The sequence below is a fragment of the Ictidomys tridecemlineatus genome, chromosome 4 (genome assembly GCF_052094955.1).
Source record: "Ictidomys tridecemlineatus isolate mIctTri1 chromosome 4, mIctTri1.hap1, whole genome shotgun sequence".
Classification (NCBI taxonomy): Eukaryota; Metazoa; Chordata; class Mammalia; order Rodentia; family Sciuridae; genus Ictidomys; species Ictidomys tridecemlineatus.
Genome location: NC_135480.1, coordinates 99770368 through 99914546, shown reverse-complemented (window position 1 = coordinate 99914546; position 144179 = coordinate 99770368). Strand labels below are relative to the sequence as shown.

General features: G+C 44.3%; 1 long non-coding RNA gene across 1 annotated transcript; it reads left to right on the top strand.

Moving 5' to 3' along the window:
* Positions 1-70216: 70216 nt before the first annotated feature.
* Positions 70217-120045, top strand: LOC120889707 (uncharacterized). Its single transcript, XR_005733764.2, has 4 exons — positions 70217-70515; positions 98265-98378; positions 114028-114304; positions 117612-120045. It is a non-coding gene; the product is annotated as an uncharacterized LOC120889707 (long non-coding RNA).
* Positions 120046-144179: the final 24134 nt, after the last annotated feature.

The window sequence follows — 144179 nt, the reverse complement described above, 5'->3', positions numbered from 1 at the left end:
CCGAAGTCGCTCTGGGAGAGTGGTAAAACCATTAGTATTAGGCAGCCACCAGGACACCTGACCACTCCCATCTGCCCGTCCTTCTCTGGGTCAGTCATTCAATCAAGGCCTCCTGCTGGTGCATTCTCACCGGGGCCCTGCTGGCCAAGGTAGCCTCTCTGCTGAAATAACATGCTGGCAACCATCTGGGAGGCAGAGGCACAGGAGAAAAGGAGCCCTTTTCCCTGAGCTTCACGAAATGTCACCCTTGGACCTGGCTGCAAAGACTCTGTCCCTAGGGGAGCTTGGTGGCTCTTGTAATTAAATCTCATTTTTGTTTCCCCTCTGAGCCCCCAGGCACCTGGCCTTTTCTGGTGCTCATTCACCGCATGCATAGAAGGAGTGGGGGACAAGACCTAAGCCCACTGTGTGGAGCTCAGGGGCCCACCAGGAATGTGCCTCCTACTTCCTGGGAGAGCACTCAGAGCACTCACACTGACCCCGACTCACTGCGGGCTCTGCTGGGGTGAGCATCCTCTGTTTTAATGGGCAGGGACTCAAAGCCTTTGCAATGGAGCTGTGGAGGGTCTGAGACCACTTTCTATAAAGTATGAAGTCCTGTTGATGCTATTTTTTTTTCTGGTATTGGGCCTTGAATCCAGAGCCTTATGCAAACTAGGCAAGCTTTTTACTACTGAGCCATATCCCATCCACCCTGGTGCTCCATCCTTACATTTCCCATATAAAAGGAAAAATTGACCAGCTCCGCAAAAGGAAGAGAAGAACATTTCCTGGAGACTCCAGAGGTCTTAGAGCTGCAAGGGTCTTCGGATGGAGTCACATCTAGCACATCGGGCAGCATGGAGGTCTTGTCCACAGTGTCCAGGCTGTTTGATGGGCCTAATAACCAGAAACACAGCCTTCCCACCTGCATAAACAGCAGTTCCAGTTGTTGGGAAATTTCCCATTGTTGAAATATGTTCTCTGGTAACTTCTGCACTTCTGTCCTGGTCTGCCTCAGGTGGACTCGGCCCTGCAGTAGCCATCACTCCTTGTTTATTTCTGTGGCTCTGTCATTTTGGAGAGCTTTTCACATGCAAACTCATTTAACCCAGGAGGTAAGAAGCATTATACCCATTTTACATATGGGGAAACTGGAGGACAGAGAAGTGGAGGAACTTGACCTTGCTTCACCTGGTAAATGGCAGAGCTGGGATTTGAACCCAGGCAATTCTGGCTCCCAAGACTGCCTTTTTAACCTTTAAATTGCGAGGAGATCTTAACTTCCCTTTCCTTCAAAGGGCAGGAGTTGAAAATTAGTTGTCATTTATTCTCTAGAAAATACCCCCAGAGTCTTCCTCACTGTTTCTAGACCCCTAGGGGTCCTGGTTACCTGCCTCTGTTCCTTTTAATATGAGATACTAAGAGCACAGAACAATGGCCCAACCAAGGGATTATAGTTGGGCTGTTGCTTCTCTCTTCTAATTGGAATGCTTTAATTATTTTTTCTTTTCTTAGCCACTGAATCACCATATTGAGCTTGTGGTCATCTCAAACTCTGAGATCTTTTTCTCATGGATCTCTGCCAAGCTAGAGTGCCTTTATCTTGTACTTGTTCAATTGATTCTTTGAATCTAAATGAAAGACTTTACACTTAGCATGACTAGATTTCATCTGTGTGGTTTTGGCATGTGTTTTAGCCTGCTGATACAGTCAGAGTCTGAATGTGCTTGGCAATTAATTTCTTCAAACTTTGTCATATACAAATTATGCAATTATCCTTTCTCAAACTTCATCCATGCCATTGATAAAAACATTGACTGAAACAGAAGTTGGATCCTGTGCCTCTTTTTCTAGAGAAAGATTTCACACCTGGTGACAAGAACCTATTCTCTTGAAATACCAACACTGTAATTTTAGACTTCATAACTCTGTATTAATTTTACATTGAATGCTTAACTGTATTTCGGACAAAGTAACAGGCACTGAGGAAGCACAGATGTTCCAGTCAAAATCCTTACTTTCACAGAGCTCCTTGGAGAGGTGGGGAAACATGCACAAAGACAAGTAATAACGACCTGCAAGTAGTGAGTCTGGTTGCCCACAGGTTCACGCCACTGCCTCTGTTTCAGATCATGCTAAGATCGCCATTTTCTGAACATGCATTCGACGAAGAGTCGTGAAGTTTGACTACACCTGCACAGGTCACTAATGACTTCATCTTTCCCCAGACCTCAGGCCAACTTGTTTCTTTATCACATAAACCTAATATTCCAAACTCGAGGAGGTGACTGGAGACTTGGGTCTCCTACCTCCTCACAATTGGAGCCTTGTAAATAAACTTTCTTTTGCAAAGCTCCTCATTTCAGGCCTTGACCTGTCAGCCTCTTGGGTAAAACCAAGGTGCATGGCAGGGGTAGGGCATGGAAGAAGCTGGATGCGTCTTTGCCCAACAAAGTGAGATTTTACCCAGGACTCCATTACTTAATCTGAGAGTTGTGAAGACCCTGGTCATTGGACACACTCTTATTACTAAATATACAGTATATCACTCCAAAGACAGTCCCAAGTGATTTTTTTTGATCATCTGGGCCATGGCTCCTCTGACTTCCGTTGCCATTTGTGCCTCCATTTCTTCCTAGAAAACTGTTACCCCAGGCTACCACAGACCACATCTGGTCCAAAAAGGAACCTTGATGAGAACGCTTTGCAGCAGGTCTTTCCCCCTAGCCCTGAAGCCTCAGCTGGGTGTTAGAGCACTGTAATTCATGCCAAAGGTTGCTCCTTGCAATTTCTCTTTCCCTCCCTTTCCCCCTGCTTCCCTCCCCCAGTGGGAGAGGAAAAGCAGCTATGCTTATAGAAAGATTGATTAGTTAAGCAAGTCAATTATATCTCTTGCCGAGAGCAACTGTATATTAAGTAATGCAGCAAAAATGATTGTCTGCACAGATCCATTTTGTCGAACAGCTGTTCCAGAGGCCCGGAAAGAGAAGACGAAGGTTAAAATCCCGTAATAGTCTTCGCTCCCCATCTCACTCCACCCCATCATGCCTGGCCCTCCGGGGGCTCCATTTATTATGAGATGGAATAAGGTTGGGTAATGAGCTTGCTGGCAGCCTGCTCCATTTTGTGGGAAAACTCCCCTGCCATGCCATGGGCTCCTGGGCCTCCATCAGCACTGGCCCTGCTGCCCTCCTGCCATGGGGGAGTTGACTGATGTGTGCTCACAAGCCAGCGCTTGCCTCATGCCTCCCAGCCCAACCCCATCCATTCTGATACTGGGGAAAGAGTTCTGGATGCAGAGTCCAGAGACCTGGGTTCATGTCCAGCGATTGAATGCCTGAACTTCGCTAAATCTTTCAATCTTTATGAGCCCTAGTTTTCTTGTTAGTAAAATGCAATAAAACTTAAAAGAGGTCATGTGTATGGATGGAACTGTAAGTCTATAACTACAGAATAAAATAATTAACGCTGTCTATTATTACACTAGACAAGGAAGAGAGGGAGAGGGGAAAGCGTGTGTGCTATTGTGCTATTTACTGGGTGCAGGGCAGGACCATTAAGTAGTTCAGCCACAAGTACTAAAAAAAAAAAAAAAAAAAAAAAAAAAAAAAAAGACCAGATGTTCATGTGCCACATTTAATCAACCCATGCCCCTTCTCCTTAATTACTAGAGCAAGTATGGAGGATTTGCTTCCCCAACTTATGCCACCCTATCCCTTGGGTTATATATACTCTTTTTAAAGTTTCCATCCTATAAGGCTGCCTTTAGAGTTTACCTTAATCCAGTTTCCCTTGTTTATTAAATGTGATTTATGGGGCCCCTTGTCCCTAGCCACTGTGACACTAGCTGATCCCTTTGCCCCTAGTAGATATTCAGGTTGATGCTTGGTATGACAATGGGAAGGCATCAGGGGACACTTGCTTTATCTATTCCTGGGGTATCTACAAGAGTGTTTGGGCTGGGTGCGGTGGTGCACGCCTATAATCCCAGAATCTTGGGAGACTGAGACTGGAGGATTGTGAGTTCAAAGCCAGCCTCAGCAACATAGCAAGGTGCTAAACAACTCAGTGAGACCCTGTCTCTAAATAAAATACAAAAATAGGGCTAGGCGTGGCTAAGTGGCTGGGTGCTCCTGAGTTCAATCCCCAATACCGCCCTCTCCCCCCCAAAAGAAAACCTATTTGGGGCCAGGCTAATGGTCATTCCCTTTTTCCTGCTTATTTTTGGGGGAGATTTAGCCAAATAGGTTCAAGTTTCTATTCTAGGTTGAACTCTTCACCCTTGTCAGAGGATGTCTCATATCTTTTTTTTTTGTTGCAAGAGAGTAATAAAGGGCTTGTCCTCCTACCTGTCACTGTCCCTTTATGCCTCTGGTAGAGGATTTTGTCCTTGTTAGAAGATCATGCGTCTTCTGAGTTAGGAGAAGAAATCTTTGGCGTTACCATTTGCATGCTCTTCACTATAAACAAGTCTACTAGCTCCCTCTTAGAAGGACACAGTGTTGGAGGAGCCTCTGGGCATAAGGAAACTGAGACATAGAAACCGCCATACCTCAGCAACTTGCAGCAAAGCTGATAGAATCTGGTCTTCTGAGTTCTGATGAACTTCTTCCACAGGGCATCTGCTGCCCTTTTGGAGAGTGGGTTTTGACAAGGAGAAGCAAGGGCAGGTTGGCTGTGTGCTGTCACTGTGCTAAGGGGGTCAAGTGCTTTCCGCACCTGGGGCACAGCAGTGTTCTAAGTGAGTCTCTGGTTTCCAGAAGAGCAGCCCTTCCCTGACCTGATGGATCCTAAGCATCCAGGTCCATGGCTCAGATCCAGGTCAGACCCATTGTCCTGGGCTCTCTCTTCTTGGCCTTCAGGGCTGAGGGACTCTACTTCCTCTGGTATTTGAAAGGTTTCACAGTTTCATTTTCCAACCCTTAGGCCACATGTGGGCACTTAGCATAGAAATGGCTGCTTTCCCCCCTGTTTACCTCTCCCAGATCCGTAAATAGGACTCTGTGAGTGTGTGTAGAAGGGTGGGTAGTGGGGGGTAGCAGTGATGCTGGTGGTGACCCACATGGGCACCCAGCCTTGGAAATGGGCCCTCAGCTAGCAGAGGCCTCTGAGCAGGGACAGACAAGGTGAGCATTGCTGTTATTTCAGGGAAATGGCCTGGGAAATGACTACCTGGGCACCGTTTCTCATAGTATCCCAGAGCTGGGATACTAGGAGCCTCAGTGCCAGCGTCTGAAGCTGAAATCCCTTTGCCAACCCTCCTGCCGGGTCATCTCCTGTCTTCAGTGGAAACTTTCGTGTTGCCCAGTCTGCAGAGCAAGATCCTGACTCTGGAGTACACCTGGGACTGGATGTTTATTCCAATTAGAAGGTAATGGGCTGGAGGTTTGAGGTTCAGCCTCTGATACTTCCTTCCTCCTCTCTTCTCATTGAACACCAGAAGAGAAATGCCCCATTGATCTATTAGTGGATTAGAGAGTCTACTACCATTTTCTTGTCCCCTTAGGCATCTCTTAAGTACCCTCAAAGAAATGCCAGAAAAAAATGAGGAGACTTTTGGTGCATATTTCCGAATTTTCTTCTTGTTGAGAGTGGGAATGCAGGCCACCAGAGAGAGAAGGTGTTGGGGGAAGAGAGAGGAAGACCACCTTTCCTACCCAGAGACCTGGTCAGCTACAGCATAGAAACTCAGGTGACCAGAGTGCTGGGGAGGAGGTGGGTTTAGGAACCATCTAATCAAGTCCCTTTTCTTATGGATGAGAAAACCAGGTTGAAGAGGGGAACAGACCTTCCCCAGGTCACATGGTGAAGCCCTGATTCATCTGGTCTTACAGGAATCAGAGGAGGTACCATCCTTGTGGTGACTCATGGCAAAGTTATCTGAGGACAAACTTGAAGAGTTGAGGAATGGCAGGCCACTCCATCACCCACACATTTTGGGAAGCTCCTTTAGACCCAGAGAGCACATCCTGAAATCCAGGCTGAACCCACACATAAGGATGACAGTTCCCCACAGCTCTAGCTAACTTGTGTGCTGGCATGAATTGTGCCAAAGTCCAAGAAAGTGTCACTCCTCCCACAAAAAGTTAGACATCACTCTGTTCCAGCTAACTTTGCAAAGAAAGCACACAGGGGAATACAGGGACTCTCAGAAGCCTAAGAATTCAGCATCACCGTTATGCTTTTTTTTTTTTTTAAAGCCCATTTCTTTAAAAGGCGACATATCAGTGTGAGTGGGCTAATTGAATCCCTTCCCCAGGGCTCTCAGATGGAGAAGAGCAGGAAGGTGGAGTCAGAGAGAAAACTGGAAATTCAGAAAGAAAGATACATAAAGGGAGCCTGAAGCCATGAAGAGGGCTGGTCTTTGTTTTGCAGTGGTCCCCAGGCTACTGGGCTAGGGCTAGGGTGGGCTGACTGGCTGGAGGTGTGTTGTTGTGCGGGGAGCATAGATCTGAGGGTACCATGCGGGGTAGCATTGGCTATTACTGCCATATTTGGGCCAACATCAGTGTAATTACTGGAGGAACTGTATGCATCCTCTTCAAGGACTCTACCTTCCCTCCAGGGTCTCCCCTCCAGCCTTGCCTACGTGGTTAACTTCCAGGACAGCCTTTACCCTATCTTTGCTCCTGTAGAGTGACTGAATTTTCTACTACCAGGATGTGATGTGTCCCCTAGTTGATTGTAAGTTCTTGGGGACAGCCTTAGAAGGCACTAAAACAAGTTAGGCAGCTACCAGTCAGTCCCAGGCCTTCCCTGCTCTTGAGAGTCCCTGTAGTCCCCTGGGTGCTTCCTTTGCAAAGTTAGCTGGAACAGAGCGATGTCTAACTTTTTGTGGGAGGAGTGACACTTTCTTGGACTTTGACACATTCATGCTAGCACACAGGTTAACTAGAACTGTGGAGAACTGTCATCCTTATGTGTGGGTTCAGCCTGGATTTCAGGATGTGCCCTCTGGGTATAAAGGAGCTTCCCAAAATGTGTGGGTGATGGAGTGGCCTGCCATTCCTCAACTCTTCAAGTTTGTCCTCAGATAACTTTGCCATGAGTCTCAGTAGCCCAGTTTCACTTATGATCCCCCATTCATGGTGTCCCAAGAAAGAGAAGGGCCCTTGTACCAGAGGTAGAGAAACATCTTTGAAAACAGTGTCCACTCCCCGTGCTAGAGGTCGTTGAAGTGAGAGTTCTTATTTGCCCTGGATTTCCCCACATTCTGGAGAGGAAGGCAACAAGTTGAATTGAATAGGCAGGTTGTCCCCACAGCAGTACTCACAGAGTTCTGAGGGTTTTCTGAGTCCATGCCAAGCCTTGAAGATTTAACCTGCTTTGCTTTTATGTGCCCATCTTCTCTAGCAATGACTGGTAGCGGAAGCCTCTGAAGTGAGGGTAGATCCTAGAGAGAGAGGACCAAGGGGGCAGCCCTGAAATAGATACTAAAAAATTGGCTGCCAGAGCCCCATGGAAATGCCTGGGGATGAGGCCCAGGATCTGATCTAACTTTTATGTTGTAATGAACATGGGAGAAAGAGAGAAACAGAGACAGAGACATGGAGATAGAGCAGGAATTGCAGCACATAATGAACCCTCTTTACAGTGAACTGTCAGAGAGATTTGTTAGCCAGAGTCCTTTCAGTGGAGAGAAGCTGAGGCTGGCTGGGGGATAAATGCTGTGTCTTGTGAGGAAATGTTGAAGGAAATGAACTCATCTAGTCTGGAGGCCAAGGGTGGAAGGGGTGTTATAACCATCTTCTGAAGGTATTGTCAGTAAGAGAAGAGACCCTGGTTCACTGGGTCCTTAGAGGGTATGCATAAGATGTGTGTAGAAACCATCAGAGAGCTGACCTTGGGCTCCACACAAGGAAGAGCTTTCAGTAGCTGGAGATGAGCGAGAGTGACCTCAACCTCCTCAGGAGGTGGCGAGTTCCTGGTCACTGGATGTAGGCCATCAAGCAGAGCCTGAAAAACCTCTTAAGGGGAGAGAGAGTGTGAGAGGCAGTTGGATTCTCTGTGGAGATGACTCCAACTGCAGTTGGGAATTTGGAGAAGGTGACCTTGAAGGCTCCTTTCAGTAGTAAGTTCCTCAGGTTGAGGAGGCTTGAGCCACTGATGGGTCAGCTTCCAGGCAGAACATGGCTCATCTCAACTACTCTGGACCTACACCATCCTGAGAGGGAGATGGAGGACTCCAAAGGCTCCTAGACAGATGCAGGGCCACATGGGGATGAATCATTTGTGTGTGAGTCATGGTACCAGGTGTGGAATCAGTGGTTGAGGTTTCCATGGGGAACAGGAGATTTCCACCAGAACTATTTCCCAGCACAATGTACCAAGTTGCTCATGTAACTTGCTGGGGTATAGGAAGCAGGTAGATGTTCACATAAAGTTTAGAAAGTATGCATAGTAACAACAACAGCAAAAACAACAAATAGTGAAATTAGATGGACCTGGTTCTTAGTATCAGCTCTGTCAAATTCTCTAGGGAGGACCTTAGACAGTTACTTTTACTCCATGAAATCCATTATTTTTCCATCTGTGAAATGGGAATAATAATTTCTGTCTCACAGAGCTGTGTTGAAGGCTAAATCAGGCAATTTCAGTAAGTTATGGTGTTTAATGTCCAATCATGATTGGACTCAATAAAAGGGAGTTCTTCTTCTGCTAGGATCTGGGATTTCTCTGTGTCTCCTTCACTGTCTCTTGTCTGTGCCCCACCCCCCATGTCCTGTGTGAGGCCTGGTGTGTGTACTAAGTCCTTACTGGTGTTCTGACTGATAGGTGCCCACCTTGTGTAAGATACAGGGTCTTGAGAGCTGTCACTGACTATGGCTTTTTAAGAGGTGGACAGGCCTAGAGAAGCTCAAGGTCATGGCCTGCTCTCTGGAGATGTGTCATAGAAGAGCACAGAGGGATCACTGAAGGGGGATGCTGGGAGTCGGTGGAGGTTTCCACTGTGATGTCAAAATGGGCTGAAATGAGAACAAAATCATAAGCACTTGCACATTATCAACCACCATTATTAGGCAGTGCTTAATCCCTGTATCTTTAGGCATATATCTGTCCACTGTCAATGTGCTCACTTGCTCCAGACCTGTACCTCTGTTGAGATCTGACCTAGCAGGTGAGAAGTTGTTTAGCTGCAACTCTACAGAAATTTCTGGCCCATCATGGCACTGTCCCCTTGGGCAGTTTGGAAAACAAAGATGTGGTGGGGAGAAAGGAGGGACATAAAGATGATCCAGAAAATCCCAAAGAAGCAGCTGTCTCTCTTTCTCCTTAGTTTTCAGTTCTACATTCTGGGCTTTCTTGTATTCTGCAGCTATGGGTGATGTGAATACATCCCATCTGCTCTCTACAACCTCCTGAAACTTTCCTGTCATCTCCTTCAGTTAAATGTTTGTCAAAGTCAGAATAGTAGTGGACATACTGGACAAGGTTAAACTTGGAGGCTACTGTGTTGCTCTAGAGATTCTATAGGTGAACAGGACATGGACAAAGTCTTGGACCACAAAGATATCCTACATAGAGAACTCTCTCTTTTCTATACAGAGAGATGATTAGGGGACTTTTAGAAGGAGTGAGTTCTCTCAAGTGTATTCACTGCCTCACATTCACTAAGACTTCTTGATTTTTTTTTTTAGTGTTGACTATATAGTGGCTGATAAACAAATATTCATTAACAAAATGACATTATGCATCTTGTTGCATATACTCTGGATAAGGCACTTTGTAGGCACTCATTAATCCATAGCTCAACTGAGAAGCAGATATCATTGTCCCACTTTAGACCAGAGAATTGACTCTTGAGACATCTCAAGGTCACACAGTGTGGCTCCAGAGCCCATGTTTCTTCATCAATTCATCCTGTCCCTTGCCTCTTATTTTGAAAGTATAATTAGTTTGCATTATGTTATATTTTCCCAGATGTATCTTTCAGTATTTCACTTAGTTCTTTCCATTTTCCAGAATTAGTTCTGCAAGTTTCACATGTGGATGTGTGATTACATTTTTTCTTTGAGTACTCTGCTCCTCTCCATCAAAAGGTCATGTGGTTGAAGCCACGAGGTTTCCCATGCCTGTTAAGAGATATTAGTATTCCTTTACATTTCAGTTATACTTTAAATACATAAATTATTTCCCCTTTTGGAAAATCCAAGTATCATTATTAAGATGAATAAAATAGATTCTGAGAACAGTTGGACAACATTTTCACCAACGGTTATTGTCAGTTATTGCTTTGTGTAGATCCAGGTATCTCAGGACTTGTGTGGAACAAACTCATTAGTGATTTCTCCAGGGTTTGTGCCATAAGTACAAAATATACTCTGAATTTTGAAGACATAGTACAAAAAAGTCCCATTAAAGTATCTATAAAATATTCCATTAATATTTTATATGTTTATTACCTGTTGAAGTAATAAGATTTTGGGTTAAATACATTAGATTAAATAAAATATATTAATACTTTCACTCTACTTTCTAGTTGGCTATGAGAAAATTTAAAATCACATATGTGTTTCACATTTGTGGCTTGCAGCATATTTCAATTCAACAATGTTGTCCTAGGGAATCCCTCCATTGTTATCCTTAATCAGTTCTTAAATTCTAGGTTAAAAACCAAAGTGATGTTAATTCAGCAAGAGGGCATAATAGTTGTACATAAATATGCCCCTGGCACTGATCTGAATCACTCAAATATATAAAGCAAATATTGATATGTCTAAAAGGAGAGAGATCATGCAATATAATAATAAGGGAATTCAACATTCCACTTCCAGTAATGGAGTGGTCATTCAGATAGAAAATTAACAAAGAAACATTAAAGTTGAAGTATACTACACTGTACTCCAGACCAAATCGAACCAAGAGACATTGACAAAACACATTATCCAACAGCTGCAGCACATATATTCTTCTCATCAACACATGGAATATTTTGCAGAATAGACCATATAGTAGATCATCAAAAAGTCTCAACAAATTTTAAAAAATTAAAGCCATATCAAGTATATTTTCAGACCATAACCGAATAAACCTAGAAATCAATAACAAGATGAATTTTGGAAGTTGTACATACACATGGAAATTAACAACATGCTCCAGAACAACCAATGAATCGATGAAAAAATTAAAAAGAAAATTTAAAAATCCCTTGAAACAAATGAAAATAGAAAGAACTGTTATGGCTTAAATATGAGGTGTCCCCCAAAAGCTCATGTGTGAGACAATGTAGGAAAGTTCAGAGATGAAGTGATTAGATTATGATGGCTATAACCTAATTGGTGGGTTAATCTACTGATATGTATACACTGGGTGGTAACTATATGCAGAGTGTGACTGGAGGAGGTGAGTCATTGGGGGGTGTCTTGGGGGTTTATATTTTGTCCCTTGTGAGGAGGGTGCTCCCCACCATCTCCACTATGCTTCCTGGTTACCATGTCCTGAGCTGCTTTTCTCCACCACCTTCTCCTGTGATCTTCTGTCTCATCTTGGGCCCAGAACTATGAAGTCAGCCATCCATGGGCTGAGTCTCAAACCAAAACAACCTTTTTCTTCTCTAGGTTGTTCTTGTCAATGGAAATATACCCACACTTATGGGACATAGTACCATCAGAACTAAGAGGGAAACTTGCAGAAATAAACACCTACATAAAAAAAGTAGAAAGATTTCAAATAAACAACCTAATAGTGCACTGCCAGGCCACAGAAATGCAAGAGCAAAACAAACTCAAAATTAGTAGAAGGAAGGAAGTAATAAAAATTGGAGCAGAAATAAACAAAATTGAGACTAAAAAGCAAAAGATGAATAAAACAAAAATTGCTTTTTTGAAAAAATAAACAAAACTGACAATTTTAGATAGATTAAGAAAAAAGAAGTCACATATAAAATGAGCCAAAATATAAAAATAAAAAGGAGATATAATAACTAGTACCACAGAAGTACAAAGCATCATTAGAGACTATTATGTGTAACTATACCACAGAAAAATCGGAAATTCTAGAAGAAACAAATTCCTCGACATAGGCAACCTATCAAGATTGAATCTTGAAGAAATTGAAAACCAGAACAGACCAATAATAAGTAGTGAGATTAAGTCAGTAATAAAAAATTCTCCCAAGAAAAGTCCAGAACTGAGCAGATTTACTGCTGAATTTTACAAAACTTTTAAAGAAGAAATGACATTAATTCTTTTTAAACAGTCTCAAAAAATTGAACTAGTGGTAATTCTTCCATGAAGCCAGCATTACCAGGATCCAAACCCAGACAAGAACACAACAAAAGAAGACTACAAGCCAATATCACAACAAAAACCTAGCAAATAAAATCCAAAAGCACACCAGAAAGATCATGCATGATTGATTGTAGATCCTCTTCTGAGAAGTGTCTGTTCAGTTCCTTGACCCATTTATTAATTGAGTTATTTGTGGGGTTTTTTTGGAGTTAAGGTTTTTGAGTGCTTTATATATCCTAGAGATTAGTGCTGTATCTAATATGCTTGTGATAAAGATTTGCTTCAGTTCTGTAGGCTCTCTATTCACCTCACTGATTGTTTCTTTTGCTGAGAAGGTTTTTAGTTTGAATCCATACCATTTATTGATTCTTGGTTTTAATTCTTGCACTATAGGAGTCTTATTAAGGAAATTGGGGCCTAATCCGACATGATGGAGATTTGGGCCTACTTTTTGTTCCATTAGGTGCAAGGTCTGTGGTTTAATTTCTAGGTCCTTGATCCACTAGGAGTTGAGTTTTGTGCATGGAGAGAGATAGTGGTTTAATTTAATTTTCTTACATGTGGATTTCCAGTTTTCCCAGCACCATTTGTTGAAGAGGCTATCTATTCTCCAATGTATGTTTTTGGCGCTTTTGTCTAATATTATATAAGATAACTGTAGTTATGTGGGTTAGTCTCTGTGTTCTCTATTCTGTACCATTGGTCTATAGGTCTATTTTGGTGCCAATACCATGCTGTTTTTGTTACTATAGCTGTGTAGTATAGTTTAAGGTTTGGAATAGTAATGCCACCAGCTTCACTCTTCTGGCTAAAGCAGCTGCTAGAAGAACATTAACAGAATTTAAAACAAAAATGAGAAAAAGATAAAATTTTATACCCTTTCATGATTTCAAAAAACTCTACAGGCTGAGTGTGATAATGTATACTTGTAATTCCAGTGGCTCAGGAGACTGAGGCAGGAGGACAGCAAGTTTGAGGCCAGCCTCAGCAATTTAGCAAGGCTCTGAGCAACTTAGCAAGATCCTGTCTCAAAATAAAAAAATAGAAAGAGATGGGTATATGGCTCAGTGGCTACACACCCCTGAGTTCAATCCTTGGTACCAGAACAACAATTACTAAAACAAAAACTCTACAGATTCAATGTAATTCCTATCAAAATACCAAAGGCATTCTTCATAGAAATAGAAAAGAAGCTTAAAATTCATTCAGAAATGTAAAAGACTCCAAATAAAAATCTTGAGTAAAAAAAGAATCAAACTGGGGGCATCATAATACCTGACTTCAAAATATACTGCAAAGCTATAGTAACCAAAGCAGTATGGTACTGGCATAAAAACAGAAACACAGACCAATGGAATGTATTAGAGAATCCAGAAATAAATACGAGTACTTATAGGTAGCTGATTTTGCAACAGCACCAAAAAGGAATATCAGGGGGAAAACAGTCTCATCAATAAATGGTATTAGAAAAACTAGATATTATATACAGAAGAATGAAACTAAGCCCATATCTCTCATCATGTACAAACATAAATAAATGCTGATGAGGATGCAGAGGAGGAGAACTCTTAAGCATTGCCGATGAGCACACATTAGTACAGCCAATATAGAAAACAATAGGATTTCCTCAAAACACTAAGAACAGGACTATCCTGTGATCTGGCAGGCCCACTACTAGGTCCATATCCAAAGGAAGAAAGTCAGTGTGTGGGAGCAGTACCTACACCCCGTGCTTACTGCAGCTCTATTCACAATAGCCAAGTTGTGGAATCAATCTAAGTGGCTATCAGCGGGAGAATGGGTTAAAGAATGTGGTGCATATACACATGGAATATTATTCAGCCAGAGAAAGGTGGAAATCTTGTCATTTGCAACAGATGAGCCTGAAGGACATATGTTAACAGAGCAGGCACAGAAAGACACATAGTGCCTATTCTCATTTATATCTGGAAGCTGAAAAAGTTGATCTCACAGGAGGAGAGGGTAGAATCATGGCTACCAGAGGCTGGGAGGGTAGGGGTGGGTAGCAGGGAGAAGAGAGGAAGAGGTTGGTTAATGGTTAAAATTTCAGTTAGGTAGGAGGAATAAGTTCTTGTGTTCTCTATCACAGTAGGGTGACTATAGTTAACAATAATTTATTGTATATTTCAAATTAGCTAGAGGAGAGGATTTTGAATGTTGTCACCACAAAGGAAGGATGAATTTTGAGGTGATGTATATGCTAATTACCTTCATTTGATCATTACATATTTTATACATGTATCAAAATATCACACTGTTCTTTACAAATAAGCACAATTATTACGTGTCAATGAAAGAACAAACAGGGAAACAAACAAACAAAAAACCCAACCAAGGCATAAATTTTAGGTAGCAGCCTAATTTGTCTGACTTTCATGAAGAGTCGTGGTATTGTTTCCCCTACTCAGAAGTTTCTCGGCTGCCTTCCTGATTCCTCCGACCTAACACTCTACTCAAAAAGAAATTAAGGTCTTTAACCTGAAAGCTTGAAATTTCAGCTAGTGGTAATATTACTCATTAACCTAAAGAGGTTAAGAAAGACTGTAGCCTCATAGAGTGTCCAGAACAGTGTGCTGACAAGACAGTGTGAAACATGGCTGTACTTATGTCAGGGCTGGAGCAGGCCTGGGTGAAGAGCAGACAAAAGACAGGATCAGAGTCAACCAGACAGTCTGAGCTGGGATATGAAGGTCACTGTTGCGTGCACCCAGGGGTCTCGGGCCTCAGCCAGAGCTCAGCAACTATGTTTTCCATGTGAGGCAATAAGACTCTCTTCCCCTCACTCTCCTCACCTATTCCTTTCCCTGATACTTTACTCCTAAGCTTTAAAGGGCAAGACACTTCTAAAGTGTGTCTTGATTTCCCATAAAAGAAATGGCCTGCTTTCCCCTTGTAGGAACGCCTTAGAGAAGGGACAGATGATGTATATGCTCTCCATAGGGCTTGTCTCTTCTCTGGGTTGAGGGATGTTGGAATCCCATGAGCAGTTCCTGGTATTTGGAAAAATTGTTCTATCAGCTGGACTCCTGACCAAAGCTTGGATCCAAGAAGACCCCCAATGGATATCAATGCAGTTTCCATGCCAGGCTTAATTTTTGGTGGCATCCAGCGGCCCTCTTCCCCAGGTAGTGAGAAAAAAATTCTTTCATAATTCACCCTCTCTCTGGCTGTATACAGTTCACACTAAGATTCTGCTATGGGTAATATCTGCCATGCATAAGTTCTATGCTTATGCAAGAATGTTTGTTTATCAACATTTTATTATTCAAGCATACATAGATGGAGGAAAGAGTATAATGAATCCCCATGGACCATCACTCAGCCTCAACAATTCCCACATACGGCCATTTAAAAAAATCTATATTCCCTACTTCTCCCTAACCCCCTGCTACACATCATATTATTTCATCTGTAAATGCTTCAATTATGCATTTCTAAGAGATAAGGACTCTTTTCTTCTCTAAATGTAACCACAATACCATTTTTCCATCTAAAAAGGAGATCTTTGCTTAAAGCTTTATTATTTTTAGCTTTTATGAAAGTAATACATTCTCATTCAGACAATACCAAAAGGTATAAAGAAGAAAGTGAGAGTTTCTCATAAATCAGCACCCAGAGATAATTACTGTTTGCATCTTGGTATATGTAGTTTTATGTAATATGTTTAGGATATGTTCCTTATGCAAGTTTACATACATAATATGCTACAGATGATGTTTACAATTTTATTTTATTTTTTGATAAGTGTGTTAGTCAGATTTCTGTCACTATAACAAATACCTCAGATAATCAACTTAGAAAGATAAAAGATTTATTTTGGCCCACAGTGTTGGAGATTCTAGTCCATGTCTGTTGCTTTGGGTCTGAGGTTGGACAGCTCATCATGCAGAATTGTGTGGCAGAGAAAAACAGCTTCCCTCATGGCCAGGAAGTCAAAGGGAGAGGAGGGGCAAGGATCCTACAATCTTCTTGAGGGGCTCCCTTCCAAGGACCTGAAGATCTCCCACCAGGCTTCACCTTTTAAAGTTTCCTTCACTTCTCAACAGTGCCAAGCTGGGGACCAAGCATTTAGGCCTTTAAGAGACATTAAAGATCCAAACTATAACAAAATACATTTTAAAAACAAAATAGGCTGGGCATGGTGGCACATGCCTGTAATCCCAGCAGCTTGGGAGGCTGAGGCAGGAGGACCATGAGTTTAAAGCCAGCCACAGCAACTTAGCAAAGAACTTAGCAACTCAGCGAGACCCTATCTCTAAATAAAATATAAAAAAGGGCTGGGGATGTGGCTCGGTGGTTAAGCACCCCGGGTTCAATCACCAGTACCCCCAAAAAAGTATAAAATGCATATCAAGAAGTGTATACATTGAGTACTGGCTAACCAGTTAACCTTCTGTCAATTCCACAAGTGTCTTAGTTATTGGAGCATTATAATATATTTTAATGTCTGGTTGGTAAAGTCACCCAAATTAGTCATTTCTCTTCAAGATTGTCTTGGCTCTTTTAATGCTTTGCATTTGTTTTGGAATCAGTTTGTCAACTTATACAAAATGAAAAAGAAAATGTTGATTTTGATAGAAAGGTGTTGAATTTTATATCAACTTGGGAAGTTGACACCCTTGTAATATTGATTCTTCCAATCTATAAATATATCAACCCACCCACTTAAATCTTCTTTATCTCCCCAAAAAAGGTATGTAGTTTTTTTTTTTTTTGTCTAGAGGTCTTTTTATAAAAATTTGTTCTTTTTAGATATACATGACAGTAGAATGTATTTTGGCATATTATACATACATGGAGTAGAACTTATCTAATTAAGATCCTATTCTTGTGGTTGTCTGTGATGTGGAGTTACCCTGGTCATGTATTCAAATATAAAGACAGGAAAGTTATATCCGATTAATTCTACTATCTTGTCTAGAGGTCTTGCACATCTTTTATTGGATTTATTTTTAGGTACTTTATGTTTTGATGCCATTAAAATGGCACTTAAAAATTATTTTTTATTTGTTATATATGGACATACAATTAATTTTTGCATATCAAAGGCCTTGCTTGCCTTGGTTAAATTAACTTTCTTGTAATGCAACCAGTCACCATCCAAATCAAGAAATATAGAGCCACCTGTACCCCCAAACTTCTCTCATGCTTCTTAGACACTAACCCCACCAAACACAGCCACCTTTCTGACTCCCAGCACTATGGGTTTGTCTACTTTTGAGTTTACATAAATAGAATCATGTACAACATCTGCTCTTCCCTGTGTGACTTGTTTTGTTTTACATTATATTGTAAGGAGTGGTCATGACGTTTTATGTGGCACTGGTTTGTTTATTTTCCATGATGTGCAGTATTCTGCTATATGAGTATATCACATTTCATCATTCTACTAGTGGTGGACCTCCATCCCCACCCACTCAGCATGTTGCTGTTGGGAATGTCTTTTGTTACACATGTGTATGCATTTCTATAATGATTTCTACGTACAACTCTACATTGCGTTTCCTATAGTATATACTTAGGTATAGACTTGAGGTTTGACCAACTTATATTTGTACCAGCAACACATAAGAGTTCCAGTTGCTCCACACTCTTGGTTATTAGTATCTTTTTCTATTCTAGTTTGTGGGTAATTGTAATTCATTAACTTGCACTTTCCTAGTGACTGAAGAAATTGAGTGACTTTTCATGTGTTTATTTAAAACATGGAGATCATCTTTTGTGAAGTACCTATTTTTCTTTTTACATTTTTCTGTTTTCTCTGCCTTTTCTTATAAATCATAGGAGTCCTTTATGTATTTTGGACAGAATTTTTGACCAAATATATATGCTGGAAATAGATTCTCCTATTATGTAAATTTCCTTTCCACTCTTTTTAAAAAAGATCTCCTAGTTTTTATTTTATATCTTTATTTTATTTATTTATTTTTATGTGTGCTGAGGATTGAACCCATGCAAGGCAAGCGCTCACCACTGAGCCACAACCCCAGCCCTCCTTTCCACTATTTTAAGATATCATTTGATGAGCAGAAGTTTTAAATTTTAATATAGCCCAATTATCAATTTTTTCCTTTATGGTTGTTGCACTTTGTGCTCTGTTTACAAAACATTTGCCTACTCCCAAGTCATTACTATATACTCCTATGTCCAAAAGCTTTGCTTTACCTTTCCCTTTGTGCCTGCAGTACATTTGAGGTTGATTTTTATGTTTGTGTGGGATAGGGATTTAAATGAATTTCTGCCAGTTGCATACCCAAATGATTGAGCTCCATTTGTTCACATGACTGTCCATTTTCTAATCTTTTACCACATTACCTTTGTAATAAGTCAAATGACAGCATCTACGACTCTGTTTTGGGTCACTGGCTAACCTTGTGTCAGTTCCACAAATGTCTTAGTTATTGGAGCATTGTATTTTAATGTTTGGTAGTTAAAGTCATCCAAATTAGTCACTCTTCTTCAAGATTGTCTTGGCTCTTTTAATGCTTTGCATTTGTTTTAGAATCAGTTTGCCAATTTATACAAAATAAAAAAATGTTAAGATTTTGATTAAAAGGCGTTGAATTTTATATCAACTTGGGAAAATTGACACCCTTGTAATATTGATTCTTCCAATCTATAAATATAACAACCCACCCATTTAAATCTTCATTAAAATTCATCTCCATAAAAAAGTGCATAAGTTTTTTTTGTTTAGAGGTCTTGCACATCTTTTATTGGATTTATTTTTAGGTACTTTCTGTTTTGATGTCATTAAAATTGCACTTTGCTAGGGTTTTTTATTTTTATTTTTTGTGGTTCTGGGGATCAAACCCAGGACATTGTATATGTGAGGCAAGCATTTTACCAACTGAGCTATATCCCCAGCTCTAAAATGGCACTTTCAAACTATTTTTTTTATTATTGGTTGTATATGGATATACAATTAACTTTTGCACATCAATCTGTGGCCTTACTTGCCTTGATTAAATTAATGTTCAAAATTTATCTACATGTTCTTTTGGATTTTCAAATACAAAATTACATTTTGTAAAGGGACAACTTTGTTTTTGATCAATATAACATCCTCCTCTGTATTGTACTGTGAAGAGCTTATGTAAACAGGGGAGGCTTCATTTCTGATATTGCAGACCAGTCAATCCTCATCAGTAAAAATAGTGTTTGTGATAGAATATTTTTAGTTACCCTTTATAAAATTCAGATAATTTTCTGAACACTTTTTTCTTTTAAATATATATGTGTATGTATATATATATATATAACTATATAAATAGTTATATAGATCTATATAGTTATATAAGTCTCCATCTACAACTATATATATATAATTATAGATGGACACTTACCTTTATTTTGTTTATTTTATTTTTTTCTGTGGTGTCAGGATTGAACTAGTGCCTCATGCATGCTCAGCAAGCGCTCTACCACTGAGCCACAACCCTAGTCCCACTTTTTTCATTAAACATGAATGGGTGTTGGATTTTTTAAAAAATCAAATGACTTATCTTTATAAATTGAGCTGATCATGTAATTTTTTTTCTCCTTTTTTTTTTGCTAATTGTTCAATTAGAATCAAGTACATTGATAGATTTTCAAATACTAAATTTTGCTTTTTTGATTGTGATGTTTTATGCTTTATCTATTGCTAGATTCAATTTTCTAATAACTTGTTTAGGATTTTTACATCCATGTTCATGAGAGAGATTGATCTGTAGTCTTTCTTTTCTTCATTAATTAATTTATTTTAATTAGGTATGTATGATAGCAGAATGCATTTTGATTCATTGTACACAATTGCAGCACAACTTTTCATTTCGCTGGTTGTACACCATAGTGTAGTGTAGTGTTACACCATATGTGCAGTCATACATATACCTAGGTTAATGATATCCACCTAATTTCACCATCTTTCCGGCCCCCATGCACCCTTCCAACCCTCCCTCCCCTTTGCCCAATCAAAGTTCTTCCATTTTTCCCATTACACCCCCCACCCACCTCCACCCCCATTATGGATCAGCACCCACTTATCAGAGAGAACATTCAGCCTTTGTTTTTTTGGAATTGTCTTACTTCTCTTGGCATGATATTCTTCGACTCCATCCATTTATCTGAAAATGCCATAATTTTATTCTCTTTTAATGCTGAGTAATATTTCATTGTGTATATATACCACAGTTTCTTTATCCATTCATCTACTGAAGGACATTTAGGTTGCTTCCACAGTTTAACTATTGTGAACTGAGCTGCTGTGAACTAATGTGGCTGCACTACTATAGTATTCTGATTTTAAGTCCTTTAGGTACAGACTGAGGAGTGGGATTGCTGAATCAAATGGTGGTTCCATTCCAAGTTTTCTAAGGAATTTCCATACTGCTTTCCAGATTGGTTGCACCATTTTTGAAGTCCCACCAGCAATGTATGAGTGTGCCTTTCTCCCCACATCCTTGACAACACTTATTGTTTTCTGTATTTTTAATAACTGTCATTCTGAATGGGATGAGATGAAATTTTAGAGTAGTTTTGATCAGGCAAAATTAATGTTACAGATACAATGTGTTTCCAATTAAAATCCAATGCACTATACAGATTCAATGTGATTCCAATTAAAATCCCATCATCATTTCTTATAGAAATAGAAAAAGCAATAATAAAATTCATTTGAAAAAATAATAGACCCAGAATAGCCAAAGCAATCCTTAGCAAGAAGAGTAAAACAGGAGGCATCACAATACCAGACCTTAAACTATACTACAAAACTATAGTAACAAAAACAGCACGGTATTGGCATCAAAATAGACATGTAGACCAATGATACAGAATAGAAGACACAGAGACAATTCTACATAAATACAATTATCTCATACTAGACAAAGGTGCCAAAAACATATATTGGAGAAAACAGCCTCTTCAACAAATGGTGCTGGGAGAACTGGAAATTCATATGCAACAAAATGAAAATAAACCCCTATCTCTCAGCATGCATAAAAATCAACTCAAAGCAGATCAAGGACCTAGGAATTAGTCCAGAGACCTTGTGCCTAATAGGACAGAAAGTAGCCCCAATCTTCATCACATCAGATTAGACCCCGACTTCCCTAAGAAGACTCCTAAAGCACAAGAAATTAAATCAAGAATTAATAAATGGGATGACCTCAAACTAAAAAGCTTCTTCTCAGCAAAAGAAGCAATCAATGAGGTGAACAGAGAGCCTACATTTTGGGAGCAAATTTCTGCCATACACAATCAGATAAAGCACTAATTGCCAGGATATATAAAGAACTCAAAAAACTTAACACCAAAAAACAAACAACCCAATTAATAAATAGGCTAAGAAGCTAAGCAGACACTTCTTAGAAGAAGCTATACATTACATCGACAAATATATGAAAAAATGTTCAATATCTCTAGTAATTAGATCTGTAGTTTTTCTTACTGTAATAACCTTATCAGATTTTACAATGGGCATTATATTGGTTTTATAAATAAGTGGGGAACTATAACTTTCTATTCTCTGCAGAGATGAATTTGTTTCTTAAACATATGGTAGAATTCACTGGTGGATCTATCTGAACCTGAGTTGTTTTTCTTTAAGTGGATATGAGCTGTAGGGTTTTTTTTTGTTTTTCAGTTGTAAAAGGACACAATTCCTTTATTTTATTTATTTATTTTTATGTGGTGCTGAGGATTGAACCCAGTGATTCACATGTGTTAGGCAAGTGTTTTACCACTGAGCCACAACCCTAGCCATACAACCCAGCTGTAAGTGTTGTAAATTATTTTTTATCAGGGTGAAGAAATGCTTTGATTTCTAGTTTTCTGAGAAATTTTTGTGAAGAAAGGACTTTCAGTTTTGTCAAATGATTTTCTTACATCTATTGAGATAAATATCTGGTTTGTCTGTTTGTATGGTAAATTACATTGATTTTTGAATGGTAAACTAAACTTCCTCCCTAGTCATGATTTATGACCTATTTATATAATAAATAGGCTTGCTCATTAGACTTACTTAAGATGTCAGCTATTATTTGTACTGAGTATTTTTAATAATTTCATTGTATTACTTATGATGACTTATTAGTCATACCTTTTCCTTTTGTCGTTTTATTGATTTCTTAAGGGTGTATGTGTACATTTTAACTTCACCATCCCTTAAGTAGTCACCTGGGCATATTTAAGAGCATACAAATGAACATCTTTTATTTAATTGCCCATATATCCAGGCTTAAATACGCCATATGTATTCTATTTTGTATCTTTTTCTAGATGCTCCTTTGTTCTTCTGTTTTTCTGAGTCAGTTGAGTATGCTTTTTTATTTCTATTAATGTATTAGTTGTATTTTCTAGTCTCACAGTTGCTATCCCTGATATTACAACATGCACCTTTGATACATTACAATAAATGGAAGACTTTTACCACTTTCATCATTTCTATTGAGATGTTATTCATGTTTTATTGTTATTCATTTAAAAATAATATGGGCTTTTTTTCTCATGCTGATTTAAATGTCACTCTTGGTTTTGGATGTTAAGGTTTTGCTGAGATGCTTAGGGTATATGTCTACACTGTTCAGGGGTCTCTGAAAATCTTTGGCTTGAGGTTTTCAACAGTTTTAGAAAATTTTCACCTACCATTCTTGAAACATTGTTTACACCACAATTTTGCTCTCCTTTTCTGCTGGGATTCCAATTATACATATGTTAGATCTTTTCATCATGTTCCATTTGTCTCTTACACTCTTTCTGTATCTCTGTCTTTAAAAACATTCCCTATGAGTCTGGTTATTGTCTTTCAATTTATCATTCCAATCTCTTCTTCTCTTTGCACTGTTTAATCTGTCGCTCAGCCCAAATTAATTGATTTTAGTCTTGTATATATTTTAGTCCTAGGACTATATTTTAGTTCTTTTTATAGATTCTGGGTGATCTTGTTTTTGCTAAAATTTCTCATTTTCAGTCAATTTCCTTGAAGATATTCATCGTAGCTATTTTAAAGTCTGTGTCTGACTGAAAACATCAATATTTGGTTCAGCTGTGAATCTGTTTCTGTAATCTGTTCTTTATTTTGGGTCTTTGTTATTTCATTCTGTGTCCTAGAATGCCTGGTTGTTTATTGTAGAATGCCAGACATTTTTATGAAAAATGTTGGTTTCCTTGTAACTGTAGCCACTTCTTTGGGAGTTGACTTTGGCAGAGTTACTTTTTTAAATATTTTTTTTTTGCTTTTTTTGTTCTTTTTAGGTATACATGACAGTAGGATGTATTTTGGCATATTATACACATATGAAGTATAACTTATTCCAATTAGGATCCTATTCCTTTGGTTGTACACGATGCAGAGTTGACCTGATCATGTATTCAAATACAAGGACAGGAAAATTTTCCCTGTTTGCCTGGCATTCTTAATTCTAAGGAAAGCCACACCCGAATAACTAAGATGTTAAATGCTAAACATTCTAGATTTACAGAACCCAGAACATTGGGTGACTTTCAGATTACATCAGTACATGTCATGCCCTTCCTTATTCTTTAATCTTGTGCCTTGACTGAAATAAAGCAGTCACATTGCTGTGAAGTTTAACCTGCAGAAAAGTAATGTGTTTGTTTAAAGAAAATTATAGGAACTAGCACCAGGAGGTTAAAGTTGATTGTAATATTATGGTCAGAGAAATAAGAAAAGGAGGTATATGCCCTTAATGATGAAGACCCCAATCACCAGGTAGCCTTCCTGACTTGTGTCCCATTGTACTTCCTTTCCCTCCCTGTAAAAAGGATTTTTGATTACCTGACTTTCCTTAGATAATCTTTTGGAGGGTGTGGATGATTGCTCCCTCCTCACCTTCCAGAGTGCCACCCTTGAATAAGCCTGATTTCCTCCCCCGCCCCCACTTCTCACCTGAATGTTGGCTTTTAAATGGTGAGCAGATGGACTTGGGGCCAATCACATCTGAATGATGCTATCTTCTTCCAATTAAGATTTACTTAGGTGGGATGGGGTAAGGTCACCTACATTTGAAGTTGTCTCTATGAAGGTTATTATATTCCATACTTACTTTTATTTTTTGGCTTTAGTATTTAATAGGTCCCAAATGGAAGCCTAGAAGTTTTACCAGATCTTCTCCTTGCTCATCTCCAGGTGTTGTTTTTTTAACAGTGTAGGACTACTAAATACTCTTTAAATTTCCCAGTCTCACAGGTACTTTTTCATTAGGCTTCTTAGTTCCTGAGCTGATGATTATAGATCACAAATGCCTTGAGGGAAATTGTCATTGAATATTGGACTCACTTCTTTGACCTTTTCTAAATTTCTAAGTCCTGGCTGCCTTGATAGCTTTAGACTCCTATTTGGGTCTCCTCAGCCTCATATCAACAGCTCCTATCAGCTTCACAGTGTCATAGCTACTATTTATGGTTGTTTTCTCAGTCTCTGAGCTGCTACATCTGTCTCAGTGAACACATCACTGGAAAAACAATGGTGAATGCAGGGTACTTCTGAATCCATTTCACTTCTTTTGGGGATTTTGGTTCATAAGTCCTGGCTGCTTTGGTAGCTCTCTGATGATTTTTAAAACTTGCTTTAAAGAAGTTTTCACTAGAAGAAGAATCCATCTGATATAAGCCAGTCTATCACAGACAAGAACTGAAATCTTGCAACCTGCTTTTATGAAAGAGTCTTGTGACTGCTACTTTGTGTTAGACCTGGAGTTAAGTAGAAAAGGGATCAAATAAAAGTGAGGGAGAAGAGTTCGAAAAGGATTAAGTTACTTGACATCCAAAAGGCTTAGCACTGCCACAGCCCTCCTTGTTCCTCAGATTAGTAATTACATTTTGGGCTTGCTTCTAGGTTGGAAGGAACTTGGAAGCTGTTTTATAGAGTCTGAAGGACTCTAGTGTAGGTTGGGCAATAATGGGGGAGGGACACAAGGGAGCAGGGGCCAAGGGTATAAATAGAAGTTGAAAGGAAATTGATTTTGGCTTGATAAAAAGGAAGTATTTCTAACGACGACTGGTTGGAATGAAGATCAATGGGAAATAGTGCATGCCTCCTCTGTGAGGCACTCAAGCATGGCTTAATTGGGGTAGAATGCTACAAAAAATTCCAAAGTATTGGACGGGGGATAGACTAGATGGCCTAGCATATTCCTACTCATAGCAGGTTAGGAGCTCAATAAATGTTGATGAACGTGTAATCTGCTATGTCCCATTGCATGCTGAGATTCCATGATTTCAGAAGGGAGGAAGTCAATATGGTCCCATACAGAGCTCACAGGTTGGGATGCTATGTTCCCAGCTTAAGGGGAGGAACAAGGAGAATACCATCTTTTCCATTTCCTCTTCTCATACCCAAGCTCCAGCCAACCTTACAAATCCTTGTTAAACTTACATGATAACTGAGCTTCAATGCAGAACACAAAGGCCTAGTGGAGATGGGGATGGACAGAGGCAAATGGGGAGTTTTCTTTGTGGTGGTGGGCACTTCTGCTTCATGCCATATAAGGGGCACAGGTACAGGTTTTGCAGAAGTTGGCATTTTGCCCTCCATGAATGCCATCCAGGAGGTGGCATCCTGGCTGGTTGCCTCCTCCCTCATCTCTGCTGCATTTTATCAAGGAGAGTGGGGGCTGCCACTCCCTAACTCCCTGCAGGCTGGAAAAGGCTCATCAGTGCCCTGCCTGGGGAGCTCAAGGCAGCTACCTCCCCCACCTCGTCCCCAGGCTGTGCTGAGAGGACTGCTCCCACCAGCCAGCCGGATCCTGCAAATGGTGCTGCTAAATATTTCATTTGGGCTTAACAACTCAATCTGCCTGCCATTATCCTGAGGGCCCCCGCACCCCCCAGCCCCTCTCTGATTAACAAAGTAGCTGGCCGGGAAGATCTGTCGAAGCCATCATTGCAGGCTGTTAGCTGCTGCTCAGGGCGGGCTCCGCAGTGGAGGCACAGCATTAAGCGGGAAGCATCGATTGCAGCATTAGCTGGCTTTTTACATTCCCAGGCAGACAATGCAAGTACCTTCAATTATCTTCAAAGCAACTGAAGGGAAGGAAATTGGTCTTAGATGTGGTAAATAGACTCCACAAAGTCCACTGAAGCATGCAAAGATGTGCACGCCAGGGATGGAGAGGCCTAACCAATGAGCCTGTGTCATGGCTGTTCAGAACTCAGGCAGCCATGGCAGGGTCTCAGGCCTGGGAGAACACAAGGGGGTCTTAAGGCCAGGTTGTCAAATGCCAAGGCGGCTGCAGGAAGGTGAGAGTCAAAACAGCACTAGGATTGGAATCAGACTTAGATTTCAATGTTGGCTCTATGATGTGTGACCTGGGAATAGCAGCCTAATCTCTCTGGGCCTCATTTTCCTTTTTAGTGAAATGAGACTAATAATGTCTACCTTAGAAGGAAATGATTGTGGTTTCAGACTCTGTTTCCTCTGTTTTGGACCCTCTATGTCTTTAATACATCTTGTGCTTATCTCTGCCAGGATATCTCACACTGGATTGATTGTCGACTTTCATGTTGGTATTTCCCATTAGACTAGCAGTTGTTAACAATTTTTTAGGGATTAGGACCCCATGAAGAAGCTGGTGAAAACCATGGATTGTCTCCCCATTTTTTTTTAAAGGCACAGAAATATATAACTTTCTTGTCATTTCAAGGAACTGGATAGGAGTGAGGGTAGAATCCCCACACTGGTGTTCACACAGGACATGGCACATAAATCAAAAACAGAATTGTCTGTTGACTGTTTAAATAACTTCAAAGATGCTTTCCAGTTTTATAGGTTTAGAATTCAATTCTATGCACAAAGCATTCTGCGAGTGCTTTATTGTGTTGAAGGCCTTAGATTGGACCCCATGGGGAAAATGAGGACATGAGTCCTGTCCACATGTTGGGGAATGAGACCTAAACACATATGTCAGTGACTCAAGGGCTGAGTTCAGCCATTTGAAATCTTCCTTCCCTTCTCTCAGCAGAAAACCACTCCAGGGAAAGGGTTTTGACCCTTTCCTTCCAACTCTGACCTTGGGGATACCAGAAGGCAGGCTGTCAGCACCGACTGGGAAAGGAAGTGAGTGTGTCTGTGATGGAGACATGTGGTGGGTGGGGAAGGTGGTGGGTGCAGTGTGGTGACAGGAACACTAGTCACATGCTGCAGAAGCACTGTGCCCACTCTTGGTGTTGGGGCAGGGGGCCAGGGCCCAGCAGTTAGCACCTGCTTGTGGCTGTCCGGTTCCCCTGCAGTGTTAATCTATGCAATGAGGACATCATTATGCTCAGACAATTTGTATAATTCTGCCAACCTCTGATTGCAGGGTGCTTGAGTGCCTGCTGGGAAAAGCTGGCAAGAGAGTACCCCTTTGTCCTTTTTGGGCCATTGAGAGTGTGGGGATCGAAAGGTTGGGCTACCAATTCAGGATCCAGCAGAGCTGGCTGGGCCGGTAGAGATGGCCCTCTGGGAGTGGAGTCTTAAGAAAGTGTGCTGGGGCTTCCCACAGGCCTATTTCAGGGGACACAGCTCATTCCCACCTCACAGCCTGGTGCATCTTCTCTGCTCTTATTGACTTAATTTTAAAAGGATGAAACCCCTGGTGGATGTTTTTAAGGAGTTAAATAAGTATCAGCAATGGCTCCTGTTGGGGCTGTTTGGATTTGAAAAGAAAATACTGAGATGTAAAGATATCAATATTTAATTGTCTCTTGAAGCCTGCATTTTCAAGCAAGCAGCAGGGAGCTGAGAGGTTCTTCTGAATGTGTAGGTGTGTGCATGTGTGCAGGTTCACACGTGTGCATGGATGTGTGCGCGCTTAATACAGGAGAAGTCTTCAGGGGCTTTGTTCACTGCTCTTTTCCTATTAACTTCGCTCTCCATCACCTTGAGAGGTAAATTTACAGGGGATGGACTTTTAAAAAATTAGTTCAACAAATAGGTGCAGAACAATTATGTACCCTCTCTTCACCCATCAGACATTGCAGTCCAGTAGAGAGTAAGTAAGTATTTTACACATACTATCCTGCTATTTATTGAAAAGACTGGAATGAATCCCACAAAAATAGAAGCTTGTGGGCCTGATTTATGGGGTGGCTACTGTGCCTCAGAAGCTGGATTGTGGGAGAGGCCTTCCCAGGCAAAGCCTGTCTCTCCTGCATGCCTTACAGAGTTCCTAGAACATGACAGATGCTCAATAAATCCATGTTGAAAGGTTGTTGGACTCCTTAAGCATTCCCTCTAGCTTTGTGGTCATTTCTGCCCACTCTGCCTGCCCCAAATGCTTGGCAGTTTCCCAGAAAAAGATACATACATCCCAGAGGAAGAAAAGAGACTCAGAGTAGTTAAAGAGGCCCTACAAATGGCAGAAAGCTGGAGCAGGAAGGGGCTGAGCCTAAAGAGGAGTGTTGTTTGTCCTGCATCATACAGCACCATTAAGGGGACTCAGATCAGACCCTGGAGGAAGCTCTTGGTCTCCTGTAGTGTGTGAAATGTCCATCCTGAGAGCCTTTTCAGGACAAAAAGACATGAGATTCTCAGAGTCAGGGGTAAGGACAAGATGATCCTCATTTCCTTTTAAAGTGGGGTCATCCTTTAAGCCCCTGTCTTGTTCTGTTGGTGCTGTTAAAGCAAAATATCACAGACTTGGTAATTTATAAACAATGAAAATTTATTCCTCACATTTCTAGAGGTGGAGAAGTCCAAGATTAAGGTGTCAACCAGTTCAGTATTTGTTCAGGTCTTTGTCTCTGCTTCCAATATGATGCCCTTTGGGGATACCTTCCAGAGGGGACAAAAGCTGTGATGTGGTAGAAGAATCAAGAAAGAGGTTAACCCATTCCCTTTAGCCCTTTGATAAGGCCCTAATCCTATTTGTGAGGGCTTTGCCTCATAACTTCATCAACCCCTAAATTCCCTGCCTACTAATATTACATCAGGAGTTAAGTTTTAACTCAAGGATTTTGGGAGATATTCAGATGACAGCAGACTCCATCATATAATGGCACTGGAAAAGTCATTAGTCAGGGGCCTTCAGGATTTGCATGTGACATTAGTGGAGAATAAAGTAATATGAAAAATAAAAACAGAAAAAGCTAACAATTGACCAACCACTCCTTAGTGAGATGAAACCCTCATCAGTTTTTCCCTTGGAGGATGCCAGAGAGCTATCACATTCCAAGGAGATGTCAGGCAGACCTGGGATATGGTGCCACCCTATATCTATATCTGGGTTTGGAATCCTAACAGGAGATAATATAAAGTAAAATGTAATCTAGTTGCCCCCTTCCCTTACCACTTAGACAGAAATCTCCCAGAATGCTCAGAAGGAAGTGAATAGAGTTTTTAGAGAGGGTAAGAGAATTTCCAATTCCTTTAGCCATGAGAAGTGAACATTGAAAGGAAGATAGAAGAGTGCACAATGGAGAGAGGACCACCTCTGTGTCCATCTTCTGGCAGCACCACTTATGGTACATGAAGAGTGAGCCTGCTATTGTGCTCCAAAGGGCTGTGGCCACACACAACTGAACAGAGCTCTCTGGAATTGGGCTGCACAGAGGCCCTTGATGAAGGGCTGAAAACTTGGCCAAGAAGCCATTAAGACCACTCCAGCAGCTCTGGGCAGGTCAACACCCAGACCCTTCCTTCTGCTCACAACCTGCATGAGCAGGGAGTAAGTAACCACTGCATATATGAGCCAACTGGAAATAAAAGTTAGAAAGTAACATTAAGAAATAAAGACAGAAGACAAGAAAAAATATATATATATAGCAGGGGCATTGACAGGTCTGATCCTAACAAAGAGAAAAGCCCATGAATCCTTTATTTATAGTGGAACACATCAAAGGATTTCAGTGTGGCAGGCTTCTTCAGGAAAACAGGGTAAGAGGGGGGAAAACAACTTGTTTGGGGTGTGGCAGGTTACGCCCGTCCCTGGGTGGCTGTGTTTGATCATAATGCTGTTAGCTAAGGCAGGATGCCAGCATGATCTGGGCTTTCTCAAATCAGGGAATTTCACCTAGGAGTTCTCAGAAAAGCATGATGGCTCAAACAAAATCCATAGTTCATACATGGCTTCCAACACATTCCTGTGCCCAACCACCAAGATTTTACAGCTCTCCTTTATGACTTCCGTGTTTCATCTTGCAGTGACTCCTGATTGAATAATCTTTTGCTTTGATAAATAGAAAACTCTGTTCCCATCTTGCACAGAGATGGGGATGACCACTTAGTATGTCAGAGGTCCCCAATTCTTAATCTCTATTGAGTTATACAACTCTTACATTATCTATTAGCAGCCATTGGTCCTCTTCCTACTCAAAATGTACACACATACATAGGTGTACAAGAGAACATGTAGTTCTCTTGTCTTCTGTCTTTATTTCTTAATGTTACTTTCTAACTTTTATTTCCAGTTGGCTCACACCTGTAATGGTTACTTACTCCCTGCTCATGTAGGCTGTGAGCAGAAGGAAGGATCTGGGTGTTGACCTGCCCAGAGCTGCTGGAGTGGTCTTAATGGCTTCTTGGCCATTTATGGACCATTTATGGTCTTTATGGACTTTATGGTCTTTATGGACCTCAGGAAGCCCATTGAAAGAGCTCACTGATATGACACCTGCCTCAGAAGAATATTTTTGAGTTTTAGGACAATTTAATAATGTTGAATAGCATTTTGCAATTTGAGAAACATTTTCACCAAGCATTATGAAAATTTTCATAATAACCCTGTGGAGGTAGGAATTATTATATTATTGTTTTTATTTACAGACAAAGAGAATAGGAACTCAAAGGGATTATGTCAGCTTCCCACAGTTTGCAGGAGATGAAGTCAGAACTGGAATCAGGCCCTCAGCCTGCATCACATGGACTTTCACCAGGCTGCACTGTGTCTTTCCTAGTATCTTCCACTTCTCCTCCACTTCTCACAGCTGTGTCAACCTAGGGCTCTCTTATGGCTCTTGTATCTGTTCTTACCTTGTGAGCTAGATGATGGGTGGAGACTTAGGAGTTAGCTATGAGAATGACCAGAGACTTTGGGATAGGAAAAAGGACCACGAGACGGAATGGTCTTCAAGGGCCAAGGTGATCTTCTGAGTTAGTGATTGTGGCTGATAGTCCTCAAGCCCATTTGTGCCTCCTTGAGATGTCAGGAAGGGGTCTGAGAATGAGAGGATTCTAGGGCTGGAGGTGACCTACTATTCATTTGTTCAATTATACTTCCTAGTTCTACAAACTCACTGGGAGGAAAACATGTCTCCCATCTCCACACCCTCTGCATCCGAGTGGCAAGTATAAAATCCTAAGGGATGTTTTAAGTCGTCTTCAAAACTCAACAGAAACCCCTTGCCCAAATTTCTTTAACCTATAGCTGTGCAAACAGTAGTGATATTAGAACAACTTTCTCTTTAAATTCTTTCTATAGATTTCCAAGAGCATTTTATAATATCATTTGCTCAATTCAATTCTAATGAATATGGATTAATATTCTGCATTATAGCTATTGATCTTTGACCATTGATCTGAGAAAGGGAGTATTGCTACTCATAAATCCCTCCATTTGGATTGAGGGCTCCCTGGAGCAGAGATGGGGAGGTGTAAGTAGCAAGAGATAGAAAGGCTAGAGCAATAGTTGAGGCTGAGGAATGTTTGAGGGCCAGAGATAGAAGGGTGAGGGTCGTATTGATCACATCATGCTCCGTCCAGATAATCTCACAGAGTCTTTTCCAGCCATCCACAAGGTCTCCCATTTCTTTACTTATTCTGTGCTTCCCTTCCTATGCCTATAATGATCTTCCTTTCCATCCCCATTTTGTTCAAATTCTACTAACATTTCCAAACCGAGATCAAATTTTAGGTTTTTACAAAGGCTTTTCTGGTTCTCTTCCTATCTACTACTAAAGTTTTCTCAATTTTTTAATATCCTTACATAAAATCTTACTTAAATTTTCTTCCTTCTGTTTCTGATGTCCTTATAAAAAGGAATCTTTCAGCTATACCCATGTTCTCCTTATAATAGCCTTCATTAAGTCTCACCATTCACTTTTATAGCGGAGTGGAGTAAATGGAGGGCAAGTTTGTCCTGGGAAACTTCCTTCTTATTCCCATTAAGTTGATAGTATCAAGTTGCTAATCATGTTGCTCTCAAATAAAAGTAGTATAATTTTGTGTTGGAAGGAGAAGGTCTCTCTCTTAGTTTAACTCTGTAGTTATTGGATGGATTCGTTGTGTTCACTTATTAATGACAGTACTCTATTTTCACTGAGGCCCATCTCTCATTTCTCCTCTCATGAATTTCTTTATTTTCCACCAATTTCTCTCTTCAGCCTTCTTTCCCATCAGCCTCCACCCTACTCTTTCTCAGCCTTCCACTTCTTTCTTCACTTGTTCCCCCACTTTCTTTTGGTAATCTGCAAAATGCAATGGTGCTGGTAGTGGTAGTCATGATGGGGGTGGTGTGTTTTTCTTGGGGCAGCAAGAAGGTACAGATTTTGCCTTCAGAGGAGCACTGATGCAGTAAAGAGAGGAAGAAAAGCTGTAAAGCTTTGGGGTGTACATTTTCCTTAATATGAATGTTAGAAAAGGGAAAGGAAACTTGAGGATGGGAGAAAATTCCAGTATGGTTTCCAGGTGTAACTTCTGAAGCACTGCAAATGGCTCTTCAGCAAAAAATCTCTCCAAGTCTATCCTCTCAATAGCATAAAGTCATATTCTTGGTTGTCTATTCTGATCCTGGCCTATCCTATGTCTCCAGTTCCATCTTAATTACTCATCTTTGGTCCAAAGACAGGGTCTTTTCATGATTTCTAGAAGCAATAGGTAACATTTTAGCAAAAACCACAAGGTGCATGTGAAACTGCAGCAGTTCTAATGTTTCTAATGTTGCATGAGACCAGGTGTCTGTACTCAGATTTGTTTGAGATCTTGCAGAGAAGATACAGTGAAGCCCACATTGAAAGGTAGGGCTTCCACTTTTGTCCAACTGTAAAATTATATTGTACAGTTCCCTCCTGAGAGATGTATTAGGCAGGGTCTAATTAAGAGACACAAGCCATAACAGGTGTTTTGAACATCTTAAAAAGAATTCACTTATAGAACTGTTAACTAGCTATAAATTGGTAACTCACTGAAAAGGCAGAAGAGGACCCTAGGCTATCTACTAGCATACCTAGAACTGGGTGACCCATAGAGCCAGAAGTTAAACCTCTGAGGGGGACTTCTTGGCCAGAGCTGGTGCTTCTGAGTTTGCAGAAGGGGCCTTGTAGAATTGGGACTCAGATCTTTTGTGGAGGGGGTTCAGTTGGTTGAGGGGATATAATAAAACTGTACTGGAAAACCTTCCCGCTGTCGTCAATGCTGCTAAGGAACAACTTGCTATACCACCTGGGTAAATGAGTCTGACAGAAAAAGGACACAAATGAGACTCCAATAGGAAGGGCTGGCTTCAGGATTCTGTTTTCAGTTTTGTAGTCTTCCTCCAGAGTCTCATCGACAGAGACTTGATGGATAGGGAGCCAGTAGCAAAGCCAAAAACATAGTATCCTAAAATAAAATTTAGAAGGATGGGCTCAAATCAAAGAGACAACTGTTTGACAGGTTATCCCTTCAGATACTTAACTTCTATCCATTCCTTGCACATAGATGTTATGGTTTGGATATGAGGTGCCCTCCTAAAGCTCCTTTGCAGGAGTGTTCAGGTATGGAATAATTACATTAAGAGAGCTTCAACCTAATTAGTGGATTAATCCATTTTATGGATTAATAATTCTAATAGATTAACTGGATGGTGACTGCAGGAAAGTCAGGTGTGGCTAGAGGAAGTGAATCATAGGGGGCGTACCTTGGGAATTATATATTCTGTCTCTGGCTCCTGTTCTCTGTCTCTCTCTGTGTCTCGTCTTTCTCTCTCTCTCACTTTTCTTGGTTGTTCTGAACTGAACACCTTTCCTCTGCTACACCTTCTGCCATGATGTTCTATCTCACCTCAGGTCCAAAACAGCAGAATTGGCTCACCATGGTCTGAACCTCTGAAACTGTGAGACCAACTTAAACTTTTCTTTCTCTAAGTTCTTGTTAGATATTTTGGTCACAGTGACCAAAAAGCTGACCAACATAATAGTTTTGAAATTCATACAACCACACACACAAAAAATGTGCTTTTTGACTTAACAAGATGCAACCATCTTTACAAAGAAAGGCATTTTCATTCTCTCACTTAAATGAGGAGAAGTTTCAACACTCATTTTAACCATTTCTGGGAGACAGTCACACTATTTCATTACTAGATCATATTAATTCTTCTCTGCTAAGGTAGTGACAGTTTCACTGTCTGAATATCTTTTCCTTAAAGAATAAATTTACTCTTTGCAATTGTGAAGTTATTTCCCAACAACTTGTATAATTCTAAGGGAAAGGGGGCAAAAATAAAAATTATGTATACACAGAAAGAAGAAAATATGCACAACTGCTACCATCCTTGTTGATATAACTGGTCATAAGGTATGTGTGTGTACAGTCTTCCTTTTCCCACTTCCTGTTTTGTGATTTTATTACTCTCAACCAGGACATCACCTGGTTTTAGTCTTTCTTACCTGCTGGGGTGACCCAAATTGTCATTCCTGATAGGTCTGAATCCTTAGAGCTCCTGTGTATTTTTGGTAGCTATGATTTCTATTAATGTTTACTACTGGGTACAGAAGTAGTGTAGAATGCTCCCAGAGAATCCACTGGGCTTTAGACATAATCATTTCTCTATTTTATTTTAGGATCAATCACCCCCAACTGGTAGAGTGATCCCCTTTTCTTATCTCTTGATTCAGTGGCACAAGGAACACAAATGGTCAGAGAGGATTCTCAATTCCTAATTCATGCTTGTTTTCTCTGGGGGAAGCTTTTCTCCCATGGGACTCAAGATCTCCAGAGTAACAGCTCAAAGTTATGGTGATGGGAATCAAAAATTTTATGAGCGATTAGTTTTAGAGATAAGAGGAGCCATTGCTATTGCCACCTCTTGATTCATATGTATCCTAGCTATGGGAGAAATAGCATTCTATATTAGTCCTTGATTCAAAGTACATGCTGTATTCAGTATGACAGAACCCCATTATTTCATAGTGTTGTCTCCCAACTGGAACCACAACTGAGACATTAGTAGCTCATCCCACCATTCTTCTAGGCCAGTTGTTTCTGGGTGATGAGGTATATAATAAGAGTAAATTCCATAGGCCTGAGCCCAATGCCACACTTCTTTTGCTGAGAAATGAATTCTTTGATTAGAAGCAATGTTGTGAGGAATACCGTGATGGTGAATAAGATGTTCTGTGAGCCCTTGGATAGTGGTGCTAGCAAAAGCATTACAAGCAAGGACAATGAATCCATAACCAAGAATACATCTCTATTTGTAATGGTTTGGTATGAAAGGTCTCCCAAAGGCTCAAATATTGAAGCCTGGTCCCAATGTAGCAATATCCAAAGGTGGGACTTTTGGAAAATTATTGGATCATGAGGGCTCTGATCTCATCAATGGATTAATCCAGGGAGGGATTCATAACTGAATGGACTACTGGGAGGTGGTGGAAACTGTAGGAAGTGGGGCTGGCTGGAGGAATAAGGTCACAGGGGGCATCCCTGAAAGTGTATAACTTGTCCCTGGCCTCTTTCTCTTTTACTCTCTCTGCTTACTGATGGCTATGAAAAATGCAGGTTTGCTCCGCCATACCCTTTGTCATGATGCACTGCCTTACTGTGGGCTCAGAAACAATAAAGCCACCTGAACATGTGCTGAAACCTTTGAAATGGTGACTAAAAATAAGTCTTTCCTCCATTGTGTTGTTTATCGCCAATGTTTTGTCACAGAAATAAAAAACCTATTAACACACTATCCCAGAGAAGACAACTCTCTGCCTCCCATGATGGAAGAGCTCCAATGTTACCAACCTACCACCACATGGCTCACTACTCCCCAGGGAAAATGGTGTCACATAGGAGGCTCAGTGGAGATCTCTGCTTTTGGAAATTTTGGCACTTGGCAACAGTGATAGGTAAGTCATCCTTGGGGAGAGGAAGTTCAAGTTGTCAAGCTCATGAATGGCCTTCATTCATGCCACTGTGGCCACTTTGCAGCCAGGCCATCTGACCAAGCACTGGGGTGACTAGAGAAGGAACCCACCCTCAAAACATGTATTATGCTCTCTCCTGATTATTCAGAGCCTCATGTGTACTTGGAGCATTCACATGACACACAAATAACTGTCTAGCTTCTTAGCTTGCACAATGCTCATACCCAAAGGTCACTGTATCTGCAAGGAAAGTCATCCCCCAACCTCTTCTAATATAGTGGGTTTTGGTAAAGCCAAGGTCAGGCTCAAGCTCAATAGGTGGGGCCTGCCTACCTGGCCTTCATACGGGAGGTATTTCTTCTTTAGGGGCTCTAGTAGCCCTGTATGATATATAATTAATTTTCTTGGCACTTAGATCTGGTTTTCTTGTGTGATTTTTCTTCACTTGAAAATAGATGTTTATTTATATTTCCTGGAGGACAAGTTTAAATTAGTCTTCCAGAATGGAAAGGAATGGTCATGGGAATCAAAAATTTTGTGAGCGATTAGTTTTACTGATTGTATCAACATTAATGATTATATCAACAGGGACAAAATACAGAGGAATCCAGAGATTTAGGAATAGAAGCCCAGGGTCTGAGGACTTTTGGTTAAGGTCATGTGCTTATCCTTCTCCTTCTTTGTCATAAAATGAGAGGACTCCAATTCTGCTCTGGTTTCATGTTCCATCAGACAGATCTTGGCGCACCTCCCATCAGTCCCTCACATATGCTGCCCTAGCACCGTACTACTGCTTGGTATTTCTTCCACATTTCTCTTGAACCCTCCTCCCCCATTTGGATGAAAGCAAACACCTCTGTCTTCCTTGAGGAGGAGTTCAAATCCAATCAGCTAGAGTTCCCTTCAAGGAAGGGTCTTGTCACAATTTCTGAAAAGACCCCAAGCAAGAGGTTAGCAAAGCAAAACCTATGGTTCCTGTAGCTTTGGCTACATCTTCTTTCCCCACCAACCATTCTAGATTTTCCTCACTGGAGAATTCTGACTGGTCTTGCTGGGGCACTCAACCTTTCATTCACGAGAAGTATAAGTCTGTATTAGCCCTTGTTGGGCCATGGTTGTTCTACTTGCATATTTAAGATTATTTTTGGAAATGAGAGCACAAAGTGACGTACCTGTGAACCCCCTGGGCACCAGACATGCTTCTTGCCCACATTGTGTAGCAGTAATTCTAATTCCTCATGGAAATCAGGGTGGATTTCCCATGACATTAAATTAATAATTTTCCCCCTAATTGGTCCATGAATATGAGGAACCCAAGAAGCTTGATGTTTCAGTTAGATTTTTCATTGCAGTGACTAAAGGATTTGACCAGAACAACTGTAGAGAAAGAAAAGTTAATTTGATGGTTCATGGTTTCAGAGACCTTAGTCCATAGAAGGCTGGCTCCATTTCTTGGGGCTCAAGATGAGGCTGAACATCATGGTGGAGTGTGTGGCAGAGGGAAGCAGTTCACATCATGGTGATCAAGAAGCAGAGAGAGAGACTCCACTTTCCAGATACAAACATACACACCAAAGCCACATCCTAATTCTCACCACCTCCAGCCCCACCCTACCACTTCAGTTATCATTCAGTTAATCCTTATCAGGGGATTAAATCACTGATTGGGTTAAGACTCTCACAACCCAATCATGTGTTCTTGGAACCTTCTTGCATTGTCTCACTTGAGAGTTTTTAGGGGATACCTTACATCAAAACCATAACACTAGATGATAGTCATAGCTTTCAATGAAACCCTTATTTGGCTCCCTCATACCAGTATTCTGTTCCTGGGACCAGACCTCTAACCTGGCTTATTAATGTGCAACTAGAAAGGACAAACTGCTTATGTGGAGTAACCATTCCTATTTCTATTCCTTGATTTATTTTCCCATAAAATAAATATTTTTCCAGTTCTTGTTTCTAGGGTCATAGCACTATAAGTGAACCTTTATTTTAGCGTATATAATGCATCTTGGAGAACAGTGCCTCAGTCCACAGGGTACTGGCATCTTAGCTGGAGCTTTAACAGGATAGCCCACTATCCAATTAGTCTGGCTATTTTTGGTTGATGGGATACTTGTTTAGACCAGTGTATCCCATGATCATGGTCATGTGCTTATCCTTCTTCTTTGTCATAAAATGAGAGCTTTGATATAAAGCAATGTTGTATATGATATCATGCTGATAGGTCATGCATATTGTTAGCCCTTGGATACCAGTGGAAGCAAGGAAGGTACTATGGTTTGAATATCTATCTCCTCAAAAATTCTTGTTGAAATTCAGTTGCTATTGTTAACAGTATTAAGAGGCATGACCTTTGAGAGGTAAGTAGGTCATGAGGAGAAGGTATGGGAGAGGTATTGGAGATAGAGAGTTTAATGGGTTAATGCTGCTGCTACTCTCTTGAACTTCTCACCTCCAGAACTGTGAGCCATGTAAAACCTCTGTTATTCATAATTTACCTCTGTTCTTTATATATTGCATGGTTTGTGATATTATGTTAAAATAGCAAATAATGGACTAAGACAGCAGGCAAATTCAAAGCCAGAGAATCAGTTCTGGTGAGGACAAGTTGATGTCCCCTCCAAGAGACCTAATGTAACAGAGTGTCTCCAAGTGGCTGGTTGATTTATTTGAGAAGTCGTCCCATATTAAGGACTCAGTTGGCAAGACAGGCAGTGGCAATAGCTAAACCAGTCATGGGAAGCAGAGCTTGTGCTTTGGGACCGTGTGTAGCTTCCATCCCTTTGTTGCTGTTCCTCTATTCACAGGATCAGTGCATGAGCTCTGGTTGTTTAGAGGAGACTGGGCAACTCATTCCACAGAACAAATCTTCCTAACTCCTGGGGGTTTCTTTGGTAGTGGATGATATCTGGTAGTCCTGAGCAGAAGCAGAGGTCTGCCTGCTTTATGCCTGTCTCTATAGGTCCATTTACATATCTCCTCACCAGACCTCTCTGTTCCTATCTTCCGGTTATATTCCTCCAGGGCTTACAGACAAGCCACTGGCCACTAGGCATCTGTATATCCATAGCTCAGGTCTCTTTTTTCTTCTATCTCTAGTGAATGGCTAAGTATAACGCTCCCTGTCTGCCCACTGGGAATATTTACCACTGGGAAAATTTCCTTTAGTCACTCTTAAGTGGGACTTTAATCTAACTACAAGTTTTGACTAAAACTAAGGTATTGCACTTTTTACAAACCAGCCTGAGGTCTTTCTTTTCCCTGAGTTGGTTGTAGATAACATGAGCCTATAAGTAATAAATGTGAATTGAGGGAGAGGCATCAGTGAATAGTCAGCAACCGTGGAAACCTGGTTCATCTATTAATGTAATTATGGCACAATTAGAAATATACATTTGATCTCTTCCCTCATTTCCTGGTACAGAGCTTCTAAGACCCTTGGGACCTCCAGACAAGAGTCTTTTTTATGTCAATGAGGTAATGGTGACTAACCCCCCCAGACAACTTTAGGTTGGATGCTGGCTGCCAGAAGAACCAAACTATACTTAGGAGGTTGGAAGTTCCAGCCCTGCCCTCTGGCCTCCAGGGAGGGGAGAGGAGCTAGATATTGAGTTCAATCACCAAAGAGTCAAGGATTTAATCAATTGTGTCTACATAATGAGAGCTCCATAAAAATCCTAAGCAGAACTTCTGAACTGGTCAATATGGTGGGGTGCTAGGGGAGTCTCATGACCAGAGAGCACTCGGAAAGTCTGCACCACTTCCCACATACCTTGCTGAATGTAATCTTTATCTGACCACCTGTATGCTTTATAAGAAAATGGTGATGGTAAGTAATGTGCTTTCCTGGGTTCTGTGAGCTGTTATAGGAAATTATGTAATCCAATGAGGAGGTTGTGGGGATCTCTGATTTATTGCCAATAGAGTAAGATGTCCCAGAGGCCTGGGACTTGTAATTGACATCCAAAGTGTGGTCAGTTTTATGGGACTTAGCCCTTAACTTGTGGGGTCCCATGCTAACCCTAAGTAGATAATTTCAGAAGTGATTTGAATGGGAGGATACCACTTGGTGTCTGGAGAGTTAGAGAATTGGTTTTTGTTTAGGAAAACCCCTACACAATTGGTGTCACAAGTTCTGAGCAGAGAAAATGGAATAGTCTTTTCCTCTAGTAATTCACTTATGTCTTCTAAACCTGCTCTGCTTCAATCCAAAATATGTCATGTCTGTTGTATAATGAATTACTATTATGCCATTAAACCTTTAACTTGGTGGATTGGGTAACACTCAAATGATACAACACCTCCAGGTACACACTTTCTTGATTTCACATGGGCTCAGCTTGTTGTAGTACCCAGTGTCATGTCAGGGGTCTCTCCAGTTGGTGCTTGCAAAAGATTCTCTAAAACATTGTCAAACACTTTAGATACCTCTCTCTGCCTCAGGTTCATGTGGCCTGAGGGGCCTAACATCTTGCACTCACCCATTTCCATTCTTCGTTTTCTAGGTACAGGAATCCTGACTATATGAGAAACATTACATGTGCGATATTGACTTAGAACATTTGTAGTCTTCTGAAGAATCTTGCTCCAATTGTTCATGGGATTACCGTCTAGTTGACACCATAAACTAAATTAATGATAATTATGATAACCCTCTGTCATTCTCCAAGATCTCTCTGTCCTCTGCATCTAGTGGAAAAACTACCCTGTGTCCTTTGAATCCTTAATGATGGCCTTGTTGGGTCTTTGAACAAGATACCCCAAAATATCACACTTTGACAGTTGAGAAAACTGCAGAATCAAGAAGTTTACTTTTACTTTCTCTCATCTTTCTCCCCTGAAGAAGGTCCTAAAGAATTTTCTGACCTACCTTGCCGGAAAGCCAGTCAAAGAACTTCATTCCAGAGGGTCTTTGCTTAGACCTGAAAGCTAAGAAAACTCTGAACAACTAGGCCTTGCTAAGTTCTTCCTAGTTGTTACCATTAGATCATACCATCTTTGTGTTCAGTTATGTTTACCTACAACTATCTACTTAGCATAAAATATGCAGTTTTTCCTGGACCTTCATTCCTGGTCTTAATTTCTGAAGGTTCCATGTCATATAAACCTTTGGATAAGCACACTTGTTGTGTTTTTCTCTTGTTAATGTGTGTTGCTATGGTGTGTTAGCATGGCCCTTGAGATAAGCAAGGAAAATGTATTTCTTTCTCCTATAGCATTAATATTGGAATTTTTTCAGGAATGCTTTATTACTTTTGGTTTATTGCTTCTGTAGGTAGATGAAGTTATAGTGGCTTCCACTTGACCTTTTCCACCATTATAGCCCTCTCTCTACCAGAACTGGAACCAATGTGGGCATTCTATTACTGAGTATGTCTCTTCCAATTATGCACTCCAAAACTGGGAACATAACAGGGTGGGTTCATAGATCAACTGGACTCACTCTGAGTTGGAAAAGAGCTAAAATTTTATTGATTGGCTGGCTTCTATAAGATACTATCCTTATTGGTTGACCACAACAACATTTTAGATTTCCAAGATTTAATTTAGAGTCAATGCCCAATAATCCCTCAAAGATGTTATTATTTCTCTTTCTTCAATGCACAGTTACCCTGGAAATGGCTGTAGATACTCTTGGAAAAGGCTGAGAGAAAGATTTACAGTGTGCATTTTTGGCAACAGCAAGATTTTTCCTTAAGAGGAGTTGGGTTCCCTTTTATTCAAAGAGCTCTGAATCTATAAACTGACTCAAGCTTGGGAATTGGCTGAAGGGCCATGAGTATTTTTGTGATTAGAATAAGACTTTTGTTCCCTTGACCTAGAACTCTTTTGCTTATACCTATCAGATAATGATTTGGTAGACTACACATCTATTTATTTTCTAGGAACACCATGATCAACTAGCCAATGCCATAGATCTCTGAGGTCAGACTATTCTGATTATTACTTTGACATTTCAGTCCATTACAGTAAAACTCCCACTTGGACTTTGGCAATTAAGTGCCATCACTTGAGCTCTGCTACACATGGTTTACGATACCCTTTTAGGGATCTTTCTTATAGTTATGGGGAAAGGTGTGTGCTCTGGACTCTCCTGGGGTGGGTGAATTAGTCTTATATGATAAATTTACTCTAATATTCCAATTGCCTCATGTCTTTGGATATCTTCCTCTACAATATACCAAGGCAGTTTGGACATATCAACTTCAATCAGTGTAGGCCATGTTTAGCAGTTTTGGTCAAACTGCTAAACCCTCCCCCTTTAAAAAATTGTTGTTTTTAGATATACATGACAGTAAGGTGTATTTGGACATATTACACATACATGAGATGCAATCCATTACAATTACAATCTTGATCCCATTCTTGTGGTTGAACATGATGTGGAGTTACACTGGTCATTTATTCATATATGAGCATAGAAAAGTTATATCTAATTCTACTGTCTTTCTTATTCCCATTCCCCTCCCTTCCCTTCATTCCCCTTTGTCTAATCCAATAAACTTCTATACTTCCTCTCCAAACTCTCCCTTATTATGGGTTAGTATCTGTATCAGAAAGAACATTTGGCCTTTGATTTTGAGGACTGGCTTATTTTACTTAGTATGATATTCTCTAGTTCCATCCATTTACCAGTAAATGCCATAATTTCATGAGACTCTGCACCTACTAGAAGAAAAAATAGGCCCAACTCTCCATCATATCAGCTCAGGAACAAACTTCTTCAATAAGGCTTCTAAAGCACAAGAAAGAAAATCAAGAATCAATAATGCCACCAAACTAAAAAGCTTCTTCACAGCAAAGGAAACTATCAAGAACATAAACAGACAGCCTACAGAATAGGAGAAATTTTTTACCACCTGCACCTCAGATAGAGCATTAATTCCTAGCATATACAAAGAACACAAAAAACTTAACATAAAAAACCCCAATCAATAAATGGGCAAAGGAACTGAACAGACACTTCACAGAAGAAATATGAATGGTCAACAGCTATATGAGAAAATGTTCACCATTTCATTAGAGAAATGCAAATTAAAACTATACTGAGGTTCCATTTCTAGTCAGAATGGCAATTATTAAGAATACAAGTAACAATAAATGTTGGTAAGGATGTGGGGGGAAAGGTTCACTCATACATTGCTGTAAATTGGTGCAACCACTCTGGAAAGCAGTATGGAGATAGAAAACTTGGAATAGAACCACCATTTGACCCAGCTATCTCACTCCTTGGTCCATATTCAAAGGACTTAAAATCAGCATACTACAGAGACACAGCCACATCAATGTTTATAGCAGCACAATTCACAATAGCCAAGCTATGGAACCAACTTAGAAGCCCTTCAGCAGATGAATGGATAAAGAAAATGTGGTGTATATACACAATGGAATATTACTCTGCTAAACCCCTTTTACTCTTTAAAGCTAAACTTGAAGCCAAACTCTCTACTTAGTAGGTCCATATCAATAAATTTAGCCTATCCAACTTTGTTTCCTCCACTTGATCCTATACTCTTTATATATATTCCTGCATATATTTTCCAGATTTCTCTGTAGGTTGGGAAGGTAATGTAACTCTTTTGATGTGTAATGGATCTTTTCATAGCTTCTCCTTGACACTTTACTATTATGATTTGGACATGAAGTGTTTCCCCTGAACTCCTGTGTTAATGTAGGAATGTTTGGAGGTGAAATAATTAGATTGCGAAAGCTGTAACCTAATCAGTCCATCCTAATTTTAATGGACTAACTGGGGATAACTATAGGTGGGTGGGGCATGACTGAAGAAGATGGGTCACCTGGAGCATGCCCTGGAAGGATTTATTTTCCTGGTGGCCCTGTCTCCTTTCTCTCTCTGCTCCCTGACCATCATGAACAACAAAGCCGTACTTCTCTACCATGCCCTTCTGCCATGATAGTATGCCTTTCCTTGGGTTCAGAGCAATGGAGTTGGCTCACCTTGAAATGAACCTCTAAGACTGTGAGCCAAAAACAAAAACAAAACAACAAAAACCTTTTCTTTCTCTAGATTGTTTTGTCAGGTATTTTGGTCACAGTGATGCAAAACTGACTATCATTCTTATCCTTTGAGACAGGTTGAAACTTGAATTTAGTTGTAGGTCTAGAAACAAAGAAGGTTGAAAGGGGTATGTCCTGAGAAGAATCATCAATGGCTTGCGAGATAACTACCTTAGGGAAGGCCATAGAAGTTTCTCAAGGCAAAGAATAACACACTCATCAGGCAGGGGTAGAAGAGTCCCTGCAAATTATGTTGTGTACAAAGAAAACTCTGAAGATTAATTGAGATCTGCCTATAGGTACCAATTTTAGTTTTCAGGGTTCCATTTTTCCCCAACTAATGCCAAGGTTTTACCAGAAGATACTCTGAAAGATTGAGAATACAACTTGTGTTGTAATTCAGTCACTTGAATGATATCATGGGTTTGATTGTCAGACTCTCAGTCCTGAGGCTATGGGAGTAAAGGTTTCTTGCTGGGAAGAGATAGAAGATTTTAGGATTTTCTTCTAAGTTCAAAGGGAACTCTGGAGAGTTTTAGGCAGGGCAATGACATATATTGACTCACAGGTAAAGAAGATTTCTCTAACTTCCATGGTAATAATAACTTGTATGGGACAATGAAGTGATTATTGCTGTGGTCCTCCCATGGGAAGGTGGTTGCTTGGACCAGAGTGGTGGAAAGATGGAAAGTAGTAAATCAATGTGAAATATACTTTGAAGGTAAAGTGATGAGGAACTGCTGACAGGTTATGAGAGGAACAAGAAGAGAGAAATCGGGGATGTCTTCTAGGTGATTGGCTTGAGCAACTGGGTAAATGGTGGTGATATTGACTCACCTGGGAAATAAAATAGTTACAGGTTTGCAGTAGGAAGAATCAATACTTAAGTAGGAGAATTCTTTCAGACATTGACATGCAGCAGTCAAGCAGACAGTTGAATTATGCCACATACTCATTTACTTACTCCAAACAGACTTCTGTTATTATATTTTTTTGTATTTAAATTTTGCAAAATTTTCCATTTTGCTAAAATGTCCCATAGATCAGTTCTTTTTCTGATATATGGCCCAATATAACTTCACATGTTGTATTCAGCTATGATATCTCTTTGGTCTCTAATCTAGGACAGTTCTTCAGCTTTTGTCTTCCATGACATTGACAGTTTTAAAAAGTGCAAGCCAATTGTTTTATAGAATGCCCATCACTTTGAATATATGTGATAGTTTCCTAATGATTAATTCAGATTAAGCATTTTGGACTGGAGAACTACATAAATTATGTTGTATCCTCTTTGATGTAGCATACCAAGAGGCACATGGTATCAATTCACTCCAGTTTTAGTTTGATTTACTTTGATCTCTTGGTTATGTATCATCCTCCACTTTCTCTATTGTAAGATTATCATTTCTATCTTGGCAATTAATTAGTAATGTATGGAGAGATATTTTGATATTGATACTTGAAGATTATAAATAATCCTCATCCTCACCTAATTTGTATTCGGCAGTATTAGCATCTATTGGTGATTCTTTTTTTAATTAATTTTTTATTTATATAAGACAGCGGCATGCATTACAATTCTTATTGCACATATAAAGCACAATTTTTCATATCTTTGGTTGTATACAAAGTATATTCACACCAATTCGTGCCTTCATACATATACTTTGGATAATGATGTCCATCACATTCCACCATCATTTTTAACCCCGTGCTCCCTCCCTTCCCCTCCCACCCCTCTGCCCTATAGAGAGTTGTCTATTCCTCCCATGCTCCCTCTCCCTACCCCACTATGAATCAGCCTCCATATATCAGAGAAAACATTCAGCATTTGGTTTTGGGGGATCAGCATTATTTTCTCTAACTCCATCCACTTACCTGCAAATGCCATGATTTTATTTTCTTTTATTGCTGAGTAATATTCCATTGTGTATATATGCCACATTTTTTAAATCCATTCATCTATTGAAGGGCATCTAGGTTTTGTTCCACAGTTTAGCTATTGTGAATTGTGCTGCTATAAACATTGATGTGGCTGTGTCCCTGTAGTATGCTGTTTTTAAGTCCTTTGGGTATAGACTGAGAGGGACAGCTGGGTCAAATGCCACACACCATTGACATGGTATATATCTCTCCCACTAGACTGTGGATTCCCTGAGAGCAGATGCTGGGTATAATTCAACTTAACATGAAAGCTGTGTGCAATGTTGATGCTCAATAAATATGTAATGAAATGACCTGCACTAAATTCACCCTTCAAATGTGGAAGTATTGAAAACACTTCTGCTTTCAAAGGTTTCTGTGAGGCCAAAATGAGATCTTATACAAGAGGAACCTGTAACATTTGTAACCTGTAACAGGCTTTGCAGATGGAAACTAGGATTCTCGTGAGGGACTTTAGCCTTGCCTGTCTCAAGGTAAACTTGCAGTGGAGTCCAGGGGGCTCCCTATCCCGCAGGAGGAGAGAAACCAGAGGAAATGACTATGATCATCGATGTCTAAGAAAACGGAAGCAGCACAGGATATCCCCAAACTTTTACCCTCCTCCCTTCTCTGACTTCAAGGAAGGGCTGGTGGGTGCTCATGTTTTGATGATTCCATTCCCCCTGTCCCCTCCCCTCTCTACCACACCACTCTGCCTGTCTTCCCGCTCTCTCTTCTACAGAAAAGCAGAAACTTTCTTGCAGCTGTCAGGCTTCTTTCCTTGAAGAATATCTCTAATCGCCCCGCCTGATTGGGTCTCGTTAGCGGGCTGGTGGCATTGATTGTACTCAATCAGCATCCTCCTGCCCAGCTGGGAAAATGTCCCATTTGTTCCCCCATTTTATCTACTCTTCTTTCTACACTATTTTACAATTTTTCTGGGATTTAAAAGAAAAAAAAGCCCAATTTCAAAGACCAGAATTTTCTTCTGTCTCTGATTGTGGGATTCTCTATGACTTTATTTCACACAAAGCTTTCCTGCCCTGGCTACCCCAGAGCAGTTTTGGAAGTTTCCTGCAGGATCTCCTGGACATTCACATACTCCTCCCCAATGCTCACTTGTCAACAATAATAACAAAGATAACAAGGAAAGCATTTACTTACTCTTACAGTTGACAAAATGTATTTGCATAAATGAACTCATTTGTGTCTCACACCAGTCTAATAGCACAGATGTTATTATTACCATCATTGCCCCTGTGGTGGAAAAGAAAACTAAGTTCCATTTAAGAGGCTTGCCTGGATCACACACCTAGAAGGTGGCAGAGCTGGGACTCAAACCCAGCCCAGTCAAGGGGCTCTATTCTAATACTCTAAGACACACCCCCAGGTCAGGTAGAGGTGGTCTCTTCCCATCAGGGGAGGTGGTTTTGATTCTGGTATGGCTAGGGTGGATCATGGGTTCTTGACCAGCAGAGATGATTGTGCTTGTGGGCAGAGTAGACAGCCTCTTGGGAGTCCTAAAGGACCCCATCTTCCATTCCACTCCAAATCTCTCTCCCACTGGTCTACCACAGTGGGAGGGCACACATTCACCTCATTCCTCTAAATCTGAAGGTTGTCTAGTTAGCTCTGATGAAGATCAGGGGGGAACAGGAAAAAGTCCAGATGGTGACAGGAGATTCCTCTAGGCAGGTCAGACCCAGATGTGGCATCTAGGAATTCAGGGATCCTTTCCTGCCTCTGGCATCTGGAAGGAGTGTGTATCGTGTGATTGACAGTAGGCAGGAGAACTGACATCTCAAGACCTGCTTTCTACCTGCAGTTTACTGCCACTGGCTGTGTCATCCTGGGCAAATCACAGACAGTATTTGCTTCAAAGAAATGTAGTATGGTAATTGAGGGCGTGGAGGCCAAAGACTATCCTAATACCCCAAAGAAATAAAACTTATAAATATGAGAAATGCAATAGATTTGAGATTCAGCATGTATACTGTGTAGCATATCTGAGTTCTAAACTAAAACATTTTTTAGCAAGATTGAAAAGAAAACTTATGAGCACTTCAGTATGACTTAACTACTCATGCTTTGCTCTAGACATTTCTGCCCAGATGGCAAACTGTATGGGCTTGTGCACCAACTCTACTATGCTTGGTGGTGTCTGTGCTTACAGTACTTTCTATCATTTGCTTAACTCCTTTCCTATTTTCCTTATTTTGGTTGCACTATTTGCAACTTTATTAGTCATTATGATTATCTGAAAATAAAGTTAAAACACTTCCCCATCAATAAACTCTTAATGATCCTTGGACTTGTTCCTAACTTTAATCAACTATGGGCATTTTAGTTGTGTTATTGATATCTTCTCGGTTTCTTCCTAAGGAAGATGGGGATGATAATACTAGTGTGGTTGTTAGGAGAATTTAATGAGATACAGTGATTACCCTTATGTGCGGGAGATGTGTTTTAAGACCCAGAGTGGATACATGAAACCACAGATAGAACTGAACCATATATACACATGCTAGGTTTCCTCCTATACATATATTTTAAATTTAGTCTTTTTCATCTTTACTATGCTCTTTATCACACATTGTGGCCATAAATTTTGCAGTTTGAGGTATGACAGCTAGTACAAATTTACTTATACTTTTCATAATTTCATTGACAGAAGGTTCATTTTTACTTAGATCTTAGCAACTTCAACATATGATTTCTAGTTGAGAATATTCATCTTTTTACTTAAAAGAAGCACTTCATGGCTTCTGTTGGGCACCTGAAAATTTCTGGCATCACTACTCTTTTACTTTGGGGACATTATCAAGTAAGATACTGGATACTGCAACACAAGCATTGTGGTATATTAACAGTCAATCTGATAATTGAGAAGGTATTAAGTGACTAATGGGTGGGTAGTATGTGCAGCCTGGACAAGTAGACAAGGGGATGATTCACATCCTGGTAGAACAGAGAAGGATGGTCCCAGATTACATCATGATACTCAGAATAGTGCTCTACTTAAAACTTATCATTGTTTATTTCTAGAATTTTCTGTTTACTATTTTTGGACAGCAGTTGACTGTTGGTAACAGTCCACAGAAAGAGAAATTGTGAATAAGGGGGACTACTGTACTGGGTATAAAAACCGAGTATGCAGATTTAAGGGATTATTTGTATGTATGTGTATTTCCCTACATGCTATGTTTCATAATTGAAACATAATTAACCACTCTTACTTAACTATAATTAACTATAGGGTAGGGAGTCCTATCTTATTCAATCAATATTCTCAATATATTGCATATTTCCTGAAACAACAGATTCTTAATCAATATTTGATAGATGGATGAAGGACAAATGAGCAAAGAGATGCTTGAGAATTAGAAGAGAAGGTAGAGGAGATGAAAAAAGGGCTTGGAGTTCAAAACAAAACAATCAAACAATATATATGTGTATATAATTAAATTTACCTGCTTAACCCCCATTTACCACCTGTGAGACAGGTATCATTAATCCCATTTAACAAATGAAAAGCTGTCAACTCAGAAAACTTCACAGCTAATAAGTAGCAGAGGTAAGATACAAGCCAGGTTCATTTCCAAAGCCCAAGTTCTTTTCACTGTATTGGAAATACCTCGGCAGTCTAAAATATTCTACCCTGAACATTTTTGCTCCTGTTATTTAGCAGTGTTATATCATTGAGAGGTTCCATGGTTTGACAATGTCCAGGGTTGAGCTTTTCCTGCGGTCCACACTGCCTGTACTCAGAGGCCCATAGAAGCAAAGAACGTGCAAGGTCTTCAAATCCATCATCTTATTGGGCTTCAGTGGTGGCCATCCAATTAGCATTGGCTCTTCCTGAATGAGGCCAGTACCCTGAAAAACTGGGCAATCAGATTGGCTCCTGAAAGGGTCAGACCTATTTTCTGCTCCCCACCGTAGCTTCAGTAACCTTCTTTTTATTGCTGAATCTGCATGGGTGACTGAGCCCTAGGGCTGTGAACGTTCTAAATATAGCCAGTGGTACTTAGTGTTAGACGTCTTTAATGAAAGCAGAAAAGGACAAGTCCCACAAAAGAAGAGAATTTCCTGTCAATATCCATTTGAGTCTCAAATTTTTTTCTGCTTATGTGAACCAATGCATTTACTATTTTGTTTATGTTCATGAGTTGGGATTATGTCACTTGCAACCAAAGGCCTGAATTACTTCACCCTCTCTTAATCATTCCTCCCTAGTATGCATCTTATATTTTATTCTAGCATACATTTTTCTACTTGATAGTACAATAATGCCTGAGAATTAGAAGACAAGATGGAGGAACTGAAAAGGGGATACAGAGATGTAAACAACAATTATAATTTAGCTGTTTAAATTTAAGAATTTAACTATTTATGTTTCTTTCTCCCACTGGACTTGGAACCTCCAGATGGTATGAGCCATGTCTTGCTCATTTCTTTATTTTTGTGGTGCCTAGTACAGATTATACCACATAGATAGTGTTTAATAAATGTGTGGGTGTTAATAATTATAATGTACAACACTTTTATACCTGGGAATTTGTCTTGATTTCCTCTGGAATTTATAAGCATCACAGACAGCATCACCTGAACTAGTGGATTTTACTGGGATATCACATTATCTCAATTTTACCTGTCACAGGCCTCTCAGAACAGGTAGCATTTCATGATCTGCCACCATTATTCTTTTTTTCTTCCTTTGCAAAGTACAATGAGTTCCCCTCAAGCCACTCAGCAAACACATAGTCAGAAATATGATAAAAATACTTTGGATCTTTGTTTTAAAACCTTGTTAAATTTTTTGTTTAAAAATGTTTTGTTCACGTTGTGATGGGAGAGGTCTTTTAGAAATCAGTTGCGAGGAGCAGTCTTCCTAAGGCAGTCTGTATTCAAAGCAGTTTGGAGAGAGAGCTGGTTGCCAGGGGCAACACTAACTTCTAAGGGGGGATCACTGCTTGTGGATATAAAACCAATGCCCTGGGCCCCTGCAGGAGTGGGGTCTTCTCACCGAGGAATAAATAAATGGAAACTGGCTGAGACACCTCAGGACTGGGCTGGTTTCCCCCTTTTGGTAACTCACAAGCTGTTTCAGCCACTTGAAGGTAGGCTGAAGCCATAACCCCAGCACACAGGTGGCAGTTGTCCCCCTGACAAAGCAGACACAATGGCCTCAAGTGGCCACAGTCACCTTTCTGTGGAGCCCCACTTCATGCAGCAGGGCAGTCCTGATTGAAGTCAGGGATGTCACACTTTTGATTGCTCAGGATGATATGTATGTGTATATATTCTATTTCATAAGTCATCACACAATAAAACAACTTTTTTTCTCTCGAGGTACGATTTTTTGAATTCTAACACATCTATATAATTATGTTACTATTATGACAATCAAGACACAGTATACTCCCCAATTTCCTTGCGCTTTGCCTTTACGATAGTTACACTCCTCTCCCCTGGCAACCAGTGGTCTGTTGCCCATCTGCGCAGTTTTGTCTTTTCAAGAAGGTAACGCAAATGAGATCATGGGGCATGTCAGCTGCCAAGACTAGCTTCTTTCACTCAGCAGGATGCCTTTGAGATCCCTCCAGATTGTTGCATGTATCCATAGTTTGCTATTTTTTATTGCCAAATAGTACTCCGTAGTCTTCCTATATACTTAATCTTCATCATTCCTGGATTCCATATTTGCAAATTGGCCTACTTGCTAAAATTTATCACCCTTCAATCAATACATATGGCCCTTTTGTTGTCTATTGAAGACATGTGCAGAGTGGTGAAAAATTTGAGTTCCTTGCCCAGGTTGAACAAGGTGAACTGCCTTCTTATTTCAGTTCTCAGACTGTAATAAACTGATCTATGTTTAACTGCACCCTTTTTTTGAATTTTTGTGCTTTTTTAAAAAAAATGCTGTTCAAAAGGAGTCCAAGCATAGTACTGAAATGTTGCCTAGTATTCCTCTTTGTGGGGAAGATATGTGTGTTAGATAAGTCTTTTTTTTGGCCATGGATTGTAGTGCTATTGGCCTTGAGTTCAATGTTAATGAGTCCACAACATGTATTAAATATGATGTCTTTAAACAGAAGAAAACATAAATTAAGGTTATGTATTGATCAGTTGATGAAAATGTTGTGACCAGAGCCTTGCAGAACCGAACCTTTTATTTCCCCTAGGAGCACTAGTTCAGTATCGGCTAATTCATCGTGTGTGTGGTAACTTCATAGAACGTAAGTACCACCAGTAATGAGAATCGACTCTAATTACTGTATTTATTAGCGAAGCTCTGGGCTGGTTACCATGGGTCCAGCAGGACTGAAGACCCTGTCTCTGATCTCACAGTACTTACCAGCAGGTTGATTGGATAGCTCTCTTTCCTAGCTCAGTCACTTGAGGGGCATTTCCTTCTCTTCGTTTTTGGAAGGGGAGAAGTTGGGATTCTCAGGAATCTGGTTGTTGAAGAATTTGTTAAGTAGAATGTGGGGAAGAATGAGCTTTTGTCTCGGGAGGAGAACAGAGAAGAGAGGGTCACCAGTGACATTATGGAAGACTGTGTCTACAATTGCCCTCCCCAGACCCCACACCTTGCAGAAGTGTTGCTAAACTGGGGCGTGTGTGCCTTCTGTGGAGCCTGTGCCAAGGCTCGGGCTGTAGTGGAGCAGTGTGCAATGGAGTGAGCATGCATGGGCACAGAAGCAAAGACCACAGGACTGAGTTTCCTGACTATGGGAACTTGGGGAAACCGGAGGCAACCCTAGATTCCCTCAGGCTGAGAATTGGCAATTTGAGTCAAGTTTACCTGCGTTTGGGGTAGCAGAGTTGAAGGAGAGAGGCCTCAGCTAACGTCTAGGCTACATCAAAATCTGTGGTCATGAATTACCACCAGACTGCTCAGGACGAACCTTGGGATCATCTTAGTTAGGTGTGGATGGGAGTGGCCCAAGGGGGCTTCATCTTCATCCGGATTAAAGTAAAGGCCCTTTCTTTCCTAAAGCCATGATAATGATGATGATAATAGATAACAACTAGCATATAAAATCACTTTTTAGTTTTACAAGGATATTTTGCAACATTATTTCCATGATTCTTCGCCTTTCTTTCCAAGACAGATGGCTTTTAAATTTACACAGATCACAGATACAGATAAGATTGGCTGTGGGTTGCAAGCTTCCCCGGTGGTACTAACTATAATGCTACCCCTTCCTCACCCAAGGGCACAATGAAGTACAAGTACTACAAGGAAATATTTCAGAAAGGAGACTCTTGAATCCACTCTGGTTTCTATATCTAGTTTATCACTAACGGTAACAAGGCTATTTACCTCTGACTGGTGTCTGGCATGTGGTGTTGTCATCCCAAAGTTAAGAGCTCTGCATCCTCTTCTGTGAGTCCCGCAACTGTGATATAATGACTGTTTCTAGTTTGCACAGATTCACTGCAATCATCACTGAAGCAATGGGGGCCCCAAACACTGGCATGCTCCTAGGCTCCTGTGTTAGTCAGCCTTCATCGCTGTGACCAAAATACCTGACAAGAACAGCGGAGAGGAGGAAAAATTTACTTTGACTCGTGGTTTTAGAGAATTCAGTCCATGGTTGTTGGCTCAAGGCAGAAGCATGGTGAAAGGGCATGGTGGGGGAGAGCTGCTCATCCCATGGCAGTCAGGAAGCAGGGAGAGAGAGAAAGGAAGGGCCCAAGGATGCACGCATATAGTCCCCAAGGACAATTCCTTTAGGAAATGCCCTCTGACCCATGCACTAGGTCTTCTTTGACCTCCTTGCAGGTCATGAACTCTAATTCACCAATTGGTAAAGGTTTCAGACTCTCCCACTGCAGGCAGAGAATGAGGCCGCCTTCCTTAGAGCGGATACTATCCAAATCCAGGAGCAGTGGGTGGGGAGTTGACAGGGGCCTGTGAGGCAGAGGCAGAGAGGGCCCTGCTCTCCAACCTTTGAGAATTCCGGAGGTGAGCACATTCTGAAGGGTGGGCACTGCGCATGGTCAGTCTCCTCACAGCCTGACTTGCTCACTCACTCCTGGTGTTCCCTTCACCTAGAGAGAACTCACTCAGGGTGTGTCTTGGCTTCTCTCTATCCATTACTCTCTGCTAAAGGGAAGAGGAGTAGACCCTGCAGGTTGGACATGGGGAAGGGTACAAGGAACATGCTCAATGCAGCTCCTGCTATTTTTTTTTTTCCTCTGATAAGGTCAGATGGATTGCAGAACTGTCCGCCCAGAGTCAGCTTTCAGTCACTTCTAGATGTACCTGAAAGGTACAGGCAGGCAGGATGGTGCTCCAACAGCGCATAGTGGAAGAGGCCTGGAGGGGCATGGGAAAACTGTGCTCGATGAGGTAGGAGCCTGCTCATGGTCTGGCAGATATTGGGTAGTCTTGAACCACAGAAACCCATCTCCTCTCTCTTCACACAGACTCACTCCCAACCCACTCAGAGCCTGCAAGCTCTGATGGGAAATCCCATACTCTCTAAGATCAGTCCCTGTAGTCTTGCCAGTCACCCTTTTTTATTTATTTTTTGGTACCAGGAATTGAATGCATGGGTGCTAAACCACTGAGCCACATCTCCAGCCATTTTAAATATTTATTTAAAGATAGGATCTTGCTGAGATGCTTAGGGCCTTGCTAAGTTGCTGAGACTGGCTTTGAACTAATGATCCTCCTCCCACCTCAGCCTCCTGAGCCACTGGGATTATAGGTGTGCCCAGCTGCCAATCATCCTTTATTCGCACTTCACCATCTCCTTGTGATCCAGAAGTGCCTGACATTCTTATAAAAACCTGAAAATAATCTCCTCTATGGAGATGAATGAGTGCAGCAAAGCTGTTGCTCCTTTCTGGGCCTCAGTTTCCCTTTCTTGAGTTAAAAAATGCTCATATAATTCTTGGTACTCTGTTCACAAATAATCAGTTTCAGAAAGTTTATATTAAGACTAATTTGCACCTGGCACTATACTGGACAGCTTTCACTCCCCAGGAATATATGTGTGCGTGCACATATGTGAGTGGGGTACACATCATGTGTATTTATCCAGGGTTTGCTCACATCAAACATTCTTGTTATACAAAAACCTGGGCTTACACTAATGATAAATTAGGGGATGATTATTCACTTTATAAAAGGATTCATGTTAGGATTCCCCTAGTGCGTTTATAATGTGATTCAATTTACACCATATTCAGAAACCGTCCATTGTGTGAAGGGAAGCTCTCTCTGCATAAACAAGAGCATGTGTAGGCAGTATTTTGAGCATTATGGAAGGAAAGAATTAGAGATACTGAAGAGGTTTTATTGCTGATAACAATGAGCTATACCAGCGCCCAGGAACAAAGGTGACTGGATGACAATCTCTTCAGCTTTAGGAGCACTGTGATGCCATGCAGGCTGGGGAAGAAGTCGGGCTCTCTGTTCACAAGTCTGACTTGGGTCTAGGCCATGTGTTGGGACTGGGAGTACTCAGGAGGCAAGGAGCCAGGAGCTCTGGCTTTGGTGTCAGGCATAACAAGGCAGAGATGAAGAGGACATGTCTGTCTTGAGCTCACTGGGCTCAGGCACCTGAGCTGAGGTGGCAGGGGAGAACTAGGGCAGGATGGGGTTTTACAGACCTCTCAGGGACCCTAGTGCCTGCCATTACAGGCATCCCTTTTCTACAACTCCCTCCACCCCCTGCCGAAGCCCTCTCCAGCTAGAACTAAATCTTGCTTTCCTGGTCTATTCTCACTATTTCGGGGTGTTGCTGAGCAGCTCAAGCACTGAGAATCTCCTTTCTGAGGCTCTTCAGAATCTGGGCTACCCCTTCCCCTCCAATACCTTTCTCAGTTTCATAGTCTTCATTACCACTAGAAGACAGCAAAGAATTCCAAGTTTTATTAGGCAGGCAATTATAAATTCTCAGGAATTTATAATCAGAGAAGAAGTGGGGCTGGCTTTTGTGTGTGTGAATGAGGCGAACTGCGGAAGGGCCACCATGGCTGACAAAGGTACTGGGAACAAGAAGATGGTGTGGGGACATGGACCCTGTGAAGAACCCTGAAAGGGAACAGAGTGAGGGGCAGGGGCAGGCTTCAAATGCTAAAAGACTATTCCTGACCCTTTGGGTCTCCAAGAGAAATATCTCCATCCCTTCCTTTTGGCTTCAAAGGCAATCAGCATCTTTCTCCATTTGTGAGTGTGACTCCTGGTTTTCCAAGTTGTGCCCAAACAAAGGCCAGATTTGCCACCATTAGATGATGACTTATGTCGATGTGCTGAGACCTGGAGTAGAAGAATCCTGAGTCCACCCTGGGTTTTTCCAGGGCCCCAGCCTCTCCACCTTCATTTCAACTTCTGCCTGGCACCAAGGGACCTGAGGATAGCTGGACAGCTGACTCAGATCTGGGGACAATCACCATTGAGCCCCCTGCCTTTCCAGTTGGGCATCTTCAAAGGAATCTTTGGTGTGGCAGACCAAGTCAGCAGGGGCTGGGAGGGAGCCTGGAGCTTTATTAACTAATCTCTGGTACTTGAGTAATTTATTATGTTTAAGCTGGTGCCATCAAGTCTCTCAGCAGTGCCCGTGTGCGCTGGGAAATAAATTAAAGGCTGTCCAGAGATACTTGGATCATCTGTGTGATTGCTGGGCTGGTGAGATGGAGGTTTAAGGCTCTCTCTTCTTGCAAATTGGAAATTAGGAATTAATAAGACAGCAGGCCAAAGAGCTGCGGTGGTGGTGGCGACTTGGCTGCAGACCCAGGGCTGGGAAGGAGGGTCACTGCCCAGAATGAGGGAGAAGCAGATTTCAGCTGGGGTTTTCATGTTGTGGGCAACTCAGGGCCTTATGGGGTTGGATGAAGGGGCTTATGGTTTGAGCTGTTAGGGGGTTAAGATTTTTATACCTTTTGAAAATGGCTAAATAGGTCATGGAAGGAGTCCTACCCTGGAAGCCAAAGACCTGCTTCTAGTCTCAGCCTGACACTAGCCCCTGTGTGAGGTCGAACAGGGATCTAACCCTTTTGGGGCTTTGATTTCCTCATATGCAAGGAATGCTGGATTCCGGGTCCACTTGTTCATTAAGCAAAGTAGGCACACACAAAATTTTTATTTCTTTTGAAGACAAAAGAAAAACCAAGAATACCGAAGTTGACAATGGAAAATGTTCCAACATATAATAGTCATCTTTATACCAAAGCAGTCATCAAGTATAACTTTTAATATGAAGTTTTGTGTGTATGGAGGAAGCCATGAAGACAAAACTGCCCAGGTCCCACCAATCTTCTGGCAAAGCCTCTGTTGGACTGGCTGACTCCAAGGCCCTTCCTGCCCTATGCCATCAATCCGAGAGTCGGCTCTGTTGGATCCACCTTGGCTCTAGTCCATGAACTCTTGAGACCAGGGCCATCTCTGGCCTGTCTGTGTCCCTGCTCCTGTGGAGGGGCTTTGTGTCCACAAAAAGAGCCACCATCTGCCCCATTGGTAGGCAGTGGTGGATCCATGGGTGCAATCCAGGTTCTGGCCTCTCCACTGCTCCGAACGCTTTTTTATCATCAGTGTACAGAGAAGAGATACAGAAATAGGATTAGAAGCCTAAAATATAGTCATTCAGGCCATCTCCACAGGCCCCCCACCTTAGCCCTTGAGACCCCTATCTTCTGTTTTTCTTCTTCTACAAATTCTTTCAGACAGCCTAGAAAGGCCTTTGGAGGCACGCTGTGCTGTCTCAATGAGATGGCGCTGCCTTCAGGGGTTGGCACTGGAGGAGCCAGAGGGCACCCTGACTGCAGACCCAAAGCGCTGGACAGAGCCACCCTCAGGAGCCCCAGCCTGTAGTTGGGTGGCCTTACCACCAGGTGGCAGGCTTGCTCTACACAGATGACTTGTCCGGAGCATTTACCTGGCATTGGCCAGAGGGGTCGGAGGATGCCAAATCAACCGGCGGTCCTGTGATTGTTGAGACCAGTGTGTGTGGCTTCGGAAGCGGGGCTGAAACTTCTCAAATTGGCATTGGGTTCCTGTGGATTCTGGTTCCAAGAGCACCTCCATTCCCTGTAAGAGCCTCCAGGCTGATGCCAGGTGTTTGGATAGCGAGCGCCCCCTGGAGTAGGGAGGGCTGACTTGCTTCCCTTGGGTTTTGTACGTGGGTTGGGTGGAAGGCCAATGGAACAGAAAGGGACCTAATATCTTTGGAGCCATTCTCAGGACCCTGGTTCTGGAGGGAAAGGTAACTCCTAGGCGGCTGGCCCTGTTTGTAGACAAGGTGAATACCTCATTATTGCAGTACCTCACCTGCCCCCCCATCTGCCACCTGGACCTTCTTACAAGGCCCTGCTCCTACCCTCTGACCTCTGTGGGAAGTAGCATAGTCCCTTCTGTGCCCTGGGCTTTCCCCAGGAACCCCTAGAATCAGGGTCCAGTTGCACTTGAGCCCAGGACCCTCTCTGTACCAGGATGGGACAGGAAAAGACCCGAATGCCAAGGAGAAAAGTTGAGAATGAGAGATGGAAGGAAGAGACCATAGGGAGAGAAAGGGGGTGTTGGTGCAGTCCCGGCCTGGGCCTGCTGGGAACGAGTGGAAAGCCTGGGGTCTTTGGAAGACAGGGGAGGCAACCCACACCTGGCACCACTGTCTCAGGCAGGACAGATTCTTCCTGGAGCCTGGGACCTCCTAGAATTCCTGAGTGGCATCCAGAGTGCCCTGCCCTGTCACCAGCCAGGCCCATGTTCAATCAAGGCTGGTGACTCACTCACCTCTTTCTGTGGCATCTTTGTGCCCTCCCAAAAGTCTGGAGTCCCAGAGACCAGCCCTGTCTCCTGGGCCTTGCTTTGTGCTCCCCTGGCCTGGAGTGGCTTCATTCCCTCCAGACCCCAGTCCTCGCCCCTCTCTTGGTCTCTACTTTGCCTTCAGTTCCAGTGACAGAAACAGCAATGGCTTGTGTGGGTTGTGGACTCTGTTCCCCGTCCCTGCAGCACCTGACTGAGGCTCTCTTCCCTGACACACCATGCCAGCTCCTGCCTGGACCCTGCCTCTGTGGGCAGGAGCCACGCCCACCTGGGGAGTCATATAGGGCACTGGTGCTCAGGCTTTGGCTGGGGTCTCTCATGCGTAGGGTTCCACAGAAAAAAGTCTGAATGAGACCCACAAGACACAAAGGAATCAAAGCAGAGGCAGGGAGAGACGGGCAGGGGAGGAGGGAGTAGGAACAAACAGTAAAAAGGAGTGGAGGGATACAGGGAAAGAGGAAGACAGAAGAATAAATGGGGGGGAGGGAGGGAGAGGCACACACAGAAAGAGAAAGGAAAAGAAAAAATAATAGAAGAACAAAAAAACAACAAAGGAAAGGATGGAAATGAGATAAATTGCAAACCAAGGAAGAAGGAAAACAAACAAACAAAAAAAAGTCGAGAAATGCCCCAAACACACAAGCAGGTGTACCCAGACCTGGGGATGAGCAGCTGAGTGCACTTGGATGGAACACACACACACACACACACACACACACACACACATGCATATGCACACACATGCATGCACACAGCTGGGTGCTTGCTGCATCTGAGACCCTTGCCCTGCCTTGGGCTCCTGAGAGGGGTGACCTCCTGGTGTTGACTTGTCTGTATCAGCCCCCTGCCCGTCCCCCAAGATTTCACTCAGGCTAGGTTGCAAGGAGGGGCCAAAATCTTTATGCCTCACACTTGCCACCCAAAATTGGATCTAACCGCCTCTCTCCCTTCCTCTCTCCCTCTTAGTTTCCTTAGTAACTGACAGTTCCCCAGTGAATGCCAGACCCCAGGTGACAGACCGCTGTCACTGTCATAGAAGAGCTTTCTCTCTCTCGACTGTCCCCCCAACCCACACAGACTCACAGGCTTGGGCGGGGGTGTGAAGATGCCTGGGTAGGCTTGGGGGTAATTAAAACATGTACCATTGATTCCATAACAGGGAACCCAAGTTTAATTACTCACTCTGAGGGTGAGGGTGTGAGTGGGGAGGTGGCTACTGGGGGAGGGGAAGGGGCTCAGATGTGTCTGCTTTTCTTCTTCCTTCCCCTTCCATTTGCCCATGTTGGATCGGAGAGGTGGGAGGTGGGTCTGGGGAAGTGAGGGGGTGCTGAGTGTGGCGGGGGGGTTGGCAGAGGGTGAAACCTGATTGTGTTCATTAAGGCAACACAAAACTGGGAGCCGTAATAATAATTAAATTAATTATAAAAGCAATTTGCTTTTGAAAATTTGATTTGACAGCTTACTAGTGGCTGCACTGATCTAGCAGCTCCAGCTTAAAAATAGTCAGAACAAAAACCAACTAGAAGAACCATCAGCTAATTTTAATTAGACGCCAGGATTGGTAAACAAAATTCTGCACCACCCTTTCATTGTGGCTGACTTCGATTTAAGGAGATGTCGGGATTGATTTGGGAACAGGCAGGGGAAGGGAAGGTGCCTTTCTTCTTTTGGAGAGGGGACAGAGACTCTGGAGGTGCAGGGGGCTGCTTTCCCTCCTCCCCACCTGCCACGTCTGCTCAGAGGCACTCTCCAGGGTAGAAGTGTCTCTGCTTGCTGCTCTTAAGCTGCCGCTGTGTGCTCCCTTGTATGTGTGCACGTGTGCATGCATGCACATGTGTGTGAGGGACAGGGGATATCACATAGATGGTGTTCCCTGATCTGGGAGAAATTCTGCCACAAGGAGAAAGGGATTAAGAGCCAGGGAGAGGGTTGGCCACACTCTCTCGTCCTGCCTGGGCTCTAGAATGCTCTAAGGCCTTGGGAAGCAGACGTGTTGTCTGGAGGTTCTGATGAAGACTGAAGGCAGCTGGGTTGTGGCATGGAGAGGCTTCTGTCTCCTGCGTGGACCTCCTGCCCAGGCACCATGCTAATTGTCCCGGCATCTTCAGGGCCTTTTCTTGTCTCCCAGAGGGGCAGCACTCCCTGGATCATGAGTGCTGGCTTCCCTCCTGCTGCCGTGTGCAGTGATTTTATTCTTCCCTGGGTGCCACTGCCTGGCACAGAGCCCAGCATATAATGGGCATCCAGTAAGTGTCAGTTGAGTGGAACAAAGCACCAACCAATCGTGACCTTTCTGACTACCTTTCCCAGCTAACGTTTGATTACCCGCCTCTCCCTCTCTCTCCCCACTAAGTCCCCATTGCCACTTCCCATTCATTCCCCGAGAGTCCTCTGCCTGCTGAGCCTCTTCCAAGGTCACCTGTCATCTCTACACTTCCTTCCCTGTGTTCCTCCCGTCCTCAGTTCCCATGGCTCTGGCTGACCCTGATGACCACCCTCAGTGCCACTGCCTATGGGTTCTGTCCCACATCTCTGCCTCATCATTAGTGATTACATGGTGACCCTGGCCACCCTGGGGGTCTGCATAGGGGCCACTCTCGGCAGGAACATTTGCCTTCATTCAGCAACTTCGCTTGCATGGAGGCCTGTGGAACCAGGCTCCTGGTGGGGTGGGTTCAGCTGGGACGTGCAGACTTGGTCTGTGCATCAGATAGCTCAGTGTTCAAGGCATAACGAGGCCCCTGGCCCCTGGCCCACACTTCCTTGGTGCTCACAACCATTTTCTAACCTCCCAGATTTTCACTTGAAAATCCCTCTGTCACTTCAAAAGCTAGTGTTTGAAATGAGAGTTTTTACTCTCTCCCTTCCCTCTCTCTCTCTCTCTGAGACACACACACACACACACACACCCACACACACACACCCACCCTCCTGGAGCCATCCCCAATCTCCCTCATAGCCTCAGTCATCTTCTGCTTCCCCTAATAATTCCTCTTTTCTCCATTCCCCAGGGGACCCTGTCCCTGTCCCCATCCTACTTTTTAAGTCACCATTGCTGAGCCCGCATGGATGCCTGTTCCCATCTATTATTTTACCAGGTGCTAGTTGTGGGAGCCCCAGTGCCCACCAGTCAGCCCCTCACTGGATCCCCAAGGCCAAACTTCATATTTGGGAAGATATGGCACTTCCACAACACCAAGAGAGACTGGAGGTATCAGCATGCCCAGGAGCCAGGAGCCCAAGAAGCCCAGGTCGGACAGTGGGAAGGAAATTAAAATCAGAGGAGCAGGAAGAGGTAAGAGAGAGCATAGAGTGGGTGAGAAGGTGGGGGATCCAGGGAGGCCACCAGCTGGAGGCAGAATGAGCAGGAGTCTGGAGGAGGCCAGAGAAAGATTTGGGGCAAAAGGTAGGAAGGGAATAATGAGATCATGGGGAATGGAGCCATTTCCTCTGCAGCAAGAATTGGAACTTGTGCTCTGGCAAGAGCCTATGGGGTTGAGAATGCGACAGAAAGTTAGGGCTACACTGATATCAGAGGAGGGCTAGTCCTAGAGGCTGACCAGGGAGGAGGGCTAGTCCTGGAGGCTGACCAGGGAAGGAGGGAGTCTCTACTGCATCTGTGCAGACACCAGCTGGAAGGTTCAGGCTCCAGGCAGTGTGTGTGTGTGTGTGTGTGTGTGTGTGTGGTGGGTGCAATGGGAGTGTGAGGGAGAGAAGCCAGAGAGTTGTAACTTCCCTGATTATAAGCTGTATGACCTCAAACAATTACTTAATGTCTCTGAGCCTCAGTTGCATCATTTAGAAAATGAAGATAATTACAGTATCTCAAAGATTGTTGTGAGGATCAAAGGGAAGGCTGTGGGAGCCCCGAGCTGGGCTTCCAGAATGCAGTGGGTGATTTAGGAAGGCTATGTGCTGCCTGCCGTTCAGCTGATGTCTTTCAGAGGGCTACATTTTCACTTCTCTCATTCTCTTCTTCCCACAATGGCACAGCATGGTGTAGTGGAGCTGACCTGGTCCAATCGCCTTCCTCCTAGATGGGACTACAGACACCTGAGCATTTAGGTGACTTGGCCAAGGCTTCCCAGGAATAGGTTCGGAGCTGAGGCTGACACTTGTGCCTCTTGGATTCCCATTCAGGGCTCTTCCCAGCATGTCTCAGAGCTTGAGTTCAGGTTAGCATAGAGCAGGGACTGGAGAAGTAGAGGCTGCAGTGGGGACCCCAAATTCCATCCCTGCTTATGGGTTTCCAGCTGGGGCAGGAGTGGAATGTCTTCCTCCTCTGCCCTGCTCCCTGGCATCGTCTGAGCAGGCCTGCCTGGAGGGGGTGGGGTTCATCACAGAGCACTGTCAGGCACTTACAATCTTCTCACTGAAAATCCTTCACACATCTCTGCTGCTGCAGGAGGCATGTGCGAATGAGCGAGAGGAGTGCAAAGTTGCCTCTCCCCCCGTCCCGCCATATGCTCCAAGATGACTGGTGAGAAAATGCCATCCACCCTGGCCCTGCCCAAGCTCTGCCAGGAGGGAGGGCAAGAGCTGAGCTCCTGTGAGCCCACAATCCGGTACTTGGGTCCAACCCAAGGGCAAACTCTAGTTCTGTTTGCGTTGTGACCTTGGACAAGTTGCTTAACCTCTCCATATCCCACATCTCTCAATGTAAAAGAACAGGATCAGGGAATCTTGAATATTCTATTATTCTAAGCCTTTGGAAAAGCATTAACTTCCTTTTCTAAAGACTGTCTTCTGGGGCTGGGGATGTGGCTCAAACGGTAGCGCGCTCACCTGGCATGCGTGCGGCCCGGTTCGATCCTCAGCACCACATACCAACAGAGATGTTGTGTCCGCCGAGAACTAAAAAAATAAATAAATATTAAAAATTCTCTCTCTCTCTCTCTCTCTCTCTCTCTCTCTCTCTCTCTCTCTCCCTCTCTCTCCCCCCTCTCACTCTCTCTTTAAAAAAAAAAAAAAAAGACTGTCTTGTGGTCCAATCCCTTTGGTGCCATTAGACAGTTGCAGGGATAATCTTGGCAGTGCAGTCTTGCTGCCTGAGTCAGGGAAGGACGGCACTGCTGAGGCCAGGCCTGGATTGTGGGAAAAGGAGTCAGGAACAAGAGTCAGTTTTTGTGGATTTTATTTCTGTCCTTGACTCTGTGTGGCCACAGACCACTGTTTCTCACCTGCCGCAGTCCGGCTGCAGCAAAATAACCGGGGGGTGATGAGCAACTTGTGTACATTGATACTGCAGGAGTGGGAGCCATTCATTGTAGGACAGGAGAGGTATACATACATTACACACAGCTTATCTTAATTTACATAAACTAGATACAGCAGTCAACCAATAAGGAATCTCCACACTTAATGGCTCCCTGGCGCCACCTCACAAACCACTCCCTCTGGCAAAATGCCAGGCGCCATCCTGACTTGTTTACAGACCCTAACACTCACCTATAAATGGGATCCTCATATCTACCCAATGTAACTTACTGTGAGATACGATGAAGACAATAGGAGGGTTTTTTGGAATTGTTGAAGATGGTATGAATTTTTTTTTCATGATGAGTTAAAGCAAACTATTTCTTTGGGCCACAGAACAGATCAGGAAGGGCTAGCCTGGAGACCTGCATTTTCCTTGAGGCCCTGCCAGGCATCTGAGCCAGGAGCTAGGGCTTCTCACTGCAACAAGGTCACGGGGGTCAAGGGCTGCAACTGTGCAATCTGTCCCCGAGAGGCACATCCTAGGAGCTGCGTTTTGTCTACATTCTGTCCCCACTGGATCTTCCAAGGGTAAGCTGCTATGACTGCCACTGGCTAACATCATGGACTTGGCCTTGATCCTCTCACAGGTGGGTAGAGTTGGGTGGGGCAGGGACTAGGAGACCAGGGGATGCCCTCCATGGTAGGTGGGAGCATTCAGGCAATGACAGGGAAAGAGGCTAGAATGGGGCTGGTTTCTAGGAACTGACACCCCTCCCATCCTTCTACCCCCATGCCCTCAGGTGCAGTTGGGGAGGCCAGGGAACTAAGGACTAAGATTGTGGTCATTTGTGGTCAAGGGCCCAACTAGTCTTCTTCTTTTAGAATCTTTCAACTCTTTCCACCTGGTTCAGAGAGAGAACCAGGCCAAGGGGGAAGCTGTCAAAAGCTGGGGATTTATTCTTCTGCAAGCCGTGTGTTACAAGGAGGATATATATATCCTAGTTGAAATTATATACACTCCCCCATACACAGATTTTGTTTATTTTGAATATAATACTATACCAAGCATATTGTTTTGCAGCTTACTTTTTTTTTTTACTGAATTTATCTTGAAAACTTCTTGTTGGTGTCTGTTATTTCTCTTCATTCTTTTTCACAGCCGTCTAGTATTCTGAAATATAGCTGTACCATGGTGTTGTTTCATGATTCCATCATCATAGGTAATTGTGAGCTTTTTTATTGTTATAAGCAGTGCTGAGCCATGCATTCTTATGCATGTCAGTGCAGAGCGTGTAAGAATTTTATATGATAATTCCTTGAAAAAACTCTGGATCAAGAATCATGTGCATTTCTTAGCTTGGGACATCCTTGCTCATGTACCCTGAGCTTCCATGTTGGGGCATTTTTTATTTGGGGACTGAGTCTGCCAGAATTTGGAAGGTTAGAGATTAGCCAAGCTCTGGCACTTCTGTGCTCTCATTGGATCAGATGCCCCCTAGATGAGAAGCAAAGGGATGAGGGCAGGGGTCCCATCTGTACCCCAGGGCAGTCACGGGAGCCCCATCAAGGGGCCTGCACAGGTTTCAGGAAGGTTAATGCTCAAGAGCTCTGCTGACCAGGGCCCAGGAAGACAGCTGTAGCCCCTTTGCAAAGGAGCTTTCGATAACTGCATTCAGAGGCCACGGTAACCTAAAGCCAAAGGATAATCCACAATTAATTTCATCTTTGTTTGGAATTCATGAAATGATTAGATTTTCAAAAGAGATTGACCTACCCTCCGACGCTTGAATTTGACTGAGATTAGAAGGGCTGATTTGCATCCTCTGAGTACATTCTGAAGCAGGCTCACACCTTGCAGGGAGTAGGCCGGGGTGTGGTGCTGACACCCCACCTAATGCTGATCCTGGGGGTGCTACCAGGGCCAACTCTTGTGGTGGTTGGTGTTGGTCTTTGCATCTTCAGTGCCTGAGATGGAGCCAGCACCCACAATGAGTGCTCATCACATATTCATTGAGTGCAAGCAAGCAGAGGCTTTGGAGATAATATAAAGCCGCTGAGAGCCCAGACTCCTCATTCAGACACAGGCCCCATGGACTAGCTGTGGGACTAGAAACAATGTACTCTCTCAAAACTTCAGTTGCCTCATCTGCAAAATGGGAATGGTAATATTTCCTAACAGTGCCAACCTCATTGGATTGTTATGAGGATTAATAATGCCATGCATTATTTAAATGACAATTAAATAATGAACCCAGCCTTTCAGTAATCCTCCTCCTCAGTTCCTTCTAATCTCTATCTCAATTCCTCTCATTTTCCTTAAATATGGTTAGCAGTCCTAGTTCAGGGTGTTGAACTCTTTAGACCATTGGGGTTATAAAGCCACAAACAGGAGTGGTGGGGTGGAGGAGGATGGTCCCCACTGCCACCTGCTTTCTGCAGAATGTCCTTGTGCCTCACCCACACTTCCTGTTGCTCTGATGTCAGACTCCATGGGGCCCTCTTCAGGATGGGTGTCTTCAGCTGTGGAGCTGGCCCCTTGGTTGGTCCAGGAGCAGGAAGGGATACCTCCTCTCAACTCATTCTAGAAAACAGAGAGGACAGTCACCATTATTGAGCACCTAATATGTGCCAGGCACTGGACTGAGAACGTCTACTTGCGCACATGGATGCATTTAGGCATATAATGGAAAAAGTTAGCCCCTTGGAGTATAGGGGAGGACCCAAGGCTGTGTAGCCTGGAGGTGTCAGAGCCAGGTCTGCACCTGGTCGGGGTGTGACTCACTCAGAGCACAGAGGTTGGCTTCCTGCAGCTCAGCTTGCCGGGCACTGACTGTCTCAGCCCTGGCTGTCTCGCTCTGGCAACCCCATCTTCCAGGGCTACGCATGGCCCTGGAAGAAGAAAAGCTGAAATCTTATATAATTACCCAAATCATGGCTCCTAAATGGCCTCTGATTACAGCACTACAACCCCTTTCTGCAGCACAGCCCTGGCTCTCCTGAATAGAGCTGTGGCCACTTTGTACAGGATTTTTTTTTTTTCTTTTAAAGCGAAGAAGATGGCTTATCCGCATGCAAAGTAGGTCAGAACCTTTGCAAAAATCTTTTCAAACACTTGGCTTTTTTGAAGTCCTGCTACGAAACTCCTTTTGTTTCTCTTGCCTTTGCCTCTTCCCTCCCACTCTTCTCCTTTTTCCAAAGGCTCAACGACATCAAATGGTTCTAACCGACAGTGACAGTGAGAGTTGCACACGATAAGCTCAATTATAAATAATGCCCAGTTAGCCCAGCTGGCAAAGGGTGCCGCTGCAGCCAGGAAGGCTCTGGCCAGCGCCTTCCAGGCCCAGGCCACCTTCCCAGCATCATGGGCATCTGCCAGTCAGCTGGAAACAGGAGAGGGCCCTTGTCCTTGGGCTCACCAGCTCAGACCAGGGGTAGGTAGATGGGGACTGCACCCACGCCTGGCACTCATTATTAATCCAGATTTGCAAAAGGCATCTACTCCAGCGGGAAATCAACCAAGCTGGACCCATTTGATGCTTTGCCTTGTGGTTTGCATTCTGGGTGGTGATCACTCTGCCCACCACAAAGAGCACTTGCTGCTTCATTACTGCATGCCCCCCCCACCACACACATGCACACACACACACACACACACACACACCAGCTTTAGGCAGCAAACAGCAAGTTGTGCAGGCATTAAGGGTGCTTTTCAGCAGATGATTGGTACAAAGTGCTCACACCTGCCACCACCCTGGACCCTTACTGAGAGATGTCACTGCTGATGGTGAAGGGTACAGGGCCTGAGGGTGATGGCTCAGGGACTAGAACCCAAGTCTGCTGACTCTGTGGCTTTTCCCCTCAGGTCTCAATGACCAGGGGAGGAAACTGAGTTGTGTGTGTGTACATGTGTGCAAGCATGTATGTCCTCACTGCAGGAGACACTAGTGAGCAAGTCCAATTTGCTGTTTGCACATGGTGGTGATGCCCTTGGGGATTGCCACCCAGATTATCTCTCCCATCCACACACTGGCCTCTCTGGATCCTCATTCTGTTGGTCCCTGCCATCTTGCACCTGTTCAGCCTCAACTGGATCCAAAGGACAAGTAATTCTCCAGGAAGGTTGGTACCTTCAGAGGCATTTAGAGGGGATGCTGCTTATACAGGTTTGAGTGGAAGTCAAGGGGGCAGTGGTAAGGATGTTTCTTTCACTTGATGAATAGTTATTGAGCCCTATCATCTGCTAAGATGCTTCTAGGTGCCAAGGATACAACAGTGAACAAAAGAGTCAAAAAACTCCACTTAAAGGGAGTGTGAACTTCAATGAGGGATGGAGACAAACAACGAGGTCAATAAACCAATCAAGATGGTGGTAAAAGCTAAGAAAAACAAACGTGGGAAGAGGTTTAGGAATTTGGGGATTGGCTGCAGTTTTAGATATGGTGACCAACAAGGGCTGAAACAGGCCTGAGGGAATGCAGGTTGTGTGTTCCAGGCAGAGTGAAGCAGGTGCAAAGGTCCTGAGCCCCAAAAGTGTCTGATGTGTTTGATGAGTATGGAGCTGGCCCTGAGCATGGGTGAGAGCAGGTGCGAGGTTAATATACCCAGTGAGTTCAGAAAGGTAATGGGTTGGAGGGGTGTTTTATGAGGCCTCAATGGAAATACTTTGGCTTTTATTGGAGTGCAATGGGAGCATTTGCAAGGCAGAGCAGGCTGGAGCTAATTTACGCTGCTGGTAGCAAGCACTCCACCTACCAAGAGGATGAGTGACTCCCCCTCCCACTTTACAGCTCTTTGATCATGAACTAGAAGGGTCTGCATCGAACTGTAGGGGAAGTTGAGTCCCTTTCTGTTATGGGAGAAAAGAGAAAGAGTAACAAGACTTCAGAGCAGACATGGGGGCGTTGGCCACTGGTGCCCCTGGGCTTTTGGAGTGACACTGGAGCTTGTCCACTGGCCACCCCCAGGAATCCGGGTCTTGGGTGCTGGGACAGCACCAGGCTGGTGCCTGTCTCTTTCAAGATATTGAATGTTCAGGCGCACGTCTATCTCCGTCTGCATCTCTTCTCTTCATTTCCCACCCTTCGGGGTGTCCGGCTCCCATCCATCCTGCGGGCTGTCTCTAATGACTGTGAGATGAAGTATTGTACGCAGCGGAGGAGCCAGCAGTGTGGGCAGGTCTGAAGATGCTGGATTTCTCACCTCTCTGCTTGCTCCCTCTCTCGGCGCCACCTCTCCCCCGCCCCTCTTCTCACCCCTTTGCAGAGGAGAACGACAATGCGTGTGTGAAGATTGCTTGCCAGGAGCAAGCCAGCACCTCCCTTCTGCTCACAGGCAACAGCCTTTCTTTCCACATCCGGTGGCCTTGCCTGTTCCTGGGTTTCCTGGCACCTTGGCCCTTTCCTCCTCTGTCCCTTCCCACCTGGTTCTTCCTCATGCAGGCAGGTTCCTGAGCTGCTGGGAGGGGGCCAGCTGCGATGGAATGGGACCATTGAGTGGGGATGGGGCTGAAGACATTGGAGATCCCAGGGGGTGTTGTTTATCCTCTTATAAAAGACCCAGCCTCATAGTCAATTATAAAGGTCCAAAGTGAGTAAGTGTGAAGTTTTCAACGTACACTCATGTTATATTTACATGACCCTGAGCTGGCCCTGCATGAGATGGGAGACAGTGGGACAACCAGGGACTTCCCTTTGGCCCTTTTCTCCACCCTTTTTCTCTTCCATGAATGTCCTGTTGTAGGACCCAAACCTGGGCCTCTCTCTTCTCTCAGAAAGAGGTCAACCACCTTGGAAGGGCTTCCCACCTCCTTGGAGGGGCAGGGTGGGGTTTGTTTGGGAAAATTCCCTCTTCTTTTTTTAGAGAGAGCAAGGAGAGAAAATGAAACACTGTTGCCACCTCCTCCTTAGCTGAGGTCCCAGGTGAGCTAGGAGCCTCTCAGCTCCTTTTGTGTGGCTGGCGCCTGTGTAGTGTCTCCATGGTGATGCCTTGAGGCTGCGGCTGAGAGCAGCCTCCCTCTGCAGCATCCCCCCAGCTGCTAGTATATTGGGTAGCTGAGGAAGAGGGACCCTGCTGAACGGAGGGAGGTCTGGATTAGGTTGGCCTAGGGACCTGCCATGCCTTCTTGGCCCCTCTTGGCTTCTGGAAGACCAGCAGCAGCTGTGGGTCCTGGGAGCCAATCAAAGGCACAACTGTAGTGAGAGGGTCAAGATGTTCCAGAACCTGGGTCACATTCCCTCTCCAGGTTCATCTCCTGTGACTCCCCTACCCGAAGCCACTTGCGGAGCCTCAGCTGGTCTCCTCACTCCTCCCCTCTAGGTCAGTATTTATTCTTATCTTTGTGGATTTGCTCCATATGTGTCTCTTGCCTGGGACTGTTCCCTTCCTTAGTACTTCTCTGACTTGGTTCCTGAGTTGCGTTTCCCAGGAACTCTTGGCTGATACCCGCCTGAGCCCTCAGCTCCCTTCCTCTTCTAAAACCAGACACACCCACTGCCTCTGTGGTCTGGCTTGCTGGTGGGGACACATGAAAACTTGGGTTAACTCACTTCACTTGCTAGAGGTGGGTGGCATAGTGGGGACAGTGTGAGTCCTTTGGTCTGAGAGTCCTAGGATCTGCCACTTGCTAATGTGTCCCCATAGGATGAGTGTCACTTGCCAGTTATCTTACAGAGCTGTCAAACAACCTGTGAGTTTCAGTTTGTTCAGCTGCAAAATGGAGTATAAGGAGTTACTAAACTCCTTCTGACTTGTGAAGGTGAATAAACTATTGTAAGTGAAGGTGGCAGTATTGGCTCAGCTCTGGTGTGTTCTAAATATGGCCCCTGCCCTGTCACCTGCCCATTTCTAGTTTAGATCCTATTATTTGCTCCTCCAGCACCTTGTCCCTGCCTCAGCCCCATGGTCTTTAGCACACACATGTAGTTAATAACTGTCTTTTTTTTTGTGTGTGTGTGTGTGTGTGTGCTGATTCTCTTGGAGGGGATGGCAAGGAATGGGCTTTGTCTGGACTTTGTCATCATGGACTCCCTATGCTTGGCATAGAATCTGGACAAGTAGGTGCTTCAGAAACATCTGTTGGCTAACCATGCAAACATGGACGGGGCACTCCACCACAGAGAAAATACACCAGAACATCAGGACATCAGGACAGCTTTTCACTCCCTTGATCTCCAGGAGCCTTAAATCTAGCAGGTGATCAACAAGTGGCAGGCTGGGACAGTCCTTGCTTGGACATCATGTCATATAGGAATGACCACCCAGAGACTCTCCTAGGTGATTTCTAGAAGCAGAAGAGGGGAGTTTGGAAGGCAGAGGGGGAGACCCAATGAACACCTCAGTGTTCGTTGTAATCCTAGAGTTTTATGGTGTAGAGAAGCAGGAAGCACTTTGTTCCAGAACCTATTAGTTACATCAGTAAGATCACCCCCTGAAGCCAGAGGAAGGGATGGAGCCTTGTCCTCTTAGAGATCAGGCCTAGAGTTAATTCCCATGAGGCTTGCTGAAGTTGGGACAAACTCGATTTAAGTGGAAATATTTTGATTTGAGTTAATGTACATTGGATCTGGTAAACACACAGAGTATATTACTACGCACCCTGGAAATGTACAGTCCGATCAGCAAACAGATTAGTTTTAAGTGAAAAGACACTGGCAGACGTTTAAATTCATTGACTTGTTGAGAATGTCTAGATTTGGATACAAATGCACTGGAACGCTAGATCAGTTTGGTGTCTCAGCCCATCCGCACGGAGAAGCTATTGATTTTAGTTGATATGCATTGATTCCCAGAAAACAGGACGGCTTTTGAAAATGAACTTCCAGTAATTTCAGGGAGAAGCCAGCACGTTTGTCTCTACGTGAGGCTGACTTGTTTTGTTAAACGCGCTTCTGCGCCTCGAAGGAAGGGAACAGCAGACAAATATCTTCGTATGAATTAAAATGCATTGATTCTTGGAGGGAAATGATGGTCTCTGTTAAAAGCTTTTTGGAGATGTTAGCATGCAAGAGTTTGAATAAAACCTTTGTTCAGCACCCCTTCCTCTCTCCCCCCTTCTCCTTTCCCCTAAATGATGTTTTCAGAGTCCATCTGAAGTTGGAGTGGTGGTGGGGGTTGGGGGGGGGGGCAAAGAGGCGGGTGCCAATTTTACTGTCAATCTCCCCAGTGAGTGGGAGCCCTCCTCTGGGAAAAGATCATGGAAAGAAAGGCGCTTAATATTGTTGATCTTGTAACAAGGCAGAGACAGATAAGATCAGGTGTCCAGGTAGGAAGGAGAAACACAGGTTCTGTTCATTTAAAAAAAAATGTAGGAATGAAAAGGAGGGACCCAGAGGTCAGGTGTGGGATGCAGAAATGAGGGGGGAGGGGTGCAGTTTGGGTCCTTCAGTCAATGGCTTCTCTGTGCTGAAGGGGAAATGACTCGATGATAATAATCGAAATGATGCGGGAGTGAGTTATCTCACTTTCTTACCATCTGAATGAGTTGGACATGAACCAGAGGTGTAATTTAGGCATTTCTCACCCTCGTTAATGAATAGCTCCCATGGGGTATGCAGACAGCAGGGCTGGAAAAATGATTCCAGGAGCCAGGAAGGAAGCGATTGGCCCGGAACTTATTTTTCATGTGTTGAGACTCCTTGGATCTTTCTGGATCACAGCCACCTAGGGCAACTCTGGGGGCCCATCGTGGTGTAACTTATCTTTAGCCACTCCTCACTAGCTCCTTTCCCTCCTACATATGCCTTGGGTGGATGATTCAGTTCATTTGGAGTATGTTTGTTGGCTGGAGCATGGTAGAAAAGCACTGACCTGTAACCCTGTCCATGTGGGCTAAATCTCCCCCATGGACATCAGGAAAGAACCAGTCAAGAATGCTCTTAGGGGGAGCTTCAACTATGAGGCCATCACCTTCCACCTCTGTATGCACCTGTCATAAATCAAGCATTAGAGGTCCATATCTACTTATCCCAGACCGTCGATTCTCCCCACCTCCACTCCTCTCCCTTTCACTTGGCTCTTTTCTGTTTTAGAAAGAGGGTGGCCTACTATTCATAATAGCCCAGATTTGGGATCAGCCAAGGTGCCCATCAATGGATAAATGGATCAAGAAAATGTTAGCTGGGCAAGGTGGAGTATCCTGTAATCTCAGCAACTTGGGTAACTGAAGCAGGAGGAATGCATGTTTGAGGCCAGCCTATCTCAAAATAAAACGTTTTTTTAAAAAGGATGGAGATATAGTTCAGTGGTAGAATGCCCTGGGTTCAATCAATCCCCAGTACCAAAGAAAGAAAAAGTACATAATGGAATATTGTTTAACCATAAAAAAGAATAAAACCCCGCCATTTGGGGCAATGTGGATGGAAATGAGGACATCATGTTAAGTGAAAGAAGTTAGACACAGAAAGAAAAACTCTGCCTGTTCTCACTCATAAGTTTGAAAAGTTATTTCACAGAAGTAGAGAGTAGAATGAGAGTCACAGGGAATTTCAGAGGGTAAGCAGGAGGGGAGATAAAAGATGGTCAGATAACAGCTACCAAAATATAGTTACCTTGGAAGAAGAAGATCTAATGTTCTACTGGACAGTAGGGTGACTGTAGTTCATATCAATTTATTATACATTTTATAGAGAACTAAAAGAATTCCAAGTTTCCTAATGCAAAGAAATGATAAACATTTAAGGAAATGGAAATGCTAATTACCCTGATTTGCTCATTACATATTGTATACATGTATGGAATAAATATACACTGTACCCCATAACAATATATATGATTATTATATGTCAATTAAGAAGAAGAACAAGAGGGGGTTTGCTTAGCTGCAGAAACTGCTGTGGTTTAACATTTGTCCTCTCCAAAATTCATGTTGGCATTTAACTCCCATTGTGATGCTATTAGGAGTCAGGACCTTTAGGCGTATTTGGGTCCTAGGGTTCCTCCCTGATGATTGAATCATACTGTCATAGTAGGAGTGGGTTTGCTTCCTCTTGCTTTCTCTTTTTGCCCTCCCACCATTGACATACCTTCTGACATGGTATGAAGTGACAAGAAGGCCGTCACCAGATGCTGACACTTTGATATTGTCTCCCCAGCCTTCAAAACTGGGAGCCAATGAAATTCTGTTGAGCCTGCAGGATTCTGTTATAGTTGCACAAATGGACTTAGACAGATGCATGAAGTCAAAGCACTGGAATGGGTTTTGTGAATCTTTCAGTCCAACCCCTGTCTGATGCTTTACCTCTACAACATTCTATGCCAAATACAGTCAGGGTTTGAATTTCTCTGGCCATAGACTGCACAACACCATCCTGGTGCCTTTTCCCAATAATTTTAGTCAGTGATGAGTACTTCTCCCTCCTCTCCTGCCAACATTAACACCAAGCCTGAACAAGACTTCACACCCAGTGGTTCTGGCTCTGTCCCCTGGGACAGCTCAGAGGCAGCCTTATTCTTCTCCCACATGACTGACTTTCTGCATTGGAAGATTGGATGTTACCACACTGAGGCTTCCCTTCTCCAGGAAACACCTTAGGTCTTTATCCATTACTCTTATGACATGGTCTCAAGTCCCTCCACCATATGCAAGATCAGCTACATAATTTGTTCAAAATTAATAAGCAGATCCTTTTGTTCAATAAGTATTAGTAATTTCAAGATGGCAGCAACAGCTGGACTCTTGTGACAGATTACCCAGATTGCATGCCCACGAAGCTGCACTTGCCCTCGTGGGAACTCTTTTGTCCAGGTTTCAGTCAGTAGTGTCCTTCTAAGCTAATGTTCTGGGTTAGTCTGTTCAGGGAAGAATCAGAGAGGCTGACAATATTTTTCTGGTTATATCCTCCTTTAGTGTTATTGAAGCCATCGATGATCAGTTTAGTTTTACAGGATGGCAGTATCATACAGGTAAGTCACACTCAGCCTAAGGTCCATGCTAAACCTCTAGGCTGGATTCCTACCTGTAGCAGCTAAGTCATTTGGGGCAATCTTGGGCAGTTTCAAGACTCCAGAGTGATGAATCTTGCTTTGCCATGGAGATCATCCCAATGCCTAAAACCCAGTATTGTCTTTTAGCCAATTCACTATTCAATCCATTGCCAAGGACGTATTGACAGCCTATTATGTGTTGAGCACAGTGATAGAAGCTACACTGCAGTATTGAACCTGAATCTGGCCTTAAGAAGCTTATGGTTAAAATAGAAAAGATATTTAAAGAACAATTAGATGAAAACATTCAAATTTCTGTAACAGAGGTGAACTATAGGAGTGGAAAGTTGGGAAATTACTCTGAGGTTGTTGTGGAAGGTTTCAAAGGTTTATGTGAGAGGGCGAGTGGAAGTTTGTCACATGGAGAAGGGAGGCGGGCAGACCAGTTCCTGGGTTTCATGTTCTTGGGTGCAACCCTGCTCCTCTCCCTGGGGAGGCAAAAATTCATTCCTCCTGGCTCCCTCCTGATGAACTCCCACCTCATTTCTCTTGCCCATTCTTCCATGTCAACATTTCGCCCAGGCCCTTGGCCCTTATGACTTCCCACAGATTTCCACAGCCTTTCCCGTCTCTGAGGCCTCTCAGGCAGGCCCCACTGCCTTGATGAGAAGACACTGCTGAAGTTTTTGCTGCAGTTTTAATTTCTTGACATCATCTGGGTGCGTTGGGAAAAATGAGATCTAATAATGAATGATTACAACTCTCAAGTTAAGTCTAGTTGGTTGACTAATCAATTTGGTTAAGTGAAAATCCATAGCAAATGAGTCGACCGCAGTATGACATTTCTCCATCCAATTTAAATTAAAATCACCAACCATAATAATTTCACAATTACTCAGGGAGGGCACACTGGAGACTTGACCCCCGGAGCAGAGAAATTGCAAATGCCGCAAAGAATGGGCTGAGAGTGGGGTGATGAGGGAGTCACTTAAGATGAACTCTGCCTGAACTGCTTAGCTTCGTCAGCTCCCGGGGGTAGCGGGTCTTAAAGGCGTGCTGAGCTGCAGTTTCATGTTCTTGGGTGCAACACCCCCCCCCCCCCCCCCCCCCGCCTCCTCTCCCTGGGGGGCGGGGCAAAAATTCATTCTTCCTGGCTAGAAAGCCTGCAGAGGCTCTTTCTTCCACTAGGAGATCAGGGTCTCATTTCTCCAGATGACAGGGTGGGGAATGAGGTGAATAGTATACTTTCCATTTTAAATTCTCTTAAATGGAGAAGTTCCTGGACAGTGGATACTGGTGTCTATTTATCTTTAGTTATGAGTTAAGTGCATGGAACAGCTAATTAATAAGTTCTTGATAATGAGGGCCGTGATGATAGAGCAAAGAAAAAGACTGCATTTGATCTAATGTGACAAATGTTCATTTGCTAAACATTCTCTTCATGTCAAGCATGATATTAAGCACCAGGGAGAGGTGAATTAAATGTATAGCCTTTCCATCATGGAGCTCAGAGTCTCTTGTGGCTGATGGTTAAACATTTAATATTAATACAAAGTAGAATGTTACTAATGTTTATTAAGTAACTTAAAAAGATAAGAATGATTTTGATGGGGGGGGTTCATGTAGAAATTTTGTGTGTCAGTTACCTGATCTGTTAAAGGCATTTAATAATGGTACTACCTCAAAAAGTTGTCATGAATTGAATGATATGATTGATGAGGCTCGTTGTCTCTCAGTCACTTTTCTCTCTGTATCTCTTACAGTATTAGAACTCCCAAATGCTAATTGACCAGATGGCTGCTGGGAATCAGAACTACATTTCCCAGGCTCCCTTTTGCCAATGAAGCCATGGGAATAAGTTCAGGCCAATGGAATACAAATAGAAGTATGTGCACCTCCCAGGAAATGCCCTACAGAGAGGGCTCATGCTCTTTTCTTCTTCCATCCTGATGGCAGCAAGTCTATCATTGTGACTAGAGCTGGAACCATCGCCTTGTAACATAAAACAACTTTAGAAATGGAGGGCAGGTAGGCAGAGCAAAAAGAGAGAAGGCACCTGGGTTCTGATGGCTTAACCTCTGGAGTTATCTTGCTTAAACCACTGTTATTTGGGGTTTGCTGTCACTCCAAGCCAAGCCCAATTCTAATTAGTTCAAAAGAGTTGTTGCATTTAGCATCCAGAACAGTTCTTAACACAAAATAAAGGCTGGAGAAATGGTGGCTAATAATAGTTTAAGTTCTTACTCTAAAGGAGGTAGAAGACAAAGACCCTGCCCACTGAGCAGCAAAATGCTTGCCTTATTCCTCCATGGGAGCTCATGGTTGGGTAGCCCAGCATGTTGTACTGTGGTCAGCTAATTCTTTAGCCTCACCTCTTCTCCCTGTCTGCTCTTCTCATACTCTCTGCTTACTGCCCTATCATCCCCCGTCCTCCCCATACCAGACCTAAATCCTACTGTCACCAGCTTAGCCATTACTTATTGAGAGAAGAAGCAATGGCAGCCCAGGAGAAGTATGAGCAGGGAGTTGCGTCTGGTGGATCAATTTGTAATTTTTCTTGTGGCAGCAAGAGGAGCGTGAGTGATGTGTGCACTAAATCCCCCAGCAACGGCAGCAGCATAGCAGCGTGTCCTGGCTTGAATTATTTATCTATGGGTCCCTTGGCCAAGTGGGTCTGGGTCCCTTGGAGGAGGGTAAATAGTTGGTGCATGTTAGTGCTCCCTAGCTAAGGCTGTCCTTAGGATGGGGGGAAGTAGCAGGCTGGAGACATTTTCCCTGGTGGTCCTCTCAACCATTGAACCCCTTGCTATAGGACATGTCTCTAGGAAGGTAGGGGACTTCCCATTTCTGGACAGATGAGAGTGAGAGTCATCCTTTTCATCACTGGAAGGCAAATTAGAAATATATTGAAATGATTGACTCAAAAATAATGAGTAGGTCTTTGCCTGTTCATTGGGCTTGTTAAGTATGCATTCTGTATTGGGGAGAGGGAGAAGGGAATATGGGGGCTCTCCTGGTTGGGAAAGGATCATGGTTTACAGAGATGTAAGTTATAGATATTATTAGTTCTCAGAATTTCCAATCTCTTTCTTTCCTGTTCACATGAAAGAGTCAGGAAGAGAAGACTAGTTCTAGCCAATAGAGTATAACAGAAATGGCATATGAGCAATAAAGAGGTGGTGTGTATTTCTCAACTTCCCCCCACCCTCCTGGCAGAGAATTCTAAAATAGTGATAATAGTTATAGTATGGTAGAATTGAAATTATCCTGGATCCCTAAACGAATATGTGGAGCACAACTCTATACCCAATAGTGCTGGACATACAGATTAGTGAGAAATAAATTTGCTGTCTATAAAGTGACTGATATTTTGCAATTTAACTACAGCACAATCTAATCTATCCTAATGAGTGATGACAAAATAAAAAGGAGCATGCAGGATCCTTTTGCTTCAGGAGACAGCCAAGTTTAGCAAATCAGAAACTGGAAGTCTGGTCAGGCTACTGGATCCTTATATTGGTGGCCTAAGCAGAGCAAAAGCAGATGCATATACAGCTGGAGATAAGTGAACCTAGGAGTGATAGCAGGAGGAGCAGTGTTAATTGGTGAAATCTGAAAATGCTCCCAACCAGTGAGCCCCTTGCTATAGGACATTCCGCTGTGACATAGATCATAGCACAGCAGGTTATGTTTAAGGTCTCAAGGTCAGAGTAACAATCCCAGGACCCTCCATAGACCTTGTTGTGGACAGAATTCTATCCCTTCAAAATTTGCATATTGAAGTCCTAACCACAAACCTCAGAAAATGACCTAGTGAGATAGGGTATTTATAGAAGTAGTCAGGTTAAAATGAAGTCACTACTGTGGGCCCTAATCCAGTGTGACTAGTGTTATGGACTGAATTGTGTTCCTCTAAAATCTATACATTGAAGCCCAAACCCCAATGTATTTGGATATAGGGCCTTTGGGGACCTAATAAAGATTAAATGAGGTCATGAGGTGGGGTCCTAATGCAATAGGACTGGTGTCCTTATAAAAAGAGAAAAAGACATCAGAGATCTACTTCTCTCCATGTGCATATAGAGGAAAGCCTATGTGAGGGCAAAACAGAAGGTGCCACCTACAAGCCAAGAAGAGAAGCCTCACCAGAAACCAACCCTGATAGTGCCTTGACCTTGGAATTCCCGTCTACAGAACTGTGAGACATTCATTTTGTTGTTTATGCCTTAAACCCAGTCTGTGGTATTTTTATAGCAGCCTGAACCCAACTAAGCTAGGCTTTGACCTTGGACTTGTCTTCTAATATTCTCTACTCTACTCTGAAGCACCTAAGTTTCCTGAGTGAGGTTAGGAAAGTCCTGGGGGGAGCTTTCTATACAGAATCGGATTTTTTTTTTGAGGTGCAGACGAAAGAGAAGAGAGGGGAATCTTGAAGATATTAACAACTCCTCACGCATCTGACAAAATGCTTTTCTCTACATTATTACACTGGATTCCAATTATGATCTTGTAAGAGAGGAATAATCACCCTAGGCTTATGGATTTTATTCATTTACTTAGCAACTTGTTTTGAGTATCTTCTATGTGTTGGGGGGTGGTGCTAAGGGTTGGGGTACACAGTGGAGTAGGCTGTGGTGCCTGTTCTGTGATGAAAAGGTGCTAGCTCAATCAGACAAGGGCAGACAGCCTTCATTTCCAGCTGTTTAGCTCTGTGCCTGGGTTCTTGGTAGAGAAGGAGCAAAGCAGAAACAGGCTGTAGTGAGTGCTGACAGACCCTTGCATGCCTACAAAAGCTGTTTGTTTATTGTCTCCAGGAATCTGGGAACCAGCATGGCACCCAGGCAGCACATCGGTTGTTGGCTGCCTGCATCCCAGTCAGTCCTCAGCTCCTGCTTTGCTGGTAGACCTTTCCTTTGTCCAGTTCTCCTGCACCCCAGCACTTCAGGGAAAGTTGGCTTCCTTCAGACCTAGAGGGCAAATCTTACAGCAATATAACCAAGCCCACTAGGTCTATTCTACTTGTAATTCTAACCCATGAGACTAACCCAGGGAGACTGCAGGGGAGTCTTAAAAGTCTAGAAGCTTCCTAGTAAATACACTCCTAATTTGGTGTGTTCCCTTGGCAGGTTATATAACCTTTTTTGAGTCTTAGTCTTCTGTACATAAAGGTAGAATTAAGCTCCACTTCAGATCTAATGCTTCACATTTTACTCTGGGCTAGACACCATGGGAGATGCAAAGAAAGATGAAAAAAAGCTCACTGGAATCAGAGAAAGCCATCTAGGACAAGAGAAAGGATATGAAAATATCCTCATGGTAGTCTCCAGATCAGGGTCTCCAACTGGTCAACTCCAAATCCCTCTTCTCCATCAGAAGGAAAGTGTGTACAAGAAAGCCAACTGAGAAAGGAAGCATGCCTGCCTGCTGAGGTGAGTGCCTGAGTTGCATGAATTCCCAGGGGTTAGGGCATGTCCCCTGCCCCTAATAATTTTTCCTAAATAGTATCATCCAGCTCTTGGTTTGCTCAGATCCTTTGCACCTGTTACCTTTCTTTGGCAGAATTGGATCTTCATATAGGGCTGGGGGTAGGGTAATATATCTTGCTGGTGTTTGCTGAAGGAAAGGGGAGACGAGTGTCCACGATTAGCATGCAGTTTGCTAGCCAGCCTCAGAGCCACCTTGTGATGTTTACTTTTATGAACTTCACTAGGTTAAGGCATGATATTTGGTTAAGTCTAAGAGGTTGTTTCTGGGAACATATAAGCATTTGAATTGGTGGACTTAGGAAGTAACATCTCCCTTCTAGTGCAATCATCCAATCTCTTGAGGGTTGAATTAGAACAAAAAGAAAGAGGAATTGCATATTTAGTGTCAACTGGGACATCCATGTTTTTCTGCCTTGAACATTGGCAATCCTGGTTCTTGGATCTTGGCACTAAAACTAGGACATTTACCACCGGGAACCACTGGTTTCAGGCCTTTGGGCTTGGACTGGAACTACACCACTGCATCCCTGGTCTTGCATCTCATAAATGGTAGATCATGGGACTTCTCAGCCTCCATAATCGTAGAAGCTAATCCCTCTTGATAAACCTCTTTCTCTCTATTTCCCAAATATCCTATTGATTCTGTTTTTCTGGAGAAACTTGACTAATACATCCCTGAATCAGAATTGTCAGGCTCCCTGTAAAAACATGTTCTGACTTCCACCCGAAACCTACCAACCTGCTAGGCCTGGCTCTGTGCCCCATGCTTCACCATCTCTGATCATCCTCATAACAAATCTGGAAGCCAAAGTACTGGTAATGACTGTGTTCTGTGGAGGGAAAAATAGAGTTTTAGCAAGGTTAGATGTCTTGACCACAGTCCTGCTGCTGATAAGAGATGGAACTGGAACTGAAACAGGGGTTTGTCTGACTCCTCTCCCGTTCCCAGCCTGGCAGGAGTGAGGCTGGCATCACTGGGGCTGACGTACTTCTGTAGCTTGCTCTCCTTCCTTAAACCCAGCTTCAGCAGCCCCAGGGCCTTTACACCTCCATACTATTCTCGCTTCTGCTGGGGGTTCTTTGCTCTGGCAAAGAGTTCCTTCTTTCACCAGCTGCCTCTTTCTGTGCAACTTATCTCGATATACTTCCAGGGCCAGCTCCACAGCTACTTTTGCTTTTAAGGGCTCCTGTGACCTGCTCCTCTCCTGCTTTCCACCAAGCAAAACCAAACCATTTTTTTTCTATTACACTTATTGGTTTTGGCATTCATTATATTTTCACTCAATATTCATCAACTATAATTGAGTTTTTATTATGTTCAGGTATCATCAAATCCTAGATATAACAAGAATGAACCTAAATAGACTTGGTGACAGTACTCACAGAGTCATGGTCAAGTGCATTTCTCATACTGAATCTCAACTCTCATACTCTATAGATACAGGTATGCACCACATAGTGACATTTTAGTTAACTATTAATTGTATGTAAGTTCTGTGGAGGGAAAAATAGAGTTTCAGCAAGGTTAGATGTCTTGACCACAGTCCTGTATAAGATTATATTGCCTAGTGACTTTAGAGCTATCTTAGTTTGTCTAAGTACACTCTATCATGTACACAATGATGAAATCATCTAAGGATGAACTTCTCAGAAAACATCCCTGTTATTAAGCAATGCATGACTATATATGTATATACAAATATATATACATATGATATATATGTATATAATATCTATGCAATATCTCTCTATATATCAACATCTATATCACTTTATCAATGCTGTGCAATTAGTGATAACAGAATTTCATAATGCCCAGAACAATGTCTCCATGCAGTAGGTGCTATATGAAATAAATATATTAACAAAATGAAAAAAATACTGTTGTGAAGGGCAAGGTAGGCACAAGTTACATTTCCAGGAGGTCAGACAGCCTGCTTTCTGCTACTGCATCTTGGAAGAGGTTAAATTGTCTTATAAATGGTGTTCCAGCCTGGGGCTCTGGAGAGGGCGGCTGACATGCCCGGGGCCTGAAGCCAGGGCCCAGCCCAAGCCCATGTTGGGAGGATACATTATGAATGCAAGATGTAGGAAATAGAAATTATTAAACTCACAGATAGGGACAGAAATGCTTTTGTGTGGCTGCAGAGTTGGGAAATTATGCTAAAGCAATGCATTGCAAATCAGCCTGTGCTCGGCAGAGAGGGGCTTTTATTCTCCAGGTCCCGAAGTTCCTTCAGCAGCTTTTGTGTGCAGCGGCAGAGGCCCTTCTGGGAGGAGAGAGAAGCTGGTAATTTTGTGGCTGATTGGCAGACTGTCCAGAGCCAATAAAGATATTTGTTTTCTTGCCCAAGTGCTCACAAACCCAAATCTCAGCTCCTCAATTTTATCTCTCTTTCTCTCTTTGTGATTTTCCCCCTTCTTTTCCATTATGAAGAGAAATGAAACCTGGGCTATCTTTCTCCATTAACGTAGTGTGGACTCAATGTGGATGGCAGTCCCCATCCTGGGGACCCATGAGAACTGAGGACATTTGCCCAGTGTAGCTGGCATTTTCTCCAGGCATCCAGTTTGCTTTGGCACAATCTACATAGATGAACTCTGCCACTTTGATGTCCTGGGAGAGCGTGACGTTTACATACCTATGAATTTACCCAAACATCCCTGTGATATTTGGTATTATTTGTCCCATTTTAAGAACGAGGACTGATGACCTGTCCAAGGTCCCAGAGTTAGTAGATCATGGCACTGGGATCTGAAGCTGATCTGATCTAATGCTGAAGTCTGTTTTCTTGGATTTTTTGGGTACCCCTGGTTGTGTCTTGCCCTAAACATATTCATGGCATCTGTGTGCATGGAAATATCCTCATGATAGTCTCCAGATCAGGGTCTCCAACTGGTCAACTCCAAATCATAGGAGTATCTTGAGGATTTGACAGAAGTATACAGTTTAGAGATTGAAGGGGCCTTTGAGACTGTAATTTATTCCCTTTTCCACCTGGACTCATTTTATAGATAATGAAACTCAGGCCAGAAAAATTTAGAACCTGGCCCCAGGTCACAGCCAACTCTCTAATGGCAGACCCAGGATTCTCCCAGTCCAGTGTCCTGTCCATTTCATCTGCAGTATCAATTAGGACTTGGTTTGAGTAACATACACCCCCCAAAATCATGATTTAACAAAACAAGACTACTCTCTGATGAAAAAATATATCAGAAACAAGAAAATCAGATGGGAAATAAGTCAAAATCAATATGAAAGACCACTCTGACATAAAAATAAATGAAGTATGGCAACTTCATAGTGTTAGGGACCAAGATTCATTGTGATGTCATTTTTGCCATGGGAGGCGTCTTTCCCAAGTTCCCCTTGTGGTCCGAGATGGTACCTGGAGCTCTGCCCATTGCATCCAGCAGCTGGAAGGAGGAGGTCCTTCTGTTTAAGAACACTTTTGGGAGGTGTGTATACTACTTATGGCTTACTGGCTAGAGCTTAGTCTATGATCACATTAGTTGAATGGGAGGCTGGAAAATGTCATCTTTTATGTAGTTAAAGATCAAGATTCTGTTCTTTTACCAAGAAACAGGAGAAAGGAACTATTGGGATGCAACCAGCAGTCTTTACCGTAACTCATTCATCTCTAGCCTGGTCGCCAGCCCATAACTCCAAGACTGCGCTTTAGGAGTTCCCAGCCCAGACAATGGCTGAAGCAGCCAGTCTTTACTAGTACACAATTAGGTTTTCATGTGTATGTTTTTCTTCAGACAAAGGCAGGGAACTTCAGCTCTGGAAGAGTTTGCATTGTGAGACTTTTAAAATAAAATCCCACTATCATGATATATTTTGGTCTACTTCAAAGACATTGATGATGTAACCTTGGTGACTCCCTGATTTTGTAGCACATGAGGATAGAGGTTTAATAAAGACAAACGTGATGGATACATGTGTGCCAACGTGTGTGTGTGTGTGTGTGTGTGTGTGTGTGTGTTTATTTAATTTTTTTTGAGAGAAGAGAAATCTCCACTCCCAGTGTCCTGCTACTTTCCCAATCCCAAGCCGAAAACGCATGAAGCAGTGATTTTTGCTCAAGTCAATTCTTCAAGTAATACGTGGTCAGGGCTGCTTCTTTGAATGCCTAGAGGCAATTGGAGGCTTGGGATGAGAGAAACAAAATATGAGAGCTGGAGAAGCAGCTTCGAGATGGTTGTATCCAGTCTCCTGTTTTTATAGATGAAAAAGCTGAGGCCCAGAGATGTTATGGGTTTTCTCAGAATGTACAGAACCAGGTTGCTACCTTCCTGACCCCTAGGCTAAGGCCATTTTGCCCCTCTCAAATGATAAATCATAAGGTCCTCTATTCGTTTCATGTGTGTGACTATTGTTTCCCCAACTAAAGACTCTGAACTCCTATTATGTTCAAAGCACTATGCAAGGCTTTGGTGTAAGGAAGATAAAAAGATGAATAAGACACAGTTCCCCTCTTAGAGAATTTACGATCTAGAGAGGAAAGCAGATACATCATCAGCTAGCTAAAAGGCAAGGCAGAAGGCACTGAGGGTGACAGAGACGTGTAAGTGGCAATCATCGCGGAAAGATTGATGGATTTGGCTGGGGTGGGGGATTGTGGAAGACCCCATGGGAGAAGTCTTTGAAGAGAGAGATTGAAGGGAAAAAGTAATCTAGATTAGAAGAAAGCACAAGACAGGGCCTTGAGAGTCACGCTGCTACTTAACACCTCCCCGCCCTGGGCTCTATTACTGTTATTTCAGAGGGCTCTGTAGAAGGACCCCAAGAAGCAAAGCCTAGAAGGGTCTGTTGTGGCTCCAGGAAGGACCTCTAGTCCCCCTCCTTGTCAAGTGCTCTTGGTGATGGCTGAGATAGGCAAAGTTAATGCTGGGGTCTTTACTAAGATCACTTGAGCCAGAATCTCTGTGGGTAGTGTTCAGCTCCCTGCCTTTAGGTACATTTCCCTGAGTGAATCTGATGTCCCCTGGGGCACTAAAGTTGAGGAAGACACGAGTGAGCCTTGACATAGATGAAGAGGAGGATGCCTGCCTGGACTTGTTGGCCCAACTCCACAGCGGAAGGGGAGGGTGGGAGTGGGGGGCGGCCAGGTAGGACCACTGAGTCACTGGATGTCAGGTGGAGGAGGACTAACTCCCTACTTTCAGATGAACAGACAAGACTCAGAGAAAGGGGAAGCTTTGTCTAGGCCCTGCAACTTCTCATTGCATCACTGTCATTCAGAGCTCTGCACCTCCCAGCTCAGTGCAAAGCCACCTTTGTCTCAGCATGCCACCCCGCCCTCTGCCACCTGCTCAGACAATGTGGAAGCCTCACAGAGCTGGCAATGAGGAGGAAGGCTCTGTGACTCTGGGTGCCTCTTTTCATTTGTGTGCGGGGCAGGTCCGGCTGTTCCCAAGGGTGTTCATTAGGAAGTTGCCAGGTTCTCATTTTTGCTTGCTTTTCTTCTTGCTCCTGGGGCTGATGTGCGGGGCTGGGAATGCAGAAAAGAAATGGCCCATTATGGTGGGGATGGTGGGGATGGTGGGGATGGTGGGGTGGAGGCTCTCCATGTTTGGGGATAGGGAGGGGACAAGAAGCGCAATGTTCAACAACTAATTGTGGGGGGGATGTGGGAGGGACCCGAGGATCACTCCACTAGGAGCTGGCTGGATGTGGTGAGGATGCCCCAGGGAAGTAGGGACAGCCAGCAGCAGGCCGAGACCCTGATCTGCAGTTTGTGTCTGGGCGTGGTGAAAGACATTTCTTTTGTCGCTTTACCTCAGGGTCAGTGGAGGCAGACTGTATTTTTCTCTTCTACACTCCCAGCAGTCTCTCCTTTTTGAAAACCCTTTTGTCACTATTAAGTACCTGCAATAACACACCCAGAGCTTGCTTCTCTTCAGACATGGGAGGCTCATGGGGGGCCCAGTTTGTTCCTCTGAATCCTCAGCGCCTCTCACAGAGCCAGCGAGCAGCAGGTGCTCCATAAACACCTGTGGGTGGGGGGTACGGTAGGCTGACCGATGGGAGGGGGCTTGCATCTGATTGTGTCCTTGCTGCTCTGGGGGATCATGAACAAGTCACCTCTGTGTCTTGTGCCTCCCCAATAACAAACAAGAAAAAATCGGCAAGGATTGTCACACACAATATTACTCCATATTTGAAGCAAACCAGAAATTTTGGGCAGTTAACTGAGTTCGAGGGGCCCTGGCTCTAGTTCTTCTGTTCCCTAGCTGCCACCACCGAGATGTGTGCCTCAAGGTCGTGGGGAGCAATCCGCGGAGCAGGTGTAAGGCGCTGTCAGAAGCCTCAGCTTGCTGGACACTTGGTTGGTTTTATCCATAGGAAGGATGGCCCCCATTTATTTAGACTCAACAGAGCAAAAAGTCTATTCAAGAAAGATTTAAGACATCAGTCAGAACTTGTCCGAGGGTTAGCCCAAATAGACATCGGAACTAGAATTAAAGGAAGGAAATGGTAGAAGAGAAAGGAAGTGGGCGTTCCAACTTACTGGGGAGCTGGATCAGAGCTGGTTTAGTGTGGATGAAGGGCCTGGATTAGAGGTCTCAGAAGGACTTGATTGCCAGGGTCAATAGCTGAGTGAGTTTGGGGACAGAGAGATCTGCTCTATGGCTGATTCCCCAGAAGCTCTGGGTAATGGTGTTAGCATGGCTGCAGATTCCTGGAGAACACTGTTGAAAGCCCTTACCTTGGGAGAGACTCCATCCAGCAAGATCCTGGGGCTCTCGGGGGAAGCCTGCCAGGCAGGCAGCTTGCAATGCCACTCCTGCAAAGTCCCCGGGGGCCTCACTAACACAGAGACCGAGGATCCAGGTGCCCCTTCCAGACTCCTCCAGCCTACTCGGCCCCTCTCCCTGACCAATTTGGGGCTCATGCCTCTTGGTTCTTGCGTGGCTTGGGAGGGACCCAGCCCCAATCATCTCAGCTCCAAGAGAGAGAGGGAAGAACATCTGTTAACACAAATGCTTTTCTAATTTCTTTTTAAATCTCACTCAGCATCTGCGTTAAACAAGGCTGATCGGCTTGTACAATATTTAATTTTGGAACCATTTCAAAAGGCGCTTGTGAGAGGGGGGCAATGGGGAGAGCAGCAGCCTCCTAAATCTTTAATAGCGTGCCGGTTAGGAGCTTCCGCCGGGCTCCGTCCTAATCACACAGAGGAGAATAAGCAGAGACAGAATTTCTTAATAACAAATACCTTTGCAGCACCTCATTAAATCACTGCATTTCAGAGACACAGCAGGACACTTGGGTGAATAAATAGTGCAATCTCCTAGTCTGAAGGATTTTCACATCTGAGTTATTTCTCCTGCATATGATCAGTTCCTTCTCTCTCTCTCTCTCTTTTTTTATTTCCACAAATGATTTTAGCTGATGAGTTCAATTAACGAAGACATTAGAGGCAAAGTTGAAAAAGTGCCTCTTTTTCTCTCTCCCTCTTCTGTCTCTTCCTTCCTTGCACCCTATAACCATAGAGCCAAATTTTGTGTGTTTTTGCAGTTTAACAAATAGCACTGCCAAATGAGAGATGAGACAGGGAGGGGTGGGGAGGGCCATGCTGGTTGATGTGGAAACAAAGCACTGCCTGTCTGGGTGTTTATGAGGAAGGTGATAAATGGAGCCTGTGTGGGGGAGGCAGGCAGGGCGGAGTGTGAGGAGCTATGGGACCCAGCCACCTGTGGATGTAGTGCCCTCTCCACTGCCACACCCGTTTCCAGTGAGACCTGCAACAGAACCAGGGAACTGAGGAAAACTGTCAGTTTCCAGATACACTTAAATGTTTACTGAGCACCTGTTGTGTGCCAGGCACTGCACTAGATGTTCAGAGATTATGTTCTCATTATGATCTAAGCCAAAGAGATTCTCCCTGACTCCTCTCTTACTGCAGTTGAATCAATCAACTGATCTACCATATAATGTATCAAGTTTTTAATGAAGAGGCCATAAACTGGCAGTCCATGAACAGAGTCCAACACAAAAACAGTTTTGTTTGTCCTAGTACCATTGATTTCCTTTCCGGTGGCTGAAGTGCTAGAGACCAAACCAAGTGGTAGAGGCAAGCACTCTACTGTAGAACTCCATCCCCAGCCCTTGTTTGTCTGTCTTTAATGAAATCAGTAGCTCCAGTGCCATGGTGTTAACATTGTGATTTACAACCCCTTAGTGGGTCTTGAAATCAGCTTACAAGGGAACTCAAGTTACCCAATGCTTAAAATTTGTTTTTGGGGAAATTATATCTCTAAGTGAGTTCTTAAATTGTGTATCGTCTAAGTCTTTAAATGTATGGGCAATTATTTCCTTTTATTTTAAATTAACATGGCTTGTTTCAGAATAAAAATAAAAGGGAAGAAGTTGGATATGATGGATGGATGGGATAGGAGAGACTAGAAGAGAGAAGAAAGAAAAGAAGAGCAAGGAAGGGGGGTGAAGAGAAGGGGGAGGAGGCTGCGGCCACACTGTGCGTGGTAAGCTGAGGGTCCTTGTGGTTGGGTCTGGCCGTCTGATCTCAAATGCATTCTCCCAGTGGGTCTCAGACTGCAAGCTGGAAAGCCTCTGCACCCATCTGGAATGCCCAGCACTCACACCTGTGCAGATGTGCGGAGCATCTCCAGATGTGCTCATCCTGTTGACAAGGAGCTCAGGCTCCGGCCTGACTGCCAGGCTTAAAGCCTACTTGGCCTCGTGTCTTCTGGGTGACCTTGGTGTTGGCATTTTGTGGCTTCCAGAGATGTAGCCACAAGTGACCAGTGTCCTCAGCGGTCAGTGTGGTCTGGGGACTACAGACCCTGAGTCCTCTGGATCCTGCCTGTTTTTCAAGTTCTGTTTTTTTTTTTTTTTTTTTAGTTCATCAAAGTCCTTCCTAATAAATACTAATAAAGTCTTTATTACGAGCCAGAGTTGGTTCCTGGGCTTGCAACCAAGAACCCAGACACTGCCATTTAGAAATCAGGAGAGTTCATATAATTTGAATTTCCAGTTTATTTTAGGAGAAAATAGAAAATCTACTTTTAGGCCCATGTGTCCTAGTGGAAAGCGTAGAGATGGGTCATCGTGATCACAAATTGGGTGGCTTGTCATGACAACAACAGGGATGTTGAACTTTCACAGTTCTGGAAGTTAGAAGTCCTGAATGTGCTAGGGCCATGCTCTATTTTTATGGCATCTGTAAAGACACCTTTCCCAAGTATGCTTACACTCACAGGTTCTGGGGCTTGTGGGGTGGATATCTCCACTTATCCCACTGTAGGTGGGCTCCATCCTCACACAGCCTCCTGGGCCTGCTGTTCTGTGAGTTTTTGACCTCTTAACAAATGCCTGTCCCCTTCCCAGGCATAGTGGGGGGATTCAGAAATGCAAGACATGGTTTCCACCCTCAATGGCTTTGTCTCCCTGGACCTGGATGTTCAGAGAGGGCTGAGTAATGGGTGTGGACTTCAGAGATGGAGGGTAAATAGAAGGGAGTGGGGACTAACAATGTGAACTGTGGGACAGGCACTGTTCCAAGGGATGGGACACTGTAGTGAGCAAAAGTAGACACAAAGTCTGTGCTAATATGGAGCTTCCATTCCAGTGGGCTGAAGAAACAGCACACAAAATCCCACAAATGCCAGGGTGTGGGAGTGTTGTTGAGAAAAATAAAGCAGAGGATGGGGGTTATGAGTACTGGGGGAGAGTGGGTGTTGCTATTTAAAAGGGTGGCCAGGGAAGGTCCCTTGGAAGAGTTGATATTTGAACCAAGTACTAAAAGAAGAGAGAAAGGGATACACACACATTTTTCTGAGAACAATAATCAAAGCAGAGGAATCAGTGTGTATCAAGGTCCTGAGGTAGCTGCATGCTTACGATAGTCAGGGAATATCAAGGAGGCTAATGTAGCTGAAAAGGTGTTGTCTAATGGGCCAGCTGTAAGAGATGGGGGCTGGGAGGGGGTTATGGTCATGAAAAGGATTTAGTAGGAGTTCTGGACCAAGTACACTACACATTCCTCAACAAGTCTTTAAAGCAAAGGAACATAAGCATAGATGAGAGAAAAAAATTTTTTTCCCTAAATTCCAACTGAGGTTTAGCATTTCCTTTAATTATGAATGCAGTTACCATCCCTAGCATCTAATCTAGGGCAATTTTGGTAGTAACTGTGATTTTGTCACCAATAGAAATCACAGGTATTTTTACATCATATTACAGTTATTACACTTATCTTGAAATACTGTTTTCTCTCAGCACTACTTCAAAATTGTGTAATTAGACCTGCCACTAGTACTTATTATTTAATGTGTTAATAAAAAGCTCATATATTACTATATCTCAAATTAGTTTTTAAAAAATATTTTCATAACTGCACTTCAATAAAATTTATTTCCTATGTAATTCTATGTATTTTATTTTATGTATTCAAAGATATTATTCTGGGAAGAAGTCCAACAGCTTCGCCAGGCTGCCATGGTGCATGCCAGAGTCAAGGACCTTGGCCTTAAGAAGCCTTTGGGATGGAGACCCTGATTTCCCCCTTGGCTCATTGCTGGCTGCCCCTGGCCCCCGGTCCCCCAGGAGTATACTTCATCCACAGGAACCACAGAGTTCTTCTTGGTGTCATATGCTCTTCACTGCCAAGAGCCTTTGCAAATTCTGTCCCTTCAGCTTCGAACACTCTGGCCCTTTCCCAAGTTCTGCTTATTCAGGTTTCACCATAGCTGTCACCTCCTCCAGGAAACCTTTCCTGATCCCCCCATTACAGGATGGAAGTTGTCAGTATGCTCAGGGGGCCCATGGACTCTTCAGCCTTTCCCACTGGCCTAAGAGCTCACTTGGGCAGAGGGCCCCTGGTCCTCACCCAGTGGCTGGGTATAGTGGGTGCTCAGAGCGCTCACAAAATATTTATGGATCATGAGAATGAGAAGTCTCATTGCATCCTGAAACAATCTTGGGATGGAGTTGGGATTAGTGGAATTTTGTAAGTGAAGAAAGAGAAGGCAGCTTAGTGAGAGGAGAGAAGGTGGATGCAGGGCTTGGAGATGCGGGTGGCAGTAAGAACTCCATTTGAAGCAAAGGCTCTGTGGGTAATGGTGGAAGAGGAGGCCGTGGGGAGAGTGACACTGGCTGGGCAGGAGACTGAATCTTGGGAAAACAGTCTGGGAGAACTTGAACTACCACCCACCTTCCTGCCCTTTGGGGAGGTTGGAAGAGAACATTTGGTCACCACATTTTGTGATAATCCAGTCTTGTCTTCTCTGAGCTTCATAGACTGCCTGAGGAGTCCATAGTACATGCTAGAGTCAAGGACCTTGACCTTGAAGGTCCTACTTCACTATCACTTGTATTAAGCTCAAGAATTACTAATGCGTGCAAATTCCCCACCTTGACCTGGGAGGCCCCTTCCTGAGTGACACCTGGTTTGTGATCAGCCTCCCTCTCTTTGCTCATCTGATACCTTCTGCTTATGCTTTGGCTTTGCCCAAAAGGCCTGGGACTCCTTCTAGGTTAGCCTACTGTTTGTAGAAATCCAGTCCATCTTTTGAGACCCCATGCAGGGCTGGGTTTGTAGCTCAGTGGCAGAGTGCTTGCCTAGTATTTGTGAGGCACTAGGTTCAATCCTTAACACCACATAAAAATAAATGAAATAAAGGAATTCTGTCCATTTCCAACTACAAAAATAAAATAAAGAGACCCAATGCAAATGCTGGCTTTTTTTTTTTTTTTTTTTTTGATGACTGCGATGCTGTATGGCTCCATACCAATTATCTAACCTTTCTGGCCTCAGTTTCCTCATCTACCTACACAGAATTGCCATGAAGGTCAATGAGCTGTTAGAGGTAAGGATCGCTTGCACATAGTGTGTACCCCTGCATTGCTTAACCCCTTTCTTGGTTATCCCGAGAGGCTGGCTGGCTGGGGTGATGGGGTCCTGCTCATGCCACTGTTAACATGCACAGGTCTGTAATCACTTTTCTTCTCCTTCGGCTGCTCTGTCCCGGGGCACATGCACTTTCTTGCAATCCTGCTTGCCTTCCTCTTGCTATGTCCCACACGGATCTCCACCATAAATCTTTCAGTACCTTCTTCATAAGCAATGAGGCTGCGGGCCAGGGTCGCATCCACATCAAAGGATTTCTCTGGAAGCTGGAGATGAATCTATGGTCTTCTGAGGCTGCTAGGAGCCCTTTCCATTTGTCTGTGCCTTTAGGGGTGAGGCCTGTGGCTACCTGCCTTTATCTGGGCTGGAGCCCTGGTGGGCAAAGGGTAAATGCCACTGAGAGGGTTCTCTAAACACCAGTCTGAGATGAGGGCTCAGGAAGGAGGCCTGTCAATACAGAGGGACTTGGGATAGGCACTTACCAAACTGGTTTTGACCCTTGACATTCCCTATTATGCATGTTAGATGTTATTAGTTCCTATTTTACAGACTAGGAAACTGAGGTCCAAAGAGATGAAAGGATTTTCTCCAGACAGCCTAGGTTATGAGTGTCATGGCCAGGAATAAAACCTATGTTGGCCGGCCTCCAAAGCCAAGTTCTTCCCTTATGTATACCCCCTTGCCCTACTAAGTAAGAGGGGGAGGAGTGCAGCCCACCCTGTGATAAGGGCCACAGAGGTGCTATAGGGCTGCACATTTTGCAGCCTTCTTAGCAGAGACAGAGCAGGTTTGTGGGAAGGCCACCATTCAGCCCAAGGGTGAAGAGAAGGACCATCTGAACACCCAGCCATGGTGGCCCAGGATAGGGGAAACTGCAGGGTGCCGGGGCACTGACAGGCCATCAGTGCAATGCTAGTTTCTGCTCCCTTAACCCCTGCCCTAGCCGCTCCTGCTGGCTGGTGTGCCCACCAAGCCAGGGGTGTTGCCAGCATGCCCCGGGAGGAGCTCAGGGACATGTAGTCTGACTTGCGATGACTCGTTCTTATAGATAGGCTCGCTCACTGGATCGAGCAGAACGTGGGCTTTGGAGGCTGAACAATGTAGGTTTTATTCCTGGCTGTGCCGCTCACAAGCTGAAACTTGGAGAAAAGACTTCCATCTGTTTGGACCTCAGCTTCCTAGTCTGTAAAATAGGAGCTTATCATGCCTACCGTGCAGACTCTCCATCTCTTCACCTTCCCATCCCATAAAGTGCCCCAGTCTCTGTAGGGACCCCCGTGGGTGCTCTTTCCATAGCCACCATCTGAGATTGGGCCCTGGATTGTCTGGAGCTTGGACTCTGGAGCCAGCCCCTAGCTGCATGTCTTCTGTGGCTGTTCCATGGCTCAGTTCCTCCAGCTGTCATGTGGGGTCCTAACAGCCTCTCCCCCTGTGTCCTCCTGTGTAGACATGGTGTTCCAGCTGCTCTGCACTCTGCCTGCCCCTGGTTTTTGCTCAGCCTGCATTCTGCCTGTAGTGCTCTCCCCAACCACCTTGTCCACCAGCTTCCTTTTGCTTCTCAAAATCTTGGTGCAAACACCCCTCACAAAAATTCTGTCTCCACCCTGATCCTGGTCCTGTGAGCCCCAGAGATCCCTGTAGGCTTTGCATTTCTTTTCCTGGTCTTCCCTTTGAATCTGAATATGTGCCTTTGTTTCAGTAGGGATATAGTACTCATGGGTTCAATGAAACAGTGGTCCTCCTACAACTTAATTTATTTCTTCTAAACAAGTGGCCCTCATGACAGTTCTTTATGATTGAATATCTCTTAATAGTAGAGAAGCCCAATATCCAAACTCCCCCTCAGAGCTGCTCTGAGAAGGCAATATCTTGTTAGCCCGTTGTACAGATGGAGCAAATGAATATTGGAGACATTTCCATATCTTGCTCAAGGTTTACATGACAAACAGGTAAGGGTCCAAGACTTGATTCTATCCCAAATTTTCCTGCTTCCAGACCTCCTCTGCTTCTCCCTTGGCTCAGATGTGGACACAATGAACATCCCAGGTAACTAAAAGCTCTTGCCCTCGACACTTATTGAGAAGCCTGAGGCCCACTGGCCTCTTTTGACTCAGCATGGAGTAGCCCCTTATCTCCAGGGCTGCTGAGTGAATTTGAATGCAAAAATAGTACCCCAGAAAATAGGCGGTGGCCCTGGGGTACCAGCCCTAGGGGGCAGTACAATTTAACGGTTTGCAGACACACAGCCCAGGCTCTCTCTCCTCCTCCCTGTGCCATTTGCCTCATCTGGACTGAATGGCGTAATGTTTGTAAGTCTTACAGCACAGGGCCTGGGGCCCGGGATGCCCGATAACCAGGAGTTAGCATTAACAGTCAACATTTATGGAGGATTTACTTTGGACCAGGCACCCGATGGAGTTATTTCCATGTTTATCTCATTTATTCCTGTCCACAATCCCTTGCCATAAAATTCTTCTTCTTTTTTTTTTTTTTTTTTTTTTTTTACAGATGAGACAAAGGAGGCTTAATATGTCACATAGTTGCCAAATGTCACAGATATTTTCAGTCACGCCACAAGGGGTGAGGCCGTGTTTGCTTATTCATGGACCTCCAGCTTGGTACACCTGGTAGTGTCCCACACTTGGCAGAGTCAATAGACAGAAACTGGTAATATTACTGTGGTGCAGCCACCAAATCAGGGTGGCAGCTCCTACATGCTTCGCCTACCAGTGCGGGTTGGAGGTCTGAGGTCGGGGAAGTGTTGCTAGGAGTGTGATATAGACGACGGTGGAGGCCTGCACTGGGTTGTGGCCCGGCAAGACCATGGAGCTGGGGAAGAGAAGAAATCACCTTTCATCCCTGAGCACCTGGGCTGGAGGCAGAGCCCTGGGCCACTTGTGCCTACGGTGGTCCCCATGACGCCCTGATGGATGGGATCTGACAGAGTGGGCTCGTTCTCTCCCAGTACATGGAATCCAGCCAGCTGGGAACCGAGTCCAGGTGAGCTGCTGGCCTTAGGCAATGACAGACACTTTGTGCAAGCAATGCCTCCTCCCTGGGGCTCTACCTCCCTGGGCAGCCCTCTGAAATAAATGACAGCATGATGCTCAGAGCCACTGAGGCCTACAGAAGCTGTCTGCCCAGAGCGGCCCTAAATGTGGCTTCCAGAGCCAGCCTGCCCCAATGCCACGCTCACATTAGCTCAGGAGGGGTAAGGGGAGGACTGAGAAATGGTGGCTGTTGGTGGTCCAGATACAACACTGCACTGAAGGAGGGCTGTTCTGGGATTGGGTCCATTTCCTCAGCCTTCCCACCATCATGCAATGACACACTTCTTCCTCCATCTTACAGAGGCTAAAGCTGGAAGAAACTCAGGATTTTAGTAGAGCACACTCACCAGTTGCCAAGAGATAACCTTTGTGTGAATTTGAAGTAGTACTTTCTCTGGGTGGACACATTTCATGGGCTTGGACAGGAGAAGATGTCTTTGGGACATGTGAACAGGATACCCTCTCTTAGGGGATGCAATCCTGTGGCGAGAGCAGAGTGTGTGGGACTTCAGTCCTTTCTCTTCCCCTTGACCAGGTGCTCTTACAGTGTGCAACCTCCACAACCACACACAGCCACTCTGTTAAACCAAAGCCCAGAGAGAAGTCCAAATCCTCCACATGGTCTACAAGGGATATGATTGCCCCCAGCTTTGAGTAATCCTCAGTCTCTCCTCCTACCTTTTTTGTGGCCACACTGGGTTCCTTTTGGATTTTCTTGCTGCTTCCAGATCTTTTCATTGGCATCTCTCTCTCCCTGGAACATTCTTTCTATTCTGACTGGGCAAACTGCCACTCATCCTGTTGGTCTCAGTATAAATGCAGCCTTCTCAGTGCAGCCTTCTCTGGCTTCTCAGAGCAGGTCAGAACCCGCTGTAGGGTCTCATGACAAAGGTATCTTTCTATGCAGTTGTCATGAGTTATTTGGGTACTCACCTCGCTCCCTCCATCCATGGACTGTGTAAGCTCTGTGGGTACTGGGCCTCTTGTGTTTACCACTGTGCCTCTAGTGTGTGAAGCAGTGACGGGCATGTGGTAGACACTCAGTAAATATCTGTTGCATAACTGAAAGGCTTTTCTTTGATGGCTTCCTGGTCCTATAGGAAGCTTAGGGCAATTTGGAAATAGGAGGTTTGAAAGAGCCACTTTCCCCATGGTGAAAATTCTCCTGTGGGCACCTTGCATCTGATGTGGCTCTTTTATCCACTCTTTACTCCCCCAAAGGGGCCACAGGTCACGTTCTCAGCTCCAACTTGCACTGTCTCCATCTTTCCCATGATCCCTTGCACTGGCCCACTCAATAGTGTCCTGCAAAATGGGTGCTACCTCAACTTTTATATTTAAGTGGCAATTGATCTTGTTCCCAGCAGATTTATTTTCAGCCCTGGGCTTGTGGACCAGTGTTAATTTACATGCTAAACTCTGCCCTCTGGAGAGCTGCATGTCTTAGGTGATGTCCTGAAACAAGGGACTTATCTCCCTGATCCCTTCTCATCTCCCCTCGGGAATCAATGGGGCTTGCCTATGCCAAATGTAAGGATCAGACCTGGGATTCCAGGTACCTTCCCAGTGACTGAGACCTGTCTGAGGAACACATCCCATTCTTACCCTTTCTTCTAAATTCATCAAAGCTTCATCTTGTATTGTTATTGTTATTATTATTTGTAATTTATTCTTCCAAATAACATTTATTGAGCACATACTTGGTAAGTGCATTATGCTAGCAACTGGAATTAAGGATGGGGTGAGGACTGGGGTGCCAAAGTAAGTTCATCTTTCTTTTCCTCAAAGTTGCAATTCAGAGAAAAGAAAGGGATTTTCTACTACTGATCAACATGCTAAGTGTCAAGTAGGATTTTCAGGGAGACAGGGGATAGTTAATTTACCTAAAGACTTGCTAAACATTTATGGCTACACCATTGTTGTAGCCATCCACACACTAAAGTGTTCAAGCAGGAGTGAAGGACTAATTGACAGGATAAAAATTATATTTATTGATCAGTTACTATGTGCCAGACACCATTCCAAGCATTTTACAACTATTAACTCATGAATCCTCCTACCTCTATGGAGTTGATGCTATTCTAGAGCCTAAAACCATACCCAGAAGGGCGTGATGTTTGCACTATGTCTCTGCAAGTCGATGGGAAGGGACAGAAGGAACTGCACATGCAACGGTGTGGAGGCTGGCAAGTAGAGGATGAACCTATTCAATTTGGGCCTATTCAATTTGGCTGGAGCAGAGAGCTCACAAGAGAAAGAGGCAGAAAATGAGGTGGGAAAGAAAATCATCTCTGCCAGCCTGAAACACTTATGATTGTCTCTGATTCTTTCTGTACCGTCTACCACTCTAAATAGACTGCAAGGGCCTAGAGGTGACAGTCCATGTTTCTGCTGCGGCCTTGCCACTGACCTAGAGTCATGTGGACAGCAACCAAAAGAAGAGTCCAGGTCTGCCCAGACCAGTAGGCAGGGCCACCTACAACCAGAATGGATCTTCCCAACTTGAAGTGTGAAAGAAAGCATCTTGCACCTCCATCTAGTTACAGAGTAAGGAGTGGCCTCCCTCCTGTTTAATTTGCTCTGTGCCTTTATTGCCAGCAGAAGACAGATGACTCACGGAGGGTATTCCATACAGGCTCCCAGTGATTGTCTTTATGACTTCACGAGCCTTTTATGGTCCCCACTGGGAAAGGTGTTTTATTTTTCTTCTTTTCATTCTCCATTTTCAGTCGGTAAATAACCAACTTTCTGAGAGCCGAAGTTCATGCAATCCCAAGATAGGCCGTGACCATCAGAACAGAGGCAGAGTCAAAGTCAAGGGGAACAGAAGGAACCAGGACAAGGTGAGTCACCCAAGAGTCCATGAAGTGGGTAATCCCCAGCAGTGATTAATGTACACATCATCGAAGTTTAAAAATGAATAAATGTTTCTTTTCAGCAGATTTACTTTCTCAATGATGCTTGGCTTAGATTAATGATAATGTGAGTTTATGTTTCCAAAGTACACACAGACTGATCCACCTGGGGGGTTTGGGGGGGAGAGTAGTGGATGGGGGTTATGTGTGGGAGCCCAAAAAATTGTTACATGGGAGGATGGCCACCAATACATCATATTTAACTCATATCTGGTTTCTATACATATGAGAGGTATAACGGATACTCGTTTAAATAGACGAAGACCATATTGCATTTCAGTAGGGCTCTGGAGCTGTCTAGTACCAGCTTGCAAAAACCAATTGTTAAATTTTCAGGAATTTTGTGAGCTGTTTTACATCATGTCAGCAGCCTGAAATCAGCCACAGTGGGATTTTTTGCATTGCGGTAATGTGCAAAACCTACAAAGCTGAGCTTCATTCCCCCTCCTGACTGGTTGCCAAACATTTATGGCCATACTATTGTTGCAGCCATCCACACACTGAAGTGTTCAAGCAGGAGTGAAGGACCACTTGGCAGGAGGTAATGATATTTACTGATCACTTACTATGTGCCAGGTACCTTTCCAAGCACTTTTTATCTACGTACTTAAGAATCCTCCCAACTGTACCGGGTAGATGCTGGTCTGGAACCTAAAGCCACACCCAGATACACAAACCTCCCGAGGCTCTGCTTCTTAATAGGCTAAGTAGGCGGTTCAGGCTATAGGGTCCTTTCCAGCTCTAACATTCTAGATCCTAAATAAAAGGGAACATTTCAAAGCTGGAATTACACACACACACACACACACACACACACACAGACAGACAAACAGGGAAAGCTTTCAAAAATCTCATTCAAATTATGGCTAGATTTGTCTATTAGTGAGATTTGTTTCTTTGCATGTGCTAATTGGTCTTGGCATTAATTAATCTGATTTCATTATATTCTCTTTAATTTGTCAAGATATCATTTTGTTATTGGGTGACGGAACACTTTGGAGGATTGTTAGAATTGGAATATATATTTTCCCCCCTTTTAAAGTTCCTAGAGAAAAGTCATTATCAATTAAGTTAATTTGCATACACATTAGGTTAATCGTTTTAGTTTAGCCAAATTTGTGGAAATTTACATAGCAAATTGACCCTCCACATTTCACTTAAACATATGTAGCACACCGAGTAGTGCATTTTGAGTTGCTAATGAAACTGAGGTTATTTTACACGCTTCTTTTAGTAAAAGAGGTCTAATTAGACCAAGTAATTTTTTATTTCATCCGTAATTGCAAAACAAATAAGCTTCTTGGCATTTTTTTTCCCCTAGCAGCAGCATCTCACGGACAGGGACGTTAATAGGGAAGTCATGTTTTCCTAATTAAGCCTGGTTTGATTCTTGCTCACTGTTCCGACGTCAGCCCTCTCTGCTTTCTCCTAGGTGCTCTGCTGCCAGAGTCGCTAAGCCTCCTGGTATACCTATTAATAGAAAACTCCCCCACATGGAGCCAACAGAATTAAAAAATGTAACTAGGAAGGCAGGGTGGGAATTTTGACAGATTTGTTTTTAAAAAAATTTTTTTTTTATGCCAGAGTGGAGAAAGTTGAATTCAAAAGGGGGTCTTGCTTTTTTCCATCAAGGGAAGAAAAGAGAGAAAAATAGCTTTTGTTCTCCCCCAGAAAAGAAGTTGGCATAACACATTGGTGGTGTTTCAAAAGTGACTCCAGGGGCTATCTTATTCAGTGTTGGAAAATTGGCTGCTGTCTTCCCATCTCGGATGGTGGATCTGTACAGAGCTCATGGTCATGCCAGGGAATTGCAGTGAGATCTGGGATCTGAGCCTTTGTTGCGGGGGAGACAGGGGAACTTGCCCAGACCTCTGTCTTGGAGGAAGTGGGAGTTGATAGTCGGGGTGTGTTGGGGAGACACTGGGGTAGCCCTAGGGATGCTGTGCTTCTATTGTTTCCCTCCTAGCTACACCAAGAAGACCTTGATCACGGTCTACTCTGCTTCATTTCTTGATTTTATCAGCTTGTTGAGCCTGGAATGGAAGTAGGTAAAGGAGATGTAGAAGGGATCAGAAAGCCGTGTCATGCCTTTTGCATAAAGCCAGGAGACTTGAGTTCCAGTCCTGCCTCACAACTTCAAAAAGTGGCCACAATCCTGCTCATCTCCCTGTGTCCCAGAATTTTGCAATGTGACTTTACAGCTATCCTCATCAAGAGGTGGGGTCTATTTCCATCCTCTTTGAATCTGGACTCTCCTTTGATTTGCTTGGGCCAATTGAATGCCACAGAAGCGATGATGTGCTAGTTCCCAGACTGGTCCTCAAAGGACCTAACTACTTCTGTTCACTCTCGCAGAACCCTGCTGGATGAGATGGTGAGAGGCATGTGGCCCAGTGGTCCCCATGGTCCAATTGACAGTCAGTCAATCCCCAGAAGTAGTGCCATCTTGTTGACCTGCATGTGGCCACAGATTACATGAGGGATCCCAGATGAGCCCAGTTTAAATTTCCAATCCACAAACTGTGAGCTAAAGAAATGGTTGTTGCCTTTAGTCACTAAGTTTTTGAATGATTTGCTTAGCACTCATAACTGATTCTGTCATTAACCAGTGTGTGTCCTTGGGAAAATTCTTCTTTATACCTGAACTTTAGACTCCTCATCTGTAAAAGCAGTTGGGATTAGAGGATCTGAGTTTTCTCCCAACGTCATAGATTTTCCAGTTACCATCTTGCTTGTCTAAGACAGCCTGACATTTTACTGTTAAGAACTCCAGGTAGGGCATTCTACTCTGTTACTGGGCCCTAGAACCCCAGGGAGATGAACTTATCAGTTCCTCACTAGGTGAGAAGAGGACATAACACGTGTAAGGAGAGAAGAGAGCATCTCTGTCTTGGGACAAAGAACAGAAGGAGGAAGCAATGTTGGCCATGGAATAAGATATGAAGAGGTGGTACAGGGTGTGTGTGTATGTGTGTGAACTTTTTGAAGATGAAGTTGCTGAGCTTCAGTGGAAAGGTGTACTTTGAAAAAATATGAGCCTGTTAACATCACCTATGGAGCAGTTTATGGCCCTGGAACCTCATTAGGGTAGGGTACCCAAGTGCCAGGCATGGTCTACACAGTGACTAGGGAGGCTGAGGCAGGAGGATTACAATTGAGAGCCAGCCTCAGCAACTTAGTGAGGCTCTAAGCAACTTAGCAACACCATCTCAAAACTAAAACAAATAGTAAAAATATTCTGGGGATGTAGCTCAGTGTTTAAGCACCTCTGGGTTCAATCCCCAATCCCCCCCCCAAAAAAAGATAGGGCACCCAGCCTGTGGGCTGCAGTTCCAGCCATAAGTCCTCAGGGGCCAGGGCCACTGGGAATGCAGGTTGCTATAGGAAGTGCCCAGCAGCCTGTAGTCTGAGTTATGTGCAATTCCTGGGGTGAGCTCTTAACCCCTTTATTTGCCTTTTAAGAACATACCAAGGCCATCCATTGACAAATGGATAAAGAAAGCCTGGTCTCTCCATATAATGTGATATTATTTGGCCTTAAAAAGCAGTGAAGTACTGATCCATGCTACAGTATGGATGAACCTTGACAACATTAAGCTAAGTGAAAGAAGCCAGTCACAAAAGGCCACACGCTATCTGATCCCATTCATATGAAAGTCCAGAAAAGGAAACTACAGAGATGGAAAGTACAGTGATTGCTTAGACCCAGAGAGGGGCAATGAAGGGATAGGGGAGTCCTAACTAAGGGATATGGGGTTTTAGGGATGAGGAAAATGCTCTCAGATTTATTTGCTGTTATGGTTACATAACTCTGTGAATACATTACATTAAAAATCATCGAATTATACATTTTAAGTAGGTTAATTGTGTGATATGTAAATGATATCTCCATAGACCTGTTTTAAAAGTACACTTAGGAGCACAGTGATTAAGAATGAATGGTACAGTGCTCGGTTCACATAACCAGAGCTTAATAACTGTGAAATGAATGAATGGACAGTGAGTAAATGAATGAATGCTAGTCTATGGTTCAAAGAATTCAGTCTGGTATGATCAAGTAAGTTTTTTTTTTGTAAACTTTGAGCTTTTATTATTTGGAAAGTATTATACCTGTAGGTTCGATCCAACTCCTTTGGGTTGAATTTCTTCTAGAAACATCCACATTGTATGAAATTCCTATTGCAGGGCTCACTTACTGGACTGGACCCCTGGATGTCAGGGAAGGCTCAAGACAGGTCTCAACATTCCCTGGTCTCTTGGAGGTGTGAGGGCAAAGCTGACCTGGACTCTCCTCCGTCCTTGTCTCACCTACACGTGGGCGCTCCTCCTTTCCCAGCAGCTCTGGCTCCTGTGGTCTCAGCATTCCTGTGTTTAAGAAAAAATTCAGCAGTTTCTCTTATTTTCTGATGCTCGAGTGAGCACAGCCCCTGGGGTCAAAAATTTGAGCTGGGGCTGAGGCACTGCCCTTGACCTCAGGAGTCCAGGAATGTCTTGGTGGAGAGACTGGCACAGAACCCTGGGCCAGGCAGGAGTCCTGGGTGTCTGGGGCAGGGAAACCTATTCTCTTAGGTCTCTGAGGCATGCAGGCAATAAAGTCAAATTTTGTTTTAGGGCCCTCTCACCCTCCCTTTCTGCACTGTGAGGTCTGTTCCCCTTTCCTCCCTGGACCCTTCAGCTATCCTGGTTCTACTGCATCTTGTACCTGTGCTGTCAGCTTAGATTTTTATTGTATCTATTTTCTGTGACTGACTACTTTGTTGGAGGGAAAGGGCCATACATTCATCTTTGTATCTACCCAGTGCCTAACAGCCTGTCTCACACATAGTGTTAATATGTGTCAAGAGTAAGCGAGTTATTTCTGAACAAAGTGGACCGGCCAGCAGCCTAGCGATCACATGGCCATAGTGTTCCTTTTTCCATGAGAATGTGCAACTGGACTTATGTGCCAGAAACCTCATGCAAAGGTCAAATTCTACAGTCAGGTGGGAAATGTACACACATAAATGGGCTCTATGCCACAGCAGGGAGTGGGGACAATTGTGGAGCATAACTTCAGCTCCTCCTGGGACATTCAGATCCACAGCTTTCTAAAACACTTCTGGCCTAGAAAGCATGCCTGAGGTCTCCTATGTGAAAGACCCCTGCTACAAGGTCAAACCTGAACTATCCAACTTTAGGGGAGAGATGACATTACCTGGAATTTTTCCAGGAACATAAAAGCCAGGTGGCATAGAGAGAACTTGGAGTAATAATACTTGAATCCTAGCTTTGCATCTATCATTATCAACTGTGATATCCTGGTAGGACATTTCAGAATCTTTGTGCCTCAGTCTTCACATAAATAAATGGGTATACACATGACAGAATGATGTAGGTAAATGCATTTTGCACAAGGTGAAAATTACTACAAAAAGTACTAGGGTTTTTGTAGAATCTTGTATGGCTTATCCTCTTAGGAATTGTTGGTGCCCTGATCTGTCATCAGTTAAGGACCAGCCAGGGTTGGGTGTGCCATCTCCAACCCCCATGGGCCCCACCACTTGTCTCCTTGTGAATCCAGGAGCAAAGTAGAAAATGGCATTTCTGAATGAGGCTGACAGTTCACCAGGCACGAAAACCCACCCAGTTGTGACTCAGAGTTTTGGAGGCGCAGATAGAATTAAGGAAATGTTAATGTATTCGCATCGCTTTGCCTCCTGCCTACACAGGCATAAGCATCAAGGAGGGAGGATGGCGTGGAAGAGGGGACCAGGAGATGGGGAGATATGTTGATGGGCTGGGTGTGTAGGGGTGGGGACTGCAGGGTCCCAAGGCTGCCTGCCTGCTGCAGCTGGGCCTGAGATCCCCAGGGGACAGGGAGGAATGTGCTGGCATCTGGTCTCTGCCAAGTGAGTCTGCTGCCCAGAATATAGTATCAGCCTGGGCATAGGGCTAGAGCAAGTGGGGTCCTGGGGTGCATGTGTGTGCCCCCACAGGGAATTGGGGGTTGGGTGGGGGATGCAAGGCAGATAACCCAGAGCTGTCTGTTTCAGCCCTGGTGATGTGGCTCGTCAATGGCAAACAGCCGTTTAGAATCAACGTCTTTTCCAAATGAGGCCCCAATGCTGTATGCTTAATACGATCTGTCTTATGCAGGGAGCCAGCTCCCCAGGGCACAGCAGCCAGTGTGCTCTGGCAGCATGGAATAATCCCCTGGGAGGCTACCTCCTTTTCTCCCCCTCTTGTGGGGGCTCCAGGACCAAACCCCGAGGGGTTGAGATGAATGGCTGCCAGTTTGATGGGTGTACACAGAGGTACCTTAAATCACTGATTCTGTTACTTCCCTTTTTACTGCTGAATGCAAGTATCTGTTGTAGCATTTGCCAAGCATCAACTGCAGGCCGCTGTGGGCACGAGAAAGATAGACACATAGTCTAGTGTAGGTCCATAGCCACCTGTGATTCAGGCCCGTGACCCCTCCCCAAAGTTCTCTGTTCCACTACCTTGCACCTGGCTGTAGGAAGTGCCTAGTAACTGTCATTGACAGAAAAAGAGGCTGTCTATAATATCCCACCTAGACTCAGGCATAGTCTCTGTTCAATTCAATTATGGGGCCACTAGGGGGATCCCTGGGCACCGCTGGGAATTTATGGTGATGGACCTTCTGGAATGGAGGGTGCTAGAGAATTGATGTAGGGATGGCTTCCTTGTGGGTACATGTGCCAGGGCGGCACCAGGAAATGACATGGCATGTTGAATAAGATTCTTATTCTTCCTTCTGTCTGATACCCTCAGCATTCTGAGCTTCCATAGCAGGACTCAATATAGGACCCTTCTCTGACCCAAAGAGAAGAAAGAGCCTATGAGGCAGTTGGAAGTCAGGGTGAGGAGGCCCAGGCAGGAGTGGGGACATTGGCTTTGAGGATCCTGGGTGGGATTCTGCTCTGCTTCCAGAGGCCAGGAAACCTTTTGAACATTCCTTGCCAGGAAAAGCCACGGTTCTGTCTTGCTTTCTCTGCCCTCTCCTCCCCTTTTTAGGTCTTGAGTGTTTTAAATGCCAGTCTTCATGGTTTGATGGAGAATTTTACACTAATGCAGAGTATTACCTAGTTAATTTGACTAGAATAGACTGTGATTTTACACGGTGAGCCTGTTGCCTCCTGAGCTAACAGTTCCATTACCATGGGTTGTGTGGCTGCTCTCCCAGAATCTGAGAGCTGAGGGCCATCAGCACATGGCATTCCTGGGAGCACCCTGGGAGGCTGGTGAATAGGATGGTGGGACCATTAAGCTTAGATTCATCAGCTCATTTCTTCAGTCATTCACTCACATTCATTTCATTCTTTACCCAAGAATTAACTCATTCGTTATCTCTTAAGTTTACTCATTACCCTCCTTCATTTAATAAACTTTTATTGTGGGCTGGAGAGATGCCAGATCTAGTGCTTTGTCCTGGGCAACACAGATGCATAGGCTCTAGTCCCTACCCATTTAGCATTCACAGTCATGCCAAGGGAAAAGGTTGAAAACATCTAAATATATCACAGTGTGCCCAAAGTGGATCTCAAACACTGTGGGAGCCCAGAGGAGAGGCTGGCTGCATGGGAGGCTCCAGCAGCCTCCATAGGGTTAAACCGAACTGACCCTTGGGGGAAATATAGAAGGCAAGCAAATTCAGATGCTGACCTGGCATGGGAGCAAAACTAAGTTATAAAGAAATGGTAAGAGAACCACTTCCTAGAGAGAGATACCAGCCACTGTGGCTTCTGTGGGGCTTATTAGGAGGCAGATCTGGCCCTGTCACCACACCCTAGTGCCCAACACCCCAGTGTATGGAAGAAGAGAGAGGGAAAACCATCAGCTTAGTGGAGACTGTTTTTCTCTCTCCCTTCCCTAAGCCAGCCTGGGGGTGTCTAAGGAAATTATGTATGGAGATTAGGAATGCCACAAAGAAGAGACTGACATCTTACTCCAGGCCAAATCAAACATCCCAGTGCTTCATTTGGAGGATGGGGGTGGGGGTTCTTGGGAGAGGCTGGCTTGCATCTGCTGCTTGCTTCTTGCTGAACATGTCTGAAGTAGGAGTAGGGGCCATGGGACGCAAGGAGCAGAATGGCTGGTTGAAATAGCTTAAATGCAGGAAGGCAGGAACTGAAGCAGAGTAAGTCTGGAAAGATGGTGTGGTCTCTCCTCTATCCTAAGTCTTCCCAGCTCTGAAGGAGAGCAGAAGATCTCATGGATCTGAAAGAGCAAGGAATAGAGTAGGGGCAGTGGCAGGGCTGTCCAGGGGCCAACTAAATGAAGAGCATCCCTCACTTAGGAGGCTGAGTGATAGACTTAGGCAGGGGGCTCAGGTAGCCATGACGTTATCTCTAGCACCAGGGAGGGCAGGTGAACACAAAAACCTACCTAAGACAACCATGTGTGTCTCCTGCACAGAGGCCAGCACGGGGGCAGAGCCAGCAGCAGGAGATGGGACCAGGATGAACCCCTTTGGAGACTTCCCCAGGAGATCAGGCCACCAGTTACCCACAATGACTCCAGCCTTCTCTCCTAGTCTCCCTCCCTGCTCCCAGAACCAGTGGATCCGGACCCAGGAAGATGATTAGAAAGTTAAGGTGTTTGACCCGTGATGTTGTTATTGAGAGATTCTGGAGAAAGTACGGAAGGCGTGACTAGGAAAAATATTATATTCATGCCCCACTGAGAATAAACTGTTTAATAAATTAATTGCCCAGAGAGAAAGGGGAGGACAGTCCAGGTAGAGGTGACTACACGAAGAGAATCACAGAGTGGTGAATTCCCTGGTGGGAGGTGTGCAGAGTGTGGTAAGATTAAAGGTTAAGTGCATGATCAGGGGAGGATGGGGGATGGGGCCAATGCATGCTCTCAAAAGTACCCTTATCCAGACAAGTGGAGGCATTTAGAAGGCTCCATGTAGCCCCAACCTGTCCACTGATGAGTTTAATAAAGAACACACAACACAGGTCCTTCTCTTATTGGGTTCCAGCGCTTACCACTGGCTTGGAGTGACCCATACCCCAAACATCCCCTCTCGTGACCAACATGCTGAGGCTCCAGGAAAATGCTTCTCCCTGTCCCTTGACCTCTGCTCTTGAAACAGAAACAGAGTATGAACGTGGAGTAAGCACGTCAGGAGACAGTGCTCTGGAGTGGGTGGTGAGGGACTGGAGATCTAAGCGATGGAAGTGCTTAGATATAAGACCAACTAATTAACTTGTCAAATCCTTTTTCTCAAATAGCATGGGTACAGATACTTCATACTGAAGTATCCATAGTGCTGAGCATCCATTTTCTTGTTTTTTTTTTTTTTTTGGTGTGTGTGTGTATGTGTGTGTTTGAATTCATAGTTCCGGAGGTATTCCGTATTGGCTAATTAGTGTGGTATTTGCAACAGTTACATATAAAAACTGAGAAACATTTTGCAACATCAAACAACTCACATTTCTCTTAAACTTATATATATATATATATAGTCCTCTCTCTGTATCTGCAGGGAGTGGATTCCAGGACCCCCCATGGATACCAAAATCTGCAGATGATCAAGCCCTTTATATAAAATTGCATAGTATTTGCATGTAACCTACCCACAGCCTTTCCTATACTTTAAATCATTTCTAGATGACTTATAATGCCTAATACAATGTGAATGCTATGTAAATAGTTATTATACTATGTTGTTCAGGGAATGATAATAAGAAAAAAGTCTGTATATGTTCAGAACAGATGCAATCTTTTTGTATATTTTAGATCTGTGGTTAATTGAATTTGAGATGCAGAACCTGTGGACATGGAAGGCTAGCTGTGTGTAGGTCTAGATATAACATAGATAAAGAATGGTATAGACTCTCTACGGATCTAAGTTCTACTATAGGAAACAGTAATGAAAATGAACTATTTTATATTTTCTGAGATGATAATTGATCATATGTGACCACATTACTGTGTTTAAAAGTTAGTATAATTCAATGTTCATTTCTGAATACATAGAAGTATGGCTTTAAGAATTTTGTTATTATTTACTATTTCTATTATCTCAGCAGAGAAGTTTCTCCAGGTTGAAATTAAGGGGAAAACTATCAAAGGACTACAATGACTCAAGAAATACTGTCTATGTTGGCATTGCTTTCAATAGAACACAAATTATGTAAACATCTTGATTATAATAACATAATCAGGGATTCTGTTTAAATAAAGGCAAGAAAAATAATTTTGGAGTAAATATATAATTGTTTTTAAATTATTTTATCTTTGTTTTCTTACTCATCTATCCAAACATTGTCAGCGCCCAAACAAGTACAATAATAATTTCATCTAGCTTTGATATATGCCAACTTTCAGTCATACTACAAGGAATCCGTAGCTTTACACTTGTGTTTTGAATTTGTTATCATAACAGTGTATTTGTCAAGGGTGCCTTAGTCCATTCAGGCTACTATAACAAAGTACCCATAAACTGGGTAACTTAAAAATAACAGAAATTTTATTTCTCACAGCCTAAAGGCTGGGAAGCCCAAAATCAAGGTCCCAAGAGACTCAGGGTCTGCTTTCTAGTTCATAGGTAGTCTTTTCCACTATGTCCATACATGGTGAAAGGAGGAAGGGAGCTCTCTGGGCCTCTTATATAAGGGTACTTATTCCAGTCATCAAGCTCCAACCTTATGACCTAATCACTCCCAAACGTCCCACCTCCTAAGATCATCACCTTGGGGACTAAGGTGTCAATATAGGAATTGAGGGGGAGCACAAACTTTCATTCAATAGAAAAGTATAAATGTATTTTATCAAAGACTTTCTTACCTTAATTTGTTACCTTAAAATTACCTTAAAAATTTTAAATATTTCGATTTGTGGCATGTGGGCTTCTGTTTGGGTCCTTGCTCTGGGCCCTGCCAATCTTAGAAGGCACCTGCTAGTCCCCAGTGACAGCTAGGCTACTTCTCTGACCTCAGTCATGGCATCACATCATAGTCCTCCAATGCACTGGTGAATGGTCTGACACCTCCATAGTCACAGCATTGGGACCTGGAGATTTTCTTGTTCTATTCCCTCATTTTATAGGCAAAGTAATTGCTACGGAGAAGCAAAGTATCTTGCCAGGGTCACATGGCTTCTAAAGCACTTGGAGGCCCTAGAATGGGAACTGTGTACTAAGGAAGGGTGGATGGGATGGGTTGAGAGGAGTTGGCATTCAGGCTCCTGCAGCTCAGCAGCCCCCCAGAGGCTATAGCACCATCCTCTGACTAGTGGAGCTCAGCAGAGCGGATGTGAAAGGAAAAAGCAAAGATGGTCCTGCATGTGCCCATCACCCACTTGTGATGTGGGATTCCATCCCAGCCCTTGCACTAACTTATCTTCCCAAGCCTCAGTTTCCCCACTGTAGAACAAGTAGCATGGACAGGATGTTCGGTAAGATGCCCCCCACCCAGTCTCCACATCCTATGTCTGAGTGATTCCCCAGAGGCTACAGGTTTGTAGAACCCTGAGGACTGAATTTGGCCTTGATCCATGTTTCTCCTTGATTTCTGAAACCACATGCACTTGCTGGAACACTAACTCCATCTGGTCCTGATTCTCTTCCTCCCTATTTCTCTCCACTGGAAAGCACTGCATCCTGCCCAAGGCACCTCAGGGAGCTGATCTCGTAAACTCCCTGGTTTTTCTCCCCTGAGGCTTCGCAAGTCAAGCATTGCCAACAGCTTCCTCCCTTCTGCCCCAGCAGAGAGGAGCAGCCACCATCTGGGTGAACAGGCTTCTGCCTTCTCCCCTTGGGGAGGCTGGCAAGGTGGATCACCAGCCTTCTTCCCATGGGCAGCTGGAGAACCTCCTTCCTGAAGTCCAGACTTGGAAGTCTCACTCCCCTTTGACCTATATCTTCTGCTTGCCCACCGCCATCCCAAACTTTTACTATTTTCTTTATTTTCTGCTCATTCTTTTAGGCAAGAGGCAGTAGAACACACAGGTTAAGAATATACCTGAACTTGAATTCAGCCTTCCTGTTTATGGGCCATGTGACTTTCTCTGGGGTGATTTTCTTACCTGTCAATCAGGCATAAGAATTCTGACCTGAGGGGTTTGTTGAGAAGAACCGTGCCTGGTACACAATAATAAATACTATCTTTTAGTCGTTAATCCAGTGAACATTTGTAAAGCACATTGTGTTAGATTCTTCATTAATTTCCCCAGGTTTCCTCCAGATTTTATTAATAGCTCTCTACTTTTTTCTTAATATCTAAATGAAATAATCTGAGCTTCCATTCTACACACTCTGAGGAGTCACTCTCCCCAGGAGCTTTGAGGATTCTCTGGGAGGCCTGATGTTCTGCTGTTACTTGTGGTTCTGACTTCCTGTCCTTGGCTAGGATTGTTGTCTGCCCAGATTTGCCCAGTACATGATCAAAGACCTCTCCTAAGACAACTCTTCACATAAGGTCTTTTGAGAACAAAGGGGGATTTTATGTTCAAGAAAAGAAAAAAATAATATTGAATATTATATGCTATTGTTTATAAAAGAACAGAATTCTCTGGATAGAAAGAAGGGGGAAATAGGGCAAGGTGAGGTATTTCAAGCAGAAGGGACGTAGTGTGCAATGATCCCCATAGAACACGTGTGACAGTCTACTACCTGCTTACCAAACCCATGGCCTGGTCTTCCTCCGGGGCTTTGAGCTCTCACCCTTGGAGTTAGATGTGGCATGAGGCTGAGGTCTACAGATCAGAATGTGAGCAGAAGGGATTGTACTCCTCCCAGGCCTGGCCCGTGAAAACCTTTGTGCACTCCTTCTTGGAAAAGGACAAAACTGGGATGGTGGGTTTTGGCTGAGTGGGATAGTAACCCCTGGGAGGCCTTTGGGGATATATACTGAAGATGGAAGAGCCCTGTCAGCCTGTCTCTGAAAGAAATGTCAAGGACAACTACTCTTACCAACAGGATCCTCAGTGTTTCCCTGTTACAGGACTGAGGAATAAAAAGTCTTGAATTTGAATCATAATATATTTTGGGGTCTGTTTTTAATTTTTATTTTGGTATCAGAGATTGAACCACTGAGCAACTGAGCCACATCCCCAGCCCTTTTTATATTTTATTTAGAGACAAGTTCTCACTGAGTTGCTTAGAGCCTCACTAAGTTTCTGAGTCTGGCTTTTAACTCAGGATCCTCCTGCCTCATCTTCCCAAACTGCTGGGATTACAGGCATGTGTCACGGTGCCTGGCTGTTTTTGTATTTGGCATTACTCCAACTGATATACATCCAACCTCTTTTTTTCTTTAAACTCATCATGCTTGAGAGTACTTGCATGTAACAACTTTCCTCGGTAGACCATAAGCTATATGAGGGCAGGGAGCACACTTTTCTATCACTCTATCTCCTGTGCATGGTGCATAGAAATAGCTTGGTGAAGATTTGTCAGGTTGAATGTCAAGGTAAAACTTTGGTGAACAGCACAGCGCCATCTGGTGGGCACGGGAAGCAGTGCTGCCTTGTTTCCAGGATTCATTGTCCTTGGCATAGAGGTCTTGTTCCTGCTACAGAGACCCTTCTCTGTCTCCAAAGTTCGCTGATTCTAACTTTCCCTGTTTAGCATATACCCTTAGTCCTGGATTCCTGTGAGGCTGGAGTTTTGCCTTATCTCTACTTTTAAAAAATACCTTTATTTTAATGATTTATTTTTATGTGGTGCTGAGGATAGAACCCAGTACCTCACACATGGAGGCAAGTGCTCTACCACTGAGCCACAACCTCAGCCCTTGATCTCTACTTTTTATGATGCTGGGCAGTGCATGGACCTGATGTCTTCTGTTCTCTGCAAAGCTTTGCCAGTTCTGGATAACCATCTTATATAACTAATAACACTTGTGCAATGCCAGGGTTTTAATCCTGGCTTTGTTCAATTATTAGTTGCACAATCTGTTGGAAATTATGTAACCTCTCTGTGCCTCGGTGTCCTCATTTGAATAATCAGGTTACTAATAGCACCTGTATCATAGGATTATTGTCAGGATTGAATGGTGCTTCACTCATAGCAAGTGCTCAATAAATATTATTAGGATTAGTATTGCCCTTTCCAGTTTATAAAACAGTTTCATGAATTTCAATAAATATCTTTCCTATAGTCCTTGGAGAAATAAAACCCCAATCCCTTATAAGTAAAATGACAACTCAACATATTCAGAGGCAATGTTACTATTGGTAGGTTTGACACACCATGCCAGATTTTTATATGCTAAGACAGAAGGAGACACTGAGGCCCAGAGAGATATGAGAACTGCTAGTGAACAGTAGAATGGGACTCCCTAGTGTTACATCCAGGTTCCAGTTTGTTAAAGCAGGCTAACTTCTACGCCTGCTTGACATCCTCCCACCCGCAATGACAGTGCCCAGGGCATTGCAGAGAAGGGCCTTTCTGCCCTAGACTCGTGGTCTTCAGGCACTTCCTTGCACGGGCACACATGTGCACACAAATATCTCTAACCCATCTGAGTTCAGTGCACACATGTTCTCAGTGGCACTTACGCCCTGCTTGCGAGTCTGGCTGGGTCACCAATCTGCCCATCTGAAGTGCGTTTTTCTTTTGCACAGTCCCATACCATTGTTTCAAAATGGGTTTCTGCCCTGATACCTCGCAGCCTTATGTCACCTTTTCTTGCTATCTGTCTATTGACTTGGCTTCTCCAGTTAGAACCCAAGGTTCTGAACTTCCCTGACTGCTCTTCCCTAATGAATCCAGGTTATCCCATAGCTCTGCTAGGTGACAGCTTTCACTGGGGCTCCTATAACTTGCTAGAAGGTGCTAAGGGGGCAGTTGTGAGTCACCCCACCAAACCACACATTGGCATTATCCCAGGTGGGTGTTTTAGCCCTGCCAGGGGGGGGAGCTTGCCCATGCAGCCACAGAACTGGCCTGGTCCCCACTACCACTCGCCTCTTAACTCACGTCCTACCTCTCCCACTGGGTTGCCAGGAAGCTAACATCTGGCTGGAGATTCCAATCCGTAGTAACAGCCTGTACTAGTGCTCTTCCCAGACTCCTGCTGGCTCCCTGGCCCAGCCTGGGGGACTGGATCATGGTCTCCTTGCAAAGGTTTCTGGGGAGGGTACTACTCTACAGCAAACAGCTGCCATGGCTAATCCGTTTTCTCTGTGCATTTGCAAGATACATAATTAAGAGTTCTGCTGAGGGGGGAAATAAAGCACACCATTAGATTTGTTTAGCATATTACACCAGGTCTAGTGCCCGCCTGAGCCCTCATGCCACACAAGACATTAAGGTAAGACTCCGGAAACAGCCCCCCAGTTGCTTGATAGGATCTGCTCCATGTTAATTCCAAGTAAATATTTGCTATTCAGGTCTTTATATGCCTCACCACCAGCGGGGATTTTGAAAGGTGGGCTTTCCCACCAAACCCTGTTTATTTAATTATCAGACCACTTAAACACAGAGTTCCTAAGGCTCTCCCTACTTGCCCCTGTGTTGTCTTGAAGTTTCTCTCCCTCCTTTTTTCCTTCTGGGTCTTGCCTTCCTTTTTCCTACCAGCTTCTCATTTCCCTTGCCTTCTCTCTTGTCCTTGGTTTCTAGACCTCAAGTTCAGCCTCTGGTGGCGTGGAATGAATAAGGAATGAGCATCAAGGATCGTGGATTAAGAATGTGGCAGAGCTTTGATGTTCTCCTCTGAAGCCTTTGTGCAGTGGAATGAGGTGTGACCCTATGGCTGAGGAACTGGATAGGAGAGGATCTGGAAGGCCCAGTATTGCAATGGAAAAGTCTGGAACTGAGGAGAGCAAGTGGAAGGAGGTTAGAGACCAATATGACAAGAGGAAGAGGAGGGTCTGAGGGTCCTTTCAGGAGAAGGCTGGTATGGAAACATGCTGTTGTGCTAGGAGGGTTTAATGCATGATCACAGAAATGGTGGATGCTCTCACGGCACTCTGTACAGGTGCTATTCATGGCCAACTGAGGGCGGTCAGGAGAGGCTGTCCCTATATCTGCCAGAGGGGAGGGAGCAGGGGATGGTAGAAAGGAGGGGCAAGTTGGCAGAGCTTAGCCTGGTGCCATCTTGAGAGGTAGTGGTGAGCTCCTAGCCTCTTGGAGGCAGAAGGACCTCCCAGGTCATATAAGCCAACACCAAGTATCATTTCCCTCTATCTGTCCCTAACAAGGATGTTCCTTTCCTAACAGTATGGAACACACAGTGGAGTCCAGTCCATTGGAGGGCAGGGTTGAGCGTGAAGCTTATCCTCACATTGAGCCAGAATCACCTGTAATACCTGTGATTCATTGGTTCTGGGACTCACCTTGGGTGTCCATAGAGCTGTCCCATCCCTCTACCATTCATTCCCTTGTATATTTGAGTTCACCATCAAACTCCATCTGAACTTTCTTTTCCTGACTTCGACAGTGCCCCCTTCTCATCATAGTTCTCACTGTAGTGATGTGTGTGAGCCGTGGGTTAGTGTCCCCCAGGGCCCGTGCACTTTAGGAGGGCGTGAGCTATGTTTTGTTCACTGCTATACCCCAGTGACCAACAGTTCTGGCAAGTACGAGGCATTCAACAAATATTTGTTGTATGACTTTGAGACATGGCTTGAATTCCTTGATTTTCCTTCTCTTCTACCTTGGAGAACACAAATTTCTCGATAGATCTCTTCAACTGGATGATTTGTTTTGCCCAGAGTGGGCCTACCTTCTCCCACACTTTGCAATGTTGGCAAGCTTTTTCTATAAAGGGTCAGGGAATAAATATTTACAGTCTCCATTCTAATTACTGAATTCTACCTTTATGGTACTAAAGCCACCATAGATAATATACAGAAAAGTGGATTTGACCATGTTCTGATAAAACTTTACAAATATAGATGGTGGGTCACATTTGTCCTGCAGGCCATAGTTTGTTCCAATAAACACTAAAGTTTTAGAAAATTTAGACTGGAATTGGGAAATAATCCTGTCAGAGAAATTTTAGTGCCGACCATTCCAGCAAGGAGTGAGCAGAAAAGAGCCCTTGGGCCCTTTGTGGCAACGGCAGCCTCTGCAGGAGGCAGAGAGTAGGTTAACCGCAAGACCTGGGCCTTGTGCGAAGTCAGGCTGGGAATAAAGCTGGACTCCTGCACCTGAGGGTCTGTCTCTGCTGAACTGGGTACCCAGGATGCAGCCAGAACAAGGAGATTCCATGCAAGCAGTGACAGTGGTCACTAGGGAACATCCTGACCCTAATAGTGGCTCTGTTGATATGTGAGGAGAAGGCTGATGGGGGATACTTTGAGCTACCAGGTCTAAAGGAAGCAAGTGATCACAGCTGCAATTGGGGGATTTAAGCACAGAGTGGGGATATGTGTGAATATGATTATATTGTGTCCATTTGTACGTCTAAATGTGCACGTAGAATGTTCCAGTCCATTTGGAGCTTCTGAAGGTGTGCGTTTGCGTATGCAGACTTCTGTTATAGCACTTACCATGCTCTGCTGTAGGCGTCTGCCTTCTTGTTCATTTCTCTTCTGAGGCAGGGAACTCATGGAGGGTGAGGGCTGTTCTTCTTAATCTGCTTATTTCCAGAACTCTGCACAGGGTTTGAGTCTTAGTAAGGGTGTAATAGTTTAGTTTAGGCTTAATTACATTGCTTAGTTTAATAAACCCATTAAATCCTGTTGTCTCAGATTTGGGACACTTATAAAAACTTAAACTGAGTAAGAAATATACCTGGGGTATATTTATTTGAAATAAATATAATATTTTTAGAGATCGTTTCTTTTGAGAAAAATAATAGGTGAACACACACATATGTTTCATGTAGTATATGAAAAAATATAAGAGATAAACATTCTCTGGATTATGACTTCCAACTGCTTTTAATGCACCTGTGTCCATTTTGTTACTTGCAGAATTGAAACACAGGACTTACTGGGTTAAATTGAATTGAGGATGGGCATTCAACACAGTTATGGGGCATTAGAGAGAATTGTTGTGATTGTGATTGTGTTTGCATATGGAGATGGTAGGTTTTCATTAGGGTGTGTGTAAGCAGACATGAAATTATTTCAGGGCATGTATGCAGGCACATATAGAATTGGGCTTTTGGGGTGTACATTTGAGATGTACATACAGACAGGGTCAGATTGTAGTTTTTTGTATATATGATGTGAATGTTCAGTGGAATATTTACATGGGACATACATAAAAATCAGGATTAAAGGTTCATGTGCAAGGGATATAAGAGGTATAGCAAGATAGAGTGTGCATGTATATATGAGGTGTGTACAAATGTACCTGACATCTACATCAAAGACCTAATCATAGGCTGGTGGGAAAGGATGGTTCATCTGAATATGTAGCAGATGCAGGAGCTTGGGGGAGATACACAGGGAGTGTGTACATGGGGCCTGCGCATGTCGACATGGGTCTGTGTTGTATATTCACTGCAGCCATAGCTGGATGAGGCTAATTCCTATCAGATAAGCACATGCAGACATGACCTGGTAGAGGTGCATACACATTGGAAATGTTCAAGTAGACTTCGGCTGTTGGAGGTATATGTAAATGATGGAGGTGTGCATACAGGAATGGATAGCTGTGAGGACGGGTGTAGGATTGTAATTGTTAATTCAGCACTGAAGGTGCATATACATAGGAATGAACAGAAATAATGATCTTTTGGTGATGTGTTATTTGAGGGGCATGCATACAGATGTGGCCTATACAGGGTATGCAAATATGGTGTGCATAAAGAGCCATGCCATTGAAAGTATGTATGAGAAGTATGTTTGCAGACTTGGGAATGCATCCCAGGGAGACACAGAGAGAGATACACTGAGGGGTGTGCATGCAGCTGAAATCCTTTCAAGTGTAAATATTCAGGATCATTCATTTTGACCATGGATTTTGTGAGGATGTGTGTACCTGATGTCTATACACGCAGATGAGACAGCTGTTGTGTGTGTGCATGCAGACACAGGGCTTGGGGTGTGTGTGTGTGTGTGTGTGTGTGTGTGTATGTGTGTGTGTGTGTGTGTGTGTGTAGCCACAGCTGTGGCACATGGGTGCACACTGTCAGGGTGTCTGCCAACTTGGGCAGTGGAGCATGTATGTACAACCAAGTGTGTGTCCACACAGATGATCGTGTCTGCTTTGGCAACTGTTTTTAAATTACATGCGTCCTCTTTCCTCAGGGTGAAGCTTCCTCTGGGCTGCTGCTGTCCCTGAACCTTGGTCTCCTGGACAGGGAGAGAAGAAAAGGCATTAAGTCAGCAAAGGCACATAAACCTCCATGGCAGAGATGTCTCTGGAAGTGGCTTCCCGGGAAATAATGTTAAATAAATAAATAAGAATGTTCTTAAAAATACTGAAGCTGTGGGAAAAGAGGTATTTACAGAGTGGAAGGAGAGAGAGAGAGAGGGACTTTAAGGGCAAAAATGCCACCAAGGAAGGAAGGAAAGAGAGAGGGAGGAAGAGAGCGAGTGGATGAGCAATTTAGTTGAGCCCGAGGCAGGGCGAGCCGCTATGGCAATGGCAGCAGCTAACAGGGTGACAAGTTGTGTATGTTTTATGTGCCCATTAATTCACTTACTCAGTAAAAAATGCATAGTTACCACCACCCAGACATGCCACTGCAAGAAGAGGCCTGTTCAAGCCACCTGCTTGCGGCCTGTGGTCCCAGTGACAGCTCAGACTGGGCAAAAGTTTCCAACCTGTAAAGGAGAGAATCTCGGCAGGTCCCAGAGGAAATTAGACACCAGCATTGCAAAAAGTTTCCAGTCGGTTCTGCCTCTCTGGGATTCTTTTGTACAATATTAACTTCTCAAGGGATACCATCTTGGGTTCGGAATATGCAATGTTCTTAGGAGGAAGGGAGAATAGAAGGAGGAGGCGGGCTTGGTGGAGAAGATGGGGAGAGAACATGGAGACTTGGCTTTCCAGAGTTCAGGTGCCAGCTAGGTTCAGGTCGGCAATCGAAACAGTTTGTGCATGAGCTCAGTTTCGTGTGTAAGGTCATTAAGAGAAACTTGGATCCACATCCCAGCGTGCGCTGCATCCTCTCCTGCAGGAAGTTGACATTAATCCACTACCTGGAATTGAATAAGTACCTGCTGTGTGCTCTGAACTGTTCTGGACACTGTATGCCAGATACCAGAGAAGCATGGAGCCTGGTTTCTGGCCTCAGCCCTCTGGGAAGAGACAGAAGAGCAGCCAGATGTTCTAGAAAAATGAGGTTGGAGGGCCTTGGGCTCTGGTTCTAGTTCTGTGACTTTTTAGCCATGTGGCCGTGGAAAGTGACTTACCCTTCTCAGTGGGTCTCAGTTTTTTCTCCTTCTCACGTGTCTTCTTATGCACCAGGTAAGAGATATACCTAGCTTACATGATCTAAATATATTTTTTAAATTGGCATTCAGGTTAACCAAGGTGTCAGTCTTCCCCTAGAAGAATAGCTGCAGAAAATGAAAAGGTCCATAGTGACAATTCTCAGAACAAAGGACAGTCTCCCCATAGTTAAGTTCAAGTCACCTAGGTGACAGCTGTAGCAAGGAAGATGACTGGATTTCTCTGAGCCACTTATGAAATGAGGTAATGGTAATTTCTACCACATAGTCTTATGAGGATTAAATGAGATAAGATATAAAAAGTAGTTAGTAAAGGGCTGGACACACAGTAAGTGCCAAATCAGCTATTGGGGATCTCAAAGGTTCCTTCCCAGGATGTTCTGATATTTGGATGCTTTCTGTTGTAAAGTGCTAAGGACTGTATACATGAAAGCTTTTTATAAACCAGCCCTGTGTATTGGAGGAGCCCCTTGGGCTGTAGCCTTGTGAGCAATCTGCAGCCTGGGCTGGCTAAGCAGAAAAGAGGGAGGTATTGAACACGTGATCTCTATAGTGGCAAGGGACAGTACAAGGAGCTGCTTGTCATGTAAGCACCAGCACGAAACTGGACAGACTGTAAGAGCTCATGGGGGGTGGGGGGAGAGCCAGGTCTCCTTCCTTCCCACCCTGGCAAAGACTGAGTCCTGAATTGGTGATGCTTAAGTCAGTCCTCCAAGAGTGACATCCTATCCTGCCTATCTGTTACATAGCTGGGTGCTTAGGCTATCCCCGGGGAAGAACAGCTGCTGGGGAGGGTAGAGTAGTTCCTGTCCCTCATTCCTCATGGGGAAGTTAGAACATATAATTATAAAGATGTTCTCAGTGATAGTGTCAGCACGTTTACTTCATGCTTACTATATGTTAGGCACGGTTCTAACCACTTTGCATATGGAAATCTTTACGACCCCCTGACATCAGTATCATTATCATCTTCTTCTCGCACAAGTGTAGTGCCCTGACACCTCAGTAAGTTGTGAGCTAGAATCTTTCCTTCCCCCACATAGGGTGTCTCACAGGCAAATGACCCTTACAGGGTTCTGGCACAAGTCCAACGGCAAAGCCCTAATTCAACACTACAAAGAAAAAGAAGATGTTGGAAGAAGATGCGTTCAAATATTACATTGGTTGGTGCAGGTTCTAGCCTCCCCTTCTTCCTTTTTATATTGATTATTCATATTTTTATTAGGTAAAATATGTTGCTTATAAAGTGAAAAAAATTAAACTAAATTTTATTAAAAGAGTGAAATGGCTTCTCTTTTTCAGGCTTTGCCAAGATCTCTAGGGCCATCAGGGCCGCAGGGGAGGTCGCACCCACCAGGGAGGCCCCTGGGCCTGCTGATCTGCTTCTCTGTGGGCCAGTGTTCTGCATTAAACATCTCTGGCCATTTTTTTTTTTTTCCTGAAGTCAGAGGCCAGACTCAAGGCTCTGAGCTTGCTGTCGCCTGGGGGAGTTTGCTGGGAGGTTCAGGAGGAAGCTGCCAGGCAGCTTATACTGCAGCCTATTGAGCAGCTTCCTGTATGAGAGAGAAGCCCTGGGAGCCTTCCCAAAGCCAGCACAGGGCCCCTGCTTGGCTCACATGAACACTCACAGGGCCTTGAAGACTCAGAGATGGATGTGGAGGTAGAAAGATGAAGGCTTTTCTGGACTATATCCTCTTCATCCTCTCACCTTTATCCTCCCCCAAGGGTCCCATTTTGGTCTCTGCCTCCAACTCACTGCTTATCTTTCTCTCTGACTGCCTCTCTGTTCTGGTCCCAGTTCTACCCCTTACTGGACCTCTAGGAGACTTGGAGGGGCCAAGGGAGGGGCCAGGGCAGGAGGGAGCAAGAGAGCAAGAGGGAGGTGTGGGAGGGCCCAAGGTCTGGGCAAAATGTTTTCGAGGTGATGAGAATGACAGACAATGGGAAAAATGAGCCCCTAGGAATGAGCCCCAGAAACCTCCAGTTCTTCCCTTGGTTGCTAGTATTCTCCCTCCAGACCCAGCTTCCCTCTAGAGAGAAGGGAGCTGTCAGAAGCACAAAAGAAGATGCCCAAGATATAGAAGTAAGAAGTAGAGCTGCAGAAACAGGGCTGCCGGGAACAATCAGCATCCACGGGGCCTGCCGGCATTGGCAGCAGTTGGAATCCTGCAAAGTGCTTTGGGCAGCTTGCGAGGTGGGGGCCCAGGGACTAGCCCTGCATCCTCCACCCAGCTGGCTGGCCAGGTCTGGCGGCTGTTCCATAGTCTATCCTGCTGGAAAAGAAGGCAACTCAAGGGCCGGAGAGGGTCTCCTTTGTCCCTCTTGAGCCTCGGAGTGGCTGTGGTGAGGGGCAGCAGCTCCCTGGACTCCCTGGGCCTGGCCTTCTCTGCTTCGATGTGTTGTGTTTATCATGCCTGCCTAAAGATCATTAAAGCCTTTGAGGTGGGGGGCTGACTGACAAGGAGAGTGGATTAATATTAGAACACCCTGTCACAACTGGTGAAAAAGGCGGGATTGATTTTATAGGGAGTTTAGTCAGAGTTGCGTGTAAAACCCCTGGGGTTGCTCTGGAGTGTATCCATCTCCTCCATTAGGAAGGCCCCGCGGGAATATTCAGCTGCAGTGTTTATTACGACCAAAGCTGCATATCATAGATATAGTATTAGCTGCCTTTACTCAGCTTCCTTTCTCTCCATTGCCCAGGCTCCTAGTGACTCAATCCCGAGGGCCCAAGCAGCTGGCCTGGTCACAGTAGGCAGTATGGGATTGGACCAGAAAGTCACTTGAGAGTGAAAGTCTGTGCGTTTGTGCGCCTGCGCCTGCGCTTGCTTGCAGCTGGGGACAGAGGTAGGGTATCTCTAGAGCGCCCCCTTATGGTAGACAGTGGTGAGACCTCATGGTGGACAGTGGTTAGAACCCCATGCAGCTCAGCTCCTAAAATTTTTTTTTTTTTAACTGAAACTGGAGGCTGAGGTTTGAGCCAAGAAAATGAGGTTTCTTCTTCTTTGGCAAAACGTGAATTGGAGCTTAGAAAACTTGGGTCTCAGACTGTTTGCCTAGAAAGTCACTCAGTGCTCCTTTGAGAAGAAATACCAGAGTGATGGTTGGGGACTGAGCGCTGGGCTGGGAAGTTAGCTGTGTGACCTTGAACAAGTCTGTTAGCTTCTTTGGGATTAGTTTCTTCACTGGTTATATGGGGATAATGAAAATGGTACACACCTCACAGAGCTGTTCTAAGAATTAAATGATTATTACAAGCGAAATTCCTGGTACATAAGAAGAGCTCAATGCTAGTTAATGCTATGGTATCATCGGCTGACAATTCCAATATATTCTAAATGGGATTCAATTTGCAAACATTTTGTTCAGACAAAGATTTTCTGGAACACCTTTATTGCAGAAAGCATGGCTACTAATGGAAGCAGAACCACGGCGGGGGCATGTTCACCAGTCCTTTTTCCGACTGGGTGCTCGTGGAGGATGGCAGGAAGTCCAAAACCAATTGGGACAGCTCTGGGGCCAGCTGTGTCTCTATGCATTCCACCCCCCTTCCTGGGGGTGGGGACCAGACCCTTGGCCCACTGTGTCAGAGGAAGTGTGGAACAGGGTCTGGCCAGTCCAGCTCAGGGGGTTGTGGGTCCTCCATTAGGCAGGAGAGCAGTAGAGAGAAGGCTGGGTGTATGTCCTGGTCTCATGTAAAACGTTAAGAGTCTGAGTCAGAGGACTTCATGACTCATTTTGTTGAGTTTCCACAGCTCTTTGTGTTAATGTCCATCACAAGACCCAGCAGATGGCTCCATTTTGTTTTTCCATAGAATGTAGTGTTTAAGACTTGATACCTCTGGAGCCAGATTACCTAGGTTCTGATTCCTGATTGGCACTTACTTCTGTTTCACGTGGGAAAGTTATTCTCTGTGTCCAGTTTCCTAGTCTTTCAAAAGAGTATAATAGAGCTCACTGCGTGGGTTACAATGAAGGTTAAATGAGATAATACATACAAAGCATTTAGAACACTACCTGGCAGTAATTAACCTACTGGGTTGGTTACCATCATGGTGACCATCCTTCAGGCTCCTCTGACAGATTGAGCTCCCTCAAGGTTAGGGACCTAAATTAATGGTTTCCTTATTCACAACCTGGCCAAGTGTATGGCATATAATGAGCACTATAGTGAGCACTTGGTAGATGTCTGTTGAACTGTTGGACCAGGTAGGATAAAACGTGCTCACATCAGGGGTGTCCTGAAACTGCCAAGGAGCAGCAAAGCCAAAGATTAAAGATAAAACCAGGTCAAGGTCAGAAGCCAGGTTGGGTATTGCCAGGATTAACAGAGCTGAGGTTGAGGGTGGAGTCGATGGCAGGATTTCCTCATCTGCTGGGAGCTCAGTGGTTTAATCAGCCCAAAGGGCAAATGTGACAAAAGGGTGGCAGAGGACCAAAACCTGGGAGGTGCTCCTGGGCAGCCCAGCAGAAGTGTTTTGGACATCCCTCTTATGATGGTGGGAGGCCAGTATGGGGCATGCTATGCAGATAGAATCTGAGAGTGTAGATTCCTATGGGCTTGTACCTACCTGGATACCCCAAACCTAGCAAGAGAGGACTGAAGTTCTTGGAGGAAGGAAAACCACCTGCTATATTGCAGGGGTTGATAGGCAGGATGCAGAAATCCAAGCTCTCAGGATATTATAAAACAAAACCCAAAAAAACACCCCCACTACTTGTGAGTCTTGCCAAACAATAAATACTACAAAATTATTTTGTAAAATATTTAAATAATAACCAGAATTTCAAAGCAGGAGTTAAAACATCCCAAATCCCTCCTCATATAGATGATCATTATTAACATTTTGGTCAACACCTGTTGGAAGATGGAGGTGTTCCTAATCTGCATCAGTGTCCCTTCCCACTGTCCCAAATGAGCAGAGGAAAAAAAAAATCTGATGGTTTGTAAGTAAATGCTGATGCAAAAGAAGAACTCAAACCTGTTCCCCCTCCCCCACCCCATTCTCACCAGATTGCAACCTTTAAGCCCCTCCTATCTGAAGTGCACAATGCTTCAGGCATTTTGTTCTGTAAGACACATACAGATTTATGCATGTGACTTTACATAAATGGGCTCAGACTTTGCCTGCTGTTCTTTTATCTGATTTTTTCTTTTTATACCACAAAATGTCAAAGACATCTTTCCAAGTCAATAACTTTAAGGGTACGTTATCATTTTTAATGATTGCATAGTATTTTGCTGTTTGTATGTCTCATGCTTTTCTTAACTATTCTGTTATTAGTTTAGATAACTTTTTCATCACTGTGACCAACAGACCCAACAAGAATAATGTAGAGGATGAAATTTTTAGTTTGGCTCTTGATTTCAAAGGTTCAGTCCATGATTAACTGACACCCTACTCTGGGCTTGAGGTGAGGCGGAACATCATGGAGGAAGAGCATAGAAGAAGAAAGCAGTTTAGGACATGGCAAGCAGGAAGAAGGGCGGGGGATAGGAAAATATGCTTTACCAGGGACAAATATAAACCCCAAAGGCACCCCCATCCCTTGTGAACCTACCTACTCCTACCACACCCTCCAGCCCAGTAACCTACAGTTACTGCCCAGGCAATCCATATCAGGGGATTAATTTACTGATTAAGTTATACCTTTCATAATCCAATCATTATACCTTTGAAAAGTCTTACATTCTCTCACATATGAACTTTTAAGGGACACCTCATATCTAAACCACAACACCTGTTAATTGACATTTAGGCTATTACTAAAATTTTGCTATTATAAATATAAATAATGCTTCAACATTCTTGTACTTATATATTTTTCTTCTTAGGCAATTATTCCCATAGGGTGAGTTTTTCCAAATAAAATCATTAAGTGAACAATCAGACACACATTGTTTTAATATATAAAATTGCTTTCCAGATAGATAGGTTCTAACCCTCCAGTTATGTAAAAGATCATCCATTTCTTCATCAGGTATTAAGAAAAAAAATCTATGTTAACCTGATATGTAAAAATAATATCTCATTCCTTGTCTTTGGTTGTTATTGAGGCTGAATGTTTTAAACGTTAATTGACCATTTGTATTCCTTTGTGATTTGCTTGAATATCAAAAACCATGAGAAAAAAATATAAATAATAAAATGCCATTTTGTAGTAGAATATTGGTATAAGAAAATACTTAGAATGCATTCCAAAATGACTAAAATACAGACTGCAGAATATTATTATAGTATATTCTTTTTAAAAGGTACATAGACAGGTAAAGACTTAAGACTTAAAATAACACATTCAGAAAACAATAATAGACCCATAACTATGTACAACTAAAATAATGATTAACAAAACAACAACAACAACCCCCGAAGGTTAATAGAGATTGTTTCTGGATTGTTCGGGAAACAGGTGTTTTTCAAAAAAGCAGTGCTTACTCTTGGTTTCCAAGCTTTCTGGGATTAGATTGATGACTTTCAGAATTTAGAAACCTCAAGATACATTAATAAAGCTACAAAAAAATCTTTCATGTAACTTACCCCAAACTGCTGCCCCTTACCTGTATAAATAGTCATAAGATAATAGACTTTTCAAACTAAAAGGAACTTTATCATTTGTTCCCTTTTCCCCATTAAAAAAAAAAAAAAAAAAAACAAGTGAACTGCAGCCCAGAGAGATTGCATGACCCAGCCATGATCTGCCAGTCAGTGGGAGGAAGTGAGGAAACACCCCACAGGACACTAACAGAGGAGGGACAGGTGGCCCCCAGTCCTGCCTCTCTGCCCTCTACCACAGGGTCTTGCCTCTCTGAAGACCGGGTCTATGCTTCAACTGATCAGGATGGATTTGCTTTAGACGTGATCCCAGAATGGCTGGTAGAATGGGCTGTAGAAATCAGAAAGCTGGAGTCCTTAAAGACCACGAGAGTGAGTGTCGTGTCAAAGGTAGGAATAAAGCCTGTCCTAGGTCTGAGGAATGACCTGGTGATTTCTGAAGTCCTGGGCTCTCAGATGTTGGGAGAGCTTGATGAACACTGGAGGGCTGGCCCAGCTCCTCCAGGTCAGCTGCCTGTCCCTTGCTCCTAGTGCCCTGAGAGCAACCTTAGAGTAGAGCTCTAGAGGGTGGCTCCAGCCCACTCCAGGAGCTCCAGCTCAGCATCTGCCCAGCGACTCTGGACCCTCCCAACTCCTTCCACCCTCCCTCAGAGCCTGCAGAACCAGGGTCTTGTCTGCAATTTGGTGTGATTTTTTTTTTTTTCTTCTCTCTTCCCTTTCTTCCAGAAGCCTGTCTGGGATTCTGCTCCACTCGGAGGTTGGAAAGAGCAGCGCGGCTGCTCTGGAAATCTTGTTTCCCCTGCCACATGACATCAGTGGGTTATATTGCAACTTTCCACATGGCTGCCCAGACACAGACAGTTGTGTTCATGAAAATCCTCCTGATACTGGCTTGGAGCCTCCCTGGCACTCGAGGCTCCTTCTGAGGCTGTGCTGTGTTCTGCAGAAAAGCAGTTGACAGAGGGCTGGTGGAAGGTGCCTGGTCCTCATTCTGATCCAGTGCATCTGCCCGCACCCTGTTCCCTCCAGGGGGCTTTGGGTGCCCAAGATCAGGATTTTCCAACAATAGGAAAGGTGGGGTCAGAATGCTGGTCAGGTTATTTCTGCCTCTGATCTGTGTATAGCTTTGGATAAGCCATTTTATCCTCCCAGTTCCCCAAACTGGGAAACTGATCCCTGTCTCTCTCCATCAAAGACGAGTATAGGGACACATTGGGGAGAGAGGATCAGTAAACTTAAAAGACATTTCATCTCTCTGAGCTTTAGTTTTCCTTTCTATAAAATGAGGGACAATGTTAGTTGCTTTCTACAGCCTCTCCAGTTCTGATAAATAAGTAAATAAATGAAGCCATAGCTGTGTGACTTTTTGATTCCTTAGCCTCTAACATGAAATGATCCTTTGGTTAATAATATTCTGGGATCAAAGTGTCCTAAGAAATCTTGACTACAAGTCAAAGCTTAGAAGGGTTAATTGACAGTAAATTCAGTAAATTGTGCTATGCTACCGTTTTACACGGGGCCCCTTGGACACCAGCCTCTCCTAATGCTCCCTAAAGGGCTTTGATGTTAGGAGAGGGATATCTGGCCATTCCTAGCTTCAGACGCCTGCTGACCCTTCTTTCTGAGCTACTGGTGCTGGGGTTACCTTTGACCTTGGCCATGAAGCATACTCTCTAAGAGTGTAAGCACTATGTGACAAGACAGTGCCTTGGGGTCTTTATAGCCCCCTACTGTCATGCTCGGAGATATCATTCATTCATTCCTAAGTCTTAGATGCATAAAAGACATGGTCCAATGGAAAGTAACCATTCAGTATATTTCCTGAGCTTGTCCCGGCAGTTGCCCCCTGTCCCCCACTTTGGATTACTAACCAAAGGTGAGCAGCAGCTTGTGTGGATTATTTTCTTACTGTGCGCCAGCTCCTGCTCTGAGATCTCTGCATGTGTAATTCTCACAGTGACCCTGAGAGGAGTGCGCTCTCATTACCCTGCACTTTATTTGCTAAGGAAACTGAGGCACAGGGAGGTGAGTTCCTTGTCCAGGGTCACAGAATTAAGTGGTGGAATTTAACTTCAGATCTGGAAAGTCTGACTTCAGAGTTTGGCTCTCCACCACTGCCCTAAACTGTCTGCTGACACAAAGGTGAAGAGAAATGAGAGACAGGAGGGTCCATTTTCCAACAACCTCTGCCAACAGATGTGACTAGGAACCTCCCCTCTGGCCAGCAGCTAGTGTGGACTAGTCCACTGGAGGAGGGTGCCAGAGCGTCTCTACTGCTCCATTTTTCTTTGCCTATCCTAGAGAACAAGATGCAGGCACAGGACTCTTACCCTCTACCAGAAGGACAATAAGCCCTGCAGTTTTTATTCCTTCACCACAGGGTGCCCATCTCGCTACCTTTGGGGACCTACTTCTCAGAGTCCTGTGAAGGGAGGAAGGCACTACTAGGCAAGGTTGAGAGAATTACCAGGGCCCAGCGACCACTGGAAACCCCACTCAGAGAGCTGAGGCCCTGGAGCCTGGTGGAGACCCAGGCCAGTGAGAGAGTCCCCACATTTCCACCCTCCTCCTGCCCTCTCTGCCTGCCAGCTCAGCCTGCAGCGGCGTGTGCAGTGACAGTCTTCCCTGGGTGATTTAGAAGAGGCTGTGCCGAGCGGTCATCTCTTCCTAATGGTCCCAAGTCATAATTCTCAGCAACCACCCTCCTCTCCTCACTCCCAGCCCCTCCCTGGGGCTACCCCTCTGAGGCATTGAGGGCAGATTTAAGATCAAAATCAAATCAGATTCACCAAACAAGGTGTCAGGCCAAGCAGGAGGGGCTGGGGGCTTGGAGTTATAGCCTGGAAGGCTTTGAGACTCCTTGGAGACTATTAAGTGAGTATATTTTATGGCCAGACACAATGCTGAGTGAACCGTCTATAAACCAATTACAGGAAAACTCCCCACACATCTCGTGGAACACCCGTGTGTAGCGTGGGTAGTGGGTTAGGAGGCATTCCTGAAGGCTCCCCTGCTGGTGGCAATCTGGCCCCCTCTTACACCCTAGAGACTCTGGGTGGGGTGACTTCCCAGGAAGGGTCAGGTCTGCACTCTGCATTTAGAAGCACCTCATTCCCGGGATGCATGGTAATCATTTTTTAAAAAAAACCAAACTCCTGAGGACAGAAAGTGTCCTCGGGAACAGACCTGGGAACTGGTGGTCTGTCTCGATTCCAAGGTCAGTGATTTTCCTGGATACCGGTGCTCCCAACCTCTTTTGGAAGAAAGGCAGGAAGTGGATTTCCCCACAAATCCCTCCTGCCACACAACTCTGAGAGTCATTTTCGGGAACCTCACAGGCCTCAGATCCAGCTGCGGCCATCGGTGCTGGCTAGGGGAGGTCATAATCCCCTCCTGCATCTTCCCTAGATATCTTCCCACAGATCCCGGACCTTTAGACCTGAAGAACTTCCATCTACTTGTGAGAATGCCATCATCTGATGGCAGCGTCTGCACTGACTCTAATTCATCTTCAGACCATTTAATGGGGACTTGGCACTTGCAAAATATTCATTGAATTCAGTAGATGAACGCATCTAGACTATTGCCACCCATGCTTCATGCACACAGTAGGAAGTTGAAGCCACAGAAGTAAAGTCACTTATCCGTGGCCACATGGTAAGAGTGGCACAGACGTGACTAGGGCCCAGGTCTCTGTCTCTATGCCCTGTGCCCTTCCCTCTACCCTAGGCAGGGCTCCTGGGCCTGATCTAGTGATCTAGAATGAATTCTCCATTCCCTTCTGTGATAGTTGGGAAGCTGAGGACTCCCAAGTTATATATGTTCAAGACTTGGTCTCCAAGGAGCTGCTATGGAGCTGTGATCCATTAGGAGGCAAGGTCTCATGGCAAGTTCCTAAGTCATTAGGGATTTGCCCTCAAAGGTGATGTGGAACCCCAGACCCTTTCTTTTCCTCTCTTTTGCTTCCCGGCCATGAGGTAAATAGTTTGTTCCACTACACAGTCCCCGTCATTGCCATCCAGCATGCCCACCAGAGGTCCAGAGCAATGGTCCACCATATTTTGCACTAGAACCTCCAAAACTGGGAGTCAAAATAAACCTTTTCTCTTTACTAGTTAATGATCTCAGGTATTTCATTATAGGGATGGAAAGCTGCCTGATATCTTAGGAATATCCAGGAAATATCTGCCTAATATCCAGAAAAGCCCTGTTGTATTGTCCCTCCTACCTGCTGAGGTCCCACTTCTGAATGGGTGGGTTTTAAAGGAGGATGGAACTTTCTGGGGTGAAGCCCATGGGAGGGCCAATGGTCCCCTCTCCCCTTTGTAGCCCCCAAGCCCCTTAAACACGATCCCCCTCCTGCTCATCTAGTCCTCCTGGAAAGTCAGCTCTGAGCCTGTGCCGGACATCTCTGAGGACCTGGGAGATGCTCAGGGGAAGCAAAACTCAGGGGACCCAGCTGCCTCCCTGTCAGGTTCAGCTACCCTGAGAGCTGACGGCTTGACAAGTGGCATTAGCATAAAAACCTCCACAGTGGCAGCTACCGGCTCTGTGCCAGAGCCCTGGGTGTCTGTGCTTGGTGCCATTCACTGTCACTAGGGGCAGGCACCTGCCGGCCAGAGGTACATGGCTGTCTCTCATCCAGCTGCCAAGACTCTGGGCATTCCAGGGGAACGTTTATCACCAACCCTGCAGCCCTGTCTCTGTTCCCAGCACTTCCAGAGGACCCCAGATTGCCCCAGTCCCCTCCTTTTCTGAGTAGAAGGTTCTCTCCTTGCCTCCCACACCTCTCTTTTCTACCCTTTCCCTCTGAGCTGGGATGCCCTGACTCCACCCTTAACTTCTTCCTATCCTGTTCAAGAAAGGGAAGCTTTCGGAATACTGCTGGGAATGGACCTCAGTCTTGTTCATGGCAAATGGACTGACTCTCTTGGATTTGGTGCCTAATACCCGCTCAGGCCATGAGTCTTTTTCCATGGTTGAGAATACATGAGGCCTTAACAGTGGACCTTCCTTGTTAAAACAAATGGCAGGACCTCCCAGGTGTAATGAACAGGAGACCTGGAGGGGGGTGCAACCAGAGGGGGCAGGGAGGGGGCTCTTTCCCTGGAACCCCTACCTCCAGCACCACGGCGAGGTCTTTCTGCCCTTCTCCAACCTTTGTCTCTTGACAGTCAGATAAGGGCCTGGATTTTCAGAGCACAGATTTTATTTAAAAAAAAAAAAAGCAAAATCAGAAGAAGACAAAAGAGTAGCAATTACAATAAGCAAACAGCTCAGGAGCCTGAACTCCTCTGGTCATCAAGGGCTGTCTAACTGGAGCATGGATACACATGCAACATGATCCTCCTCCTTCTCCTCCTTCTCTCCCTCCTCCTGTTTCTCCTTCTCCTCCTCCTCTTCCTCCTCCTTCATATGCCTCAGTCCACTGAACCTCTCTAGTTCACACCTTGGGAATCTCTGATCCTGCTATTCTTTGCCTGAATCCGACTGTGCCTGATCAGAGATGCCTTTCAGAACTTACAACCGAGGGACCCTGGCATCCCTCTTATTGCCGTGACACCTCAATCCTGTTTGTCATATCGACTCCCAAATTATGAAATCCTACATTTTTGTGCAAATACCTTTCATGATTTAATACACATATCAATACCTGAGTCCTCTTTTCTTTTTTAGTTCTTTTTTTGGAATCAAAGTGATTTATATACAGAATTTAAAACTTAAATGTCATAGGTTCTACACAAACCATCAGACCCTGATCACATCTCTTTTCACTCTCCAAGAGTCAGCCACTTCCAACTCTTGGATATTTCTCCTGGTCATTAGGTCACTTCACTTAAATACCATGCTTATATTTCTATTTTTTTCTCTAAATTTTCTCATAAAAATTTCAAATACATAGAAAAGTTGAAGTTGCCCATAAATCTGCTAACTAAATTCTACAATTAATATTTTGCTATATGTATTCAACCACTTCTTTCTACTTTTCCATCATCCTATTTATTCAACCATCCATCCACCTATCCATCTTATTTTTTTTGTTGTTGTATTTCAGAGTAAGTTGTAAATACGAATACATTTCATCTCTAAATGTTTCACCATGCACATCATTGGAGTTCATTATTTGCTTGTGGTTCCTTTTTTCTCCCCTTTTAAGGCAAATTTTACACAAGGTAGAATGTGTAGGTCTTCAGTGTGCCAACTGATGAGTTCAGAGAAATGCATACAACTTAACTATTACCCAGGAGGGTTTCCTTACATACCTCTCTGAAATTACCGCATACAGGACATACCACTGTCCATTCATACTCTCTCTCTCTCTCTCTCTCTCTCTCTCTCTCTCTCTCTCTCTCTCTCCCAGCTCTATTTTGTGATGGGACAATTCTTGACCTTATCTATTGACTTCCAATTACGGCACAAACTTTAGCTCATAATTTTGCCTTCCTTTCCAAAATATACGTTTATAACACTTAAGAAAATTAAATGAATAGTCTGTTCTTACACAATAGTAAGTACAGCTGTTTACTCCTGAGACTCATTCAATACAATCATTTCTTGTACAACTGTATGCTTTCCCTCATTTCTGGTTTGCCTTCTTTCCTTTTTACATACCTCTCATAATTTTTCTTGTGATTTCACAGAACTGGAAAATCCCTGTCAACCTTATTTGCCACATGAGCAAATGTATTAAATAATCTGTAACTTACTTTTATTTTATTTTATTTTTTCAGGGAAACTTGCCATCAGAGGAGTGTGGCTCTGTTCCGACCCCTTTCTGAGGCTTTTAGGCACCTCTTGTCTCCTGTGTCTGAGGCGTCATGATCACATAACTTAGACCTTTAACGGCCTTTCAATCTGCAGACCAACATCTCTCAGTTCTGGGAAATTTTCTTCTATTATTTCTTTGATAATTATCCCCTCCATTTTCTCTGAACCTTTCTAGAATTCCTAACTGTCAAATGACCAACCTCCTGAACTGATACTTTAATGTTCTCATTTTCTCTGCCATTATCTGTCTTTCTCTGTCTCTTATTTGCTCTCTTTCTGTTCCACATTTGGGGAAATTTTGTCTATTTTATCTTTCAAACCTTTTAGTGAATTTTGGATTTTTGCCATCATTTTTAATAGACAAGAGCTCTCTGGTGCTTTGACCATTATTGTATGATAGTCTAGATCTATATTTATATCTAATATCTATCTATCCATCCATCCATCCATCCATCCACCTACCTACCTGTCTACCTATCTTTTCCTGCTTTTGCTTCAGGTGAAAATTTGCTTTTATCTCCATGAGGCTACAAATGCTGTATTTTGAAGTTTTTTTTTTTTTCTCTTTCCAAACTTTCTTTGCTTCTTCTGAATTTTTTTCTTTTCTTTCTTTCTTTTTTTTTTTTTTTTTTCTCTGTTGGCTTGTTGATCTTCCTGGTGGCAGCATTCTTGACATGTGGGAATGTCCTTATTTAAGAGTGTGAGGCATTAAGAAAACCTGATTGGCAGTTCTGTGGACATGAGAGGGCTCCATTGGCCCCTGGGTTTCACTGTATACAAAAAGAAAGAGGTGACTTTCTTTTTTTAGGACACCTCCCAATCAGTACTGTCCCCCACTCCCTCAGGGCATTCAGTGTTTCCGGAGAAGAATCCTGCCTGCAGTGGGTGGTGGTGGTGGTGGTGCTGGGAGTTGTGAGATGGCCTGGCAGTTACCATTGTGAAGGTACAAATGGAGAAGGGGCTGAGCATCACCTCGGGCAGCACATGGGGCCGGGTTCCCTCTAGGATGTTCTTACCTCCAGTCCCTTTCCCCCTGGCTCCTTCTGACTCAGCTGGGGGGAAGGAGGGTGCTGATCTGACTGCACAGTTAAGTGAGAGAACCTGGAGGTGTAACCAAGGCCCTGTTTATCCGTGTGCCTCATTCTGGCTTCTAACATGCCTGATGTCCCCAACTTCTCAGTCCTCCTGATGATTCACAGGGCTATGTCTCCTTTCTCATGGACACCTCCCTCTGTAGGTTGGCTGGTCCATTTAAACTTTCTCTGTTCTATTAAGTTAATTGTCACTATGCATTCACTTTTGATCTTCCAGAAATTTGAAGACATTCTTGCTCTGCTTTTGTCATCTCTTTCACTTTCTTTTACCCGGTGGGTTTTAGAGACTTTACAATAAGAACTTAGAGGTTGCTTTTCAAGAGTCAGAAGCACTGAGTGTTCACTTGGGCCTGCACATGCCTACACATGCTTGATGGGTCACTAAAAGCAGGATAAAAGCTTGACATCTCTGCTTCCATTTTACATCTGTCTTCTTGGCTCTGAGTCACTCTCCTGCAGTCATCTTGGATTGCAGAAACAACAGGTCTGATGTATAAACATCTTGTGATAGGAGTCAAAACTACCCTCCAAGCAACAGCAACTTTCTTATCAAGGACAGAGCTCTTCCTGACCAGTTGTGAGATAATGACAACCAGACCACGGTTTGACCAAGACTGCTTGACTATGCATAATTCTGGTCGCTTTGTCTACATAACCAGGGAGCTCACGTCAGTACCTCTGAAGACTGGGTGGGTGAAGAATGCTAGTCCCTTGTCTCCCCTGTGTAGCTCTGCTGCTTACAGTTCCTTTCCTACCTTCACCACTACTCATCTCTTTTATTGGCATCTTGTATGGGTGGTAGAACCTAGTCCATTGGGACTCCTTGACAACTTGAATCTCATGTGATTTTTGGAGGGAACTTTGATAAATGATTATGATCCACCCGCCATGTTTAACCTGAAGTCTGTTTAACATCTGCTTCCTTCACTAGTTTATAAAAGCCCACAAATAGAGAAGCTGCCTGCTTCATTCTGTAGTCTTCTCAGCACCTAGAAGAGTGCCTGACACACATTAGGGTCTTAGAAAATAGACTAACTCAAACATGTGGAGGAGGGGAAGTTATAGAGACTCTCATATTGAACAGTGTTTCCTGCCCTGGATGGGGGGCCTGGTCCCCTCTAGGATGTGAGGTGGCTGGATTGCACTGACGGACTAGCAGCTATGGTTGGTCACGCCTGTGATTACAGAAAAAGAATCACAGGTGGATAATCTCTTGATTCCATCAACTTAAATATTTTAGGATTATAAAAATTGGCTGGACCACCCCCAAACGGGATGGGCTGGAGGGGGGGGGTGTCCTGGGGGTGCCTGGGAGTACAGAGGAAAGACCAGGCTCCACCACAGTGGTGGCTCCTCTCCCCTGCCACACTCCCTTCCCCAACCAGAGGCTTCAGTCTCACTGCTGGAGGGAAGGGAGTGCCCCTCAGAACCAGAAGCCTCTTCCCCAGATGGCAGGGGAGGGGAGAGAGCAAGGTGAAGGATGGGCGAATCCAACCCCAGCCCCGAGCTCAGATACTGGTTGATGAGCTAAAAATAAAGCAATAGGTTTCCTCCCCACCACTGTCTTAATATGGTTTTTAAAATAAGGCAGCCTCTTTCTAGTTCTCCCTTTCCACTGTCATTTATTTCAGTTTTTATCTCCACAACAAAAATTCCTTCCAACTTTTTTCTCCCCCTCTCTCCCTCTAATGCTCTTCACTTTCAAATGCTAATAATCTCCAGCTGTAAAAGGCTTAGAAGTGGCTCTAGATTGTTTGATCTTTGGCCTGTGATCTGCTTTCATCTCTCTGCTTTCAAATGTTACTTTAGATTTACTTTAACCTATTAACATGCTTGGTATTCATAGACACGCGCGCTCCAAACCAGCTTCCCAGCACCCCAGCCGCACCCCTCCCCGTGATAACTAGAGGAGGAAAGTGAAACTCCAAGCCCAGACAGGAACTTTCCCAGCTGGGTGGAGGAGGAGGCCTGGGAGCAGGGGGCGGTGGAGGAGAGCCAGAGGAGGAGAGGCGCTGGGGAGACCGCAGACCCGGAGGGAAGGAGGAAGGGGAGGCGGGGTGGGGGCGGGGCGGGGTGCAGAGAGCAGGAGAAAGGAAAGGAAGAGGTGAAGAAGGCAAGAGGAAGGAGGAAGGAAACAAAAGGCTGAGAAAGGGAGCGCGGGAGACAAAGAAGGAAGGACGAGCCTCCGCGGCGGACGCGCCTCCTCCCGGCTGGTTAGACACTATCTAAATCTGCTCTGCCCGGAGCCAAGAATGGGGACAGGAGAGACGCTGAATTAGTGCTTAAGGTTTCTCGCTCCCTCCGTTGTGCGGGAATGTCTGGCGTGTTCGTTTCCACAGGAAACGCGAGGCATGAATATGGATGAAACTCCTCACCGAGACCACAAGGGTACGGTTCAATTATTTGCCATATAAAGTAGCACACGAGGATTCTTTGCACTTGATCATTTCCTCTGTGTCCGTGTGTGTGTGTGTGTGTGTGTGTGTGTGTGTGTGCATGCGTGAAGTGTGTGACAGGGTGTGCCGAGATGTGTAGAGGTGACTGCGGAAAGGTCCCCAAGTCCCCACAGGAGGCACCTTTGAAAGGCACCCTGTCATTCAGATCCTCACTGCAGGCTCCTGTTGCAGCTGAGCACCTGGAGGTGGTTTGGGGAGAGGAGCCCCCCCTCCCCCAACACCCACACATACACACAGACTCACACGTGCTCACATGCCTGCAGTGACAGCTGTGACTCCACAGCCTCCAAATTGTCCAAAGGACAGAGATCCAGAGGAGGACTGCTGATTTCAAAACATGTGGAAGGCCCTGGAGCAGGAACCATCCCTAGCCATCCTGGTGGCCCCTTTCTCCTGCGGCAGCTCTCTTGTCTGGAGAGAAGCAGATGTCCCTGTGTCCCTCAGGGAAAGCCTGACCCAGGCAGCCATCTGGAGGATGGCAGCTCCCTCAGAAGGCAGGAGGGAGAGCCTGTCTTGGACTGGGCTATAAGGAACAGTGAGGAAAGCTGGAGTCCTGGAAAGTCTCCTCGCAGAGGAAAAGCCACTGTGTGAGGGAACCCCACTTGGCATCAGAGTCTCGAGATCAGGTGATGGGCCCATAGGGCAGCCCCTCCTGACCTCAGTCTCCTCATCTATGAAATGGAATAGCAACACTTCTTGCTTCAAAGGGTAGTTGTGATGGCAAATAGTAATCCTGGGAAGGATTATGATTATAATGCGTGGAGCACTCGTCATGTAGCAGGTACTGTTCTAAGTGCCTTATAAATATTAACTCGCATAATCCTCCGTTAATCCTCATTTAATACTCATTTAACCCTATGAGGTGGATACTATTATTAGTCTCATTTTATAGATAAGGAAATGGAGACACAGAAGGTTTAAGTAATTTGCACAAGGTCACACAGCTAGGGCTATTATGTTCATTTTAGACTAATTAGGCTACTGGGTCACATGAATTTATCTATCATTCCATTTAATTCCCTAATATCCCTCTGGGATAGGATCACTGCATCCCCATTTACATCAGAGGGAAGGGACGAACAATCACCTAGTAAAACCAAGTTCTCTACACTCAACCCCACACTCCCTATCACTATGTCACCCTGCAGAGAGGTTTCTCACGGTAAAGGGCTAAATCTCATTATTTTTATGCATGAATGCTGTCAAAGGGAAAACTCCCACTTGGTGAATCAAGGGCTGGGGTGCTAAGGAAAAGATAGGGCTCCTAAGTGGTCCTTCATCTAAGACCTTCTCTAGAGCAAATCAGAACCTTCTTGTTACAGCCTAGCAGTTGCTTGTGGTCCTGAACAGAGAGGACAGGGAGAGCAGATGTTTTCCTGCTGACAAGGCAACAGAATCAGCACAGGGAACGGGGACCCACCTCAGGACATTCCCTCCATTGAGTTGACCTGCCACACTCTCAGCTTCCAATGGTGGTGAGCTGGGTGGTTCGTGGGGATTGAGCAGAGAGATGACCACACCTGAGCTGAGCCCACCTATGGGATCCCCCAGCCCACTGAAGCAGAAGGGAAGCGTTCAATCAAGCTATTTCCACACCCATCAGATAATCAAACTCCATTTCACTTGTGAGTCAGGCTCCACCTGCAGCACCATTTTGCAGATGCTAAGAGTTTAAATAACTTGAAGATGGTCACACAGAATGTTCTCATTCCACCCCACTGCCTCCCTCGGTCCTCTGCAGCTATAGATTAATAACAATTGAGTATTAAACTGGAAAGCAGCCTTGGGGCCTCCTGTGGCCGACGTACTTGTGACTCCACAATCCCTGTGAAGGTCCGGTTTTACCAGGCACTGGGCATCCTGGGGCTAGGCCTGGGTCTGTTTTTGACCTGATAGAACCCAAGCTTAAAGTGTGTCTTCTTCTTACTCTCTGAACCCTCCCAGCTTGCCTGCTTTAGGAGTGAGCCCTGCATATTAGTTATTTCTGTGATGAGACAGATCCAGGGCAGAGTTTAAATTTGGCTCTTTTGTTTACTGACTGTGTTGCTCCGGGTCACTAACTTAGCATCTCTGAGCCAGAGTTTTCACATCTGCCTAAATATTGGGATGTTCCTAGGAAGCCATGGCTCCTGAAGTGACAGGGCCCTGGAGGTGGAGTTCTTTTAAAAGGGGACTTTGCTGGTTCCTGCACAGCCCATCGGAGACACAGAAGGTTTAAGTAATTTGCACAAGGTCACACAGCTAGGGCTATTATGTTCATTTTAGACTAATTAGGAGTGTCCCTGGGATGGGGTGGGAATCACACAGAACCTCTAACTCTAAGACTTAGTGAAGGCTCATGCTTGCAAGGAGGGAAAGAGGGGAGAACATTTGTATCTTCTGCTCTGCTGGCTTTAGTAAAGCTCAGGCGTTCTACCTCACCATCCATCAACCAGTCTTGACCACTAGGGCATTTTCCAGATGTGTCTACCCTGGGGCATGACTAATGCTGGAGCACCCAGCTTCTGCTGTGAGGTCTCCCACCTGGAGCCCAGGAGCAGACTTTTCAAGCCAGGAAGAATCCTTCTAGGTTACCATGGGGGCGAGGGCGAGGGAGGGGGCTGGGTGGCCTAGGGCTTTTTTTTTTTTTTTTTGTTACCTTTGTAGCATCCTTTGATGCCAGGTTCACCAGGAGCCTGGGGAAGCTGGGAGGGGCAGTGGGCACTGAGGAGGAGTCCCCCCTTCTTCGCACCACCCACCAGTTCTTAGTTACTGGAAAGAGCAAATGCAAATGGACCCAAAGCACAATACCCAGAATACACTGCCATGCTTCCTAGGGGCTCACTCTAAGTTAAAGCTGGGCTCCTCCTGGGGGCTGACATTTTCCCTGGTTCAAACAACATCTGCGCCTCGCCGAGCTTGGCGAAAGGTGAAGGAGCCAGCTACTGCCACTGTAGACTCAAGTGAAACAGAAAACCTAGTCACACCAGCTCCCTCCCACCCAGAGGGAGGGCAGGCTGCACATGCACTCACACATATGTGGTGCTCGCTCCAACCCATATGTGCACTCTGGATCCCTGTCACATACACACACATAACCATAGGTCCCTCTCACACATGCACAAGTGCGTGAATACCCCGCCCCACATTCTGACAAGCCTAACAGGCACATTCCCCTGTGTGTGCAGATTCACCTGCACACCCTTTCATGAACCCCGAGAACTACATTAGCACAAAACGTGTATTCATACATGTGTCCCCCATGAGTAGCACACAGATTCCTCTGAAGGACAGGAGAGGGCCAGCCTGCACCCTTCCCCACCTCACGCCACGCCCACCTCCCTTCACCCAGGACTGGGCCAAGCTGCGGAGGATTTGGAATAAATGCATTCTTAGGAGAAGGGCCGTCTTCCCCTCCAGGCTCCAGGCCAAATCTCCAAATGAAATCAGGCTGGGAAGAAATGAACAACTGAGATGCACAAAACAATGTGAAGAAGAAACTCTGAAGATACGAATAATAATATAAAAAAAAAAGGTGAGAGTTATTTTTCAGCTCACTGGCTTTCTGAAAAGTAATATAAAGTTGGGCAGCGTCGTCTTGGAATCGACCTTTCTGAGCCGAGACCCAGGCCACACGCACATCTCTTTCCTTTCTTTCTATTACCCGAAATTTGTATGGTTTCATCTCCTCTGATTTTCTTTCATTTGTGCGCCTGTGCAAACCCCTTGTGTCAGGGGCTTGTTCCTAACCCGGCAGCCCGCCACCATGCTGGCAGCCTCTTCTCCCTAGGCCTCCCGCGGGGCTGAGAATTGAGAGCCTCCCTCAGCTTGGTCCCCTCCCTGCTCAGGAGGGGCTGCAGGCCTCCTCCCTCCCACTCCACTCTGCTCCGCTCCCCAACCTGGCCTCCCAGCCTTCTTTGTTCCTAGGAAGATTCTCTCGCACACTGTCCACACTGCCAGGGCTGGAGAGGAGAAACTGGAGGGGCCGAGGGGACAGGTCCTGGAGCCAGAGCCTAGCCCAGGGTCTGCTACAGGTGGGAAGAGAACAAAGGGTAAAACAGCAGGTGAATCAACAAATAATTCTGCCTTCTTTGGGGTGTGTGTGGGGGGGAAGATGCCTATTCCAGAATTTCCAGGAAAACATTCAGGAAGGGGGGCTGGGAATAGGGTATTACTAACATCAAGGACGACATTCTCCTTTGTTCTAGTCAATCCTCCTCCAGGAAGGAGATGGGAAGGTCTTACCTAAAGGTGGCCCCTCTATCTTTCTTCTTCTGCCACATCCTGAGACAAACTAACACACACATACACACATGTATGAGCTCCTCAAATACATCCACACAGAACATGCAAGCGCTGCCAAACATGCAAATTCATACACATATGCATGTACTTTAGATGTAGCTGCATTAAGTACACTTGTGTACCTCTCAAACACACGTGTATGTATGTCTGTCTCTCAAACACAAGCTCATATACTGACACATCTCAAACATCTACAAAATCTCACATGTGCCTGTTCTCACTTTCTTCCTGCTTGAGGGCATGGAGGTGCTTGATGGTCTACATCCCTATTGATTTTTGCATTAAATGCACCAACATGGGTATCCCTGTGACTCCTTTGCTGCAAAGAGGAAGAAGGATGCTTGGCTTATTCCAGACAAGGGGTGTAATGGCTTCAGTAGGACCAGTATGGCATCTGCCCTAGGTCTACCCTGCAGAGTTAAAAAATAACTGTATGGATATGAACTGGGTGAGGAAATGGGGGCATAGGGATTTAGACAAAGTATTTAATTTTTTTCCAAAAGTAAACAGAAGGAAATAGTTAATTCTGATGCCCTTACTTGATGCACTTCTCTGTCCTCACTCACTGTCAAAGGCTGAAGCACAAGAAGAGATATAAGGGCTCAGGTCATGACCCAAGCGGGTAGACTGCTGAGCACCAACAGCACTAGTAACTGACACTAGTGAATCTTTGACTGTTTCCAAAATAATATTCCTTCTTCTTACATCATTTCTAACACCTTTCAAAATCACCTTTCAACTGAAATGGGACAGGTAACATGTAGCAGGCCTGCCTTACAGATGAGGCATCTGGGGTTCAGGTAAAATGAGTGACTTGCCAAGTGTATTAGTCAGAGTAGGGTAATGCTGTAACAAACATCCCCTGGACCTCAATGAGGCAGCTATTGTTTCTCTGCCAGACTCCACTTCAGTGAGAGTTGGCAGGATGCTGGGCTTCAACCAGTAGATCTGGGTCCCAGGCTGCTTCTATTGTGTGGCTTTGCTGTCCTTCAGGTTCTTGGAGTAACTTGATTAGGTAGAGGATGAAAAATAACTAGTGCGGGTTGTATGTGAAATGTCTTTTCTTGGCCAGGACTTGAGATGGCATGTATCATCTCTGCTCCCACTCACTAGGCCCATATCTACAGCTGACCACAAGGGAGGCTGGGAAATGTAGTCCAGCTTCAGGTCCAGGAAGAAGATGAGAATGCAGATATTGGTGAATCTGATGGTCTCTACCATATGGAGCATCACACAACTGAGTGAGATGGAATCTGTTCTCAGACTTAGGTCTTCCCATTTCAGGCCCAGTGCTTTTTCTTCCAACATTTTACTTGGAAGTATTAAGCTTTACCAACAGAGCACTGCCCCTCCTCTTTATGCTAGGTCTGAAAGCTTTATGTATTTATAGAAAAGTAACAATAATGACATTTATATCTAATGATTTACTGGACTCCTGTCTGTTCTGTTATGTACTTTTTCTCATTTAATCTATGCCACTACTCCAGTAGGTAGATAACCCTGCCACCTAACTGAGGACATTGTAGCTTAGAGAGATTAAGTAGCTCATCTGAAGTTGTAGGAGAGAGAGGCTGTGAGTCCAGAGCTACCCGCTTCTAGCCTCCCACCTTTGTGCTATGCTGCTATGGTTCCCACTGGCCATAGAATTGGAAGTAGAATGAGTGGAGAAAACCTTCTTTATCTAGCAGGGAGGACTGCCCCATCAAATCCAAACAAGGTGCTTGTGATATCAGTAGTGAGTAGAGTCCTTTCAGCCTATCTGCTCTGGGGACCATCTGAAAAATGTGAGGGCCTAGGCCTTTGAGCTTAGTTTAGTTTATGTAATCTTATACCTGGAAATATTGGAAATTGGTTTCTGGTTTTATGATCTTGGGCAAAACATGCTGGGTTAGGAGTCAAGAGGCATTCGCACTGAGATCCAACTGTAATTAACAGTGTGATTTTGAGCATCTCGCTCAAAGTCTCTGGGATTCAGTACTGTCACCCTGCTTCCTCTGCAAATTGGAGATTGCAAACACCATTCCCATCCTGAACCCCATCAGGCTGCAAGGGCCTCCTAATTGGTCTCTCCAACACCACACAATTGCCCTTCACATCCCTGACAGATTGGTTTTCCTTCTTGACCACACACACACATTCTCACCATGCCTTCCTTCTGCTCAACAATTTCATAACTCTCCCCTACTGGAAAGTCCAAACTCCTAGTGGAGACCTTGCATTGTTTTCTAATCACCCCTTATGTTACTTGTGCAAATGCATCACCCTTCACACCTCAAAGTACATCAGATGCCCTTTTTCTCCTCCTGGAAACTCATGTCTAGGTGGCCCTCCTTGCTTGCCTTCCCGTGGCCACTTCTAAGATCCCTGTCCATCACCCTGATCATCTTCACACTTACTTCACTGCATTTGGACCCTCGTGTAGTGCTTCCTTCAGAGGAGATTCAGGGGATGTTTGTTACAGCATTACCCTCTTCTGATTAATACCCTAACACTTTGTTGCTGTGGTCTTCTGGATGTTTCCTATGCTCTCCATAAGATTGCAAGCTTCCCAAGGGTGAGAGCTAAGTCTTGCGTCATTTGCACCCTTGGATAGGATAGTCCTTGGGCAAGAGTTGATGCATGAAAGAATGATCAGAGAGGAGAGACAAACTTTCTATGATATGCAAATGACATTTGGCTCAGAGGCCACCATTGAAGTGGCTTGGTGGTTTCTGTCAGCCAGTGATCAGGAAGCAGCTCCCACATTTGGCTGGTAACCTCCTTGTGTCAATATGCAAGGCTAAAGAGATGGAACCTCAGATCAGAGACTCGTGGCATTTGAGGTTGTATTTTCTTTGCCTCCTGGGGGGGGGGGATAAGCCCGGGTCTTCAGCAGGCCAACCTGTCAGTTGAAGCAAGCTGGGCATGTACCTTTGGGAAGCTTTTCAAATTGAGCTCTCTTGGCTTTTTGCCCATACCTAGCCCCTTCACACCAGGCCAAACTATAGACTGACGCTAGTGGAGAAAGTAATAGATTGGGACCAGGATGCTCAGGTTAAGTGGGCCGCTTTGTGGAGCTCATCCATAATCCTGCTGGAGCCCAGAGAACAATACGTTAATTAGAGCTGGCAGCCCCGCTCCCATCAGCCATCCATCCTGCCTGTGTCCGCAGGGCCTTCCCCACGGACAGGCCGGCCCATTCCCTACTCTGAAAGAGATTTATTCATTATCAATGTTTGCCTGTGAGAGGGATCAGGTGGGGAGGGGCTGAGATTCAGAGAGAGACAGGATATGAAGAAGGCAGAGGCAGCAGCCGAGTGGGTGTGTCTGGGAGCTGGAGGCTGGGTGTTCCCAATCAGGGGGACAAGGATAGCCTACCTGACTGGATCAGGGGAGAGGTGAGTTAGGTGAAATTAGTAAATATATCCAAGAAAAAGAAGTCTTTGCCAAGCTTTAGGCTTGAACTATGCTCACATTAGGCCCCAAACAAGGGAGGAAGAAAGTGAGGAAGAGGAAAACCATTAATCTAGCGTACATCCCAGTGCTCACACTTAAAAAGCACTCCAAAAGGTGCTTGTTGGGTGAATAAGTGAATCAGTGATTCACTACCAATGAGCCAAGAGAAATATGAACCAGAAAGATGAATATGTCCTGAGATTTTTACCTAGGAGTTCTTTGAAAGAAAGGAAGAAATATTTCATTTTTTTTCTTGGATGCTATTACCTGGTTATTGTGTTGAATTTTGGAGAAAATGGGAAAGGACCAGCTTTCCTCAAGGCAGAGTGGCAGCTTGTGAGGTGAGAAGTCAAGGGGTCAGAGATGGCCAAGGACTGGCTGGGCTCTGGCCACCGACTAAGAGGTCCAAACACAGTGAGGGGAGCTGGGAAGGGGGCTGCAGTCACTGCTTTGTAAACTCAGCTCACAAGAGGTGTGTGAATAACTGCAGCCCCTTTTCTGTAAATCCTGCTGCTCCCATGATGTGCCCAAATCCCATAACCAGTTTATGCCAGAGCCTTACTCTTCCAGCTGGGACACCTGGACTAGTGAATCCCATCACTTAGAAACCTCGTTATAGATGCAGAATCTTGGGTTGCACATCAGAGCTACTGAATCCGTCTGAACCTGCAGGTTAACAAGATCCCCTTGTGAGCTTATGTACACCAAAGCTTGAGAAGCCCATTGGAGCCATGGTGTGCGTGGTGCTTTTGGAGTAACATGGTGTTTGGGGGGAAAGAGCCATTGTGGTGGACTGGAAGTTCTAGCCTGACTCTCCATGAACTGGCC